Source organism: Apis laboriosa, unplaced genomic scaffold (genome assembly GCF_014066325.1).
Source record: "Apis laboriosa isolate Shangri-la unplaced genomic scaffold, ASM1406632v1 scaffold229_cov158, whole genome shotgun sequence".
Classification (NCBI taxonomy): Eukaryota; Metazoa; Arthropoda; class Insecta; order Hymenoptera; family Apidae; genus Apis; species Apis laboriosa.
The window spans coordinates 13,762-124,740 of NW_025222413.1; the positions used below are offsets into that span (position 1 = coordinate 13,762).

The window sequence follows — 110,979 nt, forward strand, 5'->3', positions numbered from 1 at the left end:
ATAGAGAAAAACAATTTTGATTCTACTTCATTTCATTCGAACTTAAAATATGATTCGTTAGGTAAATCTTAATGCACATATGTTTATATGAATTTTATCGATATCTAGAATTCACTTTGGAAAGATGCTTCACATTTTTATAAACATTCTATATATAGGTATATTCGAATGGTATTAAAATATGGATTTTTAACAAGAAAAATAATTGACGCACGGATTGATCGTTTTACAATATTTGTTTATAAAATTAAGATCAATTTTATTTGTACAATTTGTCCACCAGAATCGACCTGATTGAATCTAATTTCGAATTGACTGAAAACTATTTCAAAATTATGAGAGGGTGAGCGTGATCGTCTGTCTTTTTTTCTTTTTTGTTTTTCTCTCTTTATTTAACACAACGCTTCTTTTTTTCGCAACAATCTCATTTTTAATAAGTATCGCATTACAGGTAATACAGCTTTTGTTCTTGTCTAATTACATCTAGATAGCACTGTTTGCTTTTAACCTACGTTTACGACTGACAATTTATTTACAAAGTGAACGCGTAAGAATCTTGCACACTGATTTTCCCTCCATATCTGATTAATTCGAGATCGGGTAAACATAAACTTAATATTTCAAATTATTTTTAACAATTTATTAAAATATTAATTCGTTTTATTAATTCGTTGTTCACTGAAACAATTACCAAAATAAAATTAAAAATTGATGCATCACTTTCAAAAATCACATTATTTTTTTGGAAGACAATTTCATTGAAACACAAATTTGAAATGTTTATATTTCGAGAAACGAAGAAAAAGATTCAATATATATGTTACAAGCAATACGAGCAATTTAATTTTTAAAAATTCCCTTTGAAATCGCAACAAAAAACTGAATAAAATATGTTTTAAATTTCTTTTTTAAAATAATTACGAATAGAATAAAAAGAAAAAAGAAAACGTTTTTCGAAGTGAGACAATTCTTGAAATCTGCTATAGTAGATTATAAAGAGAAGTCGTGATGAACTATAATTGAGAAATGAACAGCGTGCAAGATTCCAATTTAACTGGCCCATCCGTAAAGATTTAACGTTTAGGGGGCGATGCCTTTCCGGCACGTGATCAATCGTGAAAATTTGCAATTTCGTTGCGTGCCGGCGAAAGACATACAGAAGAATACTTGTCATTCTCCCCTCGTTTCCGCTTACTGTTGATGACCGCGTCGTTCGCCTAACCAGCGAATTCGTTTATGAGCTTCCGGTTGCACGTCGAATCCTTCGAATCCCCTTTAATACGTGCCATTGAACCCAAGAGGCGAGATTCGGTTTCCTAGTAGCCGTAAAAACATTTCGACACTTTGGAAATGGAGAGGAATTTCAAATCGAGCGAGGCTACTTTTATTATTTTTAGAACAATTAGATAACGAGGATTTCTAATAAAATTGAAAAATTTTAATTCTTATTTGAATGGTGCCCTTTCAAAATTTAATATCTTTGGGTAATTGTGCATTATTTTTTGTATTCTCTCTGTATTTTATTAAACAAAATTTTGTTGAAAGAAGGTACCAAAATATTCTGAGCAGAACGCGATAGCAAAAAGTATCTTTTAAGAATGAAACGATATCTTGGTGAATTCTGTATCACGTTAAATCGCGTTAACATATTAATATATTATCGTATATTATAACGTATCAATAAAATTAAACTGTCAAATATTTGAACCTTTCGCTGTAATTTCGCTTCGTGGATTCAATAATCAAAATTCCCGCGTATCTATTAAATTCCAGAATTTCGTGAATTCGAGGAAAGCGACCGTAACGGGGAAGCTGATTGCGATCCACAGGCAAAAAGTATCTAGAATAAGCTCGATTCGAGTCGAGAAATGCATGAATATCAGTCTGTGATACAACACGTTGCACTCGTTCTTCGCGCTGAACGTTTCACAAAGTTCAAACGGCCCCGGATTTCCTGATTAATTAACGCGGCATTGATAGATCGTCCAACCGAGACGGCAGCTCGATCTTGATCAATTTTATCGACAAGAACGGCCAGTGTTCGCGAATATAAAGCTCAATACGGATCAATTGATTTTGTTTGCACTTGAGTTGTCGGATAGTTATCACAAAGTTTGCGAATATTTCTGGAACACATCAAAGACTAGTGATAATTGATTTTCAATCGCTGTAAAGCCAAAACTTTAACGTTTCATAGGAATTATAAAATTTGATAGGATGAAATCATCAAAATGTTGGTAATAATAAATATACAAGAAAATTCGTTCGTTTGTATCAAGTTTAAATTGAAAAATCGTATATTCTCAATCGTGCACGTGTGATATGATCAAATTGAATTTTTTTCGGTGAAGAAATTTTAGATAATTGTTCTATTTTGTTCAAAAAATTCATTTTGAAGGCAACTTTAAATATATTTAATTGGTAATTTTTAAAAATAATAGATAGATAATTGTTTCTTTGTTTGTTTTTTTTTATATTAAAATAGGTTGTGAATTTAAAAATTTTTGTTTCATAATTTAGCGTAAATGGTAGATTTTTCAGTATAAAACCACATTTTTAGCATCGAATATTTAACTTTAGATTAATTTAGAACAAAAGTTGGAATTATAATAAAATTATAATGTTAGTTTTGTATTTTAAATGAAACTACAAGAGCGTAATTTTCCGTAGCCAAACTGAGTAAACCATTAGTGGCAAAATTTTGTTGTTGAATTTTTTTCAAAATTTTCATTCCTTTTTTTAAAGTTTTAAATATTGGACGCTTTTTATTAACACAAATTTTAAAATTCTACGGTAAAAATTTGACTCGACGAAGAACTGTAAATTTTTTCAAATATGCTGGAATATTTTCAAATTTTTTGAAAGATTAGAATAATAAAAGAAAAAAAAAAAATGTTTAGGCATAATTATCGAGTATACATAAGATATTTATCTTAAAATATTTTCATGATATTAATATTCTCATAATTCTGATGAAAATTATTTCGAATATTTAGACTAAAAGTAGAACAATGCAGATATTTATTTATCAAGGTATAAAAGAAAAATGTTTGTCCAAAGCAATAAAATACAGAAACAAACTGTTCCAACTTTTGAATTTTACTAAAGCGACAATATTTATCTACCTGCCGGAAACATTAAAACTTTTATACAGCCACTATAAATTTATCCTATTTTTTTTCCTTCTAAAACATAATTCCTAACAAAATCAAATAGATAACATAAAACTAGCATTATAGAATATTTTCACGAATATTTGATAATTTTTCAAATTATTCTTTATTCCCTCCTTTGATGATAAGATAAATATTTTGTTCTAGCCAGATATTTTATTCGTTAATTTATTTATTTTTTAATTTTGTCCATGATTTTAATAAATAAATATAGTTTCGATCATGTATAAAATAAGATATATAAAATGATATTCTATGATGAACAATTATAAGTAAGTACTATCTAATAAATAAATATAATAATATTTATATTAATCGGAATATTTTATTCGAATTGCATTGAATTCTCGCCTTATTGGATTTTCATAGATGAACATATTTATAGATTCGATTTTATTTGTCAATTCATACGTGCACGAATTTTAACGGGAAAATAACAGAATCTTACTTTTCGTGTTCATACAATCAACATCTCAAATTTCCCCATCATACGAAACTCCATATATTATAAAAGATTCTTCCATTACCTTTAACTACACCCTCTTTCGTTCGTCTCTAAAGGGAATCGAATCACAATTGTAACAAACGAACTCGATAGGTTTATTTTTACGATGTTTACCAAATCGAGTTGGACGAATCATTGGGCGAACGAGCAGATACCGATATTCCCAATGGATCGCAAGAAACAATTTGCTCGACGCGATTATTCACGGGGGTTTTTCTCGCTAGACGAATTGCGACGGTGTTTTCCAACAACTGGCGCAACAGGGGAGGGCGCTCTTCAGCGTGTCCTTAAAGGCCTCGCGGAAGTCGCGGTTGAAGTACGCGTAAATAAGCGGATTCAGGGCGCTGTTGAAGTAACCTATCCAGAATAGGACGGACACCACCGTGTCTGGACAGTAGCAGGCCTCGCCGCACAAGGACGTGGTTAGATACCTGGAAAAGAAACAGGATTGATGGATTTTAGGAGCATGGTAAAATTAAAACTTTCTTTTCTTTTCTTCTTCTTCTTCTTCTGTGAAATATTTATCTCATTGCATCAAATGTTTACAGGAAATTAATTCAATATGGATGATGCGAATTTAGATGCGAGGATGAAGGATTTAGGATTTTTTATTCTATAGACGGATAATACATTTGCAAGAAATGTGAAAGACGAAAGGAAGAATTGTTTTTAAATATTTAAATTTCCTTTTTTTGAGTTGAGTTTTGAATATGAGTTTAATATATTGGCATAATATTTTGTAATTGGCTCTTCTTACGATTGATATTCGTTTCTTTCAATTTTTCATGGTTCATTGAATGTGTTAAATTTAATAATTCGCGATTCTATATCACATTGATCAAAAAAGAAAAAGAGAAGAGATGTAACACTTTTCATCTAGAAATTGCCATTCTCGAAGCACTTCATTTTCTATTGTTTTTGCCTTTGATCGGCGACAATATTATTTTTTATATTTTTTTCATATCATGTTTCGTATCGAATTTTCACGGTATGAAAGACAATCTTTTAAATTCATTTCGAGAGATGCGCCATGAGCCAGAAATGGAAACTGATTCGAAGGAACGTTGCGGTCACGTTCTGCCATTTTAATTAAAAAATTGTCCACAAACTCGAAACGTTGCTCTGACGGTATAAATGAGAATTCATCGCTCCGGTAAAAAGTTCTCTGATGTTCTCGCGGATGTTCGGATTAGAATGGATTCGCTTCTTCGCGTAGGTTAATGTTTTGAAAATTGACAAACGAAACGAGATTTATTCTTTTATTTCCTCGTTTTATTTATAGAAGTATTTTTATAAAGATATCAAAGATGTTAACTTCATAATTATATATTTTTTTTTAAATATTATCTTTATCTTGCGTTTTAACAAATTTATTCATAGATTATTTTTTATCTTACGTTTACTTCTTTTATGTTATTTCTGAACTGAAAAATAATAATTGTAGTTGAAGTAAATGGTGATTCGAAATCGTTATTTTTCTTTTAAGCAACATTTATTCGAGCTTGTGGTTTACGTTATTAAGAGATTGTAATTTCGCGAAGATTGGAAATTTTAAACAATTTTTTATCAAGTACAAAACAACGATTTAATTAGTATATTTAAGAGTTGAAAAGATAAAGATAGAATTAGTTTTATAAAAGAATATTTTTGCATCAAGGATTTAATTTTTTCACTGACAGAACATCACCGCAAGTAAATTTCATTCCATCATTATTTCCAAATCTATTAATTTAATATTTCATTATACAAATTTAATTTTTGTTTGGAAATAAGAGAAAAATAAAGACTTTGTTGCTATATTAAGTTCGTATAACATTTTAATATTTAATATTTATAAATGAAAATCGTTGACCGCGTTGAATTTACAGTTGAAATAAACTTGGAAGTACGAATTGGAGCCAAATGACTTCAGAAACAAAATTATTACCGTATTACGTTACTCAGCTTCTTGCTCCATCTTTAAGATTGATTACAGTTTGATGATAGTTCCATTCACATTCTCGAAAATAAATTCACGAAACTTTGAACATAATTCTTCATTGTTTATTAAGATGAGAGTAACGCGGATCATCCTTATCGTGAGAAAGTTTCTCGATAGTTTGTACAGATTCTATTCGTTTTTATAATATATCGTATCGATGCGAATATAATAAATAGCGAGTGCGGCCAAGTTGGTCGATTACGATGATCGAGTACAACTTTTGCTTCTTGTTCAAGATTTTCTTTTCGTTTATCGAGTAGAAGAGATTAATCTTACTGCCGAGTTTCTTGCGAACTTTATATTTCGTCTGCTTTATAAACTGTAATTTAACAAACGTGTAATAAGAAATCAAATTTCTTCCAAGTTTGTTCCATTCAAAAAGAATTATTTTTTAAACAAAGTTAAAACAACAAAGTTACTAAATGTTATTAAATGTTAGTAGAAGATTGAGAACGGTATAAAAGAACTTTGTTCTTCTTCTCTTATTGTATACGTATTTAGATGTATAGATTATTCGTTAAATGTCACAAATATAAAAGAAAAGACTTAGATCTAGACTTATAATCTACAGTAAATGAAGATCGTTTAAAATTTCAAAAAGAAAAAGAAAGGATAATCGAATGAAAGATCAAACAAAAAAGAACAATTAAACAATGAGAGACAATGAGCAGCAGATTCTCCTATAAACGAATAAACGAAGCAACGAAGTAATCGAGGAATCGTGAATCTTTATTGAGAAATAAACAATTGAACAAATTAAACAATCGTGTATTTTATCCACGATTAAATGAAAGATGAATTAAAAAAAAAAAAAAAAACAATCAAGTTGTTTCTCTGTAAATTAATAATATAACATTGAAACGTTTAAGGAATTATGAAATATTTCCCGGAAAAAAATAATTAGAGCAATGAAATAATTAAAGAATAAGTACCACTTCCACGAACAAATTTAGTAATTGCGTAAAAGAAGTTCCTTTCCAATGAACGCATTGAAACAACTGAAAAATTATAAGTCTTGCCTCAAATATTATCTTTATTAACTATCATTTCTAAATTGTTTATAAACTATCTCGATGATTATTATTCTTATAATTATAATATTTTTTTTTAGATGTAACTGTCGTTAATTCGCGAAAAGAAAAATACACATTCGTTAAAATCAGAAATTTGTAAGATAATATACACACGTGTAATATTACATTGTTACGTTTATCTATAATTTTTAATTTGTCGAAATGAATGAAACGATATGAAATACAAATTCTCAATAGCGAGCAATTTCAGCAAAAATATCGAAGAAAAATAATATATATAAAATTTTGAAACAATTTATAAGTATGTGACGAACATTATTGTGCATTCGCGGCATATACGGTGATCGCCATAAATCATAAGCTCGTACAGCTCGATTAACTCGGCATGGTATTGGACTCAGGTTTGTGGACCATGGTATATTTCGAAATGTGTCGTCTTTAAAATAAATATTTTCTGCACAGTAGTTGGAAATATGGGTATGATTTATTGTTAATAGGCGGTATCTTTTTTTTTTTATTCAGAATATTACTTCTGAATTATTCCTCGGAGAGTGTGCGAAAAGGACAATTTATATTAACTTGGAATATATATTACGCGAAATATTCGCTTTTAAACAAAAGTTCGAACACACTTTTTGAGATATTATACGTTTGAACAATTTAATTTTCCGTGTGAACTTTTTCTATCGTGATTTTGTAAAAATTTTAAAAATTCGGTATTCAAAATTTAGTTTTTTTTTTTTTTTTTTTTTGTTAAAGAATGCCTTTAGGTGTTTTAAAATTCTTTAAGATGTTATATAATAGATATATTACTTTTTATATTTATATTTTTTTATATTAATCCTGTATTTAGTTGTACGTTCAAGTAATTTTATGGTTCGTTCGAAAGAAATTTATAAAAACAAAATTCGATCAAAGTTTTCATGTTCGTATTACTTTTAAAACGAAACTTGCAAACAGTGTTTTGGATCGAGAGAATATCCTGCAATATATATTTACATTATTTATTCAACGTGTTCGACAAGACGTAGTTCAAAGTGGAAAATTTTACCAACCACTTATTTCTAAAAATTTTATCCTCTTTAAAAGAATTTAAAATTTACGTAGAGGAAAATTTCTTCTCGTGACTTTTCTCTAACAAAATGGGATTAATTATTAAAGAGGATCCACGATAAATCGAAATTTCACAGGACGAAATGCATAATGTACGCGTAAAAACGCGTGGCAACGTGCATCTATTATGGAGAATTTTGAAATATTCAGGATCGGTGGTTTCCTCGTTATTCCCATCGCTAAGAAAGGATATTTCTTGGGGGAAAACGGTGCAATCGCATCGCTTAGTCAAGCAAATAGTTAGATTCGACGCGAGGAGATGGGTAAAACTCGCGATAAACTTGATACACGCGGTTCGAGTTTGCATTAATAATACATGCGGTTGGCTCGACTTTCGCGAGTATTCACCGACTCTGGAAACTTGTTCGTCGATGAAACGAAAGCTCGGTGAACAGCTTGCATCTGGCAAAACTCGTTCGTACGCGAATCCAGGATTTTTCTGTCTTGCTCTTATGACGGGATCCTAGCGAAAGGGTGGAAGTAAGCAGAATATTATGGAAATATTTGTGTGTAGAATAAATTTTCTACGAAAGAGAAATTGTATAATTCGTACAGTTATAATAAATCTTTTTCTTTTTCTTTTTTGGTCGAAATTAAAAAAGTAAAAAGATAATTATATACAAATGAATCGAGAGATTGTATGGATTATTCGTGATTTCTCAATATTTTGTTCTATTTTTTGTTTTTTTCTTGGTATATCTCGAATCCTCCTGTTTAATAAAAATATTTAATAAAAATAGTAATCGAACATAAAGGAATAGTTGTTGGAATGAAAATTAGAGTCATTATCAAAGTACTGACTCGTTGTTGGTGCTTACCAAAGGAAAAATGGCAGCCAACAAAGAAGGAATGCGCCCATTATTATTCCGAGCGTCCTCGCAGCTTTGTGCTCAGCTCTCCAACTCTTCGTTTGTTGTCGTATCGAAGTGCCTGAAAAATCATAAATTTACATTATTAACGACAATGTAATTTACTTTCAAAATTAAAAAACTGAAGATAATTCTCATATAATATCGCATCTTTTCAAAGTGTTCAAAGCAAAATGTCAGATTCATCGAGCTCATCAATAGTTGTATTATCATGATTAAATAATGTCAAAAAATATACGAAATACGATATAAAATTATTAAAAAAATTCCTAAACTTTAATTCTAAAAGGAAATTTTAACACGGAAAAATTGTGTGGTTAATTTTAATTCAAAAAAGTTGTAGTTCAAAAAAGTAATCATTTTACAAGAGTTTCGAATTTTGATCGAAAAGATACACGAGGAAAGACGCGTTGTTACATAAAAGATTGTTATTTTTGACATAAAAAACTGTGTTAGTGTTTCAAAGAGCTTCAATTTCGTTTTAAGATTGCAGAAATATATCGATGATTTCGAAATTTTAGATAGATTTGAGAAAAGACACGCGATGTTATGCGAAACACTGCCAATTTTGACTTTGAAAGCTGTGCTATTATTTCAAAAACTTTCAACTTCGTTTTGAGACTGTTTGAAAGATGCATTTATGATTTTGAAACTTTATATATTTGAGAAAAGCGAAAGATAACCAATTTTGGCACGAAAAGCTGCAATTCTCAATTTTCAACTTTATTTTAAAATTAACAGAATGTATCGATGGTTTAAAAATTTTAGATAAATTTTATAATTTTATTATTCGTGAAGAATAATATAATTATATTTGAAACAATTGTCCATTATTATCCGAGTATTATAATATTCACAGATTAAGAATAACTGGAAAATAGTAAATTTTCATTTATAAATACATAAATGTAATAATAATATAGCAATCAGTTTCATAGATAGCAAAGCTGATAGTGAATTTTATAACAAAGAAACTAATGAAGTGGAAATTTCCCGTTTTTGTTCAAAAACTTGTTCACTGAAATTTCAAAGTACTCGTTAATCATTGTTCAATATCACAAAATTTTGATATCGTGAATTATTTCAATCTATTTTATTCTCATCGCTGTATATTAATCGGTTCGTAATATTTCATCAAAATATAGAAGTATTAAATATCAAGAAACATTTAATTTTCTCGTTAACGATTGTTTATTAGTTTCTTGTAAGAGAAAAAAATTTTAATTTTCCAGTTAATTTTCAAACATTACATCTAAACAATATATTATAATTAAGTATATATTATAGAAATATTTTATAATTATTCGTTTCCAGTTAAGAAAACATTTGATCAATAAAACGAACAAAAATACTCTGTTATCACGGGAAATTTTCCACGTTTAACCATCAATTTCGTTCTCGTAATATAAATATTCGAGGCAGGCACGATCGTTTTTAACGAGATCTTTTCGTTATCACTCATTGTTCGATTGGAATGAATGTTCACGGGTTTATTAATATCGCGAGAATGGCAATCAATGCAATCGTGTATCACGCACGAATTGCATTGATAAATTATTTCAATTTCATTTTTACTATTTACTATTTCTTTCTCTCTCTTTTTTTAAAAAAGAACGCACTTAAATTTTCTAATGATCTTGAATATTTTCGTATTTATATTTCGAAAAGATTATAAAAATCATGATCGTAATAACTTGAATTTCGATTTTAAATTTGATAATGAATAATTTAATGAGACAAAGGAATTTTCTCTTCGAGTTGCTGAGAGTTTGAATGAATTTTAGATGAATGTTTTAAGTAAATCTTAAACTAACATTTCAAAATCTTGGGAAATTGTATTTATAACTAAATTTGAAAATAATAGAACTATTAATATTACAGAATAGAGCGAAGAAGTAATCACTTAATAAATAATTCTATTTTCTTTTTTTTAATTTTATTAACAATGAGTCTAGAGATCTCATTTTTTTTTTTTTTGGAAAAGTATAGGTGCGAATGTTTGCTCATTTATTCATTCAACGTGAGAAAATGTTAATAAAGATATGTCGATATGTGTAACGGAGAGGTGCATCGACGTGAACGATAAAATCAGTATATTCGCGCATTAAAGCAACGATATTGATGTTTGTTTAAATATTTATTAATTATAACGCGAATTTCATTCGTTTAGCAAATATTATAAAACGTAGTTTGCATTTTATAATTTTGTACAAGGGTTATCTTTATGCGGTTCGTATTTTTTCACTAATTAGTGAATACATTCTCGTTTTTTCTTATTTTCGATATTTCCAGTTTAAAAAGATGTATTTTTTCAAGCTGATAAATTCTTTGTATTTTCTATTACTCTTTTCGACAAAAGTTGAAATTGTACAGAACAAATTTGTAGGAAATAAAATGAAATTTATCGTAATTGAAGATGATATCAGAAATTATAATGGCAGAAAGTTTTCTAAATGAAATGCAAATATCAATATTCGATATAATACAAATAATTTTTTATCGAAAAGAAAAAGATGGAAAACGAAATCTTAGACATTCAATTTGTAACTTCATCGGATAAAAAACTTTGTACAGTAAGGAAAAATATACATTAGGCGTGATTCTCTCTTTTATGTAATAATTAAATATTTATTTTTATCAAAAAAAAAAAAATAAATTATTCGTTTTGTTTTTCACATATTTTTTCTCCATATTTTTGTATTATTATTTTTATATTTTTGCTACCTATGGTTTATAATTAAACTTGGTCCAGATATATTACCTCATTAGCTCTGGACACAACTTTTCTTCTTGATTTAATTTTTATTTCCTCGTCTTTGTTACCGATCAGATTGCAAGATCTCCTTTCACGAATTATTAATTTTCCTCTTAATTTGTAAAATTATATATTCAATTACATATCAAGTTTTTCTTTTATATATCTTTATTACTTTTCTATTTTATTCTTTTTTTTTCAATTTAAATATTAGAACGTGAATCTGAATTACAATAATAGAATATGACAATAAAATTAGTAGATAAAAATGAAAAAAACAATAGGACGAATAATTTTAAAAACGAATAATCTAAATTTTCTAGAATTAACATTAATATTAATTTTATTCCTTGAATTTGCAAAATTGAAAAATTTATAAAATAATTAATTATTTTTAAAAATTCAGGATTCAAACAAATCTTACAAAGTTTTGGATTCGAGAATTTAAAAATTAAATTCGAATTCATCCACCTTTAACTTTTCATTCTTTAATTTTTAACAAACGAAACGATGAATGAATTTTCCATATTGCTTGTATCGTCATTTTATTCATTGACGTGAAATATATTTAGAAAGCTGTGTCCAAAAATAACGAGTTGACACATTAAACCGTGAGAGTTTATGATGCGTGAATCACGATGGAGAATAAACGAACAAAGTGTTGCAGTATAATATAACAGTGACATGGAACTGTTATAAGAATAAAATCGTTTTTAACTTTATCCTCTCTCTTGTACAAATTATCCAAGAATTTTTTCTGATGCAATTTTTTTCACAATATCATTTAATATTTGAATAAAATAATTTTATCTTTTATGTTTTCTTTTATCCATTTTTTCTGGTCAAAATTTTTAAAGAATAATTTCACATTTATCGCATTTATACACGCGTTTTTTTTTATTTTATTTTCGAATTGTAAATAATAATATTATCATCAAAAATGGCCTTTCAAAATTTAATTCGTAATGTTTCGGTGGTGATTTTTTAATTTTTCATAGGTTGTTTCATTTAATTTTACGTAATTTTACGAGTTATGCAAAAATATGAAACGTGAATGAATGAAAACACAAGACGAGCAAGTTTATTTCGAAACAATAAAAATATTTCACGTAAAAATGATATATATATATAATATAACATTATTTTTCAACGAATCGTGAGATATTTGCATCTCGAGTAAAAGAGCTCTTTGCAAACTTTGAATATAATTCCGTTATTTTTTATTCATGAATATAAAATGAAAAGAGATAGATATACGATTTGAAATAGCTACACAATTATCAAAAATAATATTTTTTAAATGGAATTTCGTTTATTTTAAGAATGAATTATTACATCCAATGTTGCAAAAAAAGACTTAATAATAAAGAAACGTGTCCAAATTGGATGACAAACATCAAAAAATTTTTAAAAACTGAGAGTAATATTCTAATCATTGCACGAATTTATTTCCTTACTCCTTTACTTCCACGCAAACAATGGAACGAAACAAAGGAATCGAATCGTGAAATGAAACTTCTCCCTAAATATTTTCGTCCCTTGCGAAAGATAACGAATTAGTTTCGACAGGATAGTGTTGAAGCAGATGTTTAGATAACGTATAACTGGAGAACGAGAAATCGGTCGCGTCTGAAAGGCGAAAGCTGTAAAGTTGGCGTGCTCGAGCGCAGTGAGCTGGATTTAGGTTGGTTGGTCGATGCTCACCGGCTTCTCCGCTTTCGTACGATCGATGCGCTCTCGTCTATCAAGATGCAGGAAGCTTCAACCTCGTGGCATGCCCGATTTAAATGTACACACGCAATTACTCGTCGTTCTATCGAACACGTGGACGAATTTATACGGTTCGAACTTTCAAAAATAATGGAATACGGGATTCGAGGATAGAATGAAAATGATTCTTGTGGCAAGAACGATGAGATTGAAATTGGTCTAATATTTAATCGTTCTTCGCTTCATACAAAAGAATTTCAGAAAAATTAATATATCCTTTGTAAAATAACTGGGATGTCACGTATAATTATCGATCGCAATTATTAATAGCGAAAATTTGATCGGTTTTTATTTATATAATCAATTTGTACCTTAAAGTTTAAAATTTTACTTTTCGTTAATATTTTTAGAAAAGGCGCGCGATTTCATTTGCAATTAACCGTATTCGAATAATTTAATATAAGAATGTTTTTCTAAATTAAATCTCAAAGGCAATTAAAACGCGATGCTGTAACCAGAGACGTCCCTGTTAAGCAAACGTTTTCAAACGTTCTGAAAAATTCACCATGGTGAAATTGGATTCGCGTGTTGTAGCTGGGGAAACGAACTCTTGTCAATTTGTTTAAACTTCTCATCAATAAAACTCGGGGACGTTTTTAATCGTGTTCCACGAGCTTGTGTGAATAAACGGAATCGCGAATTCTCGAATATAAAAATTTTTTAATAGTAATGAAACCATTACGAGTGGGACAAGGAAAATTGTTTTGCAGATCAACTTGTGCTATTGTTCTTGCACGTTGACTTTAATAGATTAATCCCAGATAAGAGGAAATTTTTTTCTATCTTCATTCTATCTTCATTCTATCTTCATTGAACGAACTTTTCAACAGCTTTTATGCGCGAGCATCGCGCAATCCTTTTAATAACTTTTTTGCGTGTAAAGCATTATTTTTTTTTTTTAAATAATTTAAATACTCAAATTTGGAAGCGCGTCATAAAAGCTTAAAAGTATTTAAATATATAATTCCAATATCATTTATTTAAATTATATAATTCGTTTTGCGTTTATAAGGACTTAAAAACCTATGCTACTACTCCACTACGCACTCTAGCATCGATCGGTAACATTACTGTTTTCTTAATTATTCATAAATTCAGATTTTCAATTAACAATGTATTAAATATATTAATGTGGATTAAAATTTCGTAGGATGATAGAAATTGAAAGAGAGAAACGATATCGATTCAATATCGCGAGAAAATGATGGCTCGAATTCGTATGAATTGACGATGCGAATTTAATGGTCGGTATTTTCGATTCAATTACCACGTACTTGGAGTGCATTACAAGGCAGCAGGTGACTGGAACCATTTCGATGCCGACACAAAAACGATTCAATCGTCCAGTTGTCCTCGTAATCGCGATGTTAACGCGTGTGCCATGGGGAAATTTCGCGTGGAGGCACGACGGATACACGGGCGTGAGTTTAAGGAAACAACAGTGTCCCACTTTCGAGTAATACGCGGCCCTCGTTAAACGAGAATTATACGTATTCCGCTTTTGTTTCGCTACGCGCGTGAGCACTCTCAATTGCGCAAACGCTCGTACGCCCTTAATTGTTAATAACTACGTGCCTCATATCATCGAATAGTATTTTTATGCAATATAATTTTACAATTTTTATTATCGTCATCGATGTATTATAAATATTATTTTCAAATTTATTTTCAAAGATCTCTATTTTTCCACGATAAAATTACATTGTCGACGAGAAGCAAAATTCATTTTAGGAACAATATTGAATTCTTATTCGTACTTATTATTTTCTAAAATAATCTTCTTTTAATAAATTTTTCGAGTTGGAATCGCATTTTGCGCGAGTAACGCGATTAAATTTATTCTGAGATTTGGATATTAAAAAATATTTGCACATTTTTCGTTTCATTCAAGGATAATTTCCAATTATCGTGAAGATAAATCCCTCTTTTTTGGATATACTTTGTTGATGCGGTTTCGATCTAACGTAAAACTGTAACGAATTATACACTTTTTGGAGGAGTGTTACGAACAATATTTCTCGAGATTTTATAAAATCGATCTTCTGGTTGCAGATGCCTGGTTTGGACGCGTTGCACATTCGAAACGTGTAACTACTTGGTATTACCGGCAAGATTCTCATTGTTCGATCGGTCGGTGGGGGCAAACGGAGAACAGCGAATTCAATGCGCTTTCGCCATTGTCGAAATGTTATTCCGCGAGATCGAACGTATCTCGATGTTCCAGATGCCTCGTACCTGATCTGGATCTATTAAAGCAAGAGAACACGTTTTAGAAGGACTTGGACACGTTTCGATTTTATGAACGATTAAATTGTAACGAGAAACGAACTGTAGCTGCGAGTTACATCGCGTTTGCTTCATGCCTAATTGGATTTTGGAAGGAACGTTGTAATTTCGTTGTTGCAACGTTAATTGCCGTGATTCTGGCGTAATTATCGAGCGAAGAAGACAGATGTTGGAGATTTTGATATCTCAATCGATGGAAAGATAAAGTAAATTATTGGGTTGATCGGAATGTTGCGTTACTTGCGAATTAGAGTTACTGGATTTACGTGATTCCATCGCAAATAGAGTTTCTTAAGTGGAATGTAAAGTTTCTTCGGAAGAGACTTATCTCGTAAAAGAGATTCTCATTGCTGCAGCTTGTCGTTAGAGAACAATTTACTACACAAACTTTTCTCGCACGAAATGTGGATATTTTCTTAAAAATTAAAGATTGCATCTATCGATCTTTTATTATATTTTAAGAAAATTCACATCGGTTTCTCTTTGGAGCATTTATTTCGTCAATATAATCGAATTCTATGTTGTAAAATTCTCGATTACACAAATTGATTAATTTCACGAAGCTAAAGCGTTTGATTGACAATTAATGTGGAATCGCCAAGTTCGAAATGGATATTCCACGTTTCTGCAAGTCACGAAGTTCAAGGGTTCTATGGCTGGCATGGTTCTTATAGAGTTTGGAAGTGGGTTAAATCGGATATCATGGTTTCGGTGTTACAAAGTTTCTATAGAGTAACGCTTCCAAAGTTCGAGACTCTATCGTTTGAGGATAAACTGAATTGGTTCTTTATAAATAATTTCTCATAGAATTTCTCATAGAATTTGTAATAATTATACTTGTTGTTCCATTTTTCCGTTGAAAAATTTATTGTTACGACGCTTAGACCTAATTCAAAGAGATACGAAGATAATTATTCTTTGCTTCAACGAAGAAAAATATTATTGCGATAATTTCAAATTTATAGTCATCGCTGTATCTCAAAAACAAGTAATTAAATTAAAATAAACCAACCAACGTGTTCTGAGAAAGACGTTTAAATAGATTCATCCACGAGAGCCTAATAACACGAGAGAGAAGTAATAAGTTTCTTTCAACAATTTCTTTCATCTTTCCCCGAAGATTCTCTACAAATAAGATTCTCTCTTTATCGAAACGTGTTTCGCTCGTTAACGAACTTATTAAAACCGCGAATCCGAAAAAAAAAAAAGAAGGAATCCCTTTTCGTTCTAAGACTCGGGGGGATATTACGTTGGCGCGTACTTGGTAAAATCTCGGTTAATAAAATCTTTGATGACTTCTATTCAAATCTTTCGGCCCTCCCAAGCTTAATAAGCTTCGTCTCACTTTTTTTCCCTCGCCTTCTCCTCTCTCTCCCTCTCCCTTCCTCCCCCCTCCGCTCTTTTCACTTTCCTTAAGTAAAAGAAGAAACGGCTACTTTCATCGAGCCTCTATATCGAATCAATCTTCTCGGCGACGAAAGAAGAGAGATCTCGTGACGTGGAAAAGGACTATCCCTTTCCTTTCGACATCGTTTGTCGTGCGATAAATTACATCGGGCGGTGGGAATTAATGCCATTTTTTCCTTGCCATCCGTTTGTTATTAAAGACGCGACTGCCATCCCGGTGAAGAATCGGGTCACGTCGCGATCCTCTTCGCTTGAAATTTTCTATCCGGCGGGAAGAAGAAAGATCGGTCGATCATTCGGAGAAAATGAAAAATCGATCGAATGAGAAATTGCTCTCCGTTTCTCTAATTAATCGTTATTGGGCGTTAAAGGGGAAAATATCGCGGAGACAGATTTATTAGCTGTTTTTTAGCTGTTCTTCTCTCTTTAGTTACATAATTAGTTGCTCTGATGACGAGATATTTTAAGAAACGGATGTTGAACTTGGTAGCTCGCATTCTTCGCGTTTAGAACGATGCGTTAATTTAATAATCGCGAGAGCAATTTGTCAATTAGGATTATTTTGTAGTTATAAATAACACGATATTTTGAGCTCTGGGTAAGTTCGTTCGATGGGAGGATGAAATAAATCTGAAAACGATCGAAGAGAACGATTAGAATTATTAATTTGGTGAGTTACGATATTAAAATGTATTATGTTATGTATATTCTAAGAATTATATTAGGACGAAACTCTGGTTTGGAGAGGAAAAGAATGTAAATTATTATCTGATCGCATTCAACGTATCAAGTTTCGTTCGAACGATGAATTTTAATATAATTGAACGTAGTTATTTTTTATTTATACACAAAAATTCTGTAATTCTACAATTTTCTATCGTTCCGTTGGTAAATAACGACAAACGGGGAAATTCGTGAAATACTCGTGAAAATTGAAAATTGGGATTCCTAGATCCAATGAAATCGCTTTTATCAACGATATTTATGATTTCATCTGAAACGACGTTGAATTCCCATTTAACAACAGAAATAGCAGATATAAATGGAAATTGGTTTTACTACGGCCGTTTTGTTTAAACATTCTCCAACATGTCGTCTATCACGTTTCACGAGGTTGGAATACAATTGAGAATTACGTCCTCGATGCGAGGATTGGTTCTACGCTTTGAATTATTATCTATCCCTTTGTTTCGTTATGAAAAAGAATCGAGTGGTCGTTTTCCTTAAATTGTCAATTGAAAAAGAAAAGATTGAAATTAATCTTTTAGTGTCTACAATTGAAAAATAAAAGATTTGAAAATTTAGATTTTTAAAGAAGATTAAAAATACTTTAAGCGTAAACTTAAATATGGTTAAGAAATTATTTCAAATATTATACGTTATATCTAAAATAAAAATAATATAAGATTAATTAAAATATGTTTCAAAATCGGATACAATCGATATGAATGTATTTAAAATATAAATCTCTGTATTGAAAATGACACACGTACTAATAATATAATATAATAATATATATAGTATATATACGATAATGCGTATGCAAAAACGTCCATATCGAGTAGATCTTAAATCGAACTGTTTCGAGCTAAATCCTTATCCGATAAAGAAACATTGAAAGGTCTTCGCCTAACGGTATATCTTATAACGACCCAATTCTTAAACTCATCGAAACCCCGACTAACGGACTATTTAATTTACAACGTACAAGAAATGGAGCCCCTTTTCCAAGAAGCCCCTATACATGGTGCAAATTCAATCTAACCTTCGTAGATAAGACAGATCATGCAGCTCGATCCACCGCGTTTCTTTAAAATTTTCCATCTCGCGAATACGGCAGCTGGTCTAATTTGGTTGGAAAGTCAGCCTAGATGCAGCCTATCGTTCATTTACCGTCTTCTCCGTCCTTTTATCAATATTTTTCGCGATGATGGAATCGATCATTCACATGCGCGTCCTCTAAAAAACGAGGTCTTTCGCTGGATCCACGAGCGATCCACGAGCCGAATCGATAGCGACGAATGTCGTTACTTCTCCGTTTCTATTCGTCTTTGTCTCTTTATCTACTTTTATCTCGATGACCTTCATTTTTCCGACAAAGTACAAGGAAATGCCTTCGAGAGATTTCAGAGATTTATATCTACGTTTTCCCAGAGCCCTCGTTCGCACGAGCTTGGATTTTGGACGATACCTTCGTCCCCTTTTTCCGTTCACCAACGGAATATAGAGATTTGGAAACGGAGTGATTTATATTTCGTAGGATAATTGATTATTTCCAAGAATAATACAAAGATAAATCTTTTTCTTAATCTAGAAATATCAGAACATTTGTCGGCCTTACAAAGAATTGTTCGAGAAGAACCGCGTTAGAAAGAATAATAATTCGATTAGAATTTAAAAATTAAGAAAACGATTATGATTTTATATTTAGATATTTTCGATATGGGAAAAATTATCGAATATTTATAGAAGTAAAAATTACGAATTTGGAGAATCTTATGCAGTAGTTCAAGTATCGTAAGTAGAATTAAAGATAACTTTTATATTTCAATGGGACGTAGGAATATGATTTATCATTTTGTTCCAAATTTATTATGATCTATAACTTATCGCCAGATTAAGTGAAATCTTCTTTCTAATCTCAATGAATACATTTCAGATCCAGCCTCCTCTAATCTGGTGTTGATCACATCGAAGGGAACATCCCTTGCAATCGCTAAGCGACCCTCCACTTCTGATCGTTTCTCTCGACCACAAGAACCCCTGAGATCGCATGAGTGTTTGGTCACTATCGAGACGTGTAAATTAGCTGGGATATCAGGATTATATCCTAAAAATTCATTTATATAATGCAAAATAACGAGAAATCAAACATTTAAAAATATAATAGTGTTCGTTTTATTTTATTATATTTTTTGATTTCTCATTCTCTATTCTCTTTTTTACAATATTAATAAAATAACTATTTGAATAAAAATTTATTCCAACAATGGAATCCTAGTGAAATTAAGTGGATATTTTAACCAACACGCATTCGACAACTCTCTAAATCAAAATCCAAGCATCCACGATATGATCCTTTCTTCTTAATCATTCACCCTGTTTTAACTCGAAACAACATCGTTGTTTAGAAACGATTGGAACCGTTTCGTCATCCACAGCCGTTCTTTCCGTTAAGTTTGCAGCCGTCGTTTCCAGATATCGAGCGGAATGAGCGAGCGGAGGGCGAGGGTGTTCCTACTGGAACCGCGTTCACTGACCTACCCTACCGCAGCCTGCGAGGGATCAAGCCTCTGCCAACGCCACGCACCCCTTTCCACCCTTCCACTCTCCTTCTTTTTTCCCTCCTTTCCTACCGTTCTCGCCACCTCTCCTTCCCCCCGCGTTCCTAGAACGTTCTTCAGACTCGTCTTTCGCTTCTGCCAGACGCCGCTTTTCAAACGGAAAAACCCCCGCCATTCTTTCGTCTTCCGACTTCTTTGACGCCCTGTTGCTTACCCGAGGAAATGTTCTAATTATTCGAGAAACTCGAGGAATTTTGCTATGGACGATGAGGAATGCTCATCGAGGGATGGGGGAACGCTTGTTTGATGATCATCGTGATGAGTATCAAAACTGTAAGTTTTCTGATCGTTTTTATATTTATTATTATGTTAAAGATCGTTTTTTGAAATATTGGATAAAATGGGATTGGAAAATATGAGGGTGTGATGTAGAATTGAAGAGTGATTATCAATCTTCCCCATTATTCTTAATAAATTAAGTATTTAAAAACAATTTGTCAAATTATTTTTTAATAAATTCTTCATCTTTCTCAAAAGAATCTTTTTCTCAAAAGAATTTTCTAAAACAAATACGTAAGTTTTACCACCAATATTTCGCCATTTTATGTAAGTCGCAAATCAATTTCTAGTTTTCGTCACTAAGTTATCAAAGAATGAATATTAATCTAATCAGACTAGGTTTTATCGCAATAAAAAAACTTTTCCATAATCTTTTCACGCGATTTCAATAACCTGGCACGTTCGCTTTTGAGCCACAGGGTTAGGTGAAATAAAAAGAGCGGAGAGTGAAAGGGTGGTGAGAAGGGTGGGGAAACAAAGGAAGACGAGAAAAGAAATATTTTTCTTGCGGTGTTCGAGATCTCGGCGACGTGACGCGACGGTGTGAGGGACTGAAACGACGACGAAGAAAAAGCGGATGGCAAAGTTCATCCGGCGAATAGGTCAGTGCACCTTGGCTTATATTATTCTACGTGAGGGAAATGGTAAATAGTCCTTGAGACGCTCATCATTGATGCGGATGAATAATTAGAATTACATTACGTTCGTTTCTTTACACGTCTGGATTTTTCCATACGTTGCTTTTCTATTTTTATTATTTTTATGATTTGATCAGTTTCTGACAGCAATTAAAAAATTTACAACCAATTTGAAATAATATATTAGTAATATTACAATTATTTAATATTTCGTTAAAGGAAAAGAATTAAAATATAAATTTAAATAAAAATGGAAGAAATTAGAGTCGTTTTCTAGAAGATTATTAAGAATTACTCTTACGAGTATAAACCTTTCGATTGATTATATATTATTTACAGCAATTTCTTTTATTTTTCGAACAGATTGCGCGTAGAGGAACGATTCACGAAGAATTGAAAGAATTCCATCTAATATTTTCGCGAGCAAACTTTTTCGAATCGTTGCCCAAGATTTCTCGAATCCATTGATTCGGAATATAAAGTGATCGTTTCGAGTCAAATCTCGAAACAGGTAAAAATTTAGACGCGGCATCCCCTCATCGACCATCTTTTTTCCTCCCGCCTTCTTTCCAGAAGCATCACGACCACCAAGGTCTCGCGTATAACTCGTCTTTGTACGAGCCTTTCTGGGTCAATTTCTAAATAGGCTCTCCGACTTGCAAAAATCTAGCATGTTCGTGTAAAAAGATGAACGTGCTTACAATTGTCGCGGAAAGGATGTAATTGTTACAAGATTCATTTCGTTTTAATATAACATTTTCCATTTAACATGGACCACTCGATTAAGATAAGGATAATGATCAATTCATTACAAAGAAATGATAATATAAATACAATATGGTAATGTACGAGAATTATTTATCTTTTTATTTTAATGTAATTTTATTTTAGCGTAGCTTTATCGCAAAATTTATTGTAAAAGTATCACGAAATAGTGATACTTTGTATTGGAAAGTATGTAAAAAGATTAAAATACGAGATGGCAGAGAAAAATATGTATTATAAATCTTCAAAATTGTAAAAAGATTTGTAATTTAATGGAAAATCCGAAGAAAAAATAGGGAAAATAGATTTAAATAAATTTCTATAGATTTGTGTAGATTTTTAGGTAAATGTCTATGTTAGGAAGGAACGAAAGAACGAAATCGATGTTAAAGAATAAAGAAATTAATAATTCTCGTGAAATGATAAATTTTTTTAATCTGATTCGAATTTGTCCAAATTTACAATTAAAAATTAATTATTTTGTTTTTTAATACAATAGCAAGTTCTAAAATATAACTTAATAATAGGTTTTATAATAAAAATAGGGCTTATCGTGAACCTATGTTTGTATCTATGGATGTCTAAATTATTCAATAATTTGATATATTTTTTCAAATCAAAATTATAAGCATGATTTAACAAAGAATATGTTTTCATATTTCAAAAAAAATTAATTGCACGAACCAATGCAATAATAATCTTTCAACAATAATTAAATAATTGAATTTAGAAGTGGTTATTTAACAACGCTACTATTAAGTTGTAACTCAATATCGCAAGAGGATGTAATAAGCTTATACGTTTACAACGTATAATCTTTCTCATTAATTTCGTTCGCTACACGTTGTGCATCTTGTAGATAATTATTTCTATTAACATCATTTATATATGTTGAAAGAGTAGAAATAACCAAAATTGTTGGATCAATGGTAAAAAATAGATTTTTCTTCCAAATGCTGATTTTTGATTATAACCATTGATGGTAATAAATAGAATGTTGTTTCAAATCTATTAAAACTTATTTTGGACTTTTTAGAATCTCGATGATTAATCTCGATGATTTTAGTAAAAAATCGGAAATTAATATTTTTGCATCAACGTAAAATCCAGTGTATCTGAAAGAAATTTGATCATCTGGAACAAGATTCATCAGCAAGTGCATTTTAGCCTGCAAACGAAAAATCTCACTCATCGTCCAAAAACGTGTTCATCTGTCTTCGCATCCTTTGTCATAAGGTTTGCAAATAAACTTTTTTATAAGTATTATATAACTTCATCTATTTAACTTCATCTATTTATTTTCAGGTTATAATTCACAGGTTTTCACAAGTTACAAGACTTGCATTTTATATCCTATGTAATAATATCCGCATTCCTAAAGGCATATATAACTCTTTACATTTTTATATCTTGTATTCATAAGTTATAAAGCATTCCATATAGTGAAAGAAATCTTTCTATTAACATCCATATTTTCATAAACGTACAAACCACAAATTAAATGTGCAAGAGGAAGATTTGCACGACACGATTGGAACCTCATGGTCACGAAATGTCAAATTTTCAATCTCTTGGCAACGTTTCTGTCTGGCTGTTCTCCATCATGGCGATCGTTCGCGCGAAATGCATTTGCTGTCATCGTCCACGTATTTATATATAACGTAGTATTTTCAATTTGTTGCTCGACAACGATACGTCACCGCTTTAAATATTACCAGAGATAAGAACAAGAGATAAGAAGAGAGATAAGAGAATACGTGTGTAATATCGGTCAAAGGTTACAACAATGGCGGAACAAGCACGTGACGACTGCAACATAACCTAACTACGCCCATGTATATCGAATAGAGAGATGAGATTCTAACGATCATTTTTTACACGCGTTTTACACTCGATTTCAACTGCGATAAATCAGCAAAAATGACATTGTCGACTCTCGATCAAAGTGTTGTCCATCTTCGACAGCATTCGAGACGAATTCACGCGACAAACGACGCGTCGTTGGAATAATGTATGCACGGATCGACATTTTTTTTGCAAAAATAATGATGAATGATACGTTTCGTTACACGGCGGATCTCGTAGGCGCGTTTATTTTAAGCGAAACGCATTTAGCGAATGCATCGACGACATCGAGGCAAAATTTTCATCTGTTGGATATATGGGATGGGTTAAAAACGACACTTAGGCTGATGACGTGCCTCGCGCTAAATGCTCTCAGCTGAGAAATTTCATTTTATGCGAGCCGTCAAACCGATACTTTCAGGTTAAAACGAAGATCCAATAAATAGACGTTCATTACGGGGGATTTATGAAATTACGATGGACATCTCGTTACTCAAAATAAGGTGGAGGATATTGAAGGGAAAAAATGTGATTCGAACGGTTAACAGCACGGTGGAAATCTTAAATGAAATCTCTCCTTTGAGGAGTACGAGATAATGGGTTGAAAGGATGAGATTACGATAAGAGATCTCTCGGTGAATTAAAGTAATTTGAAATTGGTCCATATAATCCGTCAGTTCTTAAAATTGACCTCGATGCGTGCCTTTCGCTAGCAATCGCTAAGCAATCAATGCTTATTTTGGCATTTTATACGTGAAAAAGTTTTAAAATAAAAAATTTTATTAATCTTTTAATTTTGATAATAATAGTTATAGATTTATTTCTTGAAATTAAATAATTTAAACGATACGTTATAGGGAAAAAAATATCTTTTGGCTTATATTCAATGCAGATAATATTCAAATGGCATCCACTACGATTTACCAGGCAGCAAATAAATGATCGTTTAGTTTTTGTTTTACAGTATTTTATATTTAAAGAAATTCATTTTTTTTTTCACCATTTTCAAATTTCAATATTATTTTAATTTTTAGAAAAAGCTTATAGTACATTCAATGATACATTCAATGATAATTATCGACATTTATCTTAATATTTTCAAATAATAAGGCATAAAAAAATTATACATCTATTAATAGGTGAAGGTGACCTTAAGAACTTGAAAAAAAAAAGAAAGAAATATAGACGATCTATTATAATCATTTTAAATTTTAACCCTTTCAAGCTTAGTTGGACACAGATTATGCGATTCATTTAATATATAAACTATAAAAATCTCTTAAGAGAGAATCTTCATCGATATTCCTATTTTTATTAGTAGCCATTTAATAACGTTTACGCAAATAAATAATAGATTTTCAAGCAGAAGATCATGGAACCATTTTGGCAATAAACTCGTGTCGATCAATTTTCAGACAACTCGCGATATGTAGAAGCCAGATTCTCCAAATTTTCGAATCAAGGAAACGTCACTCAAACATAGTATTAAATGTTGGTTAAGACAAATGTTGATGCAAAGCAAATTTGATTATGATGAATCGAGATTTGGATACGAAAATATACAAACTCGAGTATTATTGGTCGCATATAAATATAATGGTAATATGACATTTATGAAGAAGAAATATTTTTAGACAATACTACTACAACTTTAGCAACTAATATGAGTTTACAAAGAAAGATGTTCTTCATCCTGAATCCGATTGCGAATGATTTCGAAATCGTAAAAAGCTCGTTGAAAAACAATCCAACTATTACACAGGCCGAGGGCGTTATTTATTTCCATTATAATGATTGGCACCTTGCGAGACGATTCGATTCCCATTGAGATTCGAGATTTCTCCTTGAATGCACCACGAAAAACGACACAATGCATTAAGTAATCTTCGCCTATTTAACAAATGATTTAAATTTTGTGATAAAATTGCTTTGAAAATTCTATTTTTGATCGTACCAATGGTACGAATATGTAGATTAGATTTAGGAGATAAAAATTCTGGTATTTTTTTTTTTTTTAATCTGAAAAACGTGAAACGAAAAAAAAGGAATTGATAATTCTAATTAAAAAAATTAATAATTAAAACATTTGATTATACAGATTTATATTATAATTTATAGTGAGTTCTATTCTTTTTTCTTCTCTTTCTTCTCTTCCTTTTTTTCAGAGCTCACGTATCACGTGATTAATAAATATTTCTATTCTTACAGACGTATTACAAATTTCCATGAATAAACCGACAATAAATCGAATAAACAACAATTTACAAGAAATAATATCTGTTCGTTAAAAAATTAAGCGTCAACATTGTAAGAGAGGGTAATTTTTATATTTATATTTTTCAATATCTACGTGTAACGATCAAAATTATGAGAAAAAATGACGGAAAAATTACACGCAATCCCGAGTAATTTCGACATCAATCGTACGTCATTTTTGGCCGAGCAATAATTGGTACCGGTGGAATGTATTATTACACCGCGATTCGTGGCGAAAGTTGCGGCCTTATCCTTTTTGCGCTCTGCATACCAAAATTATTCTTTTGCTTTTCGAACGATTTCCATTCTATATCAAAAGCGTCCCAATCGTTTCATTTTTCGATCCGAAAAATATTTTCTCAGGCAATTTTTCCTATTGTATTTTCCCTACATGTATATTATTATTTTTTACATGAAAATTTTCAAGAAAGAAAAGAATTAAATTTTATTGTAAAAATATAAAAATACAGTGGAGCGATATGCGACAGAAATAATTTTGATGACGCAAATGATGGAGTGATTTTACAAGTGCGAAAGATTGTTTGTTTTCTGCTTCTTCCAAGCCGCGAGTGTCTACTTAATAAACGCCCGCGAAAAGAACGAGCACTTCGAGATCTAAAAATACGAAAGCTCCAGAACGAGTCGTCGTGGTCCCGAAAACGATATTGCGACAATATTATCGCGAATACATACGTTAAGCTGTGACCTCGTTGAAAAAACAACGAGGAACTTTTCGTTTGTTTGTGAAAAATTTATTGGAAGAAAATTTGAAAAATTCTTAATTTTCACACGAAAATTCACAATTCATCGTTTGAAGATAAATAAACCTCCACAAGGCTATATCAAAGCTATTACAATTGAATAAAATAAAATTAAATTAATTTAAGAAAAAAATATCTTAAAATTTAATATATGTTGAACTTCTTTGGAATATAAGCAAACAACAAAAGCGAGAACGTTTAAAGCGACATGCAGAAAATGTGGGAATTTGTACGATTGACGGCGACAAGGTCGAAGCAAACAACGCCGACGTTGTTCACGGTCCTCGATAAATAACACGGATTCACGATGCAAGACGACGAGAGTATCGGGTTTCAACGAACCAGGAAAGAGCGGGTTTATTGGATAAAAATAAACGAAGATACCGTGGAAGAAATAGATGGGTTAACGCCGCAGAATAGTGACACTATTTTGGATGTTAGAATTAGCAACGATTACGAGCTAATTTATTAATTATTAAAGAGGTTCGATTATTGGAAAGGAATAAATTGGAAAAAAGTTTATTTATTACGTATGGAAATCACGATATATTTAAATCATGATTCGTTGAGAACAATATGATTTATTATGAAATTTATTTTATGGAATTTGACCTCGCATTCTCTCATGACTCTGGTATGCAATCTTTGATCTCAAGGATGACAATAATTCAATTGCTAATGAACAAGAGATATCAATATATTATTAATTGGCTATTTTAACTCTTGAATGCGTATTTTCATAATTGGATATAAAAAATTAAAGAAATTTAAATATAAAAATATAGAAATCGAGAAGAATCGACTCTCAAGAGTATTACATACATTTATTTATGCTATAAATATGAGAAACAAAGATAGAATAGAAACTTACTGATTAGATGGTCAATAATTTACACATTTCACATTGTGTAACGTATAATCTATTGATTTAAATCGCTTGAATCATGATGCATGGCGACAAGTTTCAAATACATGGGGCCTTACGAATCAATATTTGCTCGCTAATTAGATGGTTCACTCACCGTTCTCCACGTTTAACTCCGCCGCGGTTCTATACGACATAGGTCTGCCAAAGTCACTGGCGTCGCTCGGGTGCAGCAACAATTGATGGGACGCCCTGGAATGATGCCTCGAGGTGGACGCCCGATGCAAGTGAACACTATTTAGGACGGTATTGCTCGAGGCACGGCTAAGCGCCTCTTTTTGTCGAACAGCCTCCTTGTAGATCTTGCAGTACATGACAATCATCACGAGACCGGGGATCCAGAAGGAGACCGAGGAACTAATCACAGCGTACGGTGGGTTCACCTCGAACGTGCATATCTGATTCACCGACACATGTGCTCAATACTTTCTCCTTGGAACGATCGAGGAGAATATATTATTTTGTGGTACATTTCTTTTTTCTCCAGAAAGATTTTTATTTTATTTTATTTATTATTTTTAGTTGGATTTAAGAATTATAATATTTTTGGGGGGAGTAATTAATAATTAGTAATTATGAGAGAGATTCAGGCATTTTTTTTGATATTTTAAGAGTCATGTAAAATAGTAGTAAGATAATAATAGCGTTTCTTCAGGTTGCTTCAGGTCGCTTTTGTTTTCTTATATTGGAAATATTTCTTTTATTATTTTTAAAGTTTCTTCCATTTTTCGAGATAAATCTTTTCGCTTTAATATTTGTACATTGTGTTTATTTTTTTTACTGTCATAAAAGTTGTGAAAACAAATTGTGAAACTTTAATAATAATATTTCGCTAATATTTTATCATGCTAGTGTTTTTATTTCATAAATTTAAAAAATTTTAAAAATAATTTCCAACTTTACTTTCGTTAATTTATTAAATAAAATATTTCGATAAACAAGTTTAAATTGAAAATTAAAAGTTTCTTGAACTACGGTATTATTCTCTAAATTGAGATATTTCTGGTTGGAAAAGAAAATTTTTATTCCGAGTTATTTTTTAAAGTGATAAAGTCTACATATTTTATTTTAATCGAAATAATAATACAAAATGATTTATCAACGATATTTAATATTAAAAAAATTTTCTGTTAAAAAGTATTGACGTATATGCCATCTCTCTCATAATTACTCTACGTTGGAAAAGATTTTGAGATAGGTATATTTTTCCTTTGAGATCAATTGAAGATTTTTCAAACAGATAATTTTTTTTATTAAAACCTTCCTCTTCGCTTCTTCTGTTTCCGATGTTCTCTGTTATCTGTCGAGCTTTTCTCTAATTGGATTGAAAATTCTGACGTCAAATTGTAAATATTGGTTATATATAATCACATTTTTCTTAAAACTTTGATTAATTACGATTCGATCTTTAATTTAGTTTTAATTGGATTTTCATAATATTTTAATTTTGACCAAATTTTTTCACTTTACATAATGATTATAAAATTCTCAATAAATTTTATATTTTATCTTCTTCTTTCAACTTTTTGCAATGTTTTAAATTTATTTATATATTCTTTTTTTAATATCCCATGAAACAATTTTTTTTAAAATTAAATCAAGATTTTCATTTTTAATCGAAAATAATTTGAGATTAATCCTTTTCAATATTTACTCGATGTTTTTTTATTTATATTTCATCTACTAGAGTTTTCCTCTCCTAACTTGATCATTATTTCTTAGACGTTTAAAACTTTAATCCAAAGTTCTTCGAGAACTCTTGATTTTTCGATCTCATTAATTTTTTTCTTCCTACATTTTATCCCAACTTGTACAACTTTCGATCCACTTACTTAAATAAATTCAATTTAATTGTTTTATTCTTGTCATTCTATTATTTATGTATAATCTACGATATATCATAAAATATTAATATTTTATTTCGATATGTGTTTTAGAAGAAAGAAAAGAGAGAAAGAAGAGAAGAATTTTGTTTAAATTTTAACGAAACCTCTATTTTTATTTAAAAATAAAATGTAGTTATGGAAAAATATAGGAGAAAGGATCACTATAATGGCAATGGATTTTTAATCAATGGAATCTATAGAAACCATTATAATCGCATAAATTTCGAAAGCACGAAAGAATTATTGTTCGAGGACAGAGAAATATGAAAGTGGAAGTCTCGGCAGAATTTCGATTAACGGAACGTCCATTGTTCGAATCGTTCATTGTACCAGGTGTATTATCGAAACAATATATTTCGTCATGCCATATTGCTCCTTTTCTCGCCAATATTTTTCACTAGATCACGATTAATCGGCAACTTATTTAACTGTGACTTCATTTGTTGGAGAATGAATTCTATGTGCATTTAATAAATGATCTTAATTTATTGTTAATATTACTTTTATATTTACTGTTATCCAATATTGAACGAAAATAAGTGGAAATTTTAAAAATAGATGGAAATAAAATATTTAAATGAATAATGAAATGACGATAAAGAATAAGATTTCGATATTATTGATCGAGGAAGAAATTTTTATCCGTTTTAAAAATCACACAAGAAATAATTGATAAAAAGCAATTGGAAATCAAAAGAAAGGTTTAAGAAGAAATGAATACCGATAAAATTAAAAGAAACGAAAATATAAGATTAAAGGAAGTAAAAAGATTGAAAATGAGAACGAGAAAATTGGAGGTAAAATAAAAGGAATAAACGGTAAGAAAGAAATTAAAGATAAGATAGTAATGTGGATGGAAGAATCAAGATCTATTATTGCAGTGAGAAAATTGAAAATAAAAGAGTAAGAACTAATGAAAGCAGTGAAAACAAAAAAAAAAAAAAAAGAAAACAGTCAATTTAAGGATAAGAATTATAAGCTGAGAAGTTACGAATATACGAGTTAAGTTAAGAAGTAGTTAAAAATAAAGATGAAAGAAAGTATTAATAGGAATAATGTAATACTTAAATAGTTAGAAGTTAGGAGAGCTACACGCAGAAATATAATAAAGAAACTTTAAAAATAGACATTGAAAATACAAAAAAATAAATTGTATGTAAGAAATATTTAAAGAGTTATTTACTTGTTCGAAAAATTTCTAAAAATACATTTATTGCTATATACGTTTTAAATTTATAATATTCCAAATTTCTCGTTATCCTTCTCGAATATCGTAAATATCCAAATCTTTCGTAATCAGAAATCATTAAAGAAGAATCATAAAATTTTTAACGAATAAATTTTTACAATAAAATATAAAAAAATTCATATAGATTGTCTTAAATAAATTAAAATAATAAAATTTCAACGAACGATTATATTTTCAAAAAGTTTCCATGAAAACGTAACTCGCTATGTTGAATTACGTAATAACGCGTGCTCGACTTCGCGGGACACAAAATTAGGAAACGAGTGAAATTCACGTCCGACTTTATTAGCCGAGTAATAAGATTATGCTCGAAACTCGCATAAGAATTTTCACCGTCCTCGAAAAATAATAAATTTACCGTTTCTTTGGTCGTCCTTTTCATTCTTGCTGTTATAATTTTGTTAAATTATAATAATGAAAGAGACTCATGATCGTCCATTGTAACATTGTAGATTAAGAGATGCGAGATACATTCGACAAAATCAAAGTTGTACGTATACAAAGCGATCGAATATTGGATAAGAGATTATAATACAAGGAAATGTGGCTTGGAACATAATAATCGACGAGCACGTTGTTGGAAAGCTTTGTTTGAACAAGAAGCATCGTGTAATAAGATGTTCTGCCTTCTTGTCATGAATACCGAGGAAACATAGCGGTGATTCGGATAGTTTGTTGTTTGCTAAATCAGTTGTGTCTTGTTTCCGCTTTTACCGACAGAGATTGAGATTTCCATTGTTCCGAAGAATCTAAGTAATTTTAATAAATAAATTAATATGGAAATTAGTCTTAAGAACTTTCGTTTTAATCGTCAATTTAGATTACGTTTGAAAAGCATTTAAACGATTCGAACAGATAATGTTTTCTAATTTCAGAAATTTAGAAGCAATTTTATACTGGAATGGCTATTTTTTTTTATCATCTCCAATTTTTCTTCTTCGATCAAAATAGTTGTCAATGTGGAAAAACATTTATTATACGCGATGCTATAATATTTTTATAATATTCAATACGAACGGTATGTATATATTTATTCATATATTTAAAAGAATTACGAGGAAGCTTTCGAAGATAAAAACAAATTTCTATTCAGGTCTTAATTTATTACCACCTTTCTATAACGGTTGAAACGGATCGAATAATTCGAGGGACGAAAAATAAAAGTAACGAAGGTTATGGGCGATCTAGAACAGAAGGAATAAAAGTTGATAACAATGGCATTTTAGTAAGAGAAACGCAACACATGGTCGTAGAATTATCGAAGCTATTAATTCCGAGTTTCCGTTTATAGAAGAATGGGATAAGAGGCAAGACGGCAAATCATCTGTATGCAAATTTCGAAAATTTTCGTTCATCTTCCTCTCGCGCTTCCTTCGCGTTCCCTCGATCCGCGTTTGATTTTTCTCGGATAGAAATCTTGTCTTGCACGGTTCGAGTGTAAATATCCGATGAAATATTCTATTAACAGCAACGACAGTAAATTGAACGCCACTTATCGTCCGTTTCCCCATCTACGAGGTAAACGCGTTCGAATTACAAATTCGAGGGATTATTCTCGACGCAATAAACGTAATGAGATCGAATTTACTTACGTGATTGAAAAAAGAAAAATAAATCGTCGTTCACTTTTCAAACGGAATTCAAATATTCTATACATCATAATATATGTATACAAAATTAGAATACCAGAATTTACGAAGCTTATCGAATGTGTGTTTCACGATCGTTTGAAGTGTTTAACAATTTTTTTGAGAATCTTTTTATCGAGGAATGTTGAACTTTAGTAAAAAAAAAAAAAAAAAGTAATAGTTTTTTAAGTAGCGTAATTTGACCGTCTCGAAATTTTTCATTCGGATATAAATTCTTTATACTTTGAAATTTATATTTTTCAATTTGATGCAATTTTAAATCGTTTCTCTCAAATGCAACTCGTAGTCGGCGTTAAATCGAATCAACGGTTATTTTTACGTTTTAATAACCATGAACTACTTATGTAATCAGCTGTTTCTCATTAATTTGATATGCAGCGTACCGAGAAATCGTCGCAATTTACGAACGCTACGGTTCACAAAGCATCGACACCAATTAGATCTATTCATAAAAATTAAAAAAAAAAAAAAATCGTAACAAAATGCTTCATATAAATAAAAACTTTTTAAGTTACTCGAAGAAAAAATAATTAGGAAGAATATATATACAAATTGTTTGTTATATTATATAATGTTCTTTTCGTTTCTTATTCTTATTTCTACTTAAATAGTATAATTTTTTTTATCATAATTGTCAAAAAGATTTGTGACAAATCGTTAAAATGACGGTGAGGAAAGTATGAAAATGGAATTATAAGAAAAAAATTTGTTCAAATTGGGATTTTCAATCAGTGGTTGAAATTTAGAATCGTCATGCTCTAGAAAACTTCGCTTTAATATTCAGTGGAAAAGCATCCTCGTAGGGAAACTCCCAGTAGTACGTTATCTCGAGCGAATTGTGGCTTTCCATCTTGGGAATATCTCCACGTAAATGCGCTTCCTCTCAGAAGAAACGGCGGAAAGGAAGATGAACAAGAGGAAATAAGTACGATCGTCTAGCATCAAACTAACAAAGCGATAAATCAAATAAAAGAATTCATCGTAAAAATTAATAATCTTGGAGAAAAGATTCTTTTCTTCTTTTTCATCGTTCATTTTCAATATAATCCTCCATTCTATCCAACCAATACCGTATTTCACTTTTCAAAGAGGAAATCTTTCCGAATTCAATCACCATCGGAATTTCAAAAAAAAAAAAAAAAAAAAAAAAAGAAAAAGAACCTCGAGAAAAATCTTCTTCGATCTTCTTTCTCTCCAATTGAAATTGGCACGAACGATGCCACAACTTTCGCAACAAGCAATCCCAAATAAAAATACTTTAACGAGAATTTATTAAACGTACGTAGCCACAAAATAAATGACAAGAGAAGTCGTTCTCCCCGAACAACAATACTCTCTTAAATCGTTCCAACCTCTCTACCTGAGAATCATTGTCCAACTGTTCCAGATGCTCGTCCGTGGCGTACCACCCCATGAAAATGGGAATGAAACTGATGAAAGCTGGGAGCAGCCACGCGCTGGCCAGCATACAGGTGACAGTGAGCCTCTTCATGATCGCTGGATACTCCAACGGCCTGACAATCGCGTAATATCTGTCCACGCTGATGCAGCACAGATGCAGGATCGAGGCTGTGGAGAAATACACGTCCAACGAGCACCACACGTCGCACATGATCCTGCCGAACATCCATCGACCGCTCAGCTCGACGGACGCGTTGAAGGACATGGCGCAGACCGCGACGAGGAAATCGGCGGCCGCCAGGCTGACCACGTAACGATTGGTCGGCACGCGTAGCTTCCGGTGCCTTCTCACGCTCGCGATCACCAAAGCGTTCCCTATAAGCGCGGTAACGATGATACCGATGATCACCACGCCCTTGATACCCGTCCAAACGACGTTGATCGGTTGATAAATGTCCCCAGAAACGGAAAACGCGTCGTGGGCGCTCGAGTTGAGCGACTGCGAGAGGCGGTCGATGCCGGAAGTCGTCGTGGTGAGCCTGCCTATCGATCGGTCCACGTCCTCGTCCGATGGCTCACTGACTTCCATTCCAACACGAACCGCCTGTGACCATGTTACGCGCGCCGGCAAATGGCTCAGGGTGAAGTCTGTTCGAGGTAGTCGGACGCGAACACGGTGTTGGAATTCTCGGGGGTGGAGGACGGGCGTCGGAGAAGAGATGGATTCACTCGCGTATCCACGTGCATTGTGCTCGTCCAAAGTCCAAAGGGTTTAGCCCGGACTTATGGAGATTTCGCGTCCCGTGATCGGCAAATTTTCGAGGAATTCGATCGACCTCGTCGAGAGATTTTTCCTTATCTGGCGGATTTCGAGATTAAAATTGTTGAAAAGATTCTTGCGAAAATTGAGCGTGAAATGCATGCGAAAATGAAATCGTGTCTAGATGGAATTAATAAATGGATGTTATCGGGTTTCGTAAGTTTTTTCTCGTAGTTTCTCGAACGAATAATTGTACAACAAATTGTTCGGATTGGCTGTCAAATCGAAAACCGATCGATTCGTTCGAAAATCGTGCAAAACGTTATCAAAAATGTCGCTTGTACGATTTTAAAAAAAAATCTTCAAATATTCTTCGACCTGAAATTTTTATGCTTTGTTCCCTACGAACGTTCGTTAATTTTTTCTTTCTTTTTTTTTTTTTTTCAAGAGAATTCTACGCAAGAAAAAGGAAGGAAAGAAATGGCTGGAGGCTGTACAATAGACGAATGCGCGTGAGTAAACTTGCCTCGTAAACGTTCCTCCTGTTCAGAGCGACGGGATATAGTTTAACGTTAAAACAAACAGCTGGAGCATCGGGTGAGACAAGTTGTGTGCATATTTAGCTTGCTCGAAAAACGTCTTGCTTTCAGGTATTCCAAGTAAAATGCAAACAGCCAATGACCCGATCTCGCTGTTAGATGTTACGTACTCGTTTCAAGAACTAGAATTATGCTGCAGACGGAGAATTCGTTTCTTTTTTGTGCACATTTGATGCATCGTGTTTAACCTTTGCGAGGAATCGACGCGAAATTAATTTATTCGCTTTTTTTGAAATTTATACGAGTATATTTTTACACAATTAGAACTTTAGATTCTATATGTACTGTAAAAATTATTACCAAAGATACACGTTTGTACTGGTTGGTAAATGGTTTTCATTTACTAAATAACAAGAATTTTCAAGAATTTTATAGTCAACAGATTCTTTATTTACGTATCGTATAGACAAATAAAATTATAGATAAAATTCGCGAAAATATAAATTGATTTAAACGGTTAAATTTCAGTTTTGCTTGGATATACTTTATCAGAAGTGGAGGAGACGAGTCGTGGACAGACAATAACCTAACGCAATAATTGGAACACAGCGCCACCTGTAGTTGCTCAATTACAAACCATACTCCGTTCAAAGTAACTTGTGCTCCTGTCCCAAAATGAATTCCCTCAAGTTCAGCTTATCGCTTACCCCGTTTACCGTAAGTCTAACCGCAAATATTCTATCCCCGAACAATCTAATTTCTCGTCATCCGACGTGTCTGGCACAGTTCATCCGGAACACTGCCACCTCAAACCACCTGCCACGCTATGGAAAAGACAGTTTTCACCTCGCGAAATCCTCCACCACTACCTACATCCAACGACTATAGCGAATAACTTGATAATCCCAGATCCCCAGGTGTCAAACGCAAAATCGGTCTTAGGAAACTTGTCACCTGGAAACGAATGTACCTGTTTATCGTTACGTAACATCGATAAAGTTAAGTTAATTAACCGATCCTCCATTTCTTTATAAGATATTTGCAGTTTTTTACTCGAATATAAAAGAATCAACGATCAATTATAGCGCGCCGCGCTAATCGAGTGTCCATAACTCGATTAATAATAACGCGATAATATCGAGCAAAGATCCAAGGTCTAGATCGCGACACTGTACGAGAGACGCGTGAGAAAGGGACGTTGGAGATGCGAAGCCTCAATGGGCGTAATTAATGGCACCCGAAATGCCGTAGTTCCGGCGGAAACGTGAATAGGCACATGGTCGACGTGGATATCTGGGACTGGCTCGATTTCCTGCGTGTGATGCGTTTGATAGAAACTTGTCGACAATGAACAATGATTGGTGTTTTTTATCTTTCTCTGAAAAACGTTTACCTTGGAAACTGTGAAATCGAATAAATTAAAAGTGTCGTGATTCGACGCGTATAACAGACATGTTATTATATTTGAGGTGAGTACTCTAATTTTATCGATGATGCATATAGAAGATTTTTCTTTTTTAATATCGGTATAATTGCAATAGGATAGTAACGATATTGTTGAAATAAGAAATGATTGTGATATCGATTTGAGCAAGTTATTTGGATACGTTGGAATATCTTAATTATTATTACGAAGAATATTTACTTAGACTGATTAATTGTACAACGTATTACAACAGCGGAAAGAGACAAAGGAAAAGTATACATATTCACAGAAATATATATTTATTAAATATCGATAAAAATTTATTTAACAATAAATAAGGTATAGGTTATTATTATATCATTAATATTACTAATATAATCGAGGAACGCGTGGAATTTATTAAATACGTATGAATTTACAAAATGAATTTTGTACAAAATTTTCCTTCTTCTATCCGCATAGTTAGCTTTTAATTCTATTAAGCTTCTATTAATCTTCTCTAATTTTAACTCTTTCTTGGAAAGGGGTCAGAGTTCTCGTTAAGACTGCTACTTTAAACATGCTAATTGGAATTATTATTACATTAACAGACGCAGTGATTATCTCGCTGATTGTGAACGCGATAAGTATAAATTTCGTTTATTATTGGTTGCAAGTTTTATTCGTTGCATCTCTTGAATTGCAATAATTACTGTACAAAGGGAACTAAACGAATTTCACTGATTTTGTTGGATACATTTTGCATTCTGATCTACGTTTTTATATTTGTATATTACATAAACAATTATTTTTTCATTAAGATTTCTTGTTTGCTTTAAATATACCTTTTTGAAGGTAATAATTAGTAATCAACGCTTTCGCTGAGTTAATGATAGGTATCCAATGATGATAAATTAAAGCGGTAATTACCAATATTTACCAGCTAATTCAATAACTATGTGTAATTTATATGGTTATAATTCAAAAACCAAATTGACATTTGAATTATTATTCACATTGTTGAATTATAAGTTAAAAAAAAAAAAAAAAAAAAAAGAAGAAGAAGAAAAGGAAAACTTTGTATTAATTGTAACTTTCTATTATTAGATAAAAGACTAATAAGTAAATATCAGATTTTTCCATAAGAGATTATTTCTGTTATTCTTGTTAAGACTATTTATAATACTTATATACTGTGAACGTATATACGTGTTAATATATTCGCGACACATCTTTGGAAGGTCGATTCTCCAAGACACAAACATGTCTTCAAAGCAAACACAAATGTATTAATATATTAACACTCTGTACATACGTATACAATGTATAATTTAAAAAAAATTTATGTGTTTGGTTAAATCTTTTCACTTAAAAAAAAAACAGAATCTCTATAAAGCAACAAAATCTTTCGACACGCGATCCAAGATTTATAATTAAAAGTAACTGGGATAGAGGTAATTAAATTAGATAATTTTTAATTCGAATAAAAAAATAAAACGGCTAAAAGCTTCGTTAGCTTTCAATCACGAGTTGTGCAACGTTTTTGATCACATCTACATCTTCTTTTCAAACGTAAGCCTTTTTTTTTTTTTTATCTTGCTCATTACGAAATAAAGAAACGGAGCACTCCGAATCTACTTATTATATCTACTCGTTATATCAATGTCTCGTCAAGCAACTAGTCGTTAGATCGAGACGCTTCATTAACGATTTTTTTCAGTAAAACTACCTCATATTGTATTCGTGATCACGGCTACAATTTAAAAGCTTCCAATTGTCATTGTTAAGCTATTCTAATCTCAGCTCGTTAATTAAAAAAAAAGATAGATTGTTTTCCTTTAAAGTATCGGTTAAATTACGATGGAGTAAAAATTATTCATCACCGTGATGCATCGATTTACGACTTTGCGTTAGTCGCTCTTAAGCTCTTGTCGACCGAATTATAAATGAGATCATCAACCTATCGAGTTCAGGAATTACAAGTAATTTTTCTTTCTTGGACGGATGTTAAATGTTATTTTTCATTGTCTGCAAATATTTATCGTCTTCGCATCTTGACATTTTGGAATTGTCAATAAGATTCTTAAAAAATAATACCTCTCCCTCAATTGTTTAATTAGAATTAGGATTATGATTCAACGTAATAATCTGAAATAATAAACGAAATAAAGAGTACTGGGACGTTATAGTTGACGAAACATAAGAACAAATCAAAGCGAATATAATGCAAAAACAAAAAGAAGAATCGAAGTAGAAAGTAATAACAGACGATTGAGAGGAATTCATTTTGAAAAAGAAAAAGGATAAAAATGAAATAGAAATATCAGAGAAACGTGAATTACGTAGAACGAGATACACCAAAATATCCATGTGTCGCGGAATAAAAATAGAAAACGGAAACGAAATAAAAGATAGATAATGGAATAAGTAAAAAAAAAGCAAAGCAACAATTGAAATACATTTGAGCTTAAAATAAAAGTACACGATAAATGGAATTGAAAATGAAAGGAAGAATTATCGTATGTAATTTAAATAAGAAAAAAATAAATAAATAAATAAAAAAGAGTAAGCAAAATTAATTTTCTACATTCGACATAGAATTTCTCGTTTCAGTTGATGCTAATTCGGTGGAAATTAAGCAAATTCGAAAACAAAAATGGCCTCGATATTGAAAGAAATTCTTTGATCCTCGTGGAAGATCGTTTAAACTTGGACAAGACTTGAACGATCCTTGTAAATTTCAGTTATTGTTGATGAGCATGACGCTCGAAAGCGCTTCGAAATATTGGAATACTGGTTCACATCGACTCTCGAAATCATTAGCAGTTCGTTCGATATCTCTCTCGAAAACCGCGTCTACGATATCAAGTGCTGTTAACGAAGACAATAGGATCATGAAATAAGTAGCGGAGAAAAAGAAAAAAAAAAAAAAATTAATCAATTGTTGGTTCATTCGACGATGAAATTTATTTTCCAATTAAAAAGTGATTTTTAAATTCTTCAAAATCTCAAAGGCATCTTCAATTATTCGTACAAATTATTCATCATGGATCAACAAAGATTTTTAATCGGAAAAATCCTGAACCTCTGAACATCAAAATTCGGTGCGAATCGAAAGACAGGAATATTTATTATACGTATCGATTCTGTTAGTCGAAATATTTCTATTCTCGTTTCCAGAGAATCCTACAATCCGATCAACTGTGATCGATTGCCGCGACACGATGGTAGCTCCATGACGAGTGTCACGGCCGTGCGAGCAACGAGACAAAAACGAAAGGAAAATCCTGGTCGTAATCGGCTCGGTTACGAAGGTTGCTTCTCATAAATCGCGTCCCCGTGTCGAGAAGAGACTCGTCACAGACGTTACGTGATCTCGATGCGAGATCTCTTATAAAAGAAACCAGGGTCAGCCTTTCCCTTTTCATATTGTTATTCGGATAGATCTTGGCCGCTGTTACATTTTTCGACACGAAAAACTTTCGACCAAATACGCCGTCATAGAAGATTATATATACGAGGAATCGCAAAATATTTTTCGAAACGTAAGAAATGTTTGTAACATTTTGCGAGAAATTGCAATTTTCTTAAACGCAGAGTGTGCTCGAACAAAATGTGGAGGTATTAAGAAATTATACGTCACAGGAAAAAAATTAATGTGAGAATAATGATGATTTATGGGAGGAGGACAGTTTTCTCTAGGAATAATTCGCATAAAAGATACAATTTTCGCAAATCGAAAGGATACATCTCGAGTTTGTCGTTTAATTTCGAAACAACACAAAAAGGAAGAGAATTTAATTGTTTGAAGATTTATAAAAATTTTACGAAAATGTAATTCTAATGGTGCTAATAACTACGAAGCTATTTATTTCGAATTGAATTAATAACTTGAATTATACGTAATGTTCTAAAAATTTTGATGAATCGAATTATAATTATTTTCAACTGTGTGTTTTTGCTCGAAAAAAGAATTTTTACAGAATATAATTGCTCTCATCAATATGTATGGAGCTTAACATCGCTTCAGAAACATGGATGTTAACACGAAATGAAACAAGCATCGCGCAAGACGCATTAAAATGCACTTGTGAAAACATCTTTAAAATCTCATTGTTCAATGGTTTCTTTTATTTTCAAAGAAACAAAGTGTCATTTCCGAGACGTTGCAATCTCGTGTCTAAGAAATTATTCCATAGACACATTATTTCGTTACGTAAAATGTAAAAATCGATTGGGAGAATCGTTAACAATCTTTGAAAGATTACGAAAATATAAAAAATCAAATGAGAAGATAAAAAAGTCAAATATAAATTAACTGAGATTGGCAGTCGAAATATTATTATTCTGTATGAAATGTAAATATCTAACAATTATAATTGAAACTTTTAATTATTTTTGTTATTATTATTAATCGTTTCTCTTTCATTTGTAATTATTTTCATAACTTGGAAAAATAATTATAAAACTAAATCGATAGAATCTAATTTATCTTCTTTTCCACATTTCCATACAAATTACAAAAACACACTTCTCATCGATATTTAACGATGTCTAGATCCAAAGAATCAATCTTCACGAGCTATCGATAAGTGTCTTTTCTAATTTCCGTATTTTCTCTACGATGTCTGGTTGATGATACAATCGATTATTTGACTTAATTGGAAAATAGTTAATTTTACTTTACTTAGGAAATTTTTCAAAACTATATAAAAATATTGATTGGAACTTATATATCAACAATTCAAATTTACGTTTTGAACAAAGCAAGTACTCTACTTAAGTCTGGCTTCGTTCGTAAATTCCAATTTCATTTTTTTAACCACCAACTTTTGTGGTTATTTCAGAATAAATTCTTCAAAAGTATTTCATGAATATATTAACACACACACGTACACGTAATATAAATTTACCGATATTGCGCATATCCGATACATCGATTTCCCCATGCTGGAAGACAGTTAACCCTACTGTTGGATTAATCGGCGGATAAGTTAATCGAAAACATATTAGGTGTGTCGGTAACCACTTTGAAACGCGATCGAAACTAGCAACTAGATCAAATCGATGAAGGAAAAACGAATCGAAAGAAGAATGGTCGAGTAAAATTCGAGCAAACGAGCCATATTTCTCGAATCGTTTGTTGCGAAACTCGATGTGGAAACAGGAAGAACGATAAAATGTCCACGCTTTATGGTCACGCTCTAGATAAGAGCAATATTTCTCAAATGAGTGGAAAGTAGTCAAACGAAATGAAAATCTAGAAGATAGTGGATTATACCTTTCTAGAAGATTATTTATAATCATGTATATTACAGTCATCTATTATTATTATTTATGAATTTAATGGTATTCATAAATTATAAAATATGGCGATACAAATAGAAAAATTTCCTTTCTTTTATAGGTGATATTTCCTTGTTAAGAAGTTTGAAATAAAAATAAGGCGATACAACGTATACGTCGAAACACGATAAAATGAGAGTTTATTTTATTCTCCTAAACCTGAAGAGGATATAAATGATGAAGATGGAGCGAATGAAGAGTATACTATATACTCTCAAATAATAAATCAATTTTCGCCTTTTCTCGTCAATCGATAAGACTCAAGTATTGCCACGATATTTGTAACGAAGTTTATAAATTTGAAGACAGTTTTTATCCGATATGAAAAACGAAAAGAAGAGAAAGCTGTACAATTAATTATCGATATTGGATTATATTTCTTATTTAATATTTAATAAGTAATAGTAAATCTATTTCTGCGAATCATAAGTTTTAAAATGAAAGAAAATGATGGATAAAATACTTAAATAAATTTTCAATGTATAAAACAATTAATAGCGGCATGGTTATCGAACGATAACGATAAAGTGAATACAGGAATGAAACTTTCATTCGCGTGTCTTTAGGCAAAGTGAAATATGTGACCAACTAATTCAATGGCGGACAGATAATTTCCTGGTGGAACGTGTCATTCTATTGGAAGCTTACGTATCGAGCAATCAGCCGAGTAAACGTCGATCAATTTCTCAACAAACGCTGTTTACAAGATAAATACGTCGATTGTTCTCTTCGTTTCGATCTCACGATTCATCACGATTTTCGTCTTCTTCTTCATCTCGCGAGTAACATCGAGGATTTCATAAATGTATGAAATCTCTTTCTCTTTCAAAATTCGAAATTATGCGAATATGATCGCTCGATACTTGAAACGTTAAAAATATCGAGACAAAAAAATGGATTGAAGAATATCAAGATATTAATTAATTATGAATATTTAGAAAAATATTCTGCATCCTATAATTTTTGGAAGCTCAAAATATTGAAATTAATCAAGTATAGTGTGATAGCGATGGAGTTAATATTTGAATTTTTTAATAAAAATATCAAAATATGTTCAAAATATCACCACAGAGATGTTTCATTTGTTTTATAAATAAATTTGTAATCAACTAAATAGATTATAAGAAAATATTTGGTAGTTAATGCAATATTCTGAATTATCGTAGGAAATCTCATTAACTTTGCTCGACGTAAAATTGGAGCAACCCGTTGATTTCGGGTTTATCTTGTGTCACGAGAGTAAGTACTGCATTATCAAGATTGAAAAATTGTGATAACTTTGGTGCGAGGAGGATAAGATGACGAGGCAGAAAGAGAAAATAACGGTGACACAAAATAGAGCAAGTTCAAGAGGGATGCATTTACATACTGCAATATTCATAGAGACGACATGGTGGCCGCGATCGAATGCCAACAGTCGGTGGACGTTTGCGTATGCAAATTGTTCGTGACGATGGGTGAATCTAGACGGATAAGCATGGAATTCTATGTGAAAGAACCGCATATTTTCGCCTGTGTGATCTCGATCCAACATCCAGATTCTTCACACTTTTCGAAATCATTCAGATCCCTATGAGATTATTAAATATTTGGAATTTATTTGTTTCTTTTTGCGTAAAAAAAGTTAATAGGAATTCATTGTTATTAGGAAAAAAGAACGTAATTATATAAAAAGAATAAATCAGCAAATGGGTTTGAAAGTTGTTGGATAACGTTGGATAAGATCTGAAATAATATTTCAATGAATTCGAAATATCCAGAAAGAGAATGATAAAAATACATTGGAAACATTTATGTAATCACGATTACATACGATTCTTTCGAAGAATAAACTCGTATCTCTTTAAATAAGAATAGAATAATTGACTCATCGAATGAATCGGATAAACACTTTAATTTTTGCACGAATTAAAATGCTTTTCCAACATGTGAACGATTAATTTTGACTCATCAAATATTCGACGATTCGTGATGTTACAATCAGTTATACTTATATTTATTTAATATTTTGAAAAATTTTTGTTATTTAAACAATACACATAATAAACTTCGAACAGTAATTTCAAAACGATTGAAAATTACGAATGATTAAGAGAGATTAAAAATTGAAACGATTAATTTATTAAATCATTCGTTAAATGAAAAAACTACTAATTTGAACTCGTCAAGAAATGTTTCTCAAATCTAAAAACTGACGATTCGAAAGGACCATCGAAACTATACGTAAAAATCAATTTATAAAGTTTTAATCGAGACCGAAATTATCTTGGGTACACGAAGCAGTCACCTTTAGCCTCGGCAAAAACTAACGACTCTTAATTTCCACAAAGTTCAATTATCTCCCAGCAGCATCGTTCAATTAACCAAATATCGTTCTTCCCTTGGAAACTCCTAAACGCAAACCCAAACTGCTCGTTGACCCCAAACATCATCCGACCAAAAAGCTTTTAACACGGACAACGATCTTAGAGACCTATAAAGGTCTCGGTACGAAGCTCTCGATGCTCGACCGGAACAACAGTTTCCACGATATACAGCATTACATATACAGCAAACAATAATTTTCAATTTTTTGCATCGGCGAATTACAATTAAATCTGTAGACCACATTTTAAAACGGAGATAAAATGAAATTGTAAAAAGTAAAATTTGTCGAAAATTTTTATCCTTTTCTTTGTTATTTAATTAAAAATCTAAATGGAAAAGTGATTCAAGTACAATTTTCGAATAGACAAATAAATTATTAAGAAAAATATTAAGACTTTTAATGATTAAAATAAAAAAATATCGAAGCGCGATAAATTTTTCGATAATCTGAGAAAATTGTCAACTTTGCTTCCGAGACGAAAGGGACGAACCTTGTTTTCAAGTTCAATCTAAAATTTCTATCCAACATGATGAAAGGAATGCTAAGAAGATTCCATTTAAAATTGAAACTCTCGCGATAAGAGTACAATCACTTGGAGTATCCGCTAGCAAAAATACTGATCGAGAGTGATTCGTGACTGTGAAATAAATTCACGGCTTTACACCCGGAAGGCTCGAATCGTAATAACGGTTTCCAAGGCGATTCCGGTGCGAGCGTTCGCTGTTAATGAAACGCACTCGCGGAGTCGGGCCAATAAAAAGGTTAACCATCGAGCGGCACGGATCTATTTTCTCGATAAAGTCTCTTACGTACGCGTGCCAGTTCCTGTCTATCAATGAATCACGTACCAATCCCGCGTCTTTGCACGCGTCCTTGTTCGCGATCAAACAGCGAACTTGCGGAAAAACAATGACCAGTATGCATAATTGTTAAATGTATGCTTAACTGAAAGGAAGCGTGATAGATCGTGGAAAATGCGTTTTTAGGTTTCGAAATAGAAACGAATAGAAACGAAAAATTCATTTTTCATATATGTATATGTAATATTTTAACACGTTAGATGGGGATGAATTTATTAAGTATGGTTCAATTCTCAAGAAAATATAGAAATATGTATTTTTCGCTTATTTTTAATTTGAAATGATTGCAAATTTATTTATTTATTCTATGTTTAAATAAGAAAAAAACTGAAGGACAGATTCTCGATATATGTATCAAGTTCATTAATTAAAAACATCTTTTTCTCGATACATGGTATATCGATTTGCATATCGATCGTATTAATATTTCTGTCTACGACATAAAGTTGTACGAAGAAATTTTATTATGCGTATTAATATAAAGAGAAAAAAAAAGTATGAGATTGGCTGTGAATTTACAAAGAAATAAAAGTTATTTTTTATAAATATTTATCTATTATTTTATGAATTTTTTCTGATGAAGATAAATCGATTTAATATTTTCGTTTGATATTGATATTTATACATCTCAAAAACTATTTTTAATGAATTTTATTTTATATTGCGTTTGATCAACAATTTTTTTTTATATGTTTTATTTTTTTCTTGGTTACTCAACTACTTTACTTGTTTTTGAAAAGCAGAAAAACAAAGTAAAAATTCATAGTTATTCCACCGAAAATTTATATTTTTAACGCATTTTTCACAACATTTGATCTAATTTATCGTATCGATATTTCTTTCTCAATTTGCGTTGTTGTTTTATATTATTTATTCGAATTGAAACTGCGAATAGAAATAGAATAACATTCTATTGTTCATTTTAACTGTTCATTTTGCAAAAAGATTGCATTTACGTTTTTATGTACTCGAAATAAGAAAATAATTATGAAACTAAACAAAAAGAAAATAAGTATCGATCGTTTCTTTTTCCCGCGAAGAACGAAATATTTTCCTTTATATTAAGATGTTAAATCGTAATATCGTTACATTAATAACATACACGAATAAATAATAAAATCATAATAATGTATTAATAATAAATGTTTAAATAATAATATATCACGCTTGACACCAACGCGTGAAAATAATGTATTCTTACTCGTCTCATGATATTGTGTCAATAATTTACATAAAATATAATGTCACGAAACATAATATTCTCGTTGACGTCATAATAGTGTCTAACAATAACAATTAATATATAATATCAGTGACCGTGAATAAAACGTAATCTTATTTAAAAATATTACAATATATATTTTCATCCGTATCATAATTATTTATTCATAATTTATTCACAAATCGATGAATCGAGTATAATATTGAAGAATACTTTAGCAATAATGTTATATTCTATCGATATATTTTCTTCCCCAATATGAAATTTTTCTTGGTTATCGAAAACGAAAAGAAAAAAGAGTAGAGAGAAAGAAGGAAAGAGAGAGATTTTAAAGGTTTTTATTCCGAATTTTTCGAATAAAATTAAAAAGAAGATATAAAATTTTTTTTTAATTATAAAACAACAACACTTATATTTATATTTTCTACGAAACTGATCGATATAGAGTTTAAAATCGCGCATAAGATGAAGACACGTTTCTTTTCAACCGCGTTAATATTGCGTTCCCCACCCGTGTGTTATAGAAAGAGGGTCGATTATCTTGCGTGTTGTTGGTTATTAAGCTCGCAGAACTGTCGGATATGTCTGTATAGAACGCAACATTCTTCATCGAGTTATAACTTTCGCGTTTGCTTAAGCTTCTCGTATAGGGCACGAAATGAACACGTTTCTCGGCTGAATAGCACAAAATGTTATTTTTCCTCGAGTAGCCAAGTTGAAACGACATTTTCGAATGTAATATTAAAAAATCCATTGTTCCTTGGAGAAAAATTCAGCGAGAAATTTTCACGGATGAAAATGAGAAGAGAAGAGAAATAAATTTTCTCTTTTTCGATAATCGAAGGTTTAAAAAAATCTAAGGAGATTCCCTAAAAATTGGAGATTTAATAAAGCATCGAGAGCTGTTTTATCGTTACAACTTCCGATGGATATCGCGCATTCCTCGAGATTTGCTATCAAAGTCGTTCGAATTTCTAAGATTTGCAGAAGAATCAAAAAATTCCCATAGAAATGTTGGAGAGAAATTCGAATTCACAGATACTCGAATACGATCGCACGAGATCCGTGAATTTCTCCAAGAATTTTTCTCCATGAATCGAGCGACAAACGACTGCTTTTATTATCCGCTTGCATCGGCAAAATTTTCTTTTGCTTTATGTCGCGGAAATGCATTGTCTGGTATACGAACCGGTCTATCGTATACGAGATGTTTTCCCATGCGGGAAATATTGTATGCCACGAGCGAAAATGTAATGAAAACGGGAAGAAACACTGCGAAACTGATTATTATTTCCGGAATGGATCCTCCGCCACCGACGATTTCCTTAATTTTACCAGTTCAGCATTACGAATCGTACGAACTAGTTAAAACGCTCATAGTCGAGTAGAAAAATGCGAGAAACGCTGAAATTATACGCCGTAGAGTTTAAAAGTATTTAATAAATATAAATATAGGAAATATAGAATGCAATAGAAAGTTTGTTGCGCGACCAATAATATAACGATCGATAATAATAGTAATAATTGTATTCGAAAGAAACAGATATATTTTTGTAGTTTCATGAAATACTTTTCTTCATTTTCTTTCCATTTCATTTAAATATCTTTGTATTCGATAAATGGAAAGGTATTGTCGCTGTGCGCGACACATTCTTCACTTTTTTGAATTAAAAATAGAATTTAAATCTGTAAAAAGATATTTTAAACAATTTCGAATAGTTTGCTTTTGACAACGTTTTGCGAAACACGTATTTTCGACGCGAAATAGATTAATTTGGATCAATGTCGTTGAAAGAGAGAGAGAGAAAAAAAGATAGGAGCTCGAGCAACGCAAGCGCTGTGTTGATAAAAATAATTTCAAACATTTTTACCGCTTTATCCACTTTTTATAAACTCTTGGTCATAAAAATTTCATTTTCTTGGTGAAAAATTTGCCCCTTGAGAGAAAGAAGAAGTTTTCCCCATTTATGATTTCATTTTCATAATTATGTAATGATTTTTTGGTTTAAATTCGCGAATTTTATCTCTTCGCTACACTGCCAATTGAGACATATCAAAATTTAACGCTAGAAAATTGTGCAGCAAGAGTAGAGATCATATTGTTGTTACCAGCGATATAGAGTTCTATATTTGTACACTTTCCATCGATAACATTAATTACGATAATTTCATTTCTTTTGGTAGAAAATTTTCGTTAAAATTTCGTAGACAAACTCGTAATTGTCACGAGCGATTAATGTAAAATTTTAAACCGAGATATCGGAATTACCTCCAATAAACTCAAAATTGCATCGAGCTTTGAAAATTTTCTACACTGCCCGCATTTTATATTTTTCACTCTCGAAACTTCCGCTCAATTCACACTAATTCCCCAAACATCGTTCCTCTCTCAAACATTCTTCTCACTGCTCAAACTTCGAAACTGTAACTCCCATTGGAAAATCGAAATATAGAAATCGTAGAATCGAGAATTTCTTTCATGAAAACTATTTTTTTCAACACGTTTTAAACCACTTTGAAAAACTATTTACGAGCTGTTCTCGAGACACCTTCCTCACAAACCGCCGAAACCATCGTTTCGATCGAATACGAATTTTTACTTTTTATCGAGCACACACTCGCGCGAAATAGCGGTGAAACGAATCGAAGAAACGATTTCGAGCAGTGGAAACGACACTCGAGGCGAATTTCCAACAGGCACGAGATCCACGCGACTTTAGCCGGCAAAGTAACGACTCGGACCGTTCATGTTTCACGGACGACGCCGGTAGACTGAGCGTCGCGACGTGCACAGGCGCCGGACCTCTCTCGTGCTCGCGACGTCTTTCTCTGTTGCGGCGTGCCATTCTCTCTCTCTCTCTCTCTCTCTCTCTTCCACTCTCTTCTCTTTTTCCCTCTTTTTCTAACTACCACGCTCCGTCTATTCACGAGTGTGTCGTTACGAGCTCTCCTTTAAGTTTCTTTTAAGACCCCTGAATCCTTTTTGAATCATGGACATTTTTTGCTGGTACGTCGTTATTATTATCTGTTATCTGTTGCTTGATGATATCCTTGCTATTGGATACGTGAAAATGATATATCTAGGTAAGGTATTTAAAAACATCGAATATCTAGAATATGAAAATATCTCTCTTTTTTTAAAACAAAATTTTTCTTATTAGTGTTCAGTTTTCTTAGAGAATTTTCTATTTGTTATCTATAAATTGAATCGTTAAGTAATACGTAAGAAATGTAGGAAAGTATGTATTTCAAGACAAAATATTTTTCAAGGAAAGAACACTTTATGCATATACAAAATTTAAATACATTGAAAATCATTTTGTTCGGAATTGCAAATCGATATAAATAAAATATACTAATCCCAGTAAAAGCATATAAGCTTTGCGTAATTGTGTAATTAATTCCTGTCCTGAATAATTTAATGCTAGCAAATAATATGACGGTGATTAATGTGAATCGATCGATCAAGCTTTTATTGATTCCAACATCGAGTTCAAAGAAAATGCCTCATCGATGACATAGATTCCAATATGCAATAACGTTGCCACTTGAAGTTAGATGATTCTAAACAATTTTCATTTTAGAGATTCATAAACAAATCGATGAAAGAGCTGATTACAATAACGAAATATCGATAGTTAGTGTTTTCATTAAATAAAGCTTTGTTCGTAATAATAATATAGTCTTTTGTTTCGGTAGCTAATATTATGCTAAAACCTATATTATATTTTATATTTAATATTATATTATATTATATATTATTATATCAACATACATGATTATTCAATTATAAATAAAACTATATAATAATGGGAATATAAGTGGGAAAAGGAAAAAGATAAAAGAAAATTATTTATTCCCACGCATTTTTTTTATAAAAATATACCGACATTATAAAAAGTTGGCTAACATAAATAAAATATAAATAGGCACAATTCAGCCTTGACACAAATTAATTAATTCTATAATAAATCTATAAGCAGATTTATTTAATACAAATTTCCCTTTATATCCAATAAACGAATAGAAAAGTTAAAAAAAAAAAAAAAACTATTAGTTCATTTTTGACCAACATTGGCCAGACGGATAAATTATCGTCGTCTCAACGATTTTAAGACGATAGTTCTCCATTTATCAGAGTATATCCTCCCCTTTCGTACCTCGTATTTTCCACGAGAGTTCGGATTGTTGTTGTTACTTTTCGACGACGACGTTCGCCGTACGACAATCATTTCCTTGACGACCAAAGGGAATAAGAACGTATCAAGAAACCGATCGCGTCTACCCATGGGAGTAACGTACCATTTAGACGTCGAAAATTCTGTCTCGTTCCCCGGCTTACGCGACACGTGGTCTCGACGTTTTATTACTCGTGCCGTAAACCGGGTATCGACCTCGTCCACCTATCTATTGCGAGTTTACTTTTAAGGGTTGTTAACGTTTGGAGAAGATTTTTCGATGAAACGTTTAATTGTTATATTGGATAATGTTTAATTAATGTTTAATTGTTATATTGGATAGAATCTGTAAAATAATTTGACGATATAAAATTGGACGGGAATAGATTGTTTTATGATGAATAATGTGATGTGTAACGTAAGTGTTATTTCATAAAAGATACAAGAATAGTAAGTAATAGTTGAAAAATACAGAAATGATTGTTTCTATGGAAGAATTGTACAATAAACGTAATATGGATTAATATATTCGGGGAATATCTTTGGAGAGTTGATTATAGAGGCCAAAACGAACACGAAAGTTGATATACTTGGTTGAGCTTTATTTATTAAGTTATTTAAGTAAGTAATTTAAGTTTGAGTTGGATGAAGCGATAATGGAGACAGAGGGAGACAGCTGACGAAGATAGAAGATCTTTCTTATAAATTTTGTTTTATAATTATAAAAGAAAACTTACGAAACGTAATAAAAAAAAATCACAGAATTTTAATTAAATCACGAAGAAAAAATGCACATCGCGTGCACTTATCCATCTTAATAATTGCATCGCAAAAATCTAAGATGATGTCAAGATTTAATTTTTTGATGATAATTCAAAGATGAAACGATTTATATTTTTCTATTATTTGGATACAATTATTTTAACGAGATTTGAAGATATGATAAGAAAATTGAGAGATTAAGGAACGATAACAAATTTATACGTATTTAATACAATTGAAAGATTTGGTTTAATTTGGTTGTGTGTTTAAATAAAGATTAACATAATCGAACAAAAGTAAGCAGCAATTAATAAAATGCTCTTAACGTAAGAGGATTAACGTTCGTGTGAATGAAATAGTTCGTACTTACGTATCTGAAATCATTTATGAGCATAGTATATTACTGTTTGGAAATACTATTTATCTCTCGACTAAAGAAATATTCTTCGTTTAAATCCAATTCAATGAATTCATGCAGAACAAATATTTCGTAACAAATATTTTTTAATTCGTCTATTTATATATAATAATATATAATTCTAAAACAGAAAATAACTTGATTCTTCTCTTTTCAGAAGCGTAGATATAATAAATATTTGAAATGCTCGCATAAATTTTCTAGTTATACATGATAATAGTTTTTATGAATAATACTTTATATATAAATAAAATGAAAAATTAATAGCAAATAGAATAATACATAAAATAATAAAATGTACCAATTGTATTAAGATTTTTGTAATCGTTTATTAAAAATAGAAATGCAAAACAAAATTTAAAATATTTCAAATATTTATTCCAAGAATGTTTTGCATATAATATATTTTAAAACAGAATAGAAATGGAATAGAGATACAGAGTTGAGGTACAGAGTTGCAAGAAATCACACTAGCATTTCATAAACGTTTTAATGAGAAAATAGTGCATATGGTGCAAACGATTGACCTAGTTTTTAACAGAATGGATATTTATTGAAATTTTGTATGTTTTCCTTAACCTAGTGAAGTGTCCTTCTGGAAGAAAGATCTGAATCTGAAATGATTAGTCGATAAATTTATTAATTTGATCAAGATATTTAATAAGTATCCTTTATAACAAAATATCGAATGAAATTTATTAAAACGAATACATTGAAGAAGATTCGTCATAGTTTAATAAAATTTATTCGTAATTATACAATATAAAAATGAAGATAAAACAAAAATGAAGATATATAAGAAATATTTTTAAAAGAACAAATACGTGTTTTTAAGTTGTTTAAAAAGAAACATTGATATTTCACTCGAACTAATAATGTATCGATAGCAAACAAATCATAATCTTTAATCAAAGTGAAACGAATCAATCGAATGTCAGACACTTATAATTTTTACCTTTCATCCTTACTTCTTAGAATGCAATAAAGAAATAATTCTATGGACAGAGGGGTATTTGAAGACAAACGTATTTTTATGATTTTGACAAATAATAGCAAAGAACATTGTTGAAAAGATTACGAGTGATCGGGCCTTGAGAGAATTCCAAGTTCCTCTTAATCTGTACTTGGATCGCATTGTAGCGAGACAAGCTGGCGGCTCTGTATCGATGCCTGTGAGCATTTTAAAGATTTTGCTGGCAGAATTTAATCAAATCGATGAAATGGAAATAATAAAATGAGCATTCTTTTAAAGTAATTCTTTTTAATAAAGAATAAATATTTCGTTGATTTTTACATGTTTTAATTAGTTTTAATTTTTAGGTTTTTAGTTTAATTGTGCAGGTTATGAATAACATTTATTTACATCTAATTATATTAATTTAGATAAGATTTTGTTCAGTTACGAAAAATATTTAGAAAACAATAAATAAATTAGATATATTGCAATACATTTTCTAAATTATACAGGATACGTGGAAACATTGATATAGTTAAAATCTAAGAAAAACTAATACAAACAATAATGATATTATTACAGTCCATAAAATAGTTTTTCAAATAGAATTGTTGTATGTCATAACAGACATGTGATATCAACAGACATGTATGCGATCGAATTCTGCAATATTCATGAAATTGACCGAGAAAAAGTCTTTCAGATTGGTTACTTGTTGAAAGAATTTTAGATCGAGTCTATTCGAATAGCGAATCGCAATTGAATCGATCGAGAGACTCTTCTAAATGTATTATATTCTTAGAAGAAGAACTTTGTTCAAGAGATATAACTGCTATATTAGACCTATATTACACGATAAGTCCGAGAATCTCTTATTTTGCGAGTTGATTAGAAAAGTTTTGTAGATATTTTATCAGAAATGAAGTGTTTGCCAATCATATGTAATATCTAGCAAATCGTAGCAAATAAATAGTTAAGAAAAAGTGATTGAAGATATTTTTTATTTTAAATAATGTTAAAGTAAATAGATTAAAAAAGAAAAGAATATTTGGAAACATTCATCGAAGAATATAACAAAATTTAATCTACTATTTCAATTGTCTAATTTCCAAAATCTTCTTATTGATAATCAATAATATTCATCAAGTGATATAACTCAACTTCAACGGAGTTACTAAACTTTATTTCCTTTCGCAAAAATCTTCTCCCTCTACCAAAGGGAAGAAAAAAAAAAAGTTACTTAGGTGTGAAAATTCGATAGAAGACAATAAAAAATTGGATAAAAGTTGTAACTCTCGGCCTGAAATCAACTGGAAGAAAAAAAAGTTGGAAACCTTTTCTTCTCAAGTTAGAAGTTCGCTCAAGTAGTACAAGTTGCCTTCAGGTTGTCCAATGCATCGGAAGTGTCGTAATTCTCGGCGGGATCAACCGGGAGGAAAAGTCTTGGAGATGCACTGCTTGCACGGGTGGAAACTTTTTCTTATGTAGTATAACCCGATTCTGTAATAGACCACACACCCGGCTCCAACTTCAGAATAGAAGAAGTTTTTAATTGCAGCCATTGTTCGCCACGATGTTTCTACCGGTAACAAGTTTCTCAGTCTATGGACCAACTTTCTATCTTCTCTTTCGCTTTTTATTTCGTTCGAGCAGAAATTGGAAAGTGGAATTGAAACAGGAATTTTCTATCTTGTTTTTTTTTTTTTTTTTTTTTTTTTTAACCACTTCAATTTTAAATATTCGTTATTTAAACTCGTAAGAACCGTTGTTCTTTAAAAGCCTTCGATGTATTTTTCTTCTTCTTTTAATTTCGACTTTAAAAACGTGAAATATGTTAAATTAAATGGTCGTGATTTTTGGCCAAAGATTGTGGAACAGTCGAAATCGATCAAAAACTTGAATAGCTTCGATCCTTCTTTTCCATCTTTCATATATCTTTTCAATAATTATATCGAATAAATAAAAATTACACGATTTCTGACAAAGTTACAATGTCAAAACCTGTTATGATATAATGATGATTATATGCAATAAAACTTATTGCTCGACGGCAAGTCATCACAAACACTTCGTTCAATCACGAAAAATCATAACACGTGGTCAATCGGACGTGGTTAATGATTTCTTCCAGACAAAAGCGTGAAAGTGGAGCATCATTCGCGACTACCGAACACGAGATAACGATGCCACTTTTACGGAGACAATGAATGCAAGACAAGATCCGCGAAGGTATCCTTGATTAATGGCCACGATAACACTGACAATGAGAACGATCGATTCGAATTGTCTGCGCGTGCAACTGGAACGAGTTCAACCTCTGAGGAGATCAAACGAACCAGATTATTCCGTTTGAGAATTAAAAAAAAAAAGAATTAAAGGCACCGCTCGAAGAAAGCCTCATCGCGACTCTTGTGAAATGGAAACTGAATTGTATCCGAGATAAGGCGTTTATTACGAGAATTTCAAGAAATTTAGCGGTAATGTACCAAGTTCAAGATAATGAATGAAATGTATGCTATTTTGAGAACTCGAATACTTTAACGAAGATTGTAATATTGTGATACTATTGCAATTTACGGAGGAATATCATCACATTTCTTGTATCATATTTATCGTCGAAGAGGAATATTTATTAATACGACAAATGTTGTGACGTACAAGTGTTATTGTGCATTATAAAATTTACATAAACAAACGTAATTTACATAAAAACGTGTAATGCACGTGATATGCAAAAAGATAAAAGAATTTCTGCAATTTTGATATGATATTTGATAATTTAATAGTATAACTATTAAAAAATGCATATTTACAGAAGATGATAATACATTTGTGGATTGTGGTGTTGGTTGGAACTTATTTATTAAGTTATAAACAATTCAAGTTTGCGTTAGATGAAACGAGATAGAGTGAAGTGACAGAGTCATCTTCTTCAATGCAAACTTAAATTGCTTATAACTTAATAAATAAGTCTGAACCAACTAGAATAGAGATACTCTCCAGAGATGTCCTACGAATATATTAACCTGTACGTATATTAATATATTTGTTAATATATAAAATTATATATAAAATAATATAAAAAAAAAAGAATAAGCCAAAAAATTTCTAATTCAATTTATTTTTTAATATCGTATAATAATAATAATAATTATTATTATAATTTCCAGGGATCGTTTTTCATTCAGATAATCCACACGACTTATATTACGAACACGGCTTGAAAAGCAATGCTGGATCAGGTCAAGAGAAAGTGTGCGATCGAACTCGGTCAAGTTGATATTTTTCGAAATGAAAAAGGGTGGTTTGGAAGTATAATTGGAAATGAGACACGTCAGATAAAGTGGTTTACTATATCGATGGACATCCGATCCTCGTTTATTAATTTTCTTGAAATTTTTTTTAGGTATTATCAATCTTTAATATGATTGGAAATCTTGACAAACTAGTAAGTTTGTACAAGTTGAAAAAGTATAAGAATATGAAGTAAATTTTAAACTTTAATAGATATTTGTTTGAAAATCTCTGAAGAGACAGAAGAATATGAAGTGACGTCAAGATATTTGTAAAAAATTAATATTACAATATAATGTGTTATAACATTACGGATGAATACGAGATTTTTAAACATAAAAATAAAAGGAAACAAAAATTCCAAAAGAATGGTGAATAAATTCTCAATAACGTCAAATTATATTACGTCATGATTTTACTATTTTCTAAACATTTTCAAAAATTCATATTCAATAAGCATATGAATATTTAAACGTTCATGTGTAAATAAATAAATTATAAAATACGAAAATGTTCACTCGATTTTAAAAATTTTAAAATTTGAACTCGTAAAACTTAAAAAAAAAAATTGTACAGATATTTATATTTGAATTAACATTCTCAATAATAAATCAATCAACGATAAAAAATAAATAAAATAATAATATTGCAACGAGCAAATTCTCAACAATTACAACAAAAAAGATATTTAAATTGACATTGAAATATAAAAGTTGAATAAAAAAAATTTACAAATCTTCTAATATATTTTATTAACATAATTATAGTGCTTCAAGAAATTTGCAGAAAAACATTAAATATTCTTTCCAAAATTCAACAAGCATATTTTTCATTACCATCGTATTTAAACTATGAATTCATATCCATTTTCACTAACTTTCGTAAGTTGCTCTCTCAGAATCATTTCAAATTAATTTCCTTTATCGCGTTGAGAGTGATATATTTTATATTTTTAAATAATCAATGCAGTATCTTCTTACGAGAAATTCTTCTTTCCAGATCTTTAAATAGAATTTTAAATAGAAGATTTTGAAAAATGGATTTACACCCTATTATTCATCATGTATCTATCAAAATATCAAGAGCAAATTCTTTTCGCGAAGGTCATCACTGATTATCACTTTTTCCTGATATTCATCGCTCCTCGATCATCCATCTATCCTTGTACTTACTGTGTCAAGTTCATCTGTATGCCAATCGATAAGTCGCGAACTCTCTTATCTCGTTTTCATCCTTTTAACACTTTATTCCTGATAATCTTTGTATCTTTTATTCTATTTTCTTTTAAGCTCTTTCGTTTTTTAACTAAAAAATAGATGAAGGATCCGAGGAAAGATACTTTATCTTCAAGTATATAATACATGTTTTAATAGTTGAAAAGATTTTTAATAGATAATGAATAGTGGTTGAAAAAAAAATAAAAAAATGAAAAAAAAAAAAAAGGAAATTTCTCAACGTATACAACTTTTAATTGGAGGAAAATTGGTAGATGCATTAGAAAGTTTTAGAATTGTTCTATTATATTCAAGTTAGGTTCGTTAAAAGTTAGAAAATAGATTAAAGTGAATATTTTGGTTGTTTCGATTTGCCACCATGGTCATTAATAATAAGTTTTCGAATTAATGATTAAAAAATACTAATGCAAATGATTGAATAATAATTGATATCTTTTCTTTTATTTTTTTCATCTTAAAAAATATCCAAAGGGGATGAAAATTATGAAGCGGGATATGAAAAGCATCGCAATAAAAAAGAAGAAGCTCGAACGAAAAATAATTGTTTGAGTTATTAAAGAAGTGCAAATGCTTAGAATATGATTTTTTAAAACTGGAAAAAATGAAAAATACAAAACATTTAGAGATAAAATTTCTTTGTGAATACTTAAACCATGCAGATTTTTAATCTCTATCACTGTAATAAATGTATCTTCTCGTAAAAGAGACGAAAAAAGGCAATTAAAAGTTAAAATTAATCCTGTCAAAGAAGCTTCAACACGCGCATTCGACCACTCAACATTCAACTTAAGTACGTAAATCTCTTTCTATTTCCATGAATTTTTTCCGCTACTCAAAAAATATCTTTCACAAATAATTTTATTCTTTCTTTATAAGTTTGTTAGAATTAATAATCTGTTTAAGAATATATTCTTATGTAGAGTGTTAATATATTCATAGAATACCTTTGAAGGATCTATTCTATAGACCGAAACAAATAAAAATTGCATTATTGTTGCACTCTGTTTTCGTCTCGCTTCATCTAAAGCGAATTTAAATTCCTTCTATCTCGATAAATAAAAATCAATTATTTTTAATCTCTAAAATCTCCAACGGTATTTTATAAATAATTAATACTCTGTATAATTTTACCAATCAGATATTAATTTAAATTTTATATAATCCTTTGTACGTGAAATAATAATATTATTATCGTTAAATAATTTTATTTAAAAACTGTAGATTATCGTACCAACAAAAAATATTTTAAACGTCGTAATTTATCTTGCCTCGCTAATTTATTAAACTCAAAGTTAATGCAACAATAATTAAAAAGTTTTTTTATCAAATTATTTTGAGGATTATTTAAAAAAAGATTATAAAATTGTGAATATATTTAAATTGAACGTCAACGAGGTATATTATAAAATCAAAAAAATTCTGCATAATCCTCGAAGCAACGCCTGTCAGGAACGTCATAAATAACGAGCATGTTTCCATAAATAATCGAGCAGACAGAAAGTAAGAAATGTAGCGGTCCCAATATCGCATCAGTCTCGCGAAAATGCAGTTTTCCAGTTATAAAATGCACATGTTCTCACTACACGCAATGGATAATATATACATATATTCTCGTAGAAATATCCATAGAAATTTATTTTATTTATGGCCACGTCCATTGTACTTGTTGTTACAGAACTTTATCGAATATTTCGCACGAATGGATTTCCGTGAATTTCTGTTACGATCCAGAAATCTGCCTACATAATAACGTGAATTTCACGATCGTGAAAAAGTGTTGTGATCGAATGATGGTGGATTAAGATGAACACGTCACGTATAAAGTTTCGAAAGTGGAATAATATTCTCGTTTAGATTTTCTTTAATCTCGGTTAAGGGTGTTTTCGTTGACGATAAGTCGTTTGACGTAGATCAACGCTGATGAACACTCGAATGGTTCGATGAATATTGCCAATATAACACAAGGTATAGGAAGATAAATCTAATTGTTGTAAGAGTTGAACCTTTGAGTACCTTTGGTATCTATTACGTATTTATAGATAACGTGCTGCATTTATACTGCTTAAATAAGCACACGACTACACGATTTGGATTAAATATACATAGATTAAAATAGATATGCTAAATTCGTAAGGAAATCGAAATAAAATAAGCGATGTAGATGATATTTCGAAATTAAAAATTTAGTAAAATTTTTCGGCAATACTAGACGCTTTTAAAAATTAAAATTTTAAAGCAGAGGATTTTTGTATTTTTTATCAGAAAGCAAAAGATCGAGAAGACAGAAATATATTTTAGGTCGACAAAATTGGATGACAGGATAAAACCAGCTGGCTGAATGGTGATTCCTTTCACTCCTTTCATATGAAGCAACAGCTTATCGTCATCGTATCTACAATTCTAATGTAAAAGGTATTGCATTTGCTTTGGGTAAGTTTGATGTTTAAATTTATCGATTAATTATTATTTCACTTCAATTTTTATTATTATTATTATTATTATTATTAACCCTCTCGTTTATTTGATGAAGAAATTCTCATAATGTCCAATTGTTCGTTTTATCGCGATTTAAAAAATGAAATAAAAATTAAATTTAAATTATTCCAAATTACACGAGAAAATTGCACATTCCTCCATTTCATATTTGCAACATTTATCTTACTTTTGTTAAACATAAATTTTTTTTAAAACCATTCTTCGTAACAAAAACGGAAGTACAATATAAATTTACATATGTATATTAATAATGAAAAATCTGCTTTTATTTTTAACTCTTTCAAAGTGGAAACACGTCCGTTTAATTATTTTACTCTACTCCCGATAAAATAAAAATTTTTCATCAAAAATAAATGTGCAAAAATAAATGTTTCGATAATTACACACATTCATTCTACAATTTCTTCTTTGAAACAGGAAAGATAACGATGATTCTTACTAATTAATTGTAACTTTAAAGAGTTTCATTTGATCCTTAGTTTTTCATAATTTCATTCGTTTTAAAGATTTTTCTTTTATTTTCACTTTTATGAAGAAAACCAAAATAAATAAAAGTGGAGTATCGTTATAAATTGATTAATTAATAAATATAAAATTAAATCGAACGAGTGTTCTAAAATTATTTAATTTCATTAAATTTGATATGATACGTTGTTCCATTTATACTTCTATTTATCTGTGATATAATACGAAACATCGTATGACTCGAGAGACAAACTCTGATATTTGTGAGGCAACGTATCTTCACTATACAGGTATACAAAAAGATACATATTAATATATTCATAAATGAATCGATTCTAGAGAGGTCAAAGTAAACACAAAAGTTTTACATGCAAAAGTGTCGATCGAGGTTTATTTATTAAGTTTTAAGCAATTTAAATTTTTGTTAGACTAAGCGAAATTGAACGAATAGATAGAAAGAGACAGCTCTGATTTATAGGTAAAATAATTTTTATTTCTAAGACAGTTAACAGTTAAATTTCCCGATTAAAGCAATTTAAACAACAATTAAATATCTCATCGTTTCTCCATTATTTGCAATTTAAACGAAATTTCACTTTCAAGATAGAATAAAGATGCTTATATATTTATAAAAAGAAAAAAAGAGAAGCTCAATACCTGCAACATTTAATCCCTTTTATTTTCCATCATCAATTCATTCAAAATACAAATTCAGTTTCACGAGACAAGGATACCCGTTTATGATCGCTGCTTTGACGAAACAATCAGGTATTAGAGGGCTTTTGGGCGCAAATAATGTGTACAGAGAATCGTGTATGCGTGGTGATCACTGGATAATGATGATCCGATAAATTGCGCTAATATTCCTCTCGATTGATAGACTCCAGATCACAATACGCTTCAAACCGGGCGAAATTATGCTCGATACACGATTCACTGATCTCTGTCTTCGAACGGATGAACGAAAGTTAATCACGTACAGATGATCGATCACTCGAAACTCCACGATTCATGCCAGATTCATAAAACATGGAGTAGCTGTCGAAAATTTCCGGACAGTTCGATAGTTCTCTCATCGTTCTAATTTCGTAAAAATTGATTTTGCAATTGATCGTGAAACGGTTGGAAGAAATCAATAATTATCCAATATTATCGATAATCTTGTTTAGATATTTAAGATTAAATATTTCGAGATTGAGCAATAGATCCAGCGATTTTCATCGTCAATCATTGTTAATTCTTTATGGCAATATTATATATATTGTTATGAAAAGGATTTGTATCTGACGAGTTTGATAATTTCTTTTTCTTCAAATATCGTAGCTGCGTTTTTGTTCCAATCTTCAATCTTATTCCATGAAATATCTAAAGCTAGATAGAAGTTTTACTTATATTTTATCTATTATTATTATTATTATATATTATATTAGGACTAGAATGATTTCCTTTTTCTTTCTTCCTTTCTTTTATAAAAAAAATTTTATTATTAAATTTAAATTCAAAGTTTAACAGATGTCAATTATACAAATACTATGTACGAAATTAAAAATTATTTATCAACGAAATTTATTCGTTTGTTTATACGAATATCGATAATTTATAAATAATTTAATCTTAATAATTATGTACCCTAGATAGATAATATTATGGATTTAACTTTGATGGATCAATTCGTACTAGAATTGACAATGTATCCTTCTATTACTCGTCCAATCGAATCTTGTTTGATCGAATCATTGAAACGCGTAATTAGAAACCAATCGATGAACGACAGAATCAACGTTCAGAACTAATACGCCAGAACTGCTCATTAACTACAATGTGATCTTGTAATTCCCTAGATCGACAACGAGGATAAAAATACCATTCAAACTGAAGGAACGAAGAATTTTTAATCTATTTTTTTTTTTTCGATTTCAATAATTTACGCGATGATCAAACTATCTTACTCGAATACGAACATCCATAGGGTAAAGAGATTTTGTCTCCAAATATAATTTTATCGTATGCAGTTTATTCGTAGAACAATTTCATCTTGCAATTTACTTTACAATTTACTTTACAATTTACTTGCGATGGACATTCGTCTATTTCCACATTTCATGCTATGCAAGGAGATTTTGTTTTTGAATCGAATTGTCAATTTAGGATTCAATGTGGGCGATTCTCGTTAATTCTGCAATCGAAAGTTTGTGCAAAGGTTATTTCTTTAAATGATAGTTTGTTTGTGTTAACTAGCTATACACGATGTTTATACGCTCATGGAATTTTTGGAGGATCGATTCTATAGGTTAAGCAAACATTTTTGATATACAAAATGTCCATCTTTCAAAAATATTATTCGAGATATAGGATCGAAATCAATTTAAAAAAATCAGTGGCTTGATTCACGAAGAAATACGTAAAATCTCGAAAATATTTCTCGAAAAATATAAATATAAGACTTATTAATTATGAATTAAACCAATTTGCTCTTCATTTAACAGGATCATCAAATCCTTTAGGATCAAATTATAACAATTATAAAATTACATTTCATCCATACTTTTCTATTAAAGATTTATTAGGATTTTATCTAATTTTATTAATTTTTATATTAATTAATCTTCAATATCCATACTATTTAGGTGATCCAGATAACTTTAAAATTGCAAATCCCATAAATACTCCAACTCACATTAAACCTGAATGATATTTTTTATTTGCATATTCAATTTTACGAGCAATCCCAAATAAATTAGGAGGAGTAATTGGATTAGTAATATCAATCCTAATTTTATATATCACTATTCTTTATAAAAATAATTTAATAAATAATAAATTCAATCTATTAAATAAAATTTATTATTGATTTTTTTTTAATAATTTTATTATATTAACATGATTAGGAAAACAATTAATTGAATATCCATTTACAAATATTAATATAATTTTTACAACAACCTATTTTTTATATTTTTTCTTAATATTTTATTCAAGAAAAATATGAGATAAAATAATTTGAAATTCATATAAATAATTTTTTTAAATTTTAAAGTTAATGAACTTGACTTATTAATTATGAATTAAACAAAACCAATTAAAGTAAAAATCGTGTACAACAAAATATAAGTCCTTTTACATAGAGTTCCGTTGTCTTCTACTTAAGCGATAATCGAAACAATTAGTTAAATACATATATGTAAGAAGGTGGCCTCCCTAAACCTTTAATTAAACATCGAAACCCTAATAATAGACGCGACGTTACGTTATTCATCGTGCCGTTTGGCTAATTTTGGCCAACTTCCGCTCAATCGATGATATACCCTACTCTGGAGTAGATTGTAACTATGCACGATTTGCAATCGTGTTGAGAATTTCTAATTATAAACTTGCAAGGTTGTGCACACCGTTTTCGATTCCTTTCGTGTTTCATGCGAGCTAATTTGTTTAAACTCTCTTACCTCTTTCGTCCCCATATTTTTGATACTCGTTGATTGAGCTGTTTAAAATTATATTTAAATATTTGCATATTTTTATATTTTTCTTTAATATATCGCAATTATTATCGTTTAATAATTTCAATGTTCAATCATGTTCAGCAGGAATTCTGTTTCAATGATTTGCAATTATGTAGTTTTCTTAAGAACGAGTTGATATTATCGTAACTTGATGTTAACGATGCTGGTATTTTTATTCACGTTATAGGTCATTGATCACCAATATGGATTTATGTATAAAGCTCAGATCAATAAGTCACTCATATGATTATATAAAAATATCGACAAATATTTGAATATACATCTTTTATCTTGGGAAATTTAATTAATCTGAAAAACTTGATTTTAATTAAAGCATGGAGTATTATTTTTTCTTTTAAATGCAATCATACTTTGAAATCTTAATATTTTAAAATCTTTGTGAAACAACTTTATCTGAGAATATTTCAGCAACATAACAGGGAATTAAGATTTGACATTTTACATATTTGTTCTTTGTATCGTAAGATTAAAAATGTACAATTAAAAACACGAGAAAAACATTCGAAACTTCGAAGAATTCGAAATAATAATAACGTTATAATTTGTATCATAATGTTTCTGTTTCACTTTCATTTAAATACTATTCAAATAAACACAGGATTATTATTAATTAAAACTTTTGAATATTTATTCCGAATACTAGATAGGATTCGATATTATTATGAATATTCAAATGAAACGCTCTCGTTGTGGCATTGTTTTTCGTTTTTTCCAAAGCTTATTTATCACTTCTTTAAGACCAATAAATTAAACATTGCAAATTAAACATTTCAAATATTTAAAATAAATTACTGTAAAGAAACTCTAACAAGATGATTGCAATCGAAGGAACTCGCCTATGATATTTATTATACGATACGCCCAATATTTCCTCTAATCAGAATACAAGACTCATCTATTTATTACTTCGTTAAAAAATATAATATAATATAATATAATATGTACATGTATTACTTTTTATCGTATCTCATCAAATTATATTCATAAAACTTAAATTATCAATCTCAATATCATTCACAATTCTCGACATGCTAAATCTTCCGCTAATGATCACAAACTTTATTCTTCCTTGGTAGCTTCATACATTAACATTATTTTCATCGATAAACTTCTGCTCGCGAATAGTATCGTCCTTATTAGCATGTAATTAAATATGGATCAAGAACACGTTTCCACCACGACCGACTGATATAGAAACAAAAACATCGTGATACAGAAAGGAGATATCGTGCCCGCTTCATCCCAAACAAACGAAACTTCTCTCAGAAATCAATCCTTGACGAATTCAATAACGAGAGGGTGGCCTCGTGGTTTAGGCCGATTGCCGCAAATGCATGCCTACAGATTTATCATTTTCGTTCGGGACATTTCGCTTTCTCCCACTATCGATTCGTTAAGCGGCTCGTAAGGAAGAGCAAAGCAACCTTAAAGGCGCACGCTCAATGCCGCTAACCTATTTACCTATGTAGGAAAGAGCACGGCTGACTCATTCCTCATCGATCGGTGTGCACGTGTATTTTGAAAGAGGCCGGGATTCTTTTCGAATTTTTCCTTTTTTTTTTTTTTTTTTTTTTTCTTTTTCCATTAACGATGATTTTCGCCATTCGTGAAAAAGTCCGTGGGATTCCTTCAGAATTTTTCTTTATCTTTGCGTTAAATTATTTAACAACGTTTGACATTCGTGAATAATAGAATTTTTTTTTAATTCTAGTTAATTCCTTGGATTATTAATGATGATTTTGGAGATTCCTGTTATTCGTGAAAAAAAGAGGCAATGTTCATCCATTTTGACAAGAGGTAAATGTAGATTGATTGCACTTTCGCGATAAGCACGAAGAGCATTTACTAAATTTGAAGATTTAACATTTCAATCATATTGATAAAAAAAAAAAACTCGCAATATTTTTCAGGATAGAGACGGAAAGAAATATAGAAGAATCAAATCGAAATAGAAAACTTTGTTTTCTGACAAATTATCCGCGAACAAGTACCTCGCATGAAAATTTGAAGTATACGTAATAAAAGAATGAAGACCTATCTTTCGAGCATTCAGTTGGAATACTATCATTTTATTACAATACTACAAACAAACGATAGAAAAAGAGCTTTGAAGACTCGTTTTTCACTTATCAAATAAAATGAATTTATATAGAAAGAGATTTATATATCGAGAAACAAATCTATAAAAATATAATTTAATATAGGGAAATATTTAAATTTTAAAATTTTGTTAAACTTAAGTAATGCAAAAAATTCAAAGTCTAGTATTTCGAATTTCTTTTTCAATTTTAACTTCAAAAAATGTATTCCATAGAGAAAAAAAAAGAGAGAGAGGGAGAAAAAAAGAAATTACATTTGACGCAATATTTCTGAATTGTAATTCCACGTAAAAATTTTTCTTATTGAAAAATATTGGAAGCCTACGATATTTGCAAACTACAATTTTTAACGAAAAAAGAAAGAAAAAAGAAAAAAACGAGAGTTGCAATTTTTCTGAAAAAATGAATCTGAAACGCGAAATTGTAAAAATCGATTTACCGTGACGATTTTGAATTTTCGTTTTTGATTTTTTTTTTTTTTCACGTTACAGAATTCTCGATATTCCACGTTTACCATCGATATAAATCTTGTTATTGGAAATGGCTGATAGTTGATATCCTAGTTAACACGGAATCCGCAAATGGAAGACCACAGTGACCGTGTATCGCGAACTAATTCGAACTGATCAACTGAGATTCCAAGTTGATTGCGGTCATCGGGAATCTAAATTTGATTGCTCCAAGTCCTCGTACACAAACATTTCAACGATCTAAACTATTCTTGGTAAAAATAATTTGACTTATCGACGACAAAACTTTCGTATTGATATGATTTTTCTTTATGTAGGTTCAACTTAGATTTCATTTATCGCAATTATAGAATTTCGCCCAATTAAAAATTGCAAGAGTGTGCGAGTTATCATATTCGAATTCTGCGAAGAAAGAACGTATTAAGCAATTATTTGGGGTGCTCGGATATCTGCTCAGACGTGAACCTACGTATCTTTCTATTCTTACGAATGTTCAATATTATTATTCATTACCGTTCTCTAACTTTCCTCTTTTACAGGTCGGAATAGAGTGAAAATAAACGGGTCACGAAACATGATTACCGACGGTATGAACTTCAAATATATTACAGAGAACTCGTCTGCGAATAATAAACAGTTCGAACATCATTTCACGTGTTTTTGTTGATCTTAACGAATTTAATACTCCGTCTGTGTGTACACGTTTATGCTGTATAATAGTTAGAGCTATATACGCGAACTCTAATGCGGATACGATATTTTTGTTGCTCGCAGATAGCTTTATCCAGTGTAGACACAGCATTACGGATCAAGATTATATACGTGTTAAGAAAACATTAGATTCTTTAAAAAAAAAAAATAAATAAAAGAGCAGCTATAGCTACGCGCTATCTATAATGCGAATACGATACTTTTGTTATTTGCAAACAGCTCGTGAATAGCTCTATCCGGTATAGACACATCATTACCGATCGAGATAGCGTATACGATGTATAAAGAGGAAATAAGATTTTTCTAGAAAGAAAATATTACGTTTTATATATATATATACTTTTTAAAACGTTTCCCCGTAAAGTCGCACAATTGTCGTAGAAAATATCTAAACAAAGTTTCACGATAACACGAAAGGAAAGTTAAAATAATCGAACTACTGCGCACAAGTACTTTTCCCCTATTTCAAAGTTGGAAAGAAAAATAAATACTCGCACTTTGCTCGTGAAGCTACAAAGAAAAGTAGAAAGTGAAAGAACATTCTCGAAAGAAAATATGTGGAGGGAAATTGGAAGGAAGGCGTAACGAAGGGGCGCGGATAGCCGGTGGATCGCGAAAATAGGTATAGATGGTGGCTGATAACCGGGTATCGCGATGAAAGCAAAATAGAAAAGTTATTTGTTCGGGTTCTAGTGTTGGTATGGGTGAAAGAAAACCACCACCACCCTCTCCTCTCAAACTCTCTTTCTATGCGACGCGAGCTTTGCGCCACTGCGGAATATATATCCTATTCCAGCTGTCCTATCCTCCCCATTCTCCGCCTCTCTGCCTCGCCTCTCTATCTTTCTTTGATTCGCTATTGAACGAAGAATTTCCTCGCACAATGACGGTAAGAATCTTTGCTTTGTTAAAGGAGAATGCCACGGTAATGAACCTGTTTTCATCGAGATAATATTGAACGTTAAAGGCAAATTTACATTTTTCCATTTTTGCACACGATTCATCGATAGTGATCGCGAAAGACGAAAAGTACAGCTCGATGATTGAATTTCGTAATGAATATGGAAAGAAGTTATTATCATATAGAAGGTTAGTAGTATTTAAAATTACGTAATCTAAAATGATAAAATTTTTTTATTTATACATTTTATTTATATTTACAGAAAAATAATTGTACGAGTTGATACGAGTGTTTATTATCGACTCATTATTAATAATGATTATTTAAATTTATCGATATTCAATGTTCGTCGATCTTGTTTGAAAATCACGAATCACGAATCACGAAATGATATTAAAGCGTGTCATCGGAAAAGCGCGTTACAGATGCAAAACGCGCAATCACGATGCTTGCTTGTTAAACACCGAAGATGTCAATATTTGTGAGGAGGATTGGCGAATCGAGCAACGCACTTAGTGCACAGTCATAATTTCATTGTACGTGTATTACTAGAATTGCATTATAGATACGTTACACGGAATATACAGACAACGTATTAGAGTTCCGTCACGTAATTACAGATACTAAGCAGATTGTGACACGAAGAGTACCGGATGTTGACTGCGCGCCATGTTGTTCCGTATGACTCGTATTCCTGGTAAACTTGTCCATCAAAATGACTGGTGGATAATGACGAGATAACCTTATTACTAGATACTGAGAGATAATCGTTTTATTCGTTGATAATTGAAAGATATTAATACAACTTATATTAATTATATTAATCATGATGATCGTGTATCGATTAATATGATTTGAATCGTAATGTTAGATGTGGAATTCGAAATATCGAATTTATCATAATTAAGAATCAAGGTGTTACAGTAATATAATTATTGTATATATATATATTTAAAATCGTGATACAAGATTTTTCGTGCAAAAGTAAATCGAAAATGTAGGATGAAAATTTTTGATACGATTTTTGAAATAATCGATTATGAAGTTTTACACTCTATAACGAAAGTTGATTGAATTTGTTTCTTAGAATTATTCTGTTTGCATTATTTATAAATAATTGTATCTCTTAATACATTTATATCATTTATTGTGTTTTCATATCTCTTCTCTTTTATTACTTTTGTCTACGTTGTATCATATTTTCATTCCTGTACTTTCTATCTTTTTATTATATCATTTCTTTTTTCCTTTGCTCTTTTTCTCTTTCTTTCCTTCATTTAATCTTTTTGCGTTGTCCTCCCTTTGTTTCCCCTTTCGAGATCTTTTCTTTTTAATTTCTCTCTTTCTTCTCTTCCGTTTATAACATTATGAATATCATGATTTACTTCTTAAGAGCAATCGTCATCCTTGTATCACGATCTTTTTTTAAATTGATTCATAATTCATCATTCTTTAGAGATATATAACATTACGTAACTTAGAGTATATTCTTCTCCAAGTTCTATTCTATTCATTTCCAATTAAGCATTAGTTTCTCGAATGTAGACAGGAAACAGGATATCATTCGAAAATTCTGAGTAGCGAGGGTTCAAGGTTAAAGTCATTCCTTCCATCGTGAATTTCACGGTTCTGAACACGCTTGGCAGCTGCATACGGATGAAACCGTAATAACAATAAATAATCGCTGCAAATTCGCAAGCATTGGGTGGCGTCTCCAATTTGCATTGATGCCATTTGTCATCGAAATAACAAACGATTTTTTGTATAAAGGGATTATTTTTCTGGTAACGATCTTCCTGTCGCCCTAAAAATATAGAGAATGGAAGAACATCATTATTCCGTTATATGATGTTACATGTAAAATGTGAATTTCCTTTTTAAGATTACGAAACGTTGAAGAGTATCTTTACAATTTTTTTTTTTTTTAGGATTGTATATTTTTAAAACGATTTACAATACGAAAGCATTGCAATATTTATTAATAATTTATTTCGATATTCTTTACCAGGTATCTGAATCATTTTACGTGTACAGTATTCTATACAATTCAAGAATTAAAGAAAGGAAAAGAATTTTGAGTAATTTTGTAATATTTCTTGATCGCAATGGCTATTTTTAATTTTAATTTAAGTTAATTTATTTTCTTGTTTAAATTAGGAATAAAGAAAGTGATTATGTAGAAAATAGAATAAAATACGGTATTTAATTTTGCCAAAATGAATTTTGGTAATTTAAATTTTATTAATTCTTACACGGAGATTGAAAAATTCAATGTTATAATATCAACATCAGAAAGAAATTTCTCCATTCCTCCCCATTATTGTTCCATCTCTTCAATAATCGATTTTCTAATTCTGAAATAAGCGAAATGAACAAATGTTTGAGTTACTAATAACATTATATAGTAATTGAAAGGGAGAAATTGATTTCTCCATTCCCCATTATCACATACATCTGCTATATTTTTACCATCGATTTTTTAATTGTAGAATAATCGAAAGAGAACATACAATAATAAAATAAACAAAAATATTAAAATATATCAATTCCCTCGAGAAAAAATAATCTAATACAAGCTTGAAAAAACTGATAATACTAATTCTTTTGCCTCCATTCGTATTCTTTGTTTTAGTTGCTCAAAACATTGATTCGACTACGTATATCAAGATCATTTTTTCTATTATACGATCACTTTCTTTATTCCTAATTTAAACAAGAAGAAAATAAAATATTCAAATACGGGTTTGATCAAATACTCTTTGATCAAGAACAATAAGAGAATTTCGCATTTCCTCCATTAGAATCGGAGAGCTCGCTCGCTAAGAACACGAAAGAGTCGATAAAGTCTGCAGGCAATTTCAACCTTTCTTCGAAAACTTTTCCATTTTCTCCTTTCACTTTACATATTGGTTTTCTTTCTAGATCTCGCCAGACCAGATTCCCAACCGTGAAAATTATTACGAAATTTCTTTCGAAATATTCAGGAAACACGTACTTATACACGCCTTTCTCGCGAAAGACCTTTCAATCTTTTGGATTATACGTGGTGATGGCACGACGTGATGGTGGAACGAATAAACACGAAAACGAATATAACTTGGATCTAATCCAGTGGATAGAGTCGGTATCGCTCGTGAATGAGATCCCCACCGTGATGAATGTCGGTTAATTCATCGAAACGTGTTGTCCAGTCAGTGGAGATTATTTGCTGACCCGTTTCGCCGATTCAAAATTGCCGCGGTGTTTATTCGTGGTTGGAGGTGATATTGATCGTGACAAGTGAAAAAAAAATTTGATATAAACCCATTTTACATTGTATTTGATTTTATGGGACAAAATTTAGCAAGAAATACAATTGTACGAACAAATGGTGCCTATAATTCGACGACTTCTAACAGTCGAAAAAAATTCTTTTTTACGATCATATTTATGCTTGTATTCGAAACGTTAGAAAATTACAATGGCAATAACGCAATAGCAATGGTTAATAGAATAAAACATTATTTCATGGATAAACATATGTGATGAAATAATTCGAAGGAAAATCATTTACATAAAATGCAGGCAGTTCGATTAACGATTAATGGAAAATTGTTAAAATATATATATATATATATATAAGAATCGCATTGAAAATCGGATTCGACGAAAACACGATTCCGCGAGATATTGACTATAGATGACACGTGCAGTATCAAGTAGGGGAGGAGAGTAGAAAGAGGACAAAGGAAAGAGGGAAAAGAGGGGCTGGATCAAGTTCAGCAGAAAACCTAGAACTCTAAAGAGGATATCTGACTATCGAGGAACCGAATTGTGTAATAAGGCCATTGGCATCGGTCCAAAGTCCACGGTCTCGTGGCTGTGCCAGAGCCACGAGCTCCAGAATCCAGTGTAGGTGGATCAACGGCGGAGAGAACTCTAGGTCGAGATGAACGTGTTCGAAATTAGGTCATACGCGAGCACCCGTTGCGGCCCAACAATTAATGCGCCAACGTTCAAATAGTTCTTGCAAAGGTTGTGCAACGCGTACACGAGGCAACGATCGAGGGGATGTATGGATTTTCCAATTGTATCCCTGTCAACCACGTGAAAATTTTACGTGACGGAATGTAAGATTAGGGGATTGAGTTGTTTTGTTTGGAGTGTATCGAATACAATGAAAGAAATTTCTTTTTTTTTTTTTTACTAGCAATCAAGATATAAATTCTATTCAGTCGATTTGTTGATTTGGATAATATTGTCTAGTTACGACATGTAGCGATAAGATTTTATTAACGATTTTTCTTGGTTTTTTTTTAATTATTTTATTAATTAGGTCTATCGACAAAAGGAATGGATCATAAAACAATGATATTCTTGGCAAAAAGTTTCTTAGTTAAATTCGTTGAAAATCTTGTGACATTTTCATGTTCGCGTGTTGGCATTGAAGTTATTAACTGCATGTCTAACTTAGATTTTTTCCAGTATTTTCTGTTTGCTAAAAAAGAAAAAAAGAAAAGGTTAATTTATTTATTTATTTTTATATATTTGTTTTTTATCAGATCAATTTAATATTTTCACCTTCTTACATTTATGCTATGTTTAGAGATTTTTAAGTAATATAATGGAAGACTTAATTTTGATTTGGAAACTATTGAATGTTTTCGATATATATTAAATTAGAAAAATTCATTCATCCCATTTTTTAAAATTTTTTATCCTATGAATTCTGAAATCTAGAAGAATATAACAAAATATACATTTGACGAAAAAGTTCAAGTTAAATAATGAATCGTTACATGATTTTTAATAATTTCAAAGAAAAGCAGGCCGCTTAACGTGTTGCGAACTTTCGTTCTTTAATATCACGTTAAAAAGAAAGTGACAAATCTGCCCGAGCAAATCATTAAAGAAATTCTACATTTCGTGCATTTTAATGAGGGTTCACCTCGACAACAGACCCTTAGTGGCGCGAAGTGGAGGAAACGGGATTATTTTAAATTTCAAACTTAGCTGCAAAGCACTTACCCACTTTTCGCTTTCCTTCGCGGTTTAAGACAGTCTTTCTGCCCTTTATTATTGCCTATATAATATTTTATTCTAAAAAGATATAAAAAAGATTGTCGTTTGCACGCTTTATCCACCTTGTTGCCCTATATTTCCCACAATAATCCAAATAATAATAATATGCAAGCGAATAATTTAGGAAAAGAAGGATAAAGAAAAGTGCAAAGAAAAAAAAATAAAAAGTCTTAGAATTCAAGAAGTTTAAATGTTTTAATATCTGTTTCTAGTGGAGACTAATTTAGTTTTATTTTTAGACTGACCCTGAATGGCGACATCCCACGAAAGGGCTGTTTTCCAATTACACGTGTAACTGTCTGTTATTTATGCGTCACCGCAATCTGCCAGGTCGAAAGCTGCTCGTTATTCCGAAAGATTGTAACGATGATCAAGATCAAACGATGGGCGTTCACGAAATCATGCAAAATGCATTCACCTTCGCCATTTTCCACATATCCTTTCACTTTCGTCTCACTATCCATTTCATCCTATAATTTTTCTTATAGATAATATTATCTTACGATCGATGATTTTCCCAAGATTTTAAATTGTTTATCATTAATCAAAAAAAATTTTTCAATGTTAAATTTAAAAAGTTTTTGTCATTTATCGTCATTTTTGTAATCCAACAGATACTTTTTAGAGGAGGTGAAAAAAAAAAAAAAAAAATTCAAGAGTTTCCATACCTCATAAAATTTCAAGTTTGAAGATCTAAAAATCAAATTTATCCATTTTCGTTCAATGATCATCTAATTTCGCTTGTTATTTCTTTAACCACGAAGTAATCAATAAACTGTTCTCGTCGTCAATTTTCCCCGATGAATGTCCGCACGATACGATTAATCGAGCACGTCGAATGGCCGAATGAAACACGACAGGCTATGCGAAGCACGACATTCTCTCGCGCGACCGTGAGCAAGTGAATTCGAAGGGTGAAAGGGGGAGAAGTGTTGGATGGCACGAGATATAGACCGGTTTTATGGAAAGCAGAGCGTGCGGGATCACGAGGTTATAGTCGGATCTTTAGTTTTCAGTAACGAGAAAGAGAAATTTCTGTGGAAGGGAGAGTTGGAGCGCGAAAGAATTAGAAAAGAAAATTTTACGATCCTTCTAAGGAAGAAACACTCGTGCAAGTTAGAAGCGAATTTTTATAATTTCATTGATGAATTTTCATGGAAAATGGGGAATAAGGAACAGGAGTTGTTGAAAAGTTATGAATCTTTCTTGAAAATATAAATTATCAAGGAAATGAAAAAAAATGAAATTATTATTGAGAGGAAAATTAAAATTTTTCTTTTTTAAATTATCGAAGAATTGAGATTTATCGAGTTTAAATGTGAAAAAAAAGGTATTATGTGTACAATATAAATATCCAATATGTACAATAAAATATATGACGGAATATTTTCAGCAGAGGATCTCCTTCAGAAAAATACTGTTTCTTAGAATCGTCACATTACTCGTTCAATGATCCTTTTTAACCCCAAAGCACTTTACATAAATTTACCGAACGAAATATCGTATCCCCTTCTTCGTTCTCTATCAACAAAAAATCCACGGAATAAATAACGTTTACTACGAGTCATAACCACGAACATCATTTTATCAAGCGTTTCCCTTCGAAATGCTTTCATAGGGTGGAAGAACGTTTTGCAATCCTCGTGTATACACTGTATAACACTGTATAAAATCGTTAGAGAGGAGAGACTGCATCACTTTTCGGTTACCAATTTAGTTTAAATTTTAAAACCACACTAGATTTCGTCGTTTAATTTGCATAAATATTCCATTACAGAGTTAGATATTCAATATTTTTCGAGATACTCGCGAATAACTTTCTTCTATCCTTTCGTTTTACTAACATCCTAATATACATTCGTTTGAAAAATATGAAAACTTTCAAGGTTGTCTATCGACATGTTTGTTCCATTGTCTGATCATGAATATTTACGAAAATGAAATCTGCTTCGTGATTAAATTCTGAAAATATATCTTTTATTTCGTACGTTATGTATAATACATACGTTTTAATGATAAATCAAAGAATGAAAAAATAATTCTTAAAACGAGATTCTCCCTTCCTATTTTTTAGACAATTAGACGGGAATGTTTTGATTGATCGAAGTTATGGTATCGAATTTTCCTTTAATCGACGTTTCGATAATCGATCGTTCTATTAATAAAAGGTTCTAATTGAGATTCTACTTTACTGAATTCCAATGATCAACCCTCCAGTTACAAGCGACAAATCGCAATATATTTTGTTAATTTCTACGATTATCGTGTCGCCTCGAATTTCTCAAGTATTTGAACGATGTCGAACCATGTTTCTTCCAAATTGAATTGTTGTATTTGAATATATGAAATTGTTTCATCGACTGTATCTTTTACAAATATTGGAATTTCTCGTAACAAATGCGTAATATACTATGGAATAATGCTTCTGATAAAAGATAAACTCTTGCTAAAGACGTATATGCGAATAATAACGATAACAGAGATACAGATATAACAAGATTAGTAACACGATATTTTATCTCTCAATTGAATTTTAATTCGATCAAAAAAGGGCGATACGAAAGATATTTCGTATGCTGTTCAAAAAGAAAATAAAAAAAGAACTTGCTGCGAAAATTGTATTGTATCTATATATGAAGCCATATTTCGTGATATATCATACTGAAAAATAGTTTTAATTTTCCTTTCATATATCAGTCATATTGAACGTGATATTTGTCTTTTCTGCAAGAATAAATAAGAATAAAAATAAAGATATTTCTTTTGACGATATTTAATTTTGAAATCTTGTATATTAAATATACACGTTTAAATATTTTTTTATAACTTGGAAAAATCGCATGATTAAAGGATTAAGTCCGTCATTTTCGCATCAAATCTAATAAATGATATAGAAATAAGAACAAAAATTACCTATATATTCTATTTTAAATAATATAGATTATTTTATGTTCTCTGTATATTTTTCTCGGATAATTAAAATTATCACGTAATCCTTGGAAATCTCAGTAATGCTTTAATTACGAGTTTTAATTTCATCGTCGCAAATAAATAAATCACAAATATTCCGAAAATTATTAATCGTATGAGACGTCGAGTATGAAAAATATGTATATGAAAAAAGAGGTATACGAAAAGAAATAGGAAAAAAAGTGTATAATGAGAAAGAAAAAAAAAAAAAAATTGAAATTACGATCACGTTTGGCGTGAATGATTGGTAGAAGAGCGAAGTCCGTAAAACGACGAGGAGGTTACGGTCTTTATGAGCGTTTTACAATCGCTTTTCGAGCCTGCACGAATATCCTGACCTCTATTCCACCCATTCCAACCCCTCTTGTTCGTCGATATCGGGCAGAGAAACGACTGGTCCCGATTCGATTCGAAATGGTATCTGGCTGACATTCGCGTAGGCCACCACCGTTTATAACTTATAGCTATATCCAAGAGAGAGAGAGAGAGAGAGAGAGAGAGAGAGAGAGAGAGAGAGAGAGAGAGAGTTGTATCCAAACCAGAATAAGAAGAATGATCTTTTTGAAAGTTGAAAAATCGCGTCGAGGATCCGTCCTGTCGTTTAATGGTCTACCTCAAGGAATTTTGGCCGGATACTTGACTGAAACTCACGAGCATACTTGAATCCATTCGTTGAATCTTTTGATCATTCGATGTGTTGAGTGGAAAAGGAAAGTAAAGGATGATGGGAGATCTTAATTTTGATAAGAGGTGTTTCTTTGCGAGACTTTGAATAATAATGGAGATAAAATTATCGATTAGTGCTACTTTAAATCAATATCTCTTACTTAGTGATATTGTTATAAATGAATTCTGTTTTAAATCTGATGTAATTTAACAGCAAAATACTAATTAATTTGAAGAAAGGAAGAAAAGAATTATAACGATCGATAAAACGAAATATTTCGTTCTTGAATTTCTCATTTTTTTAATTGCTTTTATCTTGTACGTAATTGAGAATATAATTAAAAAATTGGGGGAAAAATATGGTTCGTCTAGTATACGTGAATAAATTTGAAATTAAAAGTTAAAATTTATAGAGTAAATATAAATGCAAGAATCGATTGAATTATAGGATTTAATAGTAATTCGAATTAAAGGATGAGAATGAGAAACGATGACGTATTAAAAAAGATTTACACCGAGATTGATGGGCGAGCGTTATTGTAACGTCTTCTTTTGGATTTTTTCCCCAAGGCTGTGCGTAGGAGGGAGAAATGCAAAAGAGGAGGTCAAGGATTTCATACGTATTATCGAGGGATTCGTTCCAGAAAAAACAAGTGCACGACTATGTATTGGTATCCCTTTTATTTCTATTAATTTCCCACCACTGATTTTGTAACAAGTGTTTCCAACTATCACATCGTTATCTTGAGACTTGACATTTATTAATTTCATTTTTCTTTGTTCATTTTCTGTAAATAACGTAATATTTATTTTTATAAACTTATTTATCTTTTTTTTTTATAATTTCTCTAATAATACGTTTTTTTCAATCATTTTTGTCTCTTTTTTTTTTTTATAAATTAAACTCTTTGTACAGGTTTGTTAATTCTCGTTTGATGTATTTTTTATTTAACAAATTTCCATATATGAAAATTTAGTTATTTGATTTTTTGGTATTGAAAAGTGTTATCCTTTTCGCAGTTTTTGATTTATCATGATTGATTATCTTTTAATAAAACTCGAAACGACCAATATTTATATAACGAGAACAATGTTTATTTTTTTTATATTTATAGCCATAAAACTAAAAAGTTTGTTATGGAATAAATTGAATATACATATGCATATATAGAGTAGCTCACGAAAGTGTTGGACACTAGGAAATTCGGCTAATCCGAAAATCCTGATTTTAATGAAAATTTATAAAATATCCACTTTCAGTATGTAAATCCACTTTCAAAATTTCAGCATTCTTTCATATTTTGAATAGGAATTTTTATATAGGAATATTTCTTACAACAAGAATATTTTCATTCGTACAATTATACGTATATTTTCATTCGTACAATTATACGTATATTTTCATTCGTACAATTGCATATCGTAAAATTACACTGATTCCACTTCACTCGTTAATTATCCTTTTCACTTCTTTTTCACATTTTATACGTACCATCTCCAAAATCTTAATTATTTCCCTTTCAGATTATCCTATATAAAGAAAGAAATTCACGTAATTTCAGAGATCTTCTAAAAATATTTTAATCTCAATTCTTTATTTTCTTCGGTGCGAAGAAAAGATAATAGAAAGATAACTTAAAGAAAAACCAATTAGAGTTCTTTTTTAATTTATCTTCTTATTACATAAATTTTTCGTCTAAAATCGTAGAAATTTGCGCGAATAAAGATTACTTTGTATCATCTTTATATTCAAATATCATGTTTTTACATTCAGATAAGTATTCTTCCATGCAATAAATTATGACATTTAAACTAGATATTGTTCAAAAATCTTCTGGAAAAATGTGAAAAAATTACTTATCATAGGAGGTTTTATTTTTCATTTCTTCTATATTGAATAATAATTCATTCAGAATTTTAAATAATTTTTATTAAAATTCCTCTTTCATTTTCTTTGTTTCAATGAAAATTTTGTATTCTCTCGATATTTGATTCCTCCACTTATCTGGAATAATTCTTTACGTAAAAGAGTAAGTAACGATTAATCATTATTCATTTTCATTAAAATTATTGTTCATTAAAACAATAACTAATAATACAAACAATAATAAAACAAATATTAATTCTTTTTCTTATAAAATGCCGTATATATAACTCAAAAATAAGAAAAATTAAGAAAAAAAAAGTTAATACGATAAATATGGATCGAATCTCATCCATTAGTTATTATTACTTGGCAACGGCCTGGCATGCTTTCGACCAATTTTTGGCATACGAGATGACATTTATCTTTTTCAAATACTATATAATATATCAAACCTTTTAACCAAATATGTTTTTCTCTGTTATATATCCTTCGTAATAAATCAAACTTCAACATTGTATAAAATTTGTTTCGAGAGATACATAAATAGTATCGAAATTATTGTTTTCGAGAAAATATATATATCAAAAATAATCTATTTATGAAAATACCAATCGTAATCAGAATGATAAAGTGTCCCTGCACTAACGAAATAAATTATATAAAAACTAAAATAAAATATGTCATTTTATAAATTGATTGCTTTTACGATTCGACCACATTTCACTTGTCAAACGATTCAAGATTAATCAAACTTACCGATGATTTACGTTTCACATTTCTACGTGTCACTTCTAAATCACGAACCACATTTTTATACGTCATTTCTAATTCAAGAACCATTCTCTTTTCGATTCTTCTCAATCTCATTTCTGAAGTGATTCGACATAAACCAAACTTGCCACGATTCAGGCTTCGCGTTTCAACGTGTCGTTTCCAACTCAAGAAATCGCATCATCCTCTCGATTGTTCCCCCCTTCCGAAATGATTCGACATAAACCAAACTTATCGCGATTCGGCCAAGCTTCACGGTTATCCATCCGAGAAAATGGGGACGAGGGGGCAGATGGGATCTCGAGAAAGCGTATCAGAGCGTTTTCGAGGACCGAGATGCACTCGAGAGTCGGGGATCTTTGGCCGTGAACGTGGAACGACAAATACCGGCGGCTCGATCCAAGGACGGTCGAGGTTTCGAGCAAAAGGTGGCGGGAAAGCTTCCAACCGTGTGCACGGTTAACGTAGACGAAGCCTTTTCACTTACCAGATTATGGAATATCGATATTTTCGACCCGTGACCCAATTGCGTTCCACGCCACCAGGAAAAGTGGAAGAAAAATAAAAGGGGGATGAATTAAGGATTAATGCGATCGCGATTTGACTCGTGAATAATGCTTTGGTGTTTCTATCAATTCAACGATGCGTTGATTGTTCCTATGTAAGAGATACTGAGTCGTGTTTGGGTGAGTGTTAATTTTAATTCTTTTTTTTTTTTTTTCAAAGAAAAAAACATTGGATATTGAATTCTTCTTCTTCGGGTTGAGAATTTTTTCAAGACAATGTTGATACAATTAATCGATTAATCGATTAATTAATTGAATTTCTTTTATTTAATATTTTTATCTGTATAATAAACTATATTATAGTCTTCACGACAATCAATTTTAGTAATCAAAAAATTACTCTTCTGCTAGAAATCTCGTTAATCAAATACTTGCTGAAAAGGGGAAAAAGTAAAAGAGAAAATTTAACGTTATGGATCGTTCACAGTAGTGCTCCACAAAAAATTTCAATTCCCTTTGGTTTCATATCTATTTTCCCCAGAAGCAATATATCGAGCTCTCGTCCGACCGAGACACGTACAACTGACACACCGTGTTCGAAAACAAGGAAAAGTGTCGGTGCGGCCGATTTAAATCGCGTTTATCGTGGGCCACAGGCGTTTCGCACGCGCGATAAACTACAACGCGTGTCGAGTCGGCCACCGATATCGATATATTTAAGTTGGATCACGCGTGGCAAAAGCACCACTGATACGCGACCAAAATTCATATCGATGCTTTTTTTCGATAAGAGAACGCTGCCACATGCGTTTCGAATCCGACGTGTATCGTATTGTGCACACGTAACATCTCGACGTCGAACGATTTCGTTCCATTGCCGCGCGTTGCAACGGGGGTGAATCGTGAAAAAATGTTGATATATTCCTCCCCTTTGCTTTTTCTCCTTTATTTCTTTTTCCTTTTCTTTTCATCCTTTTTTCTTTCCACCATTTGCCCGGTTAAATCGCGCTAGCGTTATTGAGAAATGGAATTTTGAATCAAACCGATATTGATCCCGATGCATCTCGTAATTTGAAAGAAGATTAGCGAAGTTTAATTAGAATTTAATCAATGGATGGTTTGCATTGATGATTGAAACGATCGGGATAAAAATTAACGAGACGAACGAGATTGATGTTATGATGCATTTTTATATGAAATGGAGATACGAGTGGATCTCTTTCAAATGGATCTTTCGAACCAGTTGAGATCATCGTTATTTATAGCTATGTATATGTTGTTTGCGAATCAAGAGGATTAATTTTCGTCATCATTCATTGACGATGATGTCGTTTCATTAAAATTAAAAAATCGGTATCAAGGTTTTATTGAAATTGTTACATTACACCGGAAGAAATACACATATAAATATCTAATAAGAACAAATAAACATTAAAGATATTATTACAAATCATTTGGTATTATCGCAATAAAGATATTAAGAAAACTATCAAAAGCAATAAATATTAAATTTGATTTCAGTGAAGTTCGATATTAAGAATGAGTAAGAAGTCGCATTAATCCAAAGACAGGAGGATAAATTTCATTAAGGAGAATTGTTCAAACTTTCTTTTCAAGGGGGTGGCTAATTCTCACGGGCGTACATTTTCTTCGAAATCCAATATTGGATACGAATTTTCCCTCATCATAACCTCGTAAATCGCTCAAAACGGATCGGATATCAGGTAATCGGAGTCGGAATCTTAAAATTTTGCACCATCTACAATCTTGATATTGTTTCAGACTGAATTATTATCGAAGGATTATTATCGTACCCTTGACACGAGATTCGCCATCTGGCAAAAGAAAGGATGAATCCGTTCTATATGTGTTTGTGTTTCCCTAGTTTCGAAAGTAATAACGATAAATTTTGAACTGTCGGTATTTTGCGAGATGATTGCCAGAATAACGACTATGTCTACGTACAAAGCTAAGACCAGCGAGTAAATTTTTACAACTTGGCTGATCGTCTTGCCAAACACTCTGCAATCGATTGAACTTGACACTGGGGGAAAGTTTTATAGGCAATCAGTTGGACATCGTTAGGTGTGACAAGAATTGACTTTCATGTTTGTCAATTTTGATCAGGGAACGATCGTTGAGTGGAGGGATTTAAATGATAATATCAGCGAAATTATTGGTATTTTATATTATCATATTGTAATGATATATATAATTAATATATATAATTAATATATATAAAAATATTTTTGTAAATTAGGTTAAGAATGCATTGGCTTGGTTTTTGCGTGGTTCTCGTCTTGAACATTGATTTCTTTTCTGAATTTAATAATTGTTGGATTATAGATATTTGTGCAAAAATAAATAAGGTGAATACTTTTAGATAATTACTTTTTTTGAAATTATATTAAGTATTCGTTTGTGCGATTATAATAAAAAGTAATAAAAAATAATAATAATAATAATAGGAAATAATATTGGAATGATATTGGATAAAATGTATAAATCGCCACATCAAATAATAAAAAATAAAATGAATAATAGAACGATAGAATAACAAGAATAAAATAATAAAATTATTAAAATTATTTAAAGAAATGAAATTTGTATTATACGAGTTATTTCAAAACTGAAAATCGATAATTTCCTCATAAAATCTAATAATTTATTTGTTATTTCGCAATAATTTTATGAGAGAAGAATGTTTGAACTTGTCGCTTACATTGATGTATCATCATTTATGTGATTAAAATCATAGCGAGACACTTTGTCAACAAGAGCATATTACTTAGTTTGCTCTTAGAAAAATCTATAATAAATTTCGTCTACAAGATTCGTTTCTACTTAAAAACAAATTCAAATAATAAAAAACTTTTCACGTTTAACAATATTTTTTTATAAATATTACAATGAAGATCATAACATCTATATTATATCTTCTAGACTTTTCTTTAGGTTTAACACCATTCTTTGTGAGATTAAGAATGAAAAAGGTATGTAAAAAAAGAAGTTAAGGGAGCACGTAGTAGAAGTACTACGAGAAGAAAGAACTGTTAGTAGATTACGTTATAAATCAGGGAACGCCAGATAATAATTCGCTACCATAAAACGACAAATTGGTAGTAAAAATAACGCGTTGCGGTAAATGCAATTTATAGCGATTCTAAATGCAGCTGAAAGCAGTAAATGTGCAATAAAAATACGATTATTACACGTTTTAACTGATAGTGAAAAGTGACAAGAAAAAAAAAACATTTAAATCGTTATCTAATATTCTGATATTTTTCTTTAACATGGAAGTTTGATCTCCAAGCTTAATCGTGAAAAGAAATCCTTAAAAGGTATAAAAATACTTTCACCTTTTCCTTTTTTTTCTCTTTTTATTAAAATTATTTATCGTAAAACGGCAGAAGTTGCTTCAAATTTTTTTTATCTTTACGATTTTTATTATAGATCGAATAAATGTTTAACACGTTGCACGTTAGAAATTTAGAATTACTTATCGTTCTTTACGGTTCTTGAACTGTAATCTTGGTAATATATTAAAAATATCATCAAGATCGGAGATATGTAACATTACAAACAAATATAATTTTGTAGTAATTGTAAATAGTAGTAATAATAGTAGTAAATAACAAAAGATATATCACGTTATACTGGTCCAAATTTATAATCCAATAACGTGATTAAATTTATCAGATTATTGTTATTATACTGATCAAGAAAGAAAAGAAAGAGTAACACGTGATCGAACGAATATCACAAAAGAAACAAAAGTCTAATGAGACTTAAAGGAAGAAACTTGGGGATGATAACGAAGAGGAGTAATGATGCATGAAAATTGTCGGTCTATCGTGGACGATTAATCATGGTGATTGACCGCGGATGAAACCTCTGCAATCGGCGATATTTTGATTTTCAATCTTTTCCGTAACATCGACCGGCTCGATGAAGAGGAGAGATGTCGGTCAATAACGAAAGATGGCACGACCTATGGGTGGAAAATTGGAAATCCATTATTAACCGCATCCTACGTCGACAGGCTATTTGCCGTAAAAACAATAAAACGGATGGATCCTTTCGGTTGAAAAATGGCCGACCTCGTAACTTTGGTACGTGTTATTTGAAAGAAGTTTACATGAAAAGATATTCCCAACCTTATCGAATAACCTTTGCTTTTCTTCGCGTTCTTTCGATTTATGAATCCAAATTCTTTGAACGCTCGTTTTTTATTCTTGTAAAAATAAGTTCTTTTTTCCAAAATTTTTTTTATAGAATATAGAAAAATAGTAAATATATAATAAAGAATTTTCTTCTTACATTTCTAATTCTATATCGAGTAGCATTTTGAATTAGAATAGATTAATGCGATCGATTAATCGGTTTAAATCGACATCTAAAAGGAAATAATATTTACTTTTATTTTGCTCTCTAATCTTTCGAAAGTAATTTTCCTTCTACAATTCGAGAATAAAAGAAAAAGTCGTAAAAGTTAAAATCAGATTTAAAAGATTTATATTTCGTGTTAAAATTACATATTATATTTTCAAATTTACCATTAAATTTTTATATTTATATTTATATTGGAAATAAAAAACGTGTTTAATTAAGTATCTCTATCATTGAAAACATTCGCTGCTAAAAAGATTAAATATTGAATATACGTATATTTGAACGTATATTTTAAACGTATTTTCATTTTCACTTGAAATATACGATAAAAAATATATATATTTAAAATTGTATATTATCTTCTGTTGTTATACCTATATAGTTATAAATAGTATACATAATTATAAAAAAATCCAATAAAAATTCAATTTTTTTTGTTCTCTGTAGACAACAAAATTTAAAATAACATCAAACACATAGAACACCGATGTTCTCGTTAAGTTAAATGAAATTGCTTAAATGAAATGAAACAAAAATGAGATGGGGAAGCGAAATATATATAGAATTTTCGTTTCGATGAACCACAAAAAAATTCAAACTTCGAATATGAAATATTCACCATTCTGCTCGAACATAACATAACATTTTAACAAATAAAAAAAAGAAAAAAAAAAGAAAAACGAAAATTCACTATGAAAAAAAAAAATATATATTGTTCCACGTAATACAATCCATGGAATTATTCGAAAAATGCGGGCAACCGGATATGGAATACTTTGAAAAAGTCAACTTTCATGCTCTAACAGAGATAAAACGTTTGTTCGATTTGCAATATCGAATATATAGAGATATACAGATATTGAGAGAACGAATTCAAGGATCAATTACAGCCACGGATAGGAATACGTAGTAGAAAATAATGCACCAAGGATTGAAAAATCAATTTTATTCACAATATAGAAGCCTGTTTTCTCGATCATTTCGCACGACTTCCATTGAAAGAACGCTTTTCACTCTTCGCAATCCTACATATAGTAGGACTTGTAGACCTCGTGTCTGTAAATTATGTGCAATATGGATGTGAGGTAGAAGTGAATGTAGATTTCTGCATGTCCTTCAACTCATTCCCTTTCATTTAATTGAAAAAAAAAAAAAAAAAAAAAAAGAAAAGAAAGAGAGAACTACACGTGATCGTTGAAGAATTTATTATACAATGATGAGAAAATAAGGAATCTTTAATATTTTATTTTGCATATATTATTATTATAAATATTTTATCTTCATATCTTCATTTGATTACGATTTACAAATAATATTTGAAAATTCTAATTTATTATCAATTTTTTTATTTTTTATTTCAGATTTTTTTATTATTATTTTGTAGCTCATTTGAATGAGAACTTTACGATTACAAAAAGACAATGTGTGAATCCTGCAATATATATATATAAAATATATATAAAACATTTATAAACATTATGACTTCCGCTTTTCCGATTTTCGAAAAACTATAAAACTTTTTTGCATAACTATTTCGTGTTACGCATGAACGTACGTGTCACGCAAAATTGTCTGACGACCGCAAAAGCGTCCAATTTTTCTGCATCGTGGCATTTGACATGTGAAAAAAGTCGCCACATGTTACAAGTTAGTTATTTTGCGTCGTCGAATCTATAGTTCGATGCTTTTCTCTTAAAATTGACGGATATCTTCAAATCGAGAAAACTGCAACGTAAATAAATGAACGAATGATAATAATAAATACACGTATGGAGATAAAATAACAGTCGACAATATTTTTCGATCGATTTCTATTTAAGAAGAAGATAAAATTGTATATTTAAAAGACAAAACTCTATATTTTCCGTTGCGGAAATATTACATACATATATTTGAGTAAATGATTTATAATTTCAATGGAACGAAAAGGAAAATTAACTTGTTGAATATATATAGAAATATATTTGATACGGCGCGATGATTCATTGACTCGTACTACTATTACGTTTTATGTTACGCGACATTAATGATTATGAATGAATTTAAATTTCTCAAAATTAATCAATTCTTATTTTCCGATTGTTAAATATTTTTAATTAAATTTTCTTAGTTTGTTTATTAAATATTCAAAATCTAAATTTTTCTTAATTTCAAATTAAGATATATAATCATTTTTTAGAATATCCCGTATACTATAAATTTAATACCAATATTATTTTGTTTGATTGCACTTGTCGATTTATAAATATCCACAAATATCGTTCAATGCAATCAATTTATAAAATGCTATTTATAGAATAAAATATATTTTTTTAAAAAGTGAAAAAATAAAACAAATGAAAGAGAAACTTATTAATCATTATTATCGTTGAAAATAAATAATTTTTTTAACAATACAGATTTGTCGCCATTTTATAATTCTCTCGCTACCTTATTATCTAAAAAAAAATGTCCATCTTCTTTTTACGTAATCTAAGAGATTCTGGGAAAATTATTCGAGACAATTGAAAATGAGAATTTTCAGTAGAACAGTTGACGATATCCAATCCAATTTCGATCTCTAATTCCATTTACCGTATTCAACAGCTACCATCGATAAAAATTAACAATCTTCGCAATCTCCGTGATTAAAAGCGGGTCGAAAATTTTCCGGAAACTTTACCCGCACGCGTTTCATCGGTATTCGCGAAAATTTATTTCACAGTGGAACGTGACTACCATTGGGCCGGCGCGTCATAAATTTGAAACCAGGTTACGATTAGAAAGACGTATGTTATCGAGAAACAATCTTCTAGAGTGCCCTATCTTCATCTTTCTCGTTCGTTCCACGCTTCTAGTCATCGCATATGATTCTTGCATCCGTACAATCGATCGACGAAGCGATGTAATCTCGATTGCCCTCGACTGATGAGACTCGTCCTCCGTGTCCAAGTTTCTCGTTCAGGGTTGCTTTTGAACGATGACCCACGTAGACACTGGCTCTCGTTTTCTTTTCACATGTTGAGAAATATATACAGGCGCATATACGAAGAAAAAGTATCGCGCGTGACATGATCCGAGTTGAAGAGGATATACCTCGAATGGAAATATCTCTGATTTTTATCGTTTTTACGATACGATATGTCCGTTTGTCATTTTCAAGTGTCGAAACGATACATATCTGTCAGATGGTGAATGAAAGTGTTATTTGATGTTATTTAATACAGATGAAGAAGTTTAAGAAAGGAGTGATAGAATGATCGAGTGGATTTTATGACAGTGGATATGAAAATAAAAAGTTTATTTTATTATTCTTGTTTCTTTAAAAATTGATTTTTTTTTTCTTTAAATTGATTTTTCTTCGAGATATACGAATAGTATGCAGTTTAAAAATATTGGAAGAACAATTTCGCGAAAACTTTTTAAGTACTCTCAAGTGTGTAAAAAATTTCTTTTTCATCTACTAAAATGCAAAAATTTCGTTCAACGATTTACTCAAGATTTACTGCGTGTTATATTTTTTTTAATTTTTCTTTTAAATGTCGATATACTTAAATTTAATACTTAAATTTAATACAGATATCTTCAATTTATATTTTTAATACTTTTTCATCTCGACAAATCACAATCATCACCGATTCTTCCCGCGTAAATCATCCATAATGTTGTTAGATTTCTACGAAACCTTGCAACGTACGTAGTATCTTGATTCGTATATCTTCCTAGAAGGTTTGAACGAAGTCATAGTATTCGAAGGATACCGGTGATCAGTTCCCCATTCAAGAACTATATTTCGAGTTCATTTCTGGTATTCGAAACGAGCAACACGTCCAAAAGAAGAAATTTCAAAAAAGGATACACCCAAAATGCAATTGGTTCGTTGGTGATAAAATTCCAAAGACTTTGAAATTTGTACTCCACAAGGACGGCTTTGATGGAAATATCGATCTTGTTTTTTTTTTTTTTTTTTTATGAAACTCAATCAGCTTTCCTTTTGAAATAATAAACACGAGTGTAGTTTCGACTGTGCGCTAAAATCATGAATTAATTATTGAAGTATGGATTTGCAAATTGCGAGGGATGTTATTAATAAAGGAAAACATTGTGTAACGATTCCCTTTGTAAGGAAGAATAACGATGCACGATCCATTTAACGGCTTTTGTTCGATCTTAATGCATATTCCAGTAAATGTATGATCGATTCAATGTGAACGATGGTAATTGTAATTCTTGAATACCTTAAATCCCTCGCCGAGATTCCAGTTTTATATGATTGAAATCGAAACAAATTAATTGTTATGTAAATCTGTTTAGATAAGATAGTTTATAGTTTGTGCGATTTAGGAGATAGTATTATTATTTTTTTTTATCATTATTTGAAGTAAAACAAAAATGAAGAAGAACACAATTGTGTTGAAGGCTTTGTTGTAAGACGTAATGAAAATTAAATATATTATTTTGATTGCAATTAAATACTCAATGAATAATATATTACATTGATTGCAATTAAATACTCAATGAATAATCAATGAAGCAGGATATATTACATGCAAAAGTAAGTAAATAAAAAAATATAGAATAAGATTTTTCTTTCTCAAGGGATTCTTTTCGAGATGAATTTGAAAATTCACCTAGTGCGTCCGGTAAATTTTTGACTATTCTACTTAATTAAAGAATTAATTAAATTCACGCGTATTCTCTACATTTTCGAATTTATAAATTAAATTTGATTTTCTCAATAACGAAACCTCTAACGTAATATCGTTATTTTTGAACTATAGAATCTCTCTGACCCCGTTTGTACGAATGAATTACTGGCCCACTCTGTAGCACACAGGTTGAAGCATCTAAAACAGGTCACCTGAATAAATCGTTTGTTTTTTATAATAGAGAAAAAATTCTAAACCAAATATGCTTGGTTTCAAAGGGCGTGTAATCTAATCTCGATAATTCGCAGATAAATTCGTAGAAGAAAGGTAAAAGTCAATTCAGATTTTTTAAACGAAACAATCGTACATCTTTTATTTTTATTTCCAAAAAACATTTAAATATAATAATAAATGACCATTATTATTCTCATTTTTACTTTTGAATTTAAAGATCGATGCAACCGCAACAACAATCGTGAAATACCTATGAGAATCGTCAAACGTGGAAATCGATCGATCAACTTTAATCGCATCAGGGATTCGACGACGAGCCCGATTGTTCCTCCAATTTCGGTCCATTCAAACGGAACGATACTCGAAGATACAGATTCGATCGATAGGTCGATTACGTGACACGCGAACAACTTCATGCGAAACGCCTTTAAGACCGTTCAGCATCGTGACACGTAAAGGAAATTACTTTTCTTTCGTTTCATCAGATACAATCGAAGCAATAATGCTGATCTTTTCAATTAGATCTTGAATTTTTAAACGAAGATTCTCTCGAATCTTTCTCGAAGTAATGGCTTCGTTTAAGGAAAATTTTATTTATATAATGTACATCTTTAGATGTGAGTATATTAGATTAGAGTATTAATTTTAATTTTTGTGAATAATGTGACATTGAGTACTGATTACAATAATATATTGTAAGTATTTGAATACTTTTTTTGTTCTCATTGTTACTAAACATGTTATTTTTACAATAATTCGTATATACATGATTGTATATCGTATGCAAATCTTACGTTTCTCTACTTGTACTCTTTGCACGCACACAGGAAAAAAAACTTGATCATTCTGTATTCGAGTTTTCATTTCTTTTATTTAATTCAAACATATTAACGTTTAAAATTTGTATCATTTACAGTCAATGTGAAGAAACTATATAAAAACATATTTTCATAATTGAAACAACACGATATTTGGTACACCTGTATCCTGTTTAATATCTTTAGTATTATGAAAGTTAATTAAATCAGTAAGAGAAGTAAAGAAGTAGAAACTTTAAAATAAGATTTTAAGAAACTTCTTTAATTGCATCAGAAATTTCCAAGAAATATTTATGTGCCAACGTGCTATAAAATAATGATTAAAATTATCAAGTGTTCAATATGTGGCATGGAGGATCTAGTTTCTCGTTGAAATGAAGGTCGATTATATAGAGACGTTAATTTCATCCTTTTTTTTTTTTTTTTNTTTTTTTTTTACGAAACTTACTGAAACGGTGATATTAACTCGAGTTTTTTTTTTTCAGTACGAAAACGCGGTACTGAAAAGGGGAATAAAAGCAAAGCAGTGACTTTTTCCAACGTGCAGAAGTTTCCAGAGGAGATTAACTCGGTTTTAACCCTGAGCGATTAAATCTAGATCACTGATTTTTCATAAAAATGGATCAAATTGTCAGCAAATATTATATTGGCCTCCTTGATACACGTTTCTTTGAACTTTCGCTTTAATTGAGAATAATAATTGTCACGAATAAAGTGAGTAATTTTGGTAATTTTCTAAACATTTTATTTCAAATATTTTAATCCGAGAAAAATTCGATGATGCAACTATTAATTTTAATCTTAAAACTATTGATTTAATCTTCAATTGTCTTCATTTAGGTGAATTCACGTTGAATTCCCAAACGAGCAATTCATTCCTCATTTCCAATTCCAAAACATTAACAAGCTTGAAATTCGATTGTTTCAATCGTGTCGATGTGGTGGTGTTTTGTCCAAGCAAACGTTCCTTGAAAATGAATTACAATACGTCTCTGTACTGCATTTAACTAATTTGCTGGAGTTCATTGTAAATCGGTTAATCGATTGATTAACCGCGAATTTCTACACAAAAGCAACTACTTTATCTTACAGCTCTATTTTCGAATGCAACCATTTTATCACGTCGACTAGTGTTTATCATCATATCCTTAAAAGAATATTTCCAAGTATTTACTTCGCGAAAAAATATTCAGAATACAGAAATAAGAAGAAAGATATTTTTCAATTATTGCTTTTGAGTTTTCATAAGTGTAGTTTCCATATTGAGTAAAAATGGATGTTACTAATACATTGTAATTAATACTTTTTTATAGAGTTAGCATGATTGAACATTTCTCAATAAAACAAATTTCTCGTCTATTTTTAAAACGTAAATTTATATTTCAATGATTCTTAAAAATTCTATAATTTTAAAATTCGATATTAATTTGAACTGGAACTTTGAAAATGGAAAAGAAAAAAAACTTATTTGACTAAAAAAGTTTTGAACAATTGAATTTCCATTTTTAACGATTCCTGATCTCTAAATAATTCGATTAAAAAATATATCTCCGTGTGACAACGAAATATTTGATTATTTACTCGTATCTACAGTGTTCATTATTTATGAATCGCACATATATATCGCACGATAGCGCCAAAGAGTCTGGAGGTCGAGCTAAGCCGATCGAACTTGCTTGGAAACGTGTAAAAGTGGCTGAAACCGATCTTTTCCGATCGAGCCGAATTCAATCGACTTCCATTCTAACGTATCCCACTGTGCCACTTAATCAAGTTAAACAAAGTCAGAAAATGTTCGATTCGATTAAGTTAAGCGATTGTTATGGCGAACTATTTTCGAATCTCGATTCGTTTCTTGAATCAAATTTCCATTATTTTTTTTTTTTTTTTCAGGTCAGGTTCGATTCATTTATTAAGAGTATGATGGTCAAGGTGAATTATTCGGCGATTCTATTTCATTTAGTCTGATGTATTTCCCTTTCAATTTGCTTTTAACCGATGAAAATTGATCACGTATGGACGGATTGGATGGAAAGATGGTTTTTACGTTAATTAAAAAAATATTTTTAATTTGATTATTGAATAGTAAGGAGTAAATTTAACGAATTGAATTTTATTTCTGAATTTAATTATTGTAGAAAAGAATATTGGAGTAAGGAGTAATTACGTGGGTTTTCTTGAATTTAAAAAATTAGAAAGTTATAAATCTAATCATTAACAGTAGAGGTTGAAGGAATTTTATTTAAAATCTTTTTGATTATATTTTTCGTTTCACTTTGATATCTTATCTTATTTAATTATTTTTCTTAAATACTTTATTACTTAATAATCTTGTTCAAAACTAAAAATAAAATTTAAAGTTAAAAATCACAAATTTATAGCATAATTATATCGTGTATAGAAAATTTAAATATAAATAATCAATTGTATTACGTTCAAGGTTAAAATAATTAATAAATTTCGTTTAAAATATCAATGATTGGAAATTAATTAAATCAATAATTAATTAAACCTTTGAATTAATAAATAATTAATAATCGCGTTTGATCGTATTTTGGAATAAGTTAAATCTCCATCATTTTTTCTCTCGATTCAATTTTTCCAACTCACATTTCCCGAATTCATCTTTGATCGGGATACGAAAAATTTCCAATTCGAATCATTATCCTCTCGATATCGTGCAAGTATACCACTAACTCAAGAAGAGCTTAAGGTCGAGCTCGCTCGAACCGACGTTGCATGCTTGTAAAAAACGACTATTAAGATACGAATCTTCAAGTCGATGGCAAAAGTGGTGGCAAGGTCCAAAGTCGTATATGTATTCGTGATGTATTCGTGAGCTTGCGCGTTCGCGCTTTTCATCTAATAAATAGCGATGGAACTAAACGTATCGTGAGTAGAGTATTTGAACATTGTCAGACCAGATTCGGATACTTTATATTTTATCTAAAAAAAAAAAGATTTTTTTTAAATAGATATGAAAAATATTATAGATTCGAATCGTATATGAATACTTGTAAATAAAATTGAATAGGATGAAAGATCGAATAATTTCTAAAAATTCATTTAAAATTAATTATCTTTGAAAGTAAATTATTTTAATTCTCATGCATGATCTAGTTTTACATTAAAGCGTCTCAAAATAGTATTATTTTGCTTGTAAATGTGATATATTTTTGTTTTTAATGAGGATATATTGAAAATTATAAAATATTATTTTAATAGAATTGGAAAGACTGCATTATGAGAATTTTATGAAAAAAAAAATTTGACCAATAGCGAAATATTTATAAGTAGATTTTCGAAATTTACAACTATTCATTTTGAGATTCGAAGAGATTCATAAAAATGAATCTTTTGCGTGGGATTTGGTTGGATTTACGAGTACATGTTAAAGTTAATCCCATCGCTACTAATAAGCTTCTCTCGTTTTCCTCTTCAGCGTAATCTCAGACTAAACCTTTGAGATTAAAATTCTCTCGAGGAACCGCTGTTATTTCTATTTGCCAATTTTTAACATTTATTTATTCTGATGTAATCACATTATCATACTCTATATAAGATAATAAAATAATCCACTTTCTTTTTTTTTAGGAAAAAGTTATATGATTTAAAAACAAATTTTTCGCGACAATATTCTGATGAGAAAAACAGAAATCATTTTCTTTCAATAAATAAAAAGTTAAATTAGATGCAACATTAAATTTTAACTGTATATTATTATACAAAATTAACTCAAGAATGCTATCAATTTTAAGTCGAAAATTATTAAAATATTATAAAATAGTATCATAATACCAAATAAATTAAAATATGTTAATTTAAAAATTCTTTTTCTCATATCTGTATAAATATTTATAACAATATATTTCCATGTTTTTGAAAAAAAAAGAGTAGAAATTCGTAATATAAATAAAATATAAATGTAAATAAAAATTATAATTAAGATTAGAATTTTATTAACTTTTTATGTAAATCTATATCGTAACCTTAATACATTATAAATTCAATATAGATTGACGCGTAAAACCGATAAAAGGTCACTTTTATATCGATTAAAAATATTTCCACGTGTTTTCAAGATTTTAATCGGATTAAAGTATCCTGAATAGAAGCAACGTTTAATTCACTTACGGAACATCTTGTTAATAACTTATTTACCAATGTCCAATTCAGTTATCGGAGAAAACTGCTTCATTCTAACGATAACAATAATAGTATTGCGGCACGAAGAAACCAGAAAGTCAATAAAGGGAATGATACCGATTTCATGCTTTCTTACGAACCATGTTCGATCAGAATTTTCGACTTCTTGAATTTTCTCTGGAGAATTCTGATTTTAAAATTCGATTTTATTGGTATTGGATCGAACGAACTAATTCTTTACCGATTGGTTATTTTTATCGCGAATATGTTTGGAAAGAATATGAGGAAAATGAGAAAATGGAAATATAAGGTAATATGAGAGAATTGTAATGGAATGGAAAGAATTTATTGTCTTTTCGAAGGTAAGACTCGAATTAATCTTGTATGATCTTATCTCAAACGTTACTCACCAAATTGATTTTCAACAACTGATATGATCGAATGATTGATAGACCAGTTATAAAGTTTCTTCTATTTATATGTTCAAACTTCATCGTCACACATAAAATTGATTCAATATCTGTTATTTTATTATTTTATATTATTTTATAAGAAATGCAAAATACGAATATTATTAAAAAGATATTAGAAGCTTCTTTTTTAAATTTGCTCATTTTAACGATTAAAATAGAAATAGAATAAATAAAAAAATTAAAATTGTTGATATTAATCTTTTTTTCATAATCGTATAATTTGACGCTTCAAATTCAATGACCCAATTTCCTGGAAATTTATTCTCATTAATTAAATTATTGAAAATGAGCAAATCTCCAGAAAGATTCCAGGAAAATTCCTTAATTTCGAATCAAAACTTGATTGCAATAGTATTGATTATATTCCATCGTTGTTTGCAAGCAATCAATATTACCGATTTAAAGGGAGTGATTAGTGCAAATATTGAAAGTATCGAATGATTCCGAGGATGAGAACGAGAATCGAATCAAGAATCAAGAGGATTGAAATCACGTACGCATCTGTGATAAAACGCAATCGTTCGATTCTTTTACCCGTTGTACGTGATATGAAGAAAATTTTCAATTCAGCCACGTACGAATTCGAATTTTAAACAATTTTTTAATAAACGTCGCTGAAAAGATTTGAATTAGAGATTTTTATAATGAAAATTCTATATTTGAAGATTTTTAATTTTTTGAAACGACAAAACGTCTAATATTTATAATCAGGAAAACATCGAAGTAACGATAATTTTTCTTCTTCTTCTTCTTCCTTCTAATCACGTGCAATTATTATAATAATCGGAAAATATACATATAAAAATTGTCACACAATGTGATAAGCATATAAAAATAGATCGTTATAAATAGATATTGGTGCGTGATTGCACGAATTTGACATGAGTGCAACAGTGTTGCAACAGGAATTGCAGTGGAGGAGAGGATGTATCTCCGTCGAATATCGATCGTCCTACTTGTCAATTCGAGTATAAAGCGATATACATACATATTTGAAAACATTCCACCGTAAATTTCGTGAGCGTCCTCTAATGGCCTACGTTAATCCTATTTGTTATGCAACCAATAGGGATAGAAGTTGTAGGGGTAGAGTCTGATCTTGATCGCTTAGAAAAGTACGATCTGATATCGAAATTCGATCGACATCGAAATGAGAAGATTGAAGTATCGAAAAATGTGGTATCGTTTATATATATTATAAAGATAATCTTATAAAAATAATATTTTTGGCTTTCAACATTCGCACTTATTTACCAAGTTGAGCAATTATTCAAATAACAATGTTGTACCTCAACGCTATTTTATAATAATATGTACGCAACATTTCTAATTATATATAATTGTGATAAAATTATGAATTACATTAATTGCGTTACTAATGACATATAAAGCTTCACAAATAATATTATTAACATATTTTAACATGAAATTATAGTAATAATATAGATAATAGAGTTAATCTAAATATTGTTATAAAGTTTCTCATAGATGAGGAAAGATAAGAATATATCGTCTAATCATCTACGAAATACATTGTTTAAAATGCATGATAAATTGAACGTGTAATTATACCATTCATTCAATTCGTCGTGGCTACATTTGTTTCTTGAAAAATTATCAAAATTTTCTTTAATTTCTCCTCAAAATTAATAAAAAAAGAAATTGCGATTGACGACAATATAAAAGTAGTATATCATCGTGCAAAAATCGTATCCGAGAATTTTCAATAGCGACAAATTCGAATCTTTGACACATTGAAACTATGGATAAAATTTTTATTAAGTTATTTTTTATATTTTTTTTATTTTTTTATACTTTATTATTTCATAACATACAATTTTAACATAAAATACAATTAATAAATTGAATTCGATTGTACAAATAATCAAAATATTGATGATTCATTTCTTTGAATAACAAATTAAAAGACAAAACAAAGAAATGTTGTTCTTTCACTGCATATAATAAATGACATATATTATATTTTATTAAACCTTTTTTTAATTAGTGAAATGGATGAGAATTGAACAAGTCTTGAAAAATGATCTAGATGAGAACAGTCTCTCGAGCAAGATTTCATTGGAACAATGACAATCACATAGAAATAACCAATTTGTTGTTAAAACGTATGAATAATCCAGCAATGCCACTCTCTCGAGGCGAATCATAATTTATCAACGTCCGCCACCAAGAGCTTTGTTAATTGTTGCGGAAATCCGTATCTGTGTCCATTTTCTTTGTTATAATTTCAACGTTCAAGAATTAGAAGGATTGTTTAAAATTTTGCTTCTCCAAACACAATGATTCGTTCTTCATTTTCCATAAAATTAATAAATAAATTTGTTCTAGTTTCTATTATTTCGAATTGTTTTCATTTAAATGTGTTCACTTCAAATTATTTAACGAATATAGATCAAGCTTATCTTTTCCATATATTATATTCGCTTTAAAGTTACAAATTTAATTTAATTTCACATCGTTATTAAGATAAATGAAATGACATTATTTAAATTAAGAGGAAAATTCTGCGAAATTGTATTTTCAAATTTTTATACATCATTCAAGAAATATAAAAAAAGGAAAGAAAAAAATACTTTCAGTTTACTACATAGACTAATATGGTAATTTAATGGTGAAATTAATATCCATATAAAACATATATATAGTTCCTCGGTAACAAATATAAAAATTTTATTATCTTTGAATATTAATTTAATTAAAATTCATCGATTATTTTATGTTTGATAGAAAATTTAGACACACGTTCATAACACGAATGAAACAAGATAAAAATAAAAACGTAAAAATAAAACAATCTCTTGTAAAATTGCAATTCCTTCGAATGAATTTTTACAAACTCTTCAGAATTAACTTTGAAACACTAATTGCTGCTCTCGTGTAAGAATATAACGAGCCACTTTTCTTTGTCGTCGTGCAGTCTGGAAATTTCCTTGTTTATGTAACCGAAAACAACTTCTCAGCGATAAAACTGCGCTAGCAATGTTCCAAGAATAAAAATACGTCGGTAACTGTCACCCTGACCTTCCACGGCCACCCACCCCTCCGTTTTCGATCTGCTAACCACCATTCACCTCGAATACCGACGATGATGCGGATCGTGCTAGGTCAAGGTCATTGGTCGAGACACAGGAAATCTTATGGCTGATCTATGCGATCCGTTACTACTGACGCCCTCCGGTTGGGATTAGCGATGGCTTCGAGTCGCTCTAGATCAAATCTAGTTTGCATGATCGACAGATTTCTTCTTAAACGTTCTTACGAAAATTTAAATTATTTAAATTATTTAAATGTAAATTATTTCATTTTATTCATTTATCATAGCTTATTTTTATTTTCTTTGATTTAATCATCTTTGTTATAAGTTTAAAATACAAAATTTAAAAATGGTTGAAAATTTAAATTAAACTATATGAAATTCTATAGAAACTTAAAAACAAAGATATTGAAACATGGAGTAAAGATAGTTTATCGTTTTGAATAAATCCTTACAATCTTTAATATCTTTAATATCTTTTTGAAAATTTCAAATCCATTGTCATCACACGTATTATTTTGTATTATTTTGAGCTAAACTTTAATTCAAGTAATAATGTGCGATAACAAAATATTTTCCATTAACTTAATTTTGTTAAACTGATTCATATGTCCAACGATAAAATTCAACAAGAAAAGAATTCGAAAGTCGTTCAAAGATTTTTGAAAAAAATTGAAAATTGAACTATCCTTATTTTCTATCTTCAATCTCTCCATTACTATAATTTTCAGTCTTTACCAGAGTAAAATTGCAGCGATGACAGGATACGTTTGAGGGTCAAGGTCGGCTGACCGACGAGTCCTCTACGCGCCGGGGAAAGAGGAGGGTGACTTGCAGTCGATTCGTAATTTCGTTGCAACTGCAGTTGAACAGGCGCGCTCGTAAATTTCCGACACGTACCGTGGTGTTACATATTAATGACGGGTCATTAAAGACGATATAGAATCGAGCAAATCTCTGTTTATTGTTTGTCATATTAACCACTTCCTCCTTTTTCGTCACGTTCGAAATGCGTCACAATGACGTTTCATTCGTTTTTTCGATTTACGAAACTCATATCAATCAACTTTGTTTGGTCAAATTTATCGTGAAATATCATAAAATCCAAACAATTTAAGTACTTGATTATTTAAAATTCAAGTTAAATTTATAGTTTTCGAAATGATATTCGAAAAGTTAAGTTTTTTAAAAAAGAAGTCAATTATCACATTAGAAAAGAATAATATAAAATACTTTGGGTTAAAATAATACTAAGATAATTTTAAATTCAATTTCCAACTAATTTTAAAATTCATTAGTTTTTTAAATTAGATGCAAATTTCTATTTACTCTTATCGAATTGAATTTTACTTGATGTCTGGCGTAGAATAATATTCCAAAATTATTGCTACAGAGATTATCCATTTGATAGTTTGTGACTTAAAAAGTATTATTTTCAGTGAAATCTGCAACTATTCCACCAAGAACTTTGTAAACTCATATGTTTCGATTGTGTAATCGATAATACATATCTATATTTGTTCTTGAGTATCTTCTATTTCGAGTATAGTATATTAGAATTTTTAACAAACATAAAACATTCTATTGATTTAAAAAAATCATTAGAATAATCGAACAAAATATTTATAAACAAATAGGTAAAATTTTTCCAAGAAAAAATAGAGAATGATATATAATATAGCAAGTAACGATTCAAACCATTCACCGATATTTTGCAAATCCATTTGACGATCTCATACTCTTTTTATATTAATATCTTTTTTTCGATTGACTGACCTTTCAACACCCACGTTTGATCACAGTGTATATTCACACTATGCATTCACGTCGCTCCATTGTACCGTTCTTGTTTAGAATTCGACTCTCACTTTCCGGTTTGAACAAAGACAAAGCATTCGTTTTATCGTTTGCAAACAATATTCATACGTACGATACATCTATATTTTGGATGATTTCCGACTTTCATAGGCTTGCTGTTAGCTTAAGTGAAAACTTTTGATGCATTGATGCACAATTGATCAAAACTTTAAATTATCAATTAATATTTAACAGTACAAAATTAAAATTAGCTATTCTTTATAATCAAATAATTTTTTTATTTATGTTTGATTTGTTGAATTAAAAATTATCATTGTTAAATATTTAGATTATTATGTAGGAATAGGAATGCATCTCAATGATTTTAATGATATTATCAATCAACTTATTAAAAATAATAATAAAATATAGTTTGGTTTAAAATCTATTCTCTGTATTAACTATTATTCTTTAAAAGGAACAAATTTTATTTTCATGAAACGAAACTTCACTAATAATAAACGATGAAAATATATTCTTCTCGAAATTCGTATTATTATAATGGAAGGGACAAAATCATATGTTTGCGAGAATATTTGTTCTCAGAATGCTGCATTGTACAGACAAATCCTATCTATGTCGAATTTTTTTAACGTTTTAACAATCCTCGAAATCAATCAGTTTTTTCATTCGTTTATAATCGTTAGAATGAATGGATTATCATGATCCAACATGCGAACGAAAATAGCTGAAAACCACGATTTTATCAGGAAACCGCAAAATCCCATTTAATCGGTTCAATCGTTTTAACCGCTTTCAATCGGCGCCCTTAATTGTAAACCGCAATGACTGTCGATCAAAATACAATTGTAAACTTCAACATTCACGTATTTTTCATTGATTTCGAAAACTCGTATTTATCGGAAATTCGTTATTTTTATCCTCGTTACATCGAAACAGATTGCAGAATAACAAAGATATATAAATATATACTTTTATAGCAACGGAATAATTTTATATCAAGACTTCTTAATCTCATGAGGAGTTATATATATATTATTAGTAAAATAATCAACGATTGATCAGAAAAATGTGCATTCGAATGTTTTCATTTTCTCAAAAATGAGGCTTTGAAGAAAATATTATATTCTACATTTTTTATTTATTTTTGCATGTAGATCTATCTTCCATACATTATCTATTCATATCCAGTTGGGAATAAGCTAGGTGCATGTGTATTTGATTGAAATTTTGCTGAAAAATGAAGCTCTTTCTACTGTTATTTTGTTTTTCCATTTTCTTCTTATTTTGAATCGTTTTATTTTCGTGATCTTATTTATACTATGAATATTTTGTAAATAATAGTAAAACATTGATCAATAAAAACAAACATTGAATAAATCATTTGTTATCGTTCGTTATATGCTTTATTTATTTTTGTAAAAAGTTGAATCATCAATCAAAAGCTCTTACATAGAATTATATAAATTTAATTTAAAATTTAAAAATTATAATTGAAGCGTAATATAAATATATCTTCTAACTTATTATTAGGAGGAAATTATTTAAATTAAAAAAAACTTTTAACGATTCATGCCTGATATTTCTTTTTCTCAAAGAAAAAACGAAGAACATCGGCGAAATTTCTTGTTTGACGTGTTTCCAACTCGATTACACAAGAAATAATCCTTCTTCCACTGGTTAATCGTCTTACGAATCGCGTGTCATCGCGGTCTTCCGCCTTGTTCCTCAGTGTCCGCTAATACTCGCTTCCCCGATTGCTATTTTCTCCAACGATGCCCTTGCATCGTCATTGCAATTTTAGAAAAAGGAGAAAAGAAGCGGTGAATGCTCCTGCAAAATCCTCTTATCTCGTTAAACTATATATTGTATAATACCGTGCACAGACTCGTGCCGAAAATGCCGAGGAAAATACAATTTCCTGTCGTCTCTGCGACTTCTCCAGATTTTAAAGTATTTCGCGTTAACGTTGTTCGTCAACCGGAAATCATGCTCTTTTGGAAATTTCTTCCAATATTCAACCATCTCGTGGAAATTTCTTATATTACGTCTTTTTTTTTTTTTTTTTTATTTTTCAATTGAATTCTATTGAAATTCTTAGCGAAACTTGATTGCACGAGATACTTTTATTTGCGACTTGTAATCTACGTGATTTACACGGTTAGAAAGTTCAGTTACTTTATTTTATATAATTTTCTCTATATTGATCTACTTTATTTTTTAATTTTGTATAAAGTATTTTGCTTTTTAAATAAATCGATCGTATCGAAATTTATGATATTCAATGTTCAGAGAGAGATCCAACAATGATGTAGTAAGATACATGTGTATAATAGTAAGATTAGGATAACCATTACCTATCTAGATCGTCCCTAGATGGGATACGTCATCCATAAATTTCCTGTGTCCCATTCACAAATGGAAATTTATTATGTTTATAACAATATTAGAAATTTATCAATTATTGTTATGGAAGAATATTACTTTATATTATTATTATTTCTTATCAAAACATTAATCTTTGTTAAAATTATAACATGATTTAACAATATGAATTTCATTTTTAAAGAATGTAAAAGGATAAGAAAAAGTGAAAATAATTCAATGAAAATTTATAAATTTGTAAGAAATCTTTCATTAAATAGATATTATTACATCACGTGCTTAATTAATCCTTTAATAAAAATTCTTCGAAATCAGGTGAGAAATTGCAATTTTTGTAATCAATTTTAATTAACACTCGTTTTCATTATCGATACTTCGGATATTTCCAAATATTTCGATCATTGACGACCGCTGATTTAAAAAATTAAAAATTAATCATGATCGTTCGATCGATGTTTTAGCTTGAAACTTGGCCCAATTGAAATGAATAGCACTCAATGATTGAGAATTATTTTGAAAAATATAAAATGAATTGTATAAAATTGTGTAAATATAAACGTAAAATGAAAATTTCATATTTCATAATTATTTTGGAAAACATGGATTAGATATTTGTAACATTTGTAACATTTCGAAACGTTAAATTATTTATTTTTCATAATGTAAAGTTGAAAGAAATTATTATAATATTTTATATAATATAATTCTGCATTTACATAATTCATTTTAAGTTTAACGCGTTATAAATCTTCCTTTTTTAAAATTCTTAAAAGTCATTTGTTTTCCAAATGAATGCTTTTTAAAGGTCTTTATTTTAACTTTGAATATTTCATCCTATTAAATATTCTATGAAAACTAGAACAATGGTTACCTTCGTGCTATGGAAACTCGTCTAAAACTTTCTAACAATAAAACAAGTTAAGGAAAAGACAATCAATATATCCTTATTCTATAACCTAAAAATTATCAAAATTTATTTTTCACACCTTCAATTAAATATTAATTTTTATTATTTTTAACGCACGTTTCTTCATCTAAATGAAGTTTATTACTTTCGAAAACACGGATATATCTCAACGTTGGGCAATGAAAAGAGAAAATGAAACAGATTTCCTGAATGAGACGTCAGAAAATGACTTTGAAACGACAGAGGATGCACCGTTCTAACAATAAAACAGGAACTGGAGACAACGCTAAAACGTTTTACGTGTAATCGTGCAAACTCACCGGTTTCGGCAGCCGCTTGAAGCAGCATCTGCTGATGATGGTGTTGCCTGGTCGAGGACCTGTGATGGTGCACGCTGTTCAGCACGATGTTGCTCGACGTCCTGCTGAGCGCCTTCCTTTGTCTGACCGCCTCCTTGTAGATCTTACAGTACATCACTATCATCACCAAGCCAGGTATCCAAAAGGAGATGCACGAACTGATCACAGCGTATGGCCGGTTCACCACGAAAGAGCAAACCTGCAACGACGGGGATACGCTATAACATCCTGCGCATCAGTCTCTGCAATTTATCTTCCGATCGATACGAGATTTACATCGAATACAAAGCGTTGCTTTAAGATAGTAATGTTCAGGGTAAAAACACCTGAGACTTCGATGGTGGAATTACAAAGATCCTAAAAAGGGAATATCCATCATCCATGTGTTTTTCGATATTGGTATGTATAGTATGTATGTATTTACGTAAAATGTTTATTTAAATTTTTATGGCAAAAGTTGTATATGTTTTGTTTTAAGGAGCGTGGGTCGTGTTATTGCTGGAAGCTATGTAAGTGATTATATAAGTAAATGAGATTATTGATTTATTGTGTATAAAGGGTGTGTAAAGGGTACTTGGATTAAGTATATGTAAAGTGGTTTAATTAGAATTATGTCAAAATTTTGATAGTTAAGAGAACATATTAGATGTCTAATCTTAATAGAAATCTCATTCTATTGATATACCTCTCAAATTGAGAATATATTTTATATATAGTTTTTTAAACGAAAATTTCTTTTAAACGATGTATCTAGAAAAAATAAAATTTCTCTGTTTGATAGAATAATTTCCGTTATATAATCTAGGTATATTAAAAAATATATGACAGTAATAAATTTGTTACAACGCATGAAGGTTAATGGCATAGAAAATTGTTCGATCGAGTTCCAATTTTCATCAAGGCTTAAGCAAAATTTTTAATTCAATTTTCTTCGTAATGGTAATCTTGTCGTGTATGCGGAATTTATATTAAATCTGCGACATAATGAGATGAAACCTTTCCCCGCGCTTACGTAAACTTCATTTTGAAACATAAATCCACGTAATAATAAACCTAGTCAAGTGCTTGTGCTGCAAGTCAACGTTAATTAAAAGAAACGCGTCGCTTTTCAATTTTAATTAGGCAAACAACGAAATCAATCATACATTTACTTATTTTATTAAAAATTCCAATAATATATTTTTAGAAAAAAATAAATATGTTTCGATTAAAACATTTGACTTACGTAATTACTCAATAAAATAATCGTTCGATTATTTTCTCGAATTATTTTCAATTTTTATCTATATTGGAACTTCTGTAAAATTATTATCCAATGATGAATCTTTTCGTTGAAAGAAATCTACGAGTGCGAAGATTTTGATTTAAAAATTCAACATTCGTTAAAAAAATTGACGAAAAACTGCAATTGAATACGCATAATTATAGCTTTCGTCCAATAGTACTTCAGCTGCAAATGGAGCATCGACTCTTCGATTTCACTTTATTTTTACTACAATCGAGTTCAAATTGGATTTGTCTAGCCAACTGATGAAACAGATACGAACACTTGACGTTTTTATCACGAGCAAAAAACATACGGGAATCGTTCCATTAGATTAATGAATAATTTTACTTATGTAATATAATTCAAGCAAATAAGAATTGATTATTAATATTATAAATTTAATTTTTTAGGATCATAACTCGTCGAATTTATAATGGGACCTACACGATGGTGTTCGGCCACTATGCATAACCAAATTAGCCAATCAAGGAAACAATAGTGCAAGTTACGTGGACCAAGTGAAGGACGTGATTGGTCGATTTGCCTATATATAACGCACGCGTATGCAAATTGAGGAAAAGCCTTGCACAAATCCTCTTATCCCGGAGGAATTATTGTCAGTATTCATAATTTGGTATGCAAGTCGGAACGCTTATTAAGCAGACACGTTACAGGTATCCAGTCGACCGAAAGTCACGTTGTATAATGCATATGAAAGATTCTCCGACGAAATGTGTCACTTTGACGTGTAATTATTACGCGATATCATCTTTGGACATCGTAAACTCCGAATACATTAAGAAACAGAGCGCACTTTGTGCGTTTGGATCATGATTAATGGCCATTTTCTATACTTCGTGATATTTTTACAATATTAAATAAATACTAATCATCGAGAGAGAAATATATAAAATTACAATGAATCAATGAATATTCGATCGAAAGTAAAATTTCAACTCGCCTATATATACGTGATCTAAATACAATCCAAATATCAAACTCACCTCCGGATTCTTCACCATGTAATCCAAATGTTCCTGCGTGGTGTACCAACCCATGAATATCGGTATGAAGCTGATCAAAGCTGGCAAAATCCACGCACTGCCCAACATACATCCCACAGTTCCCTGTCTCATGATCACCGTGTACTCGAGAGGGCTGACAATGGCGTAATACCTATCCACGCTGATGCAGCACAGGTGAAGAATGGAGGCGGTGGAAAAGTATACGTCCAACGAGTTCCACACGTCGCACATGAACCGGCCGAACAACCATTTACCGCCCGACAACTCGGCCGAGGCGTTGAACGTCATCGCGCACATAGCCACCAGGAGATCCGCGGCTGCAAGGCTCACCACGTAGCAATTGGTCACCACTCTCAATCTTCTGTGCCTCCTCACGCTGGCGATCACAAGAGCGTTGCCCAGCACCGCCGTCGTGATTATGCTTCCCATCACGATACCTTTGATCACCACCACGAACACGTTCACGTTCTCCGGTAGATTCTCGACCGTGGGGTTCTCAACTGGAACCGAGGTGACGTTGTTCGCAGCGGTGCTCGACGGGGTGCTCGTGTTGCTGGAAGACGTAGGGGTGGGATCCACTCGGCTGGGCAGACTCGTCGTCATCGCTGCCATTACGTTCAACATGATGAACCGTTGATGCTCCACTCGAGCAGTTTCACTCGATCATGGCTGTGGAACGCGCCTGATCGTTTACGATCATCGCCGTCACACTTTGCTTTCCTTATTTTGGGATAAGTTTGGTAAGTTTGGTAAGTTGATTCGAATTCGATGGCAGGTAAAATTTTATCGAGCCTCTTATGAGAGATGATCGATCGGATCGTTTATTAGAATCTGTTTTTAGATCGATAAATACGTAATCGATGATGATATTGATTCAACTGTTGGAGATATTGTTTCAGATGTTGTGTGGAAGGTAGGTGTAATCGTTGGGAATTCCTTGAATGGAATCTTCTTTGAGGAATGGTTGTCTCGACGCGTTTGCCCGAATGAATGAGGATTCCCCTCAATGATGTATTCGTGGCGATTGACCATGATCGTTGAATGTCCATTGTTGAATGTTTAATGTATTTTGTTGTGCAATTTCTTTGATTGAGGAGGATTCGTGTAATGTCAGTAGAAAATGTCCTTCCAAGTTGATTCATTAAGGGGAAACATTGTTTTTATTCGAGTTGTACGTTTGATTTCACTGGAGAACACTCTGTAAAATTAGAGTCCAATCTCTGGGATGTTGTTCGACTCGTGTTCCAGAACGATGTCTGTTTATCGAGTTAAACGATGGCTATCGAAAGCATTAGCCTAATTCCTCGTGCCTCTGCCTCGAAACGTAGTTCCTGCAATTCAGAAATACGAGAATAAATACGTGCAATTGGTAAATTATCGAAGAATTCTTTACAAAAATTTTGAATAATTTAATTTATCGTTAATAATTAAGGTAAATAAGATACATATAAATTCATATAGAATTATTCTATCGAGTTTTTCCCATATATTTTCTCTAATATTAAAATCTAATTATGCTAATATTAAAATCTAATTATGCTAATTTAAATCTAAAATTGATATATTTTTAGTAATAACGATCGATCACATAAAAGAGATAATATTTTATCCCACTCTAAAATCTTTCTACCTCTATACCTCAGGAAGTTTTCAACAATTCCAAATATATCTTTAGAAACTTTAGATTCTTTTTACCATTTCTTCTCTCTCGTGTCTAAATACGAGTACCAACGGGTATAAAAATTCTATCGTTTCCACGATGCAACGGGTGGAAGACCGCAACAAATGTTTCACTCAACACAGTGACAAGTTCATCCTTTGCGGACTTCCGTTACAAATTGCATCGATGACGGATCACCCTATCTCCGGGGAAACGATGGTAAGAAAAAGTTTGCCATCCGGTCTGGCCGTAGTTTCCAGTTAAAAAGTGATTGCACCGAGATGGGGCTATTTGCGAAGAAGATTGCAAGAGGGCCGATGGAATTACGCAGCGCGACGATGAAATACTTTTCCGCATCGTTGTGGGACGAGGAGGCGAATACAATGAAAGGGGCGAATTCCGGCTTGCTGTTCACCAGACCTTTAATTACAACCGATGTCGCCATAGTTGGCTCAACACTCGTGGAACCGTGTTAAAATGGAGAACGGTTTAATAACATATTCGAATAATTATTTAACATGGTGGGATTAGAAAGAATTCGTTCATTTTCTTTTTATTTAAAAAAAATATTAATTTTATCGATATAATTCGTAATCAATTTTGTGATCAGTCATTTGTTTAATTAACGTTTAATTAATAGTTGTGAAATAGTCATTGATCGGTCAATAATCATTTTGTCCGATGTTCTTGGTGATTATTCGACTATTGTAGATTCATATAGAATTTTGATTTGAATCGAATGTTTTCATTTTCGCTGTTTTTAAAATGAGAAAAATATTCATTATTTGTAAAACGTATAACGAGAAGATGTGCTTTTTTTGCGCAATTGTACAATTATTTTTGCAAAGCAAGAAATGCGATACAAACAGGAGAAAAGATTTTTAGTGTGAATAAAAAAATGTTGTAAAGATGATTTCGTGATGAAGATTTTAATATTACCAATGACAAATGTTCTAGAGAAGATGAGTGAAAATAATCTGTGTTCGTATCAAATGAAAGATTGCTGAAATTTTATTAATATCAAAGTTCAACTGAGAAAAAAAATATGATTTTTTTTAAAATTCCAGTATTGTCTGTGAAAAAGTATTCATCTTATAACAAATCAAGGATATTTCGCGATATTCGTACGAGATAAATTTTCATTAAATACATGCACGAATGTAAAAAGCAAGAAAATATATGAGCCAAGTTCAAATCCATGATTCTTCGCCAAAAAATCATTTACTTCCTCCGTTCTCTTATTCTTCGTTATCATCTATACCTATCTCGTACTATATAAATATCCTTCTACAATAAAAGATATTAAAAGTTTTCCCTTTTCCTATAGAACTTCGAATTTTATCCGTAGAATTTTCGAATTCTACGGAACATAAATTGAAAACTCTTTCCCTGGACTGAAATAGTTCTCAACATCGAGGAAACGTATACGTAACTGTGGTCAAATTTTTAATCGACATCTTATAAAAGCAAAAATCCAATCTCGTAACCATCGGTAGGAAACGAGATGAAAAGAGATAGGACGTGGAAACCGAGCGGAACAAATCGCCCACACAGCACGTGGATGCCAGAAAAGGAGACGGAATGTATGTCAATCGATAGACGTTCTTCGAAGTATAAAACTCACAGGATAGATCGTGGAACAATTTTATCGGCGGCCACGTCTCACGTCTATAGCGTCCACGTCTCGATTCGACCTTTCCGCGCTTTGTACTTCCTGTTTATGTTCAACCGTGAACTAATTTCCGCCGGCTGGACAACGAACGCATCCACCGGAATATCCACGAATTTTCTTCTTATCGTTCGTCTCCGTTCCAACAGGATTCGATTAATTTTTCAAAATTTTTTACAGATGTCGGGCGATGGGGAATTTTGCGAAAGAGGAAACATTGTTTTCTATTCGAAATGTTCGAAGCGCGATCCTCCAAGGCCTAGGAATAATGGTCGAATAATGATAAACTAGGCCACGTAAGAAGCAAGCGTTTAGAATTATTATGGTGTTCGAAAGATTGGATAAAATAAGAGAATTGCAAACTCTTTCACGTTTCTTGGACAAGTTCATAATGGAAGGCGTTAATTGTAGAATAGGAATTTACATTCTCGTTAAATCGTGTTAACTTCTAATTGTTCAAGATTAATTGTATTATGGAGAGCAGAATTAGTAAGTAAAATAAATATATACAATTGAAACTTGAGAAGATGAAAATTAAAAGTAGAATATATTTTCAGCAAATTTTGCTTCTCTTGGAATAATACTATAAAATACAGCATGTTTAAATAATTATATTATATATATAATAAATATAATTATATTTAGATAATTATATTTTGATTGTATTAAATTTCTTTAATTAGATTTCTGGAAGAGGAAATAATAAAAATGAAATTATTATATTTGCAAGTTAAATTAAATAAATTCAACATCTAAAGATCCTTAAAATGAATATTTAACATTCTAATTCTCTTGTGGTATATAAGAAATAAAATATTTTCATGGGAAAGTCAAAAGAGAAAGAATTACAATATACATAAATTGTTATTCAATTATAAAATGAATGAAAAATAATTTTCAGTAATATTTCCTGTACAAAAGTGGAGATATTCGAGCGGAAAATACGAATGTTTGAAAAGAAACAAAACTAATAGAAAAGGAAAAATGACAAACGAAATTGAAAAAGAAGAAAAAGCTATGAAAACAAAACAGCCGACATTTCTTCGTTCAAATGCAACGGACGTTCGTACACGAAACCCAAATTTTTCTCTTTCTCTCTCTCTTTTCTTCCTTGGGTAAAAAATAGGTTAGCCGCATTTGGCGAAGTGAACAGAGTGTTAATTAACAGGGTCGCCCTAGCGAAATTCAATTTCAATTTTACAATATTCGAATCCAAGGCAATTTATTTTCACGAACGAGACGAAAACAGCATTTTATTCTGTTTTCTTTGTCTCAAGATAGATGAAACTGCATCGTTCCATTCTTCTTTTCGCATAATTACGATCGTACGATTAAAATCCTGAGAAAAAAGAAAGATAGGGATGTTCTATGTGATATAATTATATCATATACACATAAACACAACATTAAGTTTTTCGACTTAATCGCACGAGTCATTAGCTTGACACTTGATGCGAATACATTTACATGCATGAATAGAAATAAAAAATAGAAGGTCCAACAAATGATAATTTCCAGAGATGACTGCAAATTATATATTGAAAATATAAAGTGACGTTGGATTATCCAATTTTCTTATTAATCTAAGAACGAAACTATCAATATTTTCAAACTATCGATATTGGACTGAGTCTTTAAAGAGATTGCAAAAAGAATTTGAAAATGCAGAATCACTATCAATTTTAATTAGAAAAAATATATTTTTATTTATAAATGGCTAATTCAGAAGTAATTCTCCAGAATTCTATTCCGAAGATCCATTTAATTTTCGTGTTAAAATGTATATAATTAATTATTAACTTTCGAAAAGCTAAATAACTCATCTTGGTAAAATTAATCAGGTTAACTTCTGCCTGACTTCAGTTTCCAAGATATAATGCAAAACGCTATGTATTTAATAACACTTTAATAACATTATGTATATTTAATATTATGCAAATTTCATAATCGTTTCTACGCGTAAAATGTCATCCTTCGTATCCAAGGTGTATTTAAAAAGTAATAAGAATGATCCTGCTTCTAAACATCGCAGATAATATTTCACAGTTTAAAATATATATTTCCAATCTACTTTCGATATCAATTTCAATTCGATTCGGATAATACAAACGATTTATCAACGAATTTTATAAGAGAGCTACTATTGTGTCATTGATACTTGTTGTTAGATAAGTAGTAAAACTTACGTAACAAGATAAGAAAATTAGTTGAATCATTTTCCAATTAAACAAATAAAACAAATACAAAGTCAAGAACAATCTCATCGATTATCCTTATAACAGGATAATCTTGCGTTTGAATAAACACGATTCTTCCGTGTTTCGGTGCAACATCAAGCGGAAATAGCGTGCGAAAAAAGATTTGTGGACGAAAATTCACAATCGAATGCGAATAACCATGATCAAT

The 110,979-nt window shown here is 30.6% G+C and overlaps 1 protein-coding gene across 3 annotated transcripts; it reads right to left on the reverse strand.

Moving 5' to 3' along the window:
- Positions 1-3,323: 3,323 nt before the first annotated feature.
- On the reverse strand, positions 3,324-105,868 carry LOC122713085 (octopamine receptor beta-3R-like). 3 transcript variants are annotated; one of them, XM_043933225.1, is made up of 5 exons: positions 48,923-49,103; positions 33,851-34,750; positions 27,804-28,104; positions 8,625-8,736; positions 3,324-4,109 (listed from the first exon to the last, which is right to left on the reverse strand). In XM_043933225.1, the coding sequence occupies exons 2-5, from the start codon at positions 34,478-34,480 to the stop codon at positions 3,899-3,901; spliced, it is 1,254 nt and encodes a 417-aa protein (XP_043789160.1). In that variant the 5' UTR covers positions 34,481-34,750; positions 48,923-49,103; the 3' UTR covers positions 3,324-3,898. The 3 variants fall into 3 exon arrangements, with proteins under 3 accessions (XP_043789160.1, XP_043789158.1, XP_043789161.1); XM_043933223.1 differs by having other exon boundaries at positions 48,661-49,103; XM_043933226.1 differs by lacking the exons at positions 27,804-28,104; positions 33,851-34,750; positions 48,923-49,103 and adding exons at positions 102,914-103,151; positions 105,224-105,868.
- Positions 105,869-110,979: the final 5,111 nt, after the last annotated feature.

Bases quoted from the DNA above. Each gene is read 5' to 3' on its own strand.
- LOC122713085 (XM_043933225.1), bottom strand. From the start codon at position 34,480: ATGGAAGTCAGTGAGCCATCGGACGAGGACGTGGACCGATCGATAGGC. The intron at 28,105-33,850 runs GTAGAGAGGTTG...TCGGTGAATCAG, and splicing joins AGTTGGACAATGATTCTCAG to ATATGCACGTTCGAGGTGAA. The intron at 8,737-27,803 runs GTGAGTGAACCA...ATGATTTTTCAG, and splicing joins GGAGTTAAACGTGGAGAACG to GCACTTCGATACGACAACAA.